This window comes from Mesoplodon densirostris, chromosome 18 (genome assembly GCF_025265405.1).
Source record: "Mesoplodon densirostris isolate mMesDen1 chromosome 18, mMesDen1 primary haplotype, whole genome shotgun sequence".
Classification (NCBI taxonomy): domain Eukaryota; kingdom Metazoa; phylum Chordata; class Mammalia; order Artiodactyla; family Ziphiidae; genus Mesoplodon; species Mesoplodon densirostris.
In genome coordinates, this window is record NC_082678.1 from 56767682 (window position 1) to 56911860 (window position 144179).

A 144179-nucleotide genomic window follows, 5' to 3' on the forward strand; every position below is an offset into this window, starting at 1 on the left:
TCTTTATGGGTGAAAAGAGGAAACAAGAAGTCAGAGATTTGTATTTAGCAACAAATAGGCAGATGCCTCCAAGCTCCAACGCCTCCGGGGTGCAGCTGACAGGTTTTGGGGGGCTCCCTGCTCCTCACAGCCGCGATCAGTCGCTAAACGCAACTCACCCCGAAAGCCACATCTACCCTAGGATTATTCCTTCCATGAAGTATTTTATATTGTGAAAGAAGGCCATTTGGCTGGGAAAACAATGAAACCCCGCCCAAAGAACCTGTCACCCTGCGGGAACGCTACCTCACTCACTCTGTGCTGCTTAAGGAATCGAGTGTGGCAGCGGCGGCGACTGTAAAAACCCTCTTTATTTGTGGTGGTTCAAGGCCGTGGGGGGGAGCGAGCACTTTGCACACGGACGCACCGGTGACACAGATGCTGGATTCCAGGTTTCCAGGCACTCGTCAGGCCCGTGTTCTGAACAGCACACGTTCCCGGGATTTCCCGAGTTCCTCTCTGTGGGGCTGGGTGTGCGGAGGTCCTGCCCCAGGCCCCGGGCCACAGGGAGATGGGCGCCATCAGTCCCCGTGGCCTTCGTCAGGGGGGTTGAGTTGGCCAAAAAGAGATCGATACAGCTCTGTCCTGGAAGACAAACGAAACAAACTGGTTAACGCGTTGGTTAACTTTTCAAGGTTAAAAAAGAACCAAGAAGCTAGGAAATACCCCAGTCTGATTCTTCAATTGGAAACCCAGCCACATAATTAAAAATGCATCCCACAGCTCTTATTCACAAATATGAAGGAGGGCAGGAACCTAGAAGCGGCCAAACAGCAGAATATGTAAATAGTCCAGAGTGGCTGGATACCCTGTCTCCAGGGAACGAGTTTTCTATAAGTTTGCCCTTTACACACAGGCTCTTCAAGTAAGAAAACAAGATTGAATATTTTAATAGGATGTATGAGACTGCCACATGAGGAGGAGGATTCAATCAGACATGGGATGCAGGGGATATAATTCAGTTTTCATACATTTTCTTGGACTTGGCAGTACTTGAAAAACAATGAAAATGACCCAGCAACAAGATTCCAATTACCAGCACACGTGCAGCTGCTCGGGCACCAAGGCTCTTCCCCATACCCCGGCCCTTCCGCTATTCTCCATCTAATAAATAATTCGATTGGCTAATTTATTTCTAAAGCTGGGTCTGACGTTAAAAAAAAAATCCTAACATGCCAGGGTCTTGCGTCCCTGAAAATGAAGTAAATGACCACTTGCCACCTCTGTTTCCACCACCACCTGGCCAAAGGCACGTGTCGGGGTGGGCGAGGTCCTCCCAGCACCAGCACCGAGCCCGTGGCTCCAGAACACTTCCCTGGATGGAGGGCAGAGTCTCCCCGTGGAGATGCCAGGAGCCAGGAGGGTCCAAGCAGGTCAAGCCCACAGGGAGGCAGGGACCACGCCCGTGCCCTCGGGGAAGGAGGGCAGGCACCTGGGCGAAGGCCATGGACCAGCAAGGAGAAAGCTGTGCCTGCTCTGCTTATGTTTTCAAGATCTACAGCCTGCCCTCCTCGTTAGGAAAACAGGCTTTTCCTAACAGAACTGCTCTCATCATCTGAGAGTCATCATCAGCAAATCTGATTTTCAAAACAAAACAGAAGACAAAAAAAGCCCCACCCTTCAAACAGCTATTTTCGGTCCAGCCAGACTTCAACACAAAAACTTACAAGTGTTTTTGAAGTCACCTTACTATAGTGGTGTGTACCAAAAGAGACATTATAATTAGAAAACCCAGCAATAGGAATAGCATATTGAAACTTTTTGAAAGGGAAAAGTCTTAAAGAAGGAACCGCAGAAGCCATGGATATAAACAAATCTTATCATGCTGGGGACCACGTGGCAGGCAGGGAAAGTGCAGCCAGAAAACAGTGGGTCTCCTGTATTATTATAGGAATTTTATTGCAAGAATTTGCTGGTGCCCTCAGCCAACCATGGTGCCCCTGGACCTATAAACAAAGGATGCAGGTTCACCCGGAGCTCCAGGGTCTCTTTTGTTCCTGAGCTGTACACATCTGCCTGGCTCGGCCTTGGCCAGGCCCCGGACATGTGCGTACTAAGGCGGAAGGCAGCTTCAGACCACATGCAAATGAGAGGCAGGCAGCCTCCCTTCCAGAGGCAGTGGCTGCCAAATCACCAGCTCCATCACATAAAGGACAGCGATGCCCTGCCCAGGCGTCACTTTATCACGCGATGGCCTGCCTACTTGCCAAAAAGTACAAGTCTCTCTAGCCATTTCCACAAAGAAATTAAATGGTGTTAAGGGGAGAGTCGCCATGACAAAGAGGACAGTGTGGCTTTAAGGCTGCGACATCTGATGAGAGGGAGCTGCAGAGGCGCCACGCCATTTAGCCCTTCACAATCATCCCTTCGCAGCCTCGCCGTGCTCGCCTGCAGCAGACCCCATCGTTACCACTGAGCAAATGCTTCCTCTCCGCGCGGTGACATCAGCAAACCGCCTGGGCGAAGGCGGCAGTTACTGCCCGCAGCAGGGTTCACGTGTCAGGAGCAGAGAGGGAAATGCTGAAACCCATGTTTTGATAGAACATCATTTCACACTCAGGTGGGCAAAGCTGACAAACATGCAGCTAGCTGTTCATGGCAAAGAACTTGGAAAGCTGAGTGGTCTGGGTTCTTAAAATATTTTTACAGAAAAGAGAGAAAATATGAGTAAGGGATTATTCCAATCTAAGAATCCCCAAGCAATTTCAACTTTAAGTCTTCCTCACCCATGACCACCAATCAGTTCCAAGTCTCTCAAACTTCCCTGCTCCTCCAGGCTCCATGATTTCAGATCTTACCGTCTCTTACCCAGAATGCGGTGCCAGCCTCCTAAGCGACTGTTCTGTTCCCGTCTCCTCTTCCCCCGCCTCCATCCCCCTCAGCCCCAACTCTAAGGACTCTAGAGATGGACAAAGCAGACCCTCCTGGGGTCCAGGAGCACCACCAGGATGAAGACCCCCAGACTCCGGCTGCTCAGCTAGGCCCCAGCCCCTCTTTTTCCCTGCGGAGGACCCGCCGGGGACAGAGCTGGGAAAACCACGGCCACGAAGGGTGGGGTCCAGGGTCTGGTCCTCGAGCCTCTCTGCGTACCCCCTAGCAGAACTCTACAAAATCCCGCAGCCCCTGCACACATTTTTAAGTTGACATATAAAATTTTTCTTGACGAAGTTAATAGTCACGAAGGATATCATTACCACAAATCTGTGACCACCAACCCTTAAAATAACTCTCACATCCCTTTTGTAATATGCCCAGTGGAATCTATATGCCATACTGATCTGATATCACCACTCACTTAAACAACCCATAAACAAACTCTTTAATTTGGAAAATGTATAGCATCTTTCTCTTTTTAAACTTGTATTTCCATTTGATTTTTCCCTACAGATTTTTGTCCTAATTGTTTTATGCTTGAAAGTCTTTTATGGATCACACTATCATACTTCTTGGCCACAAAAATAAGTATGCAAATTGAAACACTTTTTGAAATTTGAAAAGTTGAAGTATTTTAATTTCTTGGGACCATAAGGCTCTAAGTAACTTTTAAAAATTACTTCTGGATTGTGTTATCATTACAATTATTATTAGGATACAACGGATATATACAATAACAATATAATAAAATGTAGTATAATTTTGGTAACATTTTAATATACATAAATATGTAAAATGTTACTGGAAATGATCTCTCAGTGATATGGATGAGGCTTTCCCCTCCATTCCCATTCCATGGATGAATATAATTTATTGCTAGAATGAAAGAGGGCTCAGCACCAATTCTACTCCTATTTTTTAGTTTCTGCAGACAGAAGTGATGAGAAACCTTGCCACACCAACAAGCAGACGTGGGAATGGGAGAGTTTTGTTATAGCAAGGATACTCAATTCTTTTAAGTCCTTCTGAATTAACCACCCCCCCCCCACCAATCACAGAGATCTACCACCAAAACTTCGTTTTAATGATCTACCAGCTGACAACTCAATCAGGTTCTCCTGCAATTTTGCTGAGAATAAGGACCTGGAAGCCACCTGACCGGCAGGGCAGAAATTTCCTGGGTCACGGCCCGTCGCAATGCCTATACCGTATTTTCACCAGTCCTTTTGTGAGGTTCCCCACTCCAGAGTAACGTCCCATGTCAGGGTAAGGAGGGGCTTCGTGTCTGGAGAGGACAACCGCCAACGGCGAGGGAGAAGGAGGACTGGCAGCTCCAGCTCGGGCAGGCTCTCAGGCAGGGCTGCTGAGAGCCTCTCGGGAAAGAGCTGGAAATTGGATTCCTGCCACCTCTCTGTGTCTCCTTTCCGGTGGGAAGATCTCTGCACGGCCCAGGAGGAAGACTGAGGCGGAGGGTGTCCTGAGCGTTGCCCCAAACCCAGGCAGATGCTAGACCTGGGGCCAGTGCGCAGGGGAGAGGAAGGCACCTGGAAAGAAACAGGATGCGTCCATATCCCTATCCCATCCCAAGGCAGGAACACAAAACGAAAAACAGAACTAGGTAATGAAAAGCCGCCCTGGGACAGAGGGTCGGACTGCCTTCTGCTGCACAAAGCATTTTCCCCTGCAGCACCCTTCCTGACCGGGACTGAGCCACCCAGAGAAGCTAAACTATCAGTCCTTCAGGTTAACCTCATCTCCATCCGATTCTCCAGGGTAAGTGTACAGTTTAATACTTGAGGTCCCCTTAAGGCTATGCATAATGAAGTTGGGTTTTTAAATATATAATTCCTGCTCCCTATCACATTAAGAATCAAGATTGGAATCACTGAGCGGAAATGCCTTCCCCCCTCGGTCACCCTCCCCCCACACTCCTGGCCTCAATGGCCAGTGGGAATGTCCACTGTAGAAAATGTATTAATGTGGGTATCATGCAGGAGAATAACCTACAGAGTAATTAACAGGACTTGGACCTAAGGTAGAAGGTCGATAGCAGGGGCTCTTCCTTGAATTAAAATTTAACTCACCCTTTATTGCAACCTACAAAAGCAAGTAATGAGCACTAACATTTTTATTTCTTTTAAACTGTCATTTAGGCTATAGAGGGGATAATTACCTATCTCTAATGTAGTAAGGTTTTATAACCCTTAGTGAGGCATTTTCTAATTTAATATTTTTACTATATTATCATAAAACCTGTTTCTGGAAAAAAATGATCATGGATTAGCAGCCATCTTCCATAAAGACAGAGAGTGTGCGTGCGTGTGTGTGTGTACTGGGATTCGGCTTATTTATCATGTGACTCTTGTGAAGAGACTTAAGTGCGCCCAGTAGAGCTGGCTGTGAGATGCCATCACTTGAGTGGCGGGCGAGGTTTTAAGCAGCACACTAAACAAACCACGGGTGGACGTGCGTCACGGTGCCGTCCAGCCACGCGCACTCCTCACTGACCGCGACACAGACCAGGGGCTTTCACGCCATCATCAGGGCAAACAGTACAAAGGAGCACCTGAACCCTGCAGAGGATATGTGCGGGGTGGGGGGGGGGCGCGTGGGACTGAAGGAGCTGCGCAGGCCTCGCCCCAGACACCCCGCTCCTCCTCCCCCTCCTCAGGCCCGGACTCCCCCAAGCTGCACCCTGTGGCCAAAGGCGAGCAGACAGCAGGGAGAAAGCAGCCAGGCCACCACTCCCTAAAGAAACCTGCACAGCCTCCAAAAGTACATCCCATTCTCCAAGCAAGTACGATATGCAGGGATTTCAGCGTGTGCCCGTAGAAACAATATCGCTACTTTCCTGATTAAAACTATACACAGAATTTGTCCTTGATTAATTTGAGATTGTTCATTAGTTACTTCACTGGGGGGGGTGGGGGGGTTGTCCTCCCTAAATATACAAGACGCATCCCAGAGTGTGCGGGGGGGGCCCTCCCTCCCCCATAATCCCCTCCCCTTCCCTGCACACCCGAGGGCCCTGTGCCACGTGCTTCTGCGGAACTTGATGTCTTAGACATACATTTGAGAATCCAAGGGTGACGAAATACACAAAGGGAAAGTGAGACGAAGGGCTCCAATTCCAGCAGCACTCGTGTCCAGCAGAACCTCGACGAAACCCGAATCCCTGTGAGTCAGTACAGACACAGCAAGAACAGAAACTCACACTGACCACTGTGGTTGCTGACTGCAGATGTACTTTTAAAAATCATTGGCAATGTTACTGATGCATGTTTTTTCCCGTTTGTGTTTGGAAAACATTTTACTTATTAGTGCGGCAGAAGCTTATAAATGTGTATTAGGTGAGGATGGTCCCTGGCCTCAAAGTATAACACAAAGGTATAATAAATTCATAAAATACACAGGAATGCCTATTTGCTCTGCTAGGTTTCCGTAGGATTACAGAGACAAGAAGGACGCTGCAGAACCTGCGTGGGGAAGGTGAACGTATCAGGTAACTCTGTCTGGACAGTCCCCTCCGCTCGGAGAGGTGGCAGTGTCCTCCCTCTCGCCGGGCACCCCTCTGCTGCTGTGGGACCCCTCCCACAGCCCAGTCCTCCAGAGCCAGGACGGACAGCTCCTTGATCCTCCCCGTGGCAGCATTTCAACCACGGCTGCCTTCCCCGACTAAATCTGGTCCCTTCTGGGTGAAAAGAACCAGTTCACTCCATTCCCGCTATGACAGAGCTGGAGTTCTCCTGCTGGCCTGGCGGAACCCCTCGGAGCCCTCCAGGTTGCCGAAGAGCTGACGGGGAGGCCCTCGCTCTCCGAGCCCACACCCACGTGTCTGGACAGTCCAGGCGGCCCAGGTGTGCGGGGCCAGCCCTACCGCCTCCTCCGTCCTCCGCCCGTCCTTTCCTGCCCTCACAGAGCTTCCAGTCTCTCTGTTCTGCCTGATAACGTGCCCAGGGCATCCCAAGTGCCAACTGAAAAAGATATCTTGCCAGTCATCCCTTGGCACCAAACCAAGGGGTCCTCCCAACCTAACCTTCTGGCTGCTTTGAGGTCTGCCCCCCAAATACTAGAGATGAGAAAGCACCTCCCTTAATCTTTCACTCCTTCTACTCCTCTGACCCCAATCCATTCTACTCTGTATCAGAGACTTTACAGGTGAGAGGAAGATGCCTGAGAACTGTTTCTGTGACCTAAGAGGGGAACTATATTGGTCCGGATGGCAGGAGGCTGCCCTGCGCTCCTGGGGGCCGCGCGCACATCACAGCAGCGGGATCAGAGGCAGGGCCCACCCTCCGGGCCTTCATCTCTCAGGGAGCCTGCGTTGTGAGGAAGACGACGCAGGCAAAGGGACAGAAAGAAGTACGTCCTGTAAAGGAGGGAGCATCACGTAGGACGACGTGAAAAGAAACGACGAGCAGAAAACTCACAAGTCTGGAGTGCAGCCGACAGGCCAGCCCTGAACCAAAGGTGGGTCTCGGGCTTCTGTCCCGAAACGCCAGCACGACTGCGTACCAAAAAATCACACACACACACAACCAAGAAACGTGAAAGGAGAGGAAAGCGACCTTCTCTTACTGAGGTCTTATTTCTTAACAGGATCAAGTTAGCAACGTAGTAGTGACTCAGAGAATGCCCTCACCTATCACTAATTACCTAAATCTGGACCCAAGGCCAATCTCCCATCACAACCAGGCTCTTCACAAGCTCCAAGGCAGCCCACCGCAGCTGCCCAAATCTGCCACAAGGTGGCAGCACATGACGCGTTTCTCAGTGGACCAGGCAACTAGCAAGGCTCCCAGCAAACTGTGACCATAAATTACCTGGAGTGCCTGCTCTCCTCGCCATCCTCCCCAGCGCTTGAAGGAGACTCGGGAAGGTCTGTTCCATTTCGCTCCTTTGGTCAGGTCAGAACCAGGTCCTTCACACCTCTGCAAATGCTTTTAGCCCTACAGCTTTAAATTACAGATGATGACACGGCCTCTGGCCCGTCTCCTAAAGATCAGACCGACTCAAGATTTATAAATGTTCAAAGATGCAGGTTCAGGCCCCAAACAAAGGAACTGAACGGCTGGGAGGAGGAAGGAGAGGTGAGAGGGAGCGAGGGGTGAATCTGTAAAGGCTTTCTCCCCACTTGCGCTCCCTCCTTGCTCCCAAGCCAGTTAACAAATTCACTCCACTTACACAAGGAAGAAAAACACTGGAAACTTCCATCACCCCTACCACTAGTTTCAAGTCTTTCAAATTCTTTTAAAGAAAAATAATTTACCTTGGTGGGTCTTGCAAAAAAGTAGAGGGGGGGTGGGAGGGACTGTTGACAAAAGGGATGTTGCCTCCTCTCCTGTGCATTAATATTCCATATTCCTGGGATGATTTCCACTTTCACAGTTTGACTGTTTTATAACAGATTTGACGCGAGAGAAGACAAATGGCCTCACAAAGGAAAGACGACAAATCATCTCACCGCTTTTAGCGGGGTCTTCTCTTTACTTTTATTTATTTTTATTCTGTGGCTGGGCTGCGGAGCTCTCTGCCTTGCTGGCGATGTTTAATATTAACACCAAGCCCCCGCGATGCTGGCAATAGAGTTGGCCGGTGTTGTGTTTACAGCTTTGTGACTGCTGGCTTCAGGAAGATGAAGCTCCTTGTCCAAACAGCAGCCCCTCTAACAGCTCCTGTTAAAAGCCAGGGGATGCTTCGCTGCTTAGATGTGAATCACTTCCTTCAACCCCACGGAAAGGGAGGCTGACACTGAGTTACATTTGTATCCCTATCAGGAACGCTGCCCAACGACCCAGGACCGGACGGGGGCCGGCGTATGACGATTCTCTCAGCTCCAGTTTAAGGCTACTCTGAGGGGGTCAAAACACACAGAAATTAACAAGGGTATCTGTCCTCAACCCACAGAGTTTCAGCGAGGCATTCCATTACTTCTGGTGATATATTGGAGGATTTACTTTACCAAAAATACCCAGTCTTAATCCGAACATAAAAGCAGCAACTACTGAGCACACAAACACCGGCAGCAACTCTGGGCGGCCGTGCCCCGGGCTCGGCTCAGCCTGCAGGACACAAAGGCCACCATCCACATGCTCCCCCCAGGGTGCGACTGCCCCTGTCCCGTTTCTGCTCTGCCCTCTTGGTCTTTTTTATCTTCCTCCCATAGCCCTTCTCCTGGGTTCTGTTCTAGGCCCTCCTCCCTTCTCTCCCGACCCCTCCCCTGGCCAACGCATCCACACTCTCAGCCCTGCCGGTCTCCTGGGTGCAAAAGCCGCCTACAGCCGGAGTGCCCACATCCCCACCTTGGCACTGCGTCCAACTCCAATAAACTGGCCACTGACGGCACCAGGCCCTCAGGGCGATTCTGCCACCCAAACTACCTTTGTTAATCATGGCAGCAGATTCTCTGTTATTCATGTCCAACACATAACTGTTTAATGGCAGGAAGCAACAAAGTTATAGGTGCAAACACCACATTTTCTGATTAAAAACTAAAATCCTCCCTGAGATAGGGATCTTGTCTGGACAGTTCACTTACATTAAGTGATAGAATGCAAACTGAGGCCCTCCACCTGTCACTCTGTCTTGGTTTTTAATGGTTTCCTTCAAAGAACTTCCTCCTCTCCTCCGTAAATCAGAGGAGAGAAATTTGGAAAAAAGGTTTCTCCCAGACACCTGCCAGGGCACCTATCCCCAGGAGGAGTGCCCAGGAGCCCTCAGCTTCCGGGTGTCTGCAACAGGGCCACCCCCCACCCACGCGCCTCGGTTCACCAGCTAGTCGCTGAAGTCAGCAATCTGATGACCTCAGCCAGTTATGGGACTGGTTTTTAAAAGCCTGGCTGCTCCGTGCAAAATGAGTGGTTTGCGTTTCTGCCCCCGGAAGCTGGTGACTCTGTTTTGCTGCCCGGCTGTGCCTCCCCTGCAGGACAGAGAGCTGGGTGAGGACGAGGAGGCCGAGCGCCGCCAGCGCCGGTAGGAGAAAGTGTGTATTGATTTCTCCCTCCTTTGAGAGGAGCACAGAGCGTTGAAGAACAGCTGCTCCTCTCCGCAGCCTTTCACATTCCACGCGCGACAGAGGGCCCAACCCCCGCCCGCCTCCGGGAAGCAGAAAGGGGCGGCTCCTGGGTGCCAGCGGCCACCAGGCTGCCTGGTCCACTGTGTGGACTCCAAACACCCCAGGCCACAAACGCCTCCCCTTCCTCGGATCCAGTAATTTCCCTCTCTGGGCTGACGTTTCCTCATCTATATTGGAGAAGAAAGAGCCTTCAGTCGTATTTACCTTTTAAGTGGAGGTGCCCAGAGGGAAAAAGAGTTAATGTTTATAAAGTGTTGTGCTCCCCAGAGGAAGACAATGGATGAAACACGAGGTGTGGTTGGCTCATTCAAGACCTCGTTTCCAGGGTGGTTAGTAACAGCTTCCCAGTACAAATGCCCTGCTTCCGAGCACCTGGAACTCAAAGAACACTCAGGCAATGCCCTTTATCTAAATATCCTTTTTTGCTGCAACACTTAATACCAACACTAAAAATAACAAAAGGAAACCAAGGACTATTATGCCTTGTTAATGCACATACAGCAGCCATTCCAGAAGTGTCTTCTTCTTAAACCAAACAAATCCTGAGAGCATTCCAAAAAAGCTGACCTACAATGAGAACTGGTCACCACAGAGCCCTGTCTGAACACTCCATGTTTCCACAGTAACTAATAATTTGTAGAAGGGCCACCAGAAACCAAACCCGGCATGGTTATCACAGCCAAGATGGGCAGGAGAAAACGGACAGTATGGTACAAGTTTGTGGTGTACACTCTTGGGAGCAACTGAAATACAAGAGTCTTCTTGAAAGACCTTTTCCCAGAATTCATCCTAAGTTAAAAGACCTCCAAAACTCTCTAAGTAAAGGATTGGGCGTGACAAGTCCCGGAGCTGGACTCTCCTTATTTCGAGGGCTTTTCCAATGTGGCCAGGAGCGAAGAACAAACTACGGAGCCGGCTCTCAGGCGGTGCGACATCCTCGCGTGGACACAGAGCCCGCGGAGGATTAGGGTCGGCACTGCCGGTGAACTGCCGTGTACAGAGGGCCGTGGGACCAGAGCAAAGTGCGGACGGTCCCCGACTTACAACGGCTCGACTCAGGAGGTTTCCACTTTACGACGGTGCGAAAGCAATGTGCACTTAGTAGAAACTGTACTTCCAGTTCTGAACCGTGACCTCTCTCTTCCCGGGCCGGGGATGTGCGGCAGATCCCCTCTTGTGATGCTGGGCAGCGCAGCCCCCGGTCAGCCACACGATCACGGGGGTGGACAACCGACACACTGACAACCACCCTGTGCCCAGACAGCCCTCCCGTTGTTCACTCTCAGTACAGTATTCGATCAATGACATGAGACACTCAACACTTTATTATGAAATAGGCTTTGTGTTGGATGATTCTGCCCAACTGTAGGCTAATGTGAGTGTTCTGAGCACGGTTAAGGTGGGCGAGGTTCTGGCGTGAGGTCAGTAGCTGAGATGTATTAAATGCATTTTTGACTTATGCTATTTTCAATCTGCAATGGGTTTATCGAGATGTAACCCCACTGTAAATCAATGAAGATCTGTATATTAGAGTTAGATGACTTGGAGAGATTTTAGTAAAAGAGGCAAGAAGCCTTTGTCCATTCATCTTATAGGGATTGTCTGCAAAAATAATCTTACCAGCAAATTGCTTACAAGCAACAGACTCATAAGCTGAAGGCCTTTAAAGGCACTTCAGACAGGAGACCTACAGCCAACTCTTCTCAGGTTTGCACAGAAATGGGTATGTCTGTGTTGCAGGCAAAGGGACAATGACATAATATGTACACATGGGAAAATGTAAATTTTGTTTATTTACCTATTTGTACAGATATCATTAAAACAGTCCTTCTCAGAAACAAAAAAATTACAAAGAACATTTCATTCTCAAGAATCCAATGAGCATGAAGGACTATTTTCACTTTATAAAGAAGGAAACTAAGGCCCAGAGACAAGATTTCTTCAAGGTCACACTGTCTGTGAGCTGAGGCAGAACAGGTACTCAAGGACCCCGAGTCAGTCCTCTAGCCCAGAGAAGGCTGACATCAACTGGGAAGAGACTTAAATTGTTTTGCAAATACAACTTCTGCTACAAAAATGCTATATAGTAAGTAAGGCAGGATTCAACTGGAATCAAAATATATTATTGCAAATGTATGAGTATAATACCATACATTTTTACTAAAATCTCTCCAAGTCATCTAACTCGATAATACCAAACACAGGATTATAGTAAACATACGCATACTATTGTACTTTGACTTATAAATGAAGCATTCTTAGCAAGAAAAAAACCCGAATAAGTGTTTTTGGGTTAACAGTACCCGTAATAAGTACTGTTAGAGAGGAACAAATAAAACAGGGGTTCAAGCACAGAAGAGCCACACCTCAGTCGGGGGCGGGGAACCATTAAAGGCTCTCTGGAAAGGCTGATGTGTACCAAGGACTACAAACCCTGCAACAGGAGAGGATGCAGGCAGGGGAGGGGTGAGGAGATGCTCCAGTTCCTGTGAGCAGAATTAAGAGACACGAGCGGGAGGAGGAGGGAGTGTGTCCTGGGACCTCAGGGGCCGGCAGGACAGCACAAGGAAAGTGCACACCAGACCAGGTGATGAGGAGAGAAAGGTAGCAGGGTGACAAATCACTGCAGGCCTTGAGTGGCAGGTTCGAGTACGGCTTTTACGCTGTAGGCGACAAGGAAAAGAATTTTCTAAGTGGTATTTTAGGAAGGTGCAATCTGGCAATGATGCACAGAACTAATTAAATCAGACGGGGGGTCAAGAGGCTGTTGGTGTTAACAGTCTATGTGGGAAGAAAAAAAATCTGGGCTCACAAAGAAGCCGTAGGGGGCTTCCCTGGTGGCACAGTGGTTGAGAGTCCGCCTGCCGATGCAGGGGATACGGGTTCGTGCCCCGGTCCGGGAAGATCCCACATGCCGCGGAGCAGCTGGGCCCGTGAGCCATGGCCGCTGAGCCTGCGCTCCGCAACGGGAGAGGCCGCAACAGTGAGAGGCCCGCGTACCGCAAAAAAAAAAAAAAAAAAGAAGCCATAGGACTGGAGAGTAGAGACCACTGAACGATATATGAAAATAAAGTTCCAAGCAGACCAAAAGTAAGAAATCAGAAAAAAGCAAGAGAAAATATCAGCGAACAGCTCATCCTGGGATCCAGGAGGGAATGCCTAAGCATAAAAGCAATGAAAAACACTCCTAAGAAAAAGGTGTTATATATTAGATCACATAAAAAGTAAAACTTACACATGACCAATAAAGATCGTTAATACCAACAGGTGAGCAAACGGGGAGAGCTACAAAAAATAGGAAATATGGTATATAATCATAATATGTAGAATTCACACAAACTGCAAAGAAAAATTAAACCCAAAGAAAAAATGGGACAAAGGATAAAAACAGAAATACAAATGATTAATAAATATACAGACTCTTCAAGGCTATGATTAAATGCAAAAATAAACATTAGATACTTAGGCCAGTGCCTAGCACACTGTAGGGCCTCAGTAAAGTGTCACTGTTATTGAACTCTCCATATCAGCAAAGGTAAATGACATGAGCCTCAGGTGGGGGGGGCGGTGTAAATCAGTACAACCTATCACGAACCACTGAAAGGACATCACTTTGCTGTACACCAGAAACTAACACAACATTGTAAAACAACTATACTGCAATAAAAAAACATTTTTTTAAAGGTTTTGCCTTTGACCCAGGAATTATCCTTCTACTCCTTAGAACCTATTCTAAAGAACAAGCAAAGCCTAAAACATGGATTTCTATATAAATATGTTCACTGCAGCATTCCTTAAAGAGAAATAAAAACAATCAGAAATAACCTAAACGTCCAAGAATAAATATTCCATAATTGAAAATTATAAAGTCATTAAGATGTCTTTAAAATATTTAATGGTATTAAAATGCTTATAATATAAAGCTAACTGGAAAAAGGGATTCAAACATATATGAATATATCTTTATAAAATATACACACAAAAAGTTCTGCAAGAAAATATATTAGTAGTAGTCATAATATTCAATTCCCAGTAGCAGATAACATGAATTTCCTTTGTGCTTTCTGTATTTTCCAAATTTTCTTCCATAAGAATGTTCTGTTTTTGTTTTTAAGATTTTTTTTTTAATTAATTAATTTACTTATTTATTTTTGGCTGCATTGGGTCTTTGTTGCTGCGTGCGGGCTTTCTCTAGTCGCGGAGAGCAGGGGCTACTCTTCGTTGCAATGTGTAGGCTTCTCATTGCGGTGGCTTCTGTTGTTGCTGAGCATGGGCTCTAGGAGCGTGGGCTCAGTAGTTGTGGCTTGCGGGGTCTAGAGAGCAGGCTCAGTAGCTGTGGCGCACGGGCTTAGTTGCTCCGCGGCATGTGGGATCTTCCCAGACCAGGGCTCGAACCTGTGTCCCCTGCACTGGCAGGTGGATTCTTAACCGCTGTGCCACCAGGGAAGCCCAAGATTTTTTTTTTTTTTTTTTGGATATGGACCATTTTAAAGTCTTTATCGAATTTGTTACAATATTGCTTCTGATTTATGTTTTGGTTTTTTGGCCGTGAGGTAATGTGGGATCTTAGCTTCCTGACCAAGGATCGAACCCACATCCCCTGCAATGGAAGGCGAAGTCTTAACCCCTGGACTGCCAGGGAAGTCCCTTTTGTTTTTATTATAGGGGAAAAATGTAGTCTCTAAGGAAAGAAGGTGACAGGCACCTGAATCCGGAAGAAGGAGAACTGTCAAGAGCAAATGGACTGAATACACTGGACCAGGTTTCAAAGCTAATTATGAGGTTTAGGGTCTTTGGAATCAAAGAATGGTGTAACCATAAGAGCAGGCCTGGAAATTCAGTGATTCACACTAAACTGTGAATGGCTTAATAGGTAAAACCTTCTTATATAGAAAGCATCTTTATTATAACAGAAAGAAAGAACCATTTTAATGCAAGCAAGTTTTTAATGGAGAGAAAGGCTCTGTGTATGTGTGCCAGGGGTGGGGAGGCAGCTTCCCTTTGGCACAGGATTCCCACGTATTTCTAAAAGCTTGCTGTCTGCCCTCTTAGCACAGCAGGCAGCGCACCTGCCTCATAAAAGCTTGCTGACTTCTTGGGCTTCCCTGGTGGCACAGTGGTTAAGAATCCGCCTGCCAATGCAGGGGACATGGGTTTGAGCCCTGGTCCGGGAAGATCCCACATGCTACGGAGCAGCTAAGCCCCGTGCTCCACAGCTACTGAGCCTGCACTCTACAGCCCACGAGCCACAACTACTGAAGCCCGCGCGCGTAGAGCCCGTGCTCTGCAACAAGAGAAGCCACCACAATGAGAAGCCGGCGCACCACAACGAAGAGTAGCTCCCGCTCAGCACAACTAGAGAAAGCCCAGGTGCAGCAACGAAGACTCAACACAGCCAAAAATAAATAAATAAAATAAATAAATAAGCTTGCTGATTTCTTGAAAACAGGGGCAGGGGTCAGGAGCCACACTCCCAGATGCATAAGCCAGCTCCCCTACAAACTTGCTGTTTGTCTTGGGCAAATTACTCAATCGCTCTGTGCCTCAGGATTCTTATCATAGAACATAGACAATGTCAACCACTTCAGTGGTTTCTTATAAGGACCGAATGAAAATACATATCAAGAGTTTAGAACAGTGTCTGACGTACAGTAAATGTTCAATAAGTGGAATCTGAGGGAGTTCCCTGGTGGCCTAGTGGTTAGGATTCCAGGCTTTCACTGCCGTGGCCCGAGTTCAATCCCTGGTCAAGGAACTGAGATCCAAAAAAATAATAATAAGTGGAATATGAAGTTATCATTCCATGCCATTTCACTGCCAATCAGAAATAGGGTGGCAGACTTAGGGTGGATAAATCAGAGCAAAGGATGAACACAAAAACTGAGATCATCTGCACATCTTAGCAACCCAGGCTGCTCAGGTGGCTCAGTGATCACTGTGGGCAATGTATTCATAATATGAACGGATGACTAATCTAAATTCAGGTGAAAAACATTAGGTGTTGCCTACCTCCTTCCAAGTTACTTCACTGTGACTAATACAGTATCTATAAGATACTACATTTTATTTTATTTTTTTTTGCGGTACGCGGGCCTCTCACTGTTGTGGCCTCTCCCGTTGCGGAGCGCAGGCCCAGCGGCCATGGCTCACGGACCCAGCTGCTCTGCGGCATGTGGGATCTTCCCGGACCGGGGCACGAACCCGTGTCCCCTGCATTGGCAGGCGGACTCTCAACCACCGCGCCACCAGGGAAGCCCAAGATACTACACTTTAAAAGACAATAATAATAGAATACAAAAACTTAAAAATAATAATTCCTTAAGAGAAACATTTACACTCACTTTAATGAATGTGAAATATCCCTTTGGGAGAAGAATAAGATTCACAATCTTTTGAAGAAATGATGGGAACTTGACTGCAGAAATGAGCACTATAGTTAAGAAACCCTATTCTGAGGAAAGATGTATCTGTTCAGCATCTACAATCTCTTTCTAGGAAATGTGCTTTTCTCTCTCTACAACCTGCTTGGAACCAAGGCTTGAATTTGAGAATGCAAATTCTTCAGAACTGTGTGAGGACTGCAAACCAGCGAACCAGGAAATATGGAAGAAACGAGAGCAGTGCTTTCTTTGCAATCCAGTTTTAGAACTCTGGCCCAAGTGTCAGGTTTGAACTTGAGAATGTTCTCTTTGTCCTTTCTGACGTTTCTGGAGGAGGAAGGCCCCAGGCCCCCTCGCTCCGTGCTGGACGCCATCTTTAATGATGATATATGGGGGTCCTTTCCCTTCAGCACTGCTGGGGGGTCAAACGTGTGATGCCGCCCTCCCGGGCATCAACAAGCAAATTATAAACTGTGTCAATCCGAGTTAATGCAAAGCTGTAATCCTCTTTAACAAGAGATCAAATCACTGCCCTGAGTTATGTTCATTCTGTAATCTGATAAGGAAGAGAGGGAACCTCTAATAAAAGAGTAATGGATGCCTTTAATGACGCTGGGGAAAGACAGCACCATCGCAAGTTTCGAGCTCGTTCCTGCTGATTACATCAATGTTGCATATTTGCTCGGGCTTGTTTCACCTGTCAGAACAACCTGTGTCTTTTTAGGAGATAAGAAGCCTCAGAGAAAACATCTATATCTTAACCATTCTTGCTCTCAAGTTTTTAACCAACGAAAAATGCTCTATGGAGGGTATTTCTGGGGTTATTAGCTGATGGGCTCTCAAATGCTGAGCAAACTTCATCAGAATATTTCACCTCGATTCAGTGCATTATGGCTAACAAAAAAGGGTGTGGGGGGGTAAAGTAGGTAACGGGGAATCAAAAATGGTCTAAGTAACCTCTGGATTACCAATTAGGGAGAAAAGAACACCATCAGGAGAGTGGTAGAATGTGCCCATACTTAGGGTACAGACCCACACACAAAAATGGCACGCGGAAGATAAACTGCCTGTACAAATTCTATTATACCGAGGCACTTCAAGAACAACGTGGCAGTGATGTTGACAAAGCACTTTACAAGGCTAGATTACATTTGTACATTTCTAAAACTCCAGATGTAAAACAATAATGTACTTGGTGCTTAGCAGTTATCATTAAAGGATTCTCTCCTTGTTCTTGCTAAAGCCAGTAGCTTTATAAAAGGAGAGGGGAAAGTGGTTTTTTATCTGGGGGCAGAGAGTGGGGGTTAAAATGAAAATTCTTGCTGTTCCTACTGAGAATTGAAGTTCTTTGCAAAGGAACGGAGTACCTACAAAATGTTGATATTGCTATCATTTTTGTAATAAGAAAAAAAGCTTCTTAGGAAAATACAATCACCTACCCTTTCAATGAACAGTACCAGAACTGGGTTTATCTACTAAACGCTCTCTGAAGCAGCAGAAAATGCAAGGCAAACACCAAGTTTCTTAGGCACCAGGCTGATTGTGCCGCTTAGACCCGTTCTGTGCTGACAACAAAACCCACGCTGACAGAGTAAGCAGTTCCCATGCATTCCCCGTCCCAAATCTGGGGCGGTGGCCAGTTCTGAGGAACACATCTCGACCTGACTCAGAGTCTTACTCAGAATTTACTTCTCCTACTTGTCACACTAGCATTTTACTATCTGACCTACATCTACTCAGCAAACGAAAAAGAACGAACTTCTTTAAAAGTCTGCCTCAGAGGATCTTTCAAAAACACAGGCAAAACCCCAGATGATTATTTCCACAACCGACAATTTCTTCCTTTTGTTAGAACCATAATAAAAGATCACCTGCATTTTCACTTCACCCTCCCTCTGGTCTAACAGCACTCCAGGGCTTTCGCACCATGTAAAGTGAGCTCTGCTTCTAAAATGTCCTTGATAAGCTTAGAATAACTTCAATGGTCAGAGAAGTGAACAGCAATCCTGTAAATCATGCAAGTAACACACTGACCTGTTCTCAGTGGTGACAATACGCTTAGAGGGATTCTCTGCCAAGGAGACATCAAGCCCTTTGTCCTCCTCAGCCCACTGATAACTCTGCCTCTACGGCATCGCATGACACTTCTGCCCTCTTCGCACAGATGACTCTGAAGGGCAAACAGGAGCTGCTCTGGGAGATGTGCTGCCCCGTGCCAACAGTACCTGAGGGTCCAGCAAAGCCAGCGATCTTTCTTAGATGCGTGGTAACCCCTCTCTCGCACGCAACACATGATACAGGGGCAAAGTTGAATTTCTTTTCTTTCCTCCCAGTACTGAAAGGCAGCTATGCTAACCACCATACCACCAACGCCCCTCCCCCCAGTACTGGGAGTGTCCATCAGGCCTGCAATAGAAACCACCTGCCTACCTCCTAATACGGACCAGCAGAAGTGTCAGGGGTCACATGAGACTTTCACTAGCAAAGGAAACCTGAGGGCCTGTAAAGGCATTTAAATCAGTATGCAAAGCTCACCTACAGACGCCCCAAAGGGAAATCTGGTAATACAGGAGCAAACTGGGCTACTCTGCATTTAAAAAGACTTTTTAAAAAATAGATTGCTCATACAGAAAAAAAAAAAAATAGATTGCTCGAAGAGAAAATTTCCTAGCATGAGAAAAGAATATGTATCAGCAGAAATAGGAAGACGCCACTACCTTTCTAAAGATCCTTTTACAGATAGTACCTCTTCCTCCACTAAGGGTATTTTAATACCCTGTGTGAAACATCTCTGCTTTCTCTCCCTTCATGAGAGCTATGTTCTAGTCTCAAGTCAATTTGACCAAGTCCAAATTTGAGCTCAAACTGGACAACGGACATGGGGGATTCAAGGATGAGTAACCATACTGGGATTCCCCCCCCTTCTCCTCTCTTTATTAATACTGGGTATTCATCCAACTTAGGCACATGTGTGGAACAACAAATTGGACCCAAGACACAGCTAAAGAGAAGGGCTTCTCTCTCCAGACCTGGGTATGGTAGGAACCACAGGTAGAGTGGCCTCTGAGAATAAGAAATCAAAAGGGCTGGAGGGGGGCTTCCCTGGTGGCGCAGTGGTTGAGAGTCTGCCTGCCGATGCAGGGGACACGGGTTCGTGACCCGGTCCGGGAGGATCCCACATGCCGCGGAGCGGCTGGGCCTGTGAGCCATGGCCACTGAGCCTGCGCGTCCGGAGCCTGTGCTCTGCAACGGGAGAGGCCACAACAGTGAGAGGCCCGCGTACCGCAAAAAAAAAATAAAAAAATAAAAAAAGAATGATATATCTGTAACTTATCAAAACCAGAACTATTCACTTGGAGAAAAGTATCAATAGTATGCACTGATGCTGAAATGAAAGTTTCCCATTCCTCAATATTTTGTGGCATACAAAGTGAGAAACCAAATAGAACAGTGCTAGATTATTTCCAGTTATGGAATTACCTAAACAAAAAACAAAATAGGCCAAGCTATGAAGGCCTCCTTCTTAAGATACAGTTTTTTAAAAAAAGATACTACCTAACACTACCTACAGGCCCTGGAATATTTGATACCAGAAGCAGAAAGAGCTAATACTCACTTACTCTGCCTATAGTTAGTCTGGCCTATTCAGACTCTGGAGCACGAGCAGTAACGTGGATGTCTGCCTCTGTGTCCTCAAGAAACACAAGGCAAAGGGAGTGTACTTGGTAAAAACAAATGCTCAGTTCTCCAGCTGTAACACTTCTATTAAATTCCTTGTTACAAAGTGGCTAAACCAGCTGGAGAACAATGCCGATAATTAGCAACGTCCACAAGGGAGAGCTTTTTCCCCCACAAACACCAAATGCCACACTGTTACCCAGCAAACACATTCCCAACCCCTCCTCCCTTGCCTGCTCTACTTGAAGTGGCAACATAACAGAGTTACAGCCAATGAGATATGAGAAGTTATTTTTGGAGGGCATTCTGATAAAAGAAAATCAGTATGGCTGACACCACTCCTTTCCTCTTCTTCCTGCCTGGAATGCATACGTGATGGCTAAAGCTGCAGCAACCACCTTGCAACCACAGGGGGAAGACCAAGGTATGTTGGCCTTAATACTACTGAGAAGGGAAAAACCAATGGCAGTAATTACCTGCCACCCCTAGGATTATTCTGTCAGAAAAATAAACTCCCATTTGCTTATAACTCTGTAGTCATATTTTATGTTTCTTGCAAACCAAGCCCAACATAATCCTTAAATAATAAAGTCGTTTTCAAATAAACTTTATGTCTAGCATATAGTAGACCCTAAAAAACTATGAGTGAATAAACAAGATTCTGGAAAACTAAGTGTCCGGAGGTATCAGGTGATTCAAGAAAAATCCCAGCTAGGAATGACGATCGATTTCTAAATGGTCTAGTAGTACTATATTCAAAAGATGCCACCAATACTTAAACTAGATTTCACTTTATGCCTGGGATAATAATGTTACCTTAATGGATTTTAGTTTTTAAGTGCCTAGTTTTCCTTTTCTATTGAAGTCATTTTTTTATGTCATCCTGACAGAGAACCTAAGAAGCATTCATTTTACTCTACTATTTTTTTAATTCGTTTTTTCTCTTGCTTTTATTTATTTACTTATTTATTTACTTATTTACTGGCTGCGCTGGGTCTTCGTTGCTGCACACGGGCTTTCTCTAGTTGCGGCAAGCGGGGGCTACTCTTCATTGCGGTGCACGGGCTTCTCATTGTGGTGGCTTCTCGGTGGCTTCTCTTGTTGCGGAGCATGGGCTCTAGGCGCACAGGCCTCAGTAGTTGCAGTACGTGGGCTCAGTAGTTGCGGCACGTGGGCCCTAGAGGGCATGGGCTTCAGTAGTTGTGGTGCATGGGCTCAGTAGTTGCAGCGCGTGGGCTCAGTAGTTGCAGCGCATGGGCTCTAGGACTCACAGGCTTCAGTAGTTGTGGAGCGGGGGCTCAGCAGTTGTGGCTCTTGGGCTCTAGAGCACAGGCTCAGTAGCTGTGGTGCACGGGCTTAGTTGCTCTGTGGCACGTAGGATCTTCCTGGACCAGGGCTCGAACCTGTGTCCCCTGCACGGGCAGGAGGATTCTTAACCACTGCACCACCAGGGAAGTCCCTCACTCTATTATTTTTAAAAACAAATCAGACCCAGAAATAAATGGAAAAACAAACAAACAAAACCCAGCCAGACAAAGGCATTCATTTGCAAAGCACAGGAGAGCATAGGAAGTCACAAAGATGTGCGTATAAATGGACTCAGCGCCACCCGTAAGCTATTTTGTACTCAAAGCACTGAACAAATGCAAACAAAAAATTGATAATCATTGTGTTCAACTAAACTTGCACATCTACTACTTTTCAAGCAAGGGGGGAAATCTGATGGGGTTTATTAGCAAACTAAATACTCTCAAATAAAAAGGTTGAATGTAGCTTGAGGGATAAAGCTGGCAAAACCCACACGTGCCTACATTATGACCAATAATTTCACTTGGTGAAGACTTATGTTTTAAAATGTCTACCACAGCATTACAACAATGATAATTAAAAACAATTAAAATTTTCAACAATTAGTGAATGGCTAAATAGGTAATATTATAAAAATATTACACAGTCATTTAAGTCTTTGAATAATTTTAATGACATGAAATGGTCACAGTATACAAAATATTTAAAGAAAAAATCACAATACAGAATATAATGCTATATTGTTGAATATAATTTTAATTATATAAAAATAAAAATAAGAACATACTAAAAGGGGACTCCAAGACTGAAAGGAAATATTCTGAGATACTAAACGTAGTTGTCTCCTATGTACGGGTACGTGTACATACACACATTTCCTATCTCTATACGCTGAGAGAGCCTATGAACAATGACACCCAGAACAATGAGCACCCCAGCACCCAGACCTTAGGTTCTAAAAACCACAATTCACTAAAAAGAGTGAGGACTCCTTGGAGAAAGACTGATTCCAGGGCTGGAGCAGAGAAAATACAAGATGAGCCTAGAACACCTTGCTGTGGTGGAAAGTAAGGAAGCACTCAAGGAATAATTGGGGACATCTCAAAAAGATGCAAGCCAGCTTGAAGGGGCTTCTATTAACCTGAGACAATTTTAAATCAAAATAAATAATGACAGTAACGGATCATAATTAACTGAATAAAATAAAATAGGAGAGCATGAATCCATACTGATATAAATGAATAAATAAATGCTAAATAAATCAAGGAGAAGGAATATGGATAGATAAATAATATTATAAAAATATTATGATGTAGTAGAATGCCAACTAATAAATACAGAAGGAATGATTCTTTAAAAAGTGGTTATCTCCGAACTGAGTACACGTATACATTTTCTTCTGTACACATTTCTATCTTGTTTCAGCTTTGTAAAATGAGCACGTACTTCTTTTGTAAAAATACTCAAAATAAAAAAAACCTCAACAGCAGCCTGAACAAACACAACATAATGCACATCTCTAGAGCAATCTTTAGACCCATTTTTAAAAGCAGAACATATGCATAAAACCCCCAAACACATGAAGCAAGTGTGTGTGCTGTCCTAACCCATCTGTCTAGAGAAGAGCTCCGATGTCTTAGGCAGGTGGCTAAAGTTAAAAACAAAACAAAACAGCAAAAACAAACAAAAAACCCACCAGAGGCAGCACTGAGATTGACAGAAATTTTGTTTTGGTCTTACAGTAATGATGGGAGTGAAGAGCTGTGACGAGGACCCTTGCTATGATGCCAATGACAAATGGTTCACTGATAAGAAGAAATGGAGAGAGGGCGACAGGCTATAGAACAGGTCAATATCGGGCTGTCATGAAGCCATTTGAGACATATAATTAACCTCTTACTCACCTGGCATCATCATTCATTGTGGTATGGTCAATAGGTGCCATGAAGCTCAGAAGCTTGCTAAGGACGTGAAACCTAATAAAGTAGGAAACAAACAGGCAGTAACATTAGTAACTATTAACCTAGAAAAGAAAATACACCCTACCAGGTAACAAACTCCAGAACTGATCACAGGTATATCTGGCTCCAGAGTGCAACAGGGAACAATTCATAGGCACAAACCACTCACGACCATAAAGACACTTTTTCCTTAAAACTACAGGAGAAAAGTGTGATAAAAGCACATTGTGAATGACAGTAGTTCAACAGGGCTCCAAAGCCCCAGAAAAGAGCAGATACACCCGTGCCCTTGAGCAATCTACTAGCCCTGAAACATCACTCCAGACAAAGACAACGAGGAGAGGACTACCTCATCGTCCCTCCTCTACACACACCTTAATCATTTTTCAGTGTCATTAAAGCTACCTACGGGCCGTAGCACAGGTAGTGGCATAGCATTCAAATGGAACACCTCACCACCACCATCACTCACTAGCTCCCTGAGTCAGAAAAGACTTCCAGAATCACCTTCACTCACTAGCTCCACCGGGTCTTTCGTTTCGCCCTTTTTTTTTTTGGCTGCACTGGATCTTCGCTGCTGCGCGGGCTTTCTCTAGTTGCGGCGAGCGGGGGCTACTCTTTGTTGCGATGCACGGGCTTCTCACTGCGGTGGCTTCTCTTGTTGCAGAGCACGGGCTCTAGGCTCGCGGGCTTCAGTAGCTGCGGCACACGGGCTCAGTAGTTGTGGCTCACGGGTTCTAGAGCGCAGGCTCAGTAGTCGTGGCACTCGGGCTTAGTTGCTCCACGGCATGTGGGATCTTCCCGGAGCAGGGCTCGAACACGTGTCCCCTGCATCGGCAGGCGGATTCTTAACCACTGCGCCACCAGGGAAGCCCCTTGCCCATCTTTAAATGACGCGCGCAACTGAGTACATAACAAGTCTGATCCCTAGATCTTCAGTCAAGGTGTTACAGAAATTTAAGTTATGTCACCTCCATCTCCCACCAATAGAAAAAAGGGGTATTTTTGTACAAAGTGCTTTGAGATCCTCTGGTGAAGGGCTGAACAAATATTTGACTTTATACAGAAGAAATTACACCAAAGAGAATTCAAAGAAGGCATCCCTTTCTGTTCATTATAAAAGGAGAAGCTGAAGGACAATATGCATAGGATATTGGTTGGCCAAAAAGTTCATTTGGGTTTTTCCATGTTACGGAAAATCCAAATGAACTTTTAGCCCATCCCAATAAAATTCTAACCAGAAAAACTTGTTCTTGGGCAAAACACTATCCACAAAAAAAAAATGATATAAATATTTTCACATGTGTAATGTTTTACAGTTTTAAAAACATTTTTACACACATCAAAGAATTTGATTCTCTACTACACCACCAATAGCCAAGCCTCCCAAATTTCATTCTTTTTTTTTTTCTTTTTTTTTTTGTACGCGGGCCTCTCACTGCTGTGGTCTCTCCCGCTGCGGAGCACAGGATCCAGACGCGCAGGTCCAGCGGCCATGGCTCACGGGCCCAGACACTCTGCGGCATGTGGGATCCTCCCAGACCGGGGCACGAACCCGTGTCCCCTGCATCGGCAGGAGGACTCTCAACCACTGCACCACCAGGGAAGCCCTCATTCATTTTTTTAACAAATGAATTTAAGAGAATAATAGTGATGAGATTTTTCCCATTATAAGAGTAAAACAAAAAGCATAATTCATTACAGAAAATTTGGAAAACAAACCAACTGAGCACACACAAAAATACATACATAGTTCTTCCACCTAGAGAAGAACTGTTATTAATATTTATTAATATTATTATTTTGTTAATATTTTGGTTAATTATGTTCATTTTATATAGTAATCCATACACACACATAATTTCATATCTTTTTTTTCACTTAGCATTGTATCTCAAAGCTATATACAAAATTCCAGGAATGGAAGTACCATAACTATATTTTCATATACTTGAACATTCATGTTGCTTCCAATTCTTCACTTTTTATAAGATGCAACAACAAAATATCTGTTCACTATACTTTTTTTAATGTCTGCTATCTCCTAATTATAAAAAATAATATATAATTTCAAATTTGGAAATGTATAGAGAGCTGACAAGTTCCCTGTAGTCCTATCCCCCAGGAATAATCACTGTTAATTAAATCACTGTTAATCATTGTTAAGTTTGTCTGTGGCATTCTCCATATATAAGACAAATATAAACTTTATATATTTTCACATAAAAATGAGACTGTAAGATACTTAATATTCTGCATTATGCTTTTTTCCACTTTGTCATATTCTATTCTTTTTCATAGTTACAGGATATTGTCATGTCAATATACTATAATTTATTAAACCTCCTATTGATAGGCATTGCACAGCCTATCCCCTTTAAAAACCATATTAAACAGTGTGAAAGTGAAGACTTTTTAAAACTTTTTTAGAAATTCATTTTATTGACACATAGTTGATTTACAAAATTGTGTTAATTTCTGCTGCATAGCAAAGTGATTCAGTTACACACACACACACACACACACACACACACATTCCTTTTCATATTCTTTTCCAGTATGGTTTATCGCAGGATATTGAATATAATTCCCTGTGCTATACAGTAGGACCTTGTTGTTTATCCATTCTATATATACTAGTCTGCATCTGCTAATCCCAAACCCCCAGCCCATCCCTCCCCCACTGCCCCCCACTTGGCAACCACAAGTCTGTTCTCTATGTCTGTGCATATGTTTCTGGTTTTTTTTTTTTTTTTGCGATATGCGGGCCTCTCACTGTTGTGGCCTCCCCCGTTGCGGAGCACAGGCTCCGGACGCGCAGGCTCCGGACGCGCAGGCTCAGCGGCCATGGCTCACGGGCCCAGCCGCTCCGCGGCATATGGGATCCTCCCAGACCGGGGCACGAACCCGTATCCCCTGCATCGGCAGGCGGACTCTCAACCACTTGCGCCACCAGGGAGGCCCATGTTTCTGTTTTGTAGATAAGTTCATTTGTGTCATATTTTACATTCCACATATAAGAGATATCACATGGTATTTGTCTTTCTCTTTCTGACTTAGCTGAAGTGAAGATTCTTATATATAAATTATTGTATGTTTGTTCACACATTTCTATGGGATAAATTTTGAGATGTGGAATTGCTTTGCTGGTGAATCGAAAAGTATGCATATTTAAAATTGAAAAAGTAAGCTAAATGCCCTCCCAAAGGTTACGTTAATGTACAAGACTATAATTATTTACATAACCTTTTTATTTAAGTATGAAGTGTAAGTACAATTAATAAATATATTTTAATGTCTTTAGGCTTAGCCAAATTTCACTGTTCATCTGAAAAAATGAAAACTCTTCTTGGCTGTGTCCAAATACAGGTTTAATTTACTGTCTAGACAAAGACTATGAACTATACCTTATAGTTGTGTTGTCCAATCCGGGAGTCACTGGCCACATGTGGCTACTGAGCACCTGAAATGTGCCAAACTGAGATGTGCTCCAGATTTTGAAAACTTGAGATGAAAAAAATGTAAAATATATCACTAATAATTTTTAGAACAATAAATTGTTGAAATAATATTTTTTATATATTGGGTTATGTGAAATATATTATCAAGTTCACTTGTTTCATTTTTCCCCTTTTTTAATTGTGGCTACTAGAACATTTAAAATTACACATGTAAAGGTATTTTTAGTGGATGGCACTGCTCCGTGGAATACCTTTACACTTTAATAAAATATATTCAATAACTATTAGCTGCATGATGAAAGACAGGCTTTAAGAAGTAATCAGATTTAGTAATGTGTACTTAATACAATGCATTTTACCTAATCTCAGTGCTACTGAGGATGGATGCATGTTTTAGTATTAAAACCTTTTACCAACCATACTAAGAAGAGATAAATATAATTTTGTTGCTGAAGAATAGACAAACACAAAACACAGTATGACACCTCATTATTAAAGGCCCGAGAGCTTAATTCATTTACATTATGAATTCTGCTTAAATCATGATCAAATCCAGTTACAGATAATGCTGAGTAAAAGACTGATAATCAATAATGATAATTACTTCCCAAAACCAAAACATTTCTTTTTTTTATAAGTTATTTTCTAGCATCCAACTAGCAAATTGCCACACCCAGTCTGACCAGGATGATGCCACTGACCTGTTACCATTTAAAGTAAGGTTTCCACGAGATGATGTTCATGTTTGCTAGGACATTTCTTCGCTCTCCAACCCTATCACACAGAGCAAAGCTTGCTCACTGGTGGAATCTAGTACCAGTGATGACAGTTGGGACATCCTACCAGCTCTTCTGGGGGTCTAATTTAAGGAAGTTATTTATGATACTCTCATCTAGCCTGGGCCCCTTGTTAAATCCATCATGGCAGAATTCTAATGTAGCCAATGTATCATTTTGGTGGCTGCAAAGGTCCTGGCCAGAGAAATAACTCAATAGCCACAGGTTAGAAGCATGGGCTCTGGAATCAGACCAATTAGCTCAAATCCAAGTTTGTGCTTGCTAGTTCTGTAACGCTGGGTGAGTTACTTACCTTCCGAACTACTTTACATGAATTAGCTAATTCAATCTGCATAACAATCCTATGAGATGTGCCTTTTATCATCATGCTAGGTTGACAGATGAGAAAACTGAAGCACAAAGATGTAAAGTATCTTGCCCAAGGTCTAAAGGCCAGTAAGTGGAAGTGTCAGATTTCACACCCGGACAGTTTAGCATCAGAGCCTATGCCTTTTCTACCTCGGCATGTAAATTGCTTTGCAGTGCCCAACAGAGTTTTATAAATGTTAGTTGCCGCTATTGCTAACAAGATCACTCTGATTCTGACCAATCCTGCACATTCATGTTCACAAAGAGAGCCAGGTGAATACGGATGATAAAACCGCAAAACAATTCAAAGCACATGACTTTATTTATTACTTTTCTTTTTACTTCTTATTTGGCAGTAATTTTAGGCTTATAGAAAAGTTGCAAAAATAGTGCAGAGAACTCATGTATATCCTCACCTAGCTCTTCCTCTAATGTTAACAGCTTACACAAGTATAGTGTAATTATCAAAATTAGGAAATTAACATTGGTACAATACTATTAACTAAACCATAGACCTTATTCAAACTTCACCCAATTTTCCCTAGTGTCCTTTTTCTTTTCCAGGATCCAATCTAGGACCCCACATTGCACCTAACTGTGGTGTCTCTTTAAGTCTCCTCCAATCTGTGACAGGTGCTCAGGCTTCCTTATTTTTCAATGACTTGCTACAGTCTATGAAGTCCGAATTCTGAGCTTGCTCACAATCTAGTACTCACTTATTCATACAGCCTCATCTCCTGCCATTCCCCCATACTCAGTTTAAGTCTCTGCCAAAACAAATGAACTGCAGTTCCCAAAATGGACGTGTACACTCTCAAGTCTGTGTTTTGGCAAACATTATTCTTTGTGGCCTTTCCCTAGGCTAACTCTTCCTAGTCTACTCACTTCACACTGTGAAGTGTGGATGCTGCATCTTACAGAAAGTCTTACGTGACGAGCGTGTTAATTTTACTGTTATAATCATCCAAAAACATGTCTACGAGGCACTACGGTAGACAGTTAAGGTTGGAACTGTCTTGAAAAAACAGTATAATACTTGTCCTCAAGGGACACACAATTATAGCTACTTGCCCTAATAGTTTTAAAACTCATAAAAATATGATAATGTAGAAAAGGCACTTTTTGCCACTCTCAGTTCTTTTGAAGAGCATATATTTGCAACAGCAACGTCAACAGATAAACATAAGAAACCAAAGAAGCTAACATTTTCGAATGCTTCCTACGTACCAGACATATTCACCTTGTTTTAATCCTCAAACCAAATCTATAAAGTAGGGATTAGTATCTCCACTTATTAAATGAGAAAAGTGAGGCTCAGAGAATAAAAAGCAACCAAAATCATACAGCCAGACAGAGCCAGTCTCCTGATTTGAAATCCTGGGCTCCTCCCTCTAGAGAAAATTTAAAGCCTCATAAAGCTATTAAATTAATTAATTAGAAGTACAGTTGATCTATAATATTATTAGTTTCAGGTGTACAACATAGTGATTCAATATTTTTATAGATTATACTCCATCTAAAGTTATTATAAAATAATGGCTATATTCCCTGTGCTGTATAATATACGCTTGCTCCTTATTTATTTTATACACAGTAGTTTGTGTCTCTTAATCCCATACCCTTATCTCGCCCCTCCCTCCTTCCCTCACCCCACTGGTAAGCACTGGTTTGTTCTCTGTATCTGTGAGCCTGTTTCTGTTTTGTTAGGTACATTTGTTTGTTTCATTTTTTAGATTCCACATGCAAGTGGTAACACAGAGTATTTGTCTTTCTCAAAGCTATAATTTTAAAAGCACAGTACTGGAGAAAAGTCTAATCTCAAAATTAAAGAATAGGTACTTAATCAGCCTGGTCAATTACAAAGTACTAGTAATAACATTCTTCTTTAAATCCTTCCGGGGTGGGGGAAGGGTACAGAAGAGACAGGTACAAAAGAGGCATGTATGTGAGTGAGTAAGTAAATGAACATTCCAGGAGGAGACTGATCCAGTCTTGGAATAATAACAGCAATAATAATGACAGGACTGATGGCAACAGACACGTATATAGTGCTCGCTGTGTCCCTGGCACTGTTCTAAAAGCTGTATATATACTTATTCATTTAAACCTCACAGCAACCCTACAAGTCTCGTACTATTATCATCCCCATCCTACAGATGAAGAAACTAGCACAGAGAGTTTAAGGGTCTTGTTCGGAGTAACTACTAGAGTGTCATATCCCAGACTGTCAAAGCTGGGATTCAAACTCAGGCAGTCAGGCTCTTGAGACCATGCTCTTAACCAGTACACTGAAAACAAACTTGGAGAAGTATGAAGACTTGGAAACTTCAACATATGAAAAAACATAAACAAATTCTAACAATTTAACCTGAGATTTAAGAAAGTGACTTTCAATCACAAGATGATGAAAAGCTACTTTGCACTTCTGCAAAGTTAAAGAAAAATAAGCATTTCCTGATGAGTTTTGTTAAATACTAAAACAGGTTAATTGAAGTAGTGAAATCTGCTTCTCTGAAGCTATTTTAAAATGAGACAGATCCACATTTGTCTAAAGGGAATGTAATGACAGGCAGGCTCTAATAAGGATGTGGGATTAGCTATCCACCTAAAACTGTCCTAACACAATGAGTTTAACTTTTTTCTTTCAGTGTGCACCTGAATTACAAGTAGTTTCTTTGACACTGAGGCCCTGTGAGAGTGATATTATGTAATATACAAAAATAGTTACAAGGAATCTAAGTCTGAAAGCATAGCAATGTCACTTCTACTCTTGCCCCATCTTTTGTCTCCATACTTTTAAGACTCCTTCAAGGGTTCACAGGGTTGAGGGCTTTCCTACACTCAGAAATGTCCCTCTGTTCTCATACAAATTATATTCCTCATCTCATTTAAGCACAGTGTTAACATTCTCTGGAATCCTTCATTTTTACCTTTTTAGCATATTGTGTACACGTATGGCATCATGAAAATGGACCAATATAATTCTATGTCTAAATAAGACTCCAAAATACAATTTTCATATTGTTCTAAAGAAATCATTTTTTAAAACTAAGGCAATTTCAACGATCTTGTCTTATTTCCTTACTATTTCTCTTTCAGGGAAATGCAAATATCATTTAACCCATCCATTCACAACAGTAGAACAAGAAGTAACTGAAACTATCTTTCCATTACAGAGTAAAAAAAAAAAAAAAACGGAGTCTCAAAACAAGCCTCAAATATTGCTTTAGTTATTTTTCTGCTCCTTAAAAACAGAATCATCAAAAGAAATAGAAAAATGATGTAAGAGCCAACATGCAAGAGAAGAGATAAGGATAACAACACACAAGATGAACATTTTTTCTAAAAAGTAACTCACCGAAGTTTCCTTCCTTTGCTGGCTTTCCTATCTACTTTCTTGTGGATTTTGCTTCGTAACTTCTGGATTGCAAGCCACTGCCTAGGAAATTCACAAGCGATGTTATGCATCATCACTAATGGAAATAGTTACATGTATCGACAAATGGGAAGTTTTCTCACTAACAACACTGCAGAAAGAAATCATCAACCTACATCAACTTCCTCAAGACAGTCTGGGGCCAAAGCGACTAATCAACGGAAGAGGATTTGTGCAATGGCTTAAAGAAACAAAAACAAAAACAAAAACAAATGGCAGCTGGGAAATTCTACAGCAAATTTGGTTAACAATGCTCCTTAGTATTTGGAGTTACTGTGACAAGCACTAAATCTACCAGTCTGCAGGAAAACCCATCAAACTGAGTATAGCTGCTTGGGTTTGCTTTTAATGTTTTAGCTGCTCGGCCTGTTCTATGACTAATACTGCAGCTGCTGTTTGGGTTGAGCACGTGAATTCTTTACATCTAACTTGCCCGCTGTTAACGCCCAACTGCTTTTTCTTGTGCTTTCCACTTTTTGCTAAGTGTTAAGAATTATCCACTATTGATACTAGTTTTACAGTCATTTTATTTATTTAATTTTCATTTCAGCCATAATATTTCAGAATGTGTTGTTCAAAGGTAAGGGCTTTTTTTCCCGCAATATAATCTCAATACCAAGAGCCCCAATATAATCTCAATACCACTGTCACACCTAAAAAAAGTTGACAATAATTCTTTACTATGAAATATTCACTCTAAATTTCCCAGGTCGTCTCAATTTTACAGTTAGTTTGCTTGAATCAGGATCCAAACAAGATTCATATATTCTGCAGTCATTTTATTTTACTTTTATTTTTTTAACATCTTTATTGGAGTATAATTGCTTTACAATGGTGTGTTAGTTTCTATTGTATAACAAAGTGAATCAGCTATACGTATACATATATCCCCATATCCCCTCCCTCTTGAGTCTCCTTCCTACCCTCCCTATCCCACCCCTCTGGGTGATCACAAAGCACCGTCTCCCTGTGCTATGCAGCCGCTTCCCACCAGCTATCTATTTTACATTTAGTAGTCTGCAGTCGTTTTAGATTAAAAGAAATTAATTTTTCAAATAAAAGATACTGGGCTAAGAAAATCTTCATATATTGCTCATATGAACAAATGTGGGGGAAAAAAAGGAAAAACAGCAGCAGCTACTCATCTTACCTGATTTACACAATGAAAATTTAACATCAAAAAAAAAAAATCCAGGGAAATCCAATTACTGTAATCTTAATATAATCTTAATTACCATAATCTATTTTATTGTAAAGTCAGATAAATGTACAATATAATCATCACTTAAATGCAATTTGCTCTATCACATTAAATTTATGGTGAACAGCTCTCTATAGCATTCCAGAGATATACAAAATATCAACATCCTACCCTAAAATTCGTACGTTTTACTCACACAAAATGATTTCATCCACACAAAGTTTTCACTGTGATCTCAAGATGCGGCTCTGCCCCAGAATCCCGTTCTGATACTTGCAGCTTTTGTTTCCTTTCATGCTTTTGCAAATTATGGCTCATGGCCATTTAAATGTACACTATTCATTAGGTAGCACTCTAAATGTCCTTTTTATTTTCCAGCCACAGGACGAAGCATACACACAAGGGCCTTCCTTCACTCCTTCCCATGCTACCCTGACATCTGGGTAACGCCGCCACCTTCCATTTCTAATTGTGCCACAGCTTTCACTGGAGGGGCGGAGGTCTAAATTAGGGCAGACTCTCCCAGAGCAAGGAACCTGTTGTGCACAGTGCCACGTCCTGACAGCTGAGAGCATGCATCTGGGTGGATGCTTTTTACCCACTGGTCAGAGATTGATACAGATATAATCACAGCCCAAACCAGAGAGCAAAGAGATTAAGAAGGACTTTGTGAAACAAACCCTAAAATAAACACCTATAGGCATTTTATAATCTCTTATTCAAACTGCACTTAAGGCAATGTAGGGTAAACAATTTCCATCACTTTGTCTGTCTAGCTCTTGTTATCTTGCTTAACTTTTTTTTTTTTTTGGCTGTGCCGCATGACTTGTGGGATCTCAGTTCCCTGACTAGGGATTGAACCCGGGCCACGGCAGTGAACGCCCGGAATCCTAACCACCAGGCCACCAGGGAACTCTCAACTTTTATAATTATAGGGTGAATCGTTGCCTTGGAGGCTGAATTAAGGAGACTCAGAGGGAGAAACTATTATATAGGCTACTTGCATGAATAGAAAGCCATATCTAAATTACCTTCCCATGGCCACCTGATCACTGGGATCCAAGGAGCTGGTCTTCCGTTCTATGAGTTCTCGAAGGAGCTAGGGGAAAAAGGAAAGCAAGTGATTTATTTATCATCATCCAGCACCAACTGACTTTAAAAGGGCACAGGAGGAATTCTGAATGGCATAGTGACAGCTCTAAACTACAATCAATAAGGGACAACTCAGTGGCAGGAGCATGACTGAATTCCCATTAACCCTTTCATATTTATGTATCTTTAAAAAGAGCTATAAGCAATAGCTGAGAACAAAGTCCATTTGAAAGACTTATTGTACTGCAGTTCATTTCAAATGGATCAATGAGTATGCAACATTCCCTTCATTGTTTTTGTGATTAGTTTTGTCCACCTCATCGATAACAGTGGAGAATCTATAAAAGGTCAGGTGGGAAGCGCTGGGTGGCAAAGACGAAAACGCATCAGCTTCTCACCAAGAGGATAATGGTACATGGTTAACTTCTGACCTATAACCTCCAGCAGTCAGGAAGGTCTTCCTTAGGCAAAAAGCCTTTATTAGATATAACTAAAAGTGTGGAATTCACTCTCTTGCTTTCCACAGCTGGTACCCTAGCATGCTTACTAATAAATAATTTAACCGTATATGACGCCAACACATTCACAGCTACAACAACTTTAAGAAGGAACCTAAAGAAAGTCGTATGTGCATACTGGGAACACAACACAGACAGCCAGTCTCTCATCCCCACAACTAACTCCATGGGAACTCTAAATCACTCTCCTACTCTCCTCTTAATACTGGGTGTCCCACCGCATGCAATCAAAGCCTAAATATGTATCTTACACGCAGATTGAAGAACTTGCATTGGATCTTAAAGTCCCACGTGAGAAGAAGCAATGGATTTAAAAGTTAAACACTAAAGAAGGAGAATTTTAAATTACAATAATAAAACTAGATACCATCTCTCCTACACAAGTGCTATATGCAGGGAAACAGCAACAGAGATTAAAATTCCAAAAATCTTCTGAGAGGGACTTCCCTGGTGGCACAGTGGTTAAGAATCCATCTGCCAATGCAGGGGACACGGGTTCAAGCCCTGGTTCGGGAAGATCCCACATGCCGCAGAGCAGCTAAGCCTGTGCGCCACAACTACTGAGCCTGTGCTCTAGATCCTGTGAGCCACAGCTACTGAGCCCTCGTGCCACAACTACTGAAGCCCACGCGCCTAGAGCCCACACTCCGCAAGAGAAGCCACCGCAATGAGAAGCCCGCGCACCGCAATGAAGGGTAGCCTGTGCTCGCTGCAACTAGAGAAAGCACGTGCACAGCAACGAAGACCCAACGCAGCCATAAACAAACAAACAAACAAACAAACAAACAAACAAACAAACAAACTTCTGAGAGAAATCCAAGGGAAGACACTAAAATAAACTCCTTCCTGCTTATCACCTGTCAATAACACAGGTTTGACTTTAAAACTTGTTTCTTCACAAAAATAAGTAATTATTTTGTAGGTAAGGCATGGGAGCAATATAGACAGTTCATCAAGTTAAACAGCCAAAGGCTGTGGGAGGATAAGGAAGAAGGGATAAATTCCTACGAAAGTAGTTCACTCTCTAATTGTCATTTGTTTATGTAAGTAGGCACTGGAAGAAGCAAAACAAATTTGTAAAAATATTCATTTCCATATAGGACGAACCTTTATTGCAAAAGGGAAAAGGATATCTCAATCGCAAATAAAAAACCTACTGTGATGTTTTCTCATTTGCTTACATTATTACTACGATGGCAATTATGTTTAAAAATGTGGGGACCAGAGGCCTCTGGTTTATTATCACTAGAAAACAGCAAGCTATTTCTCTGCCCTGTTTATCTGATTGACTCCCAATATCTTTCTGGCAGCCAATCTATCAGTTTATCTCCCCTACTTCATCACAGTCACTTCTGGCAGCTAAGTACAAGATCCAAATCCAGTGTTACACAGACACATGATACAGGAACCCTATGTAACACCGCTACTCTATAAACAGCTGCCCTTAAGGCTAAGCCAAAACGGACTCTGGTTCCTAGTCAACATGATGTCAAAAGCAAGGTTAGGGGAGGCGGCGGGGGGTGGGGGGGGGGAGAGGTTAACAAAAATAATTTTTTTCTTTTAATAAAAAAGAAGAAGAAAAAGAAGAGAAAACAAAATAAAAAAGAAGGAAAATAATGGAATCACTACATCTCATTGCCCTTACCTTGTTCCAGCCACATAAGAGATAACAGCCACGATTCCTGGTTTTCCTAATAGTCTCTGATCCCTTGAGATGGGGGCCATCACGGCCACTGGGAAGGAGCGCTCAGGGAAAGCTGCCCCAGCACAACGTGGGAGTCTGGAAACGGGAGCCCCATGACCGCAGTGGGTCTGTTACACTCGCAGTGGTCTCTGCAGTTCCAACACCAAGCTGGTGCAGCATTTACTCTCAAGCATCCTGTGTACTTTACATATTCTGGGTTGCATTTTCACTACCCAAGTGATTCATGGTTAGGAAGAGAGTTTTATTGGTCTATCTGGCTGAGTCTAGTTTATTCAGTCCAATGTTTCAGAAGGCCCTGTTGTGTGCAAGGCAAGAATAAGAAAGTAGCAAGAAAATAAGTAAACAAATGCCTCCCGTGGCTATTGCTATTTCCCACAGCTCTGACTATCACTGGGCTTAAATTTGATTAGGAAAAATGCTTTCAAAAAAGCTGCCGAATAATGAAGTTTTAGGGATACTGCTGAAGAACTTAGCTTTGCTTCTCAGTTCAATTTTCACAGCTTAACTTTATGACCAAACTTTTCCATTAAAATTCCAGTTTCTGTTAGTTACTGGAGCTTTTTATTTCAACAATAATGATACAATAGTCCTAATTTTCTATGTGATTTGGAAAATGGAGAGATATATGAAATATTTTTGTTCCAGTCTGTTATAATTCCTCCAGAGAGTCAATTCAGAAAGGCTTGATTGTTTCTCTAGTTCTAGGGGAAAATCATAGATGTAGTTGGGTTTCCAGGTCAGCCCACAAAAACCTATTTAACCCATAACAACGTATGTGAGGAATGGCACCGACAGTACTATTCAGAATCGAATCAACCTTTATAATACTTTGCCTGGAAAAATGCATGTCAGAATCCGTTTAAAATGGCAGTTTGAACACATTAGTCTATCTCTTCTCCCTTCTCAACTCCTCTAAAAGACAGTAGAGGGAAAAAAATAAATGTATTAACCCGCAAGGAAGAAGAGAAAAGGGAGAGCTAATGAGAGTAGCTTTTCACAAAATTTTCAAAGACAGGAGATGAAGGAGTAAAAGGAAGTTATCACCCAAATGTCCAGGGGGAATAAAGGTGAGGGTGGAGCTAATGAGGCCCACAGAATCCCTGTGAGATGAGCTCTTGGAGGGCACTTACCCTGAAAGGTGGAAAAGGGGGAGGGGGGCAGAACCACTGGGCCTTCTCCATTATCCCACACAGACAAGTGACTACCCCACAGGGAGAGAAGACGCTTTATTCTCTGGAAAAACGGAGCCACAAAAGCTTCAAACTGAGAGATGTGAGGCACGGAAGGCTGAGATGGGGCATAAGGGAAAGGCTCGATGCTCACCTCTAGGACCTTCTGTCTCCTTCCCCCACCCCTCTACACAGAACGCTAGCACCATGTGTAAAACTTCCTAGGCAGGAGAGCAGAGAAGCCTTTTCTGGAGAAACCGCATGGTCATCCCCTGTCTCCCCAGAAAATAAGATTTCCACGTTCTGACAACCAAGACATTAGTTCACAGCAAAATTATATATAAAGGAGCCAGAAAGCTCTGCCCAGGTTTCAGACATACTTTTGAATGCCTTACTCTGAAACACAAAGGGACAGTTAAGGATCACCAGCATCTGAGGAAAGCCTCAGACACAGACCAAAACAAACAGAAAAAAAAGGGACTTAAGAAAGCAAGGCAGAGAACAAACGAAACAAATGCACACAAAGAAAAGAAAGAGAAAAGAACTCACGATGGATGACCTCAGAGAAGTGAGAGAAGACACATTTCCACAAGAACGGGATGCTATGAGAAAAGAGTAAAACAAGAAATTAAACGCAAAACAGAAATGTTTAAAAATTTCAGTAGAATAACTGGAAGATAAATGTACAAAAACCTCTTAGATATAAAACAAGAAGGCAAAAAGATGATATCCCCTTGATTATTTGTGAGAGAAGAAAAAAACTTAGAGGATAATCCAGAATGTCAAACACCTGCCTAACAAAGGCTGGGAGAAAATTATTAATGAAATAATTTTTAAAAAACTTCCCCAAATCGAAGGACGAGAATGAACCCACCACAACCTAGTGCAACCTAGTGCAAAGAAGGAAAAAGGACCTTTTGTAAGATACATCATCGTGAAATGTGGAACTCCAGAAGCAAAGAGAAGATCCTAAATGGTTAGAGGAAAAATAGGTCACATGTAAAGAGGGTGACCACATGGCCCCAGCTACCCCAGAGAGTCCCGGTTAAGGCCTGCTGTCCTGCTATTCTTTCAGGCTAGCACCTCAAGGGTCCTAGTTTTGACAATGAATTATAGAGTCACCCTAAATATTAAGGACTGTAAATCTAAATGGGATTAGACATCTCAATAGCAATAACAGAGGACAGCAGAGCAAGGCCTTCAAAATTCTGAGGAAAATAACTTTCAACCTCAAGTTCCATACACAGCCAGAATACTAACCAAGTATGAGAGTTACATAAAGCATTTCACATAGGCAAGGACTCAACAGTTTACTTTCCACACGCTCCTTCACAGGAAGATGTGTCTCAGTAAAATGAGAGCACACGGCGAGAAGGACGAAGACAGGGCTTCCCTGGCAGCGCAGTGGTTGAGAGTCCGCCTGCCGATGCAGGGGACACGGGTTCGTGCCCCGGTCCAGGAAGATCCCACATGCTGTGGAGTGGCTGCGCCCGTGAGCCATGGCCGCTGAGCCTGTGCGTCCGGAGCTTGTGCTCCGCAACGGGAGAGGCCACAACAGTGAGAGGCCTGCGTACCGCAAAAAAAAAAAAAAAGAAGGACGAAGACAGGAGATGTTAGAAAACAGGTCTACCTCAGGCAAGAAGGGAGGCAAGACCCAGGACCACAGGTGGCCCAGCCCCAGGGAGCCTGTTCCAGACAGGAAGAGTACAGGGAGCTCCAGGAGGAAGGGGGAACATGATAGGTTAAGTACACCTTTTAAAAGCGGGTATTATTTGCTCTAGGAAAAAACAAATTTGTAAGGAAATGGAATCATAGTACATCACTTGTGAACATTTATTTAATCATATATTGGAAACAATTGTTTTCACAAAACTGCGACAATAAGTACAACAGAAGAATGGAGAACTGAAGTACTGGGAGTGAGGAGGGAGCAGGCCCTCACTACCGCGATGGGAAATCAAGAGAGGATTTGAAAAATGACGGACATCAATAAATCAACAGCCATATAAACACGTTATTTAAAACCATGCAAGTAGGACCTCCCTGGTGGCGCAGTGGTTAAGAGTCCGCCTGCCAATGCAGGGGACACGGGTTCGAGCCCTGGTCCGGGAAGATCCCACATGCCACGGAGCAGCTAAGCCCATGCACCACAACTACTGAGCCTGTGCTCTAGAGCCCGCCAGCCACAACTACTGAGCCCGCGTGCCACAACTACTGAAGCCCGCGTGCCTAGAGCCTGTGCTCCGCAACAAGAGAAGCCACCGCAATGAGAAGCCCGTGCACTGCAATGAAGAGTAGCCCCTGCTCGCCACAGCTAGAGAAAGCCCACATGCAGCAACGAAGACCCAACACAGCCAAAAAATAAACAAATAAATTTATTTAAAAAAAAAAAAGCTCTTATATTTTTCTGTTCCCTAAAACATGAAAACATACTAGAAATAATACCAATAACATTTATTTTGATTTGCTGCAGATAAAGCCAAATAACTGTTTAAAACTTTATTGAGCTATAATTCACTTACGATACAATTCACCCATTCAGAGTGTATATAATTCAGCACTTTCTAGTAAATTCAGAACTGTGCAATCATATTTAATTTTAGAACATTTTTATCCCGCCTAAAAGAAACCCCATACTAGCTGTCATCCCCAGTATCCACCAGCCACATACCCCCAGTAGCCCTAAGCAACCACTAATCCTCCTGTCTTTATAGATATGCCCATTCTGGACATCTCGTATAAAGAGGATCATATAATATACGGCCTTTTAGGACTGGCTTATTTCACTTAACAGATTCTCAAGCTTTATTCACATTGTAGCATATGTTGATCCTTCCTTCCTTTTTATGGCTGAGTAACATTCCTTCGTGGATGCCGTGGCATCGTCCACCGCTGCGTAGAGCCACAGATGCAGAAAACAAGCTTACGGCCACGATAAGCAGGGGGTGGGGGATAAACTGGGAGACTGGGAATGACACATACGCACTACTATATATAAAGCAGATAACTAAGAAGGACCAACTGTAGAGCACAGGGAACTCTACTCAGTACTCTGTAGTGACCTATATGGGAAAAGAATCTTAAAAAAGAGTGGATAGATGTATATGTATAACTGAATCACTTTGCTGTACACCTGAAACTAATACAACATTGTGAATCAACTGTACTCCAATAAAAATTCTTAAAATTTTCATATGTTTGTAATCAAATTCATCATACAGAGTATTTTTGTATGATGTGCATAAAAAATATTCCTTTGTGTATATATACCACATTTTGTTTAGCCATTCACCACTGAGGGACATTTGGGTTACTTCCACTTAACGGCTATTATGAATAATGCTGCTATGGACATTCATGTACTACTCTTTGTGCGGACATATGCTTCCATCTCTCTTGCGTTTATACCTAAGAGGAGAATTGCTAGGTCATGCAGTTAACTCTACGTTTAACATTTTGAGGAACTGCCAGACTGTCTTCCAAAAATGCTGCATCACTTTACCTTCCCACTACCAGCATATGAGGGGTCCAACTTCTCCACATCCTTGCCAGCACTTGCTATTACCTGACTTTTTCATTATAGCCACCCTAGTGGGTGTAAAGTATTATCTCATGTGGTTTTGATTTGCATTTCCCTGATGGCAAATGAAGTTAATCATCGTTCTGTGCTTACTGGCCATTTGCATATCTTCTTTGGAGAAATGTCTATTCAGATGCTTTGCCCATTCTTTAATTAGGTTGTCTTTTTATGATTGAGTTTTAAGAGTTCTTTATATACTCTGGATACCAATCCCTTATTAACAGCCATTCTGTGGATTGTCATCGAAGTTTTTAACTTTGATGTGGTCCAATTTTTTCTTTTGTCATTGGCGTATTTGGTATTGTACCTAAGAAGCCACTGCCTAACCCAAGGTCATGAAGATTTACTCCCATGTTTTCTTCTAAGAGCTTTATAATTTTAGTTCTTATATTTAGATCTAGGATACCGTTTGAGTTAACTTTTATGTGTGGTATAAGGTTGGGGTCCAACTTCATTCCATTGCATGTGGATATCCAAATGCACCGTTTGTTCAAGGACCATTCTTTTTTTTTTAAAACAGATTTATTTTTTTTATAGATTTACTTTTATTTGAATACATTGTTTTTTGTGTTTTTTGGCTGCATTGGGTCTTCGTTGCAGTGCGTGGGCTTTTCTCTAGTTGCGGCGAGCGGGGGCTACTCTTCGTTGTGGTGCGTGGGCTTCTCATTGCAGTGGCTTCTCTTATTGCTGAGGACAGGCTCTAGAGCGCAGGCTCAGGAGCTGTGGCACACGGGCTTAGCTGCTCTGCAGCATGTGGGATCTGCCCAGATCAGGGATGGAACCCATGTCCCCTGCATTGGAGGCGGATTCTTAACCACTGCGCCACCAGGGAAGTCCCTTCAAAGACTATTCTTCTCCCCACTGAATTGTTTTGGCACCCTTATCAAAAATCCAAGTAATTTTTAATGCATTTGGTTTTATAGCCTCATATTCCCTGGCTTTCTGAATTTGTAACCCACAGTTACTGACTCCTACCTCTCAGGTTTCCATGGTTCATAGCCACAGATGCTTGAGATGGAAAAAAGGCTGGGGCAACCCTGTATGTAACTTACTTAGCCTCACTGAGTCAGGATTTTTCAAACTCCCTCCCCAATACATAGAAAGCACATGAAAGAAGTGCAGTCAACCCCTCTTACGTGTGTTTCAGCCCCTCCCTTACTGATAGCTATACAAAGTGGATTCACAAGGCTTGGGTTTACTCTTCCTACAGCTTCCTCTCTAGCTCCCACAAGAATTCTTAGTGAAGAAATATCTATTTCTGCTCTAACTCCTGCTTTACTACCCTTTTTTTTTTTAGTTCTCAGATCTCCAGTCTTTCAAATTATACCCAAAAGGAGTCATCTGCAATTTTCATACTATATTTGAAGCATACAAAAGATAAATCCACTATATTGTCCACACCTATAGTATAAAATCGCCACAAGATGACCCAGTGCCCATAGGTAACTATTTTTTCTCTGTCCCCTTTGCACATTGCCTACTCACTCCTCAACCAACTCTGCACCACCCAACAGTTCTGGCTCCATTATTCTACTGAAACACCTCAGGCCCGGGTCTCAAGATGCCCATGTCTAATGGACATCTGTCACGACTCATCCTTCTAGACTTCTTGAAGCAGCAAGTGACGCTGGATATTCTCACCTTCCTGAAACACCCTTTTCTTGGCATCTTTGAGGCACCTCCTTCGTTTTACGCCATATTCAGCCAGCTCGTCTACCCAAACGTTAAATGCTAACATCCCTCAAGACTCAGTTCCAAGCTTTCTTTTTTTTAAATTAATTAATTAATCAATTTATTTATTTTTGGCTGTGCTGGGTCTTCGTTCCTCTGCGCAGGCTTTCTCTGGTTGCGGTGAGCAGGGCCTACTCTTCGTTGTGGTACGCAGGCTTCTCATTGCAGTGGCCTCTCTTGTTGTGGAGCATGGGCTTCAGTAGCTGTTGCACGCAGGCTCAGTAGTTGTGGTTCACACGCTCAGTTGCTCTGCAGCATGTGGGATCCTCCCGGACAGGGCTTGAACCTGTGTCCCCTGCATTGGCAGGTGGATTCCTAACCACTGTGCCACCAGGGAAGTCCCAAGCTTTCTTTTCTTCTCATTCCATGTGCTCCCCCCCAAGAATTTCATTCTATTTTCAAGGCTTCAATGACCTAAGAGTTATCCCTGGAATTCCTTTTCCCTTACACTCAATATCTAATCTATCTCCGAGACTTATATATGTGCTCCACCAGTTCATGAACCTGTCCATTTTTCTCTATCTCCACTGCCTGTACCCTAGTATAGGCTGTTATCATCCTCATTCACTCCATAAACATTTAGCACACTGGGGAAGCAATGAAGAATGAAACAGACGTGCTCTCACCTGAGTTAGTGTAGCGGGCTCCTGGTATCTGCACCCGCCCCTCCTTCATTTTGTTCTGCTCCGTACAGTCAGAGTGATGTTTTCAAAATGCACGTACGCCAGAGTATACAATTCTTATTGCAGCCTAAAGGCCCCTTTACCTACCTCTCCAGCCTAACCTTCCACCTCGGTGCTCCAGTCCCACCAGCACTCCTTCTGTACCTGAAATGCTCCCAGGCTCGCTCCCACCATGCAGCCCTTTTTTGCACCTGCAACTGCCTGGATCACGCTTCCCTAGCCATTAACTGGCTTACATCCCACCTTCTCTCCTCATTCGCTAAATCTCAGCTCAACCACCGTTTCCTCAGGAAAGCCTCTCTTAACTGCACCCCACTATACACATTCACATGATGTTCTTGCTGTACTTAATTTACATTTTATTAGTGGATTACATGCCTATTGTCCATTTCCTCCACTGGCCAACTGTCTACCTCACAGAGAGCAGAGAATGTATCTGACTGTGCTCACCACTCTATCCTGTCCACTGGCCACAGAAGGAGCTCAATAAATATACATACACACAGAGGGGGAAAAATTGCTTCTAGCAGAAAATATTGATTTTTTGTTTACTTTACCACCCACACCCACACCCACACACCCACACCCACACACACACACACACTCCTTTTGTTTTTAAACAAAAGAAATTGTACTTTGTAATACCCTGCCTCTAATCCAGAGCACCACTACGTACCCAAGCAACTGAGGAACCTCCTTGTTTTTATCACTACCGATTACCAGCACCTCCTCCTCCTCAAACAATATTCTCCTTCTCTCACATCTCACACAGGGCCTAGAGAACTGGGTGGTTTAAGTGGGTAGGAATTACCCTTTTTTTTAACCATCCCAAGAGTACCTGAATTAAAAAAAACAAAAACAAAACTATTTAATCCAAATGAATGGAAAGATCTTAAACACCTCTCATTATTTTACTGTTAAAATGATGTGGATCTAGCCTCCCTCTTGGGTCTCATTTCCCAAAGGAAAAACTTGGTTCTTCTCGGGAAGAGAAGAGAGGAAACAGATCTTTTGTGCTTCCTCTAACCACCCCCCACACCCTGACCCCTTCCTGTAGTATTTTCAAGCTGGTTTTTTACTACAAGAAAGGTGTCTTGACATCTTTATAATAAAGATCTGAATTAATTTCAGTATAGTGTTTTCTATTTAAATATCTTTTATCTATGAAATAGGTTTGTCAAATCTCAGTTGCAGGTTTCCATCTCCCATTTTCTAAGGTCTCATGCTTCCAGATATGAGCTTTCAATTCCGTGAGTGAGTGCACCCCATGGTTCAATGTAACTGTAAACATTTGCCAATGAGTCCGTAAAACGCCAGGGCTTTGGAGTCTGACATATCTGGGTTCTGAATTCCAGCTATGCCCGTTACTAGCTGCGTAGTTTGGGACAAGTTATATGACCTCTCTGAGTGAGACTCAGTTTCCTCATAATAACTGTACCTCAACAAAGTTGATTTGTGATTTTAAAACATGTTAAAAGTAAAGCACTTAGTAAAATGTAAGTATTTCAATAAAGAGAAATACTGTCAACATCAGATAACAATACTCATCAGATAATCACAAAATGCAATTTGGGACAAAAAAATTCAACACCTTCCAGAGCTGAATCACGACAGCTGCTAACAACAACAATGAACAAGTACAGTAATTCAATGTTCCTTTCTACTTGTTGTCAACAGTGGATAACAAATAAGATAGGAAATGAAGGAAAAGCAGAATGGAAGGAAGAAAATGTAAAAAGCACAGAAGATTCACAAAAAATAGTGAGTCAATACTTGCAAAGTAGGCTATTACTTGCAGAGCTTTCCCAAACTAGGCCATACTAAATCGGGGCAAAAGCGATGCTCTCCCTTATCATTTATTCTATTAGGACAACTAACTGCTCTTCCCTTTCCATGACCTGTGACCACACCCCCACCCCTGCTCCCACAGTCCCCTCCTCCTCAGCCTGCCCCTCAACCTCACCCTCCAGATCACCCTCTCTATCCTTTTGCAAGGGCCTGGATCAAACGCCATCTCCTCCCAGCAGCCTTCTCTAATTCTCCCAGACTGTTATTAATCTCTCCCTCTCCTGAATTCCTTATCACCCCCTCGCCAAGCACTCTGGTTGTCTATGTCCATGTCGTCTCCCTTGCTTGGCTGTAAGCGTCTTGAGGGCAGGGTACGCTCTCACTCAAATCCTCTCCTCCCACAGAACTCCGCGCACGGCCTTGCACACAGTGACTATATTCAATGATATTTCTAAAAGGAAAGAGTTGCATTGCGTTCTAGATATTGTGATCAAAGACGAAAAGCACCCCACTTCTGCAGTGGCAATTACAATATTCACCAGAATAATAACACAGGGAAGAGTGGAGGGAAACCAGGGTGTATAAATAAAACCCAAGTGCACCTGACTACTGAAGTTACAGATAACCCACCTCTGCTTACTAAAATCAGAAAATGTACAGCTAGAGGCTACCACTGAAAAGGTCAGCCTAACTCCGCTTCACTGTCCTTGGTCTCTGAGGATTTGATTACTTTTTCCACCTCCTGATTCAGTGTTGCCTCGTGCCTCCACTCCAGGGCTGGAGCTACGGCCTGTGATTTGGAAGGGATGATAAATCCATTCACTGAATAAAGTCACACTGTTTTCTCAGCACAGTTCTAAAATATTTCAAAGGCCATGATATGTCACTCGGCTTGGCCACTTGGGTTAAAATTTATTAGTCGAAACAGAAAACTTTCTCATCAGACCCCATATGTTCCATTAGGTGTGATATATAGTGTCTCCCAATGTCTAATTATTAACTAGAAGTGTAAGTAAATCACTATCAGTATTAGGCTCTGATGTGTGAAGACGGAGTGGGAATTAGGCAATTCGACGGCTAAAGAACTTCTTTTCGCCCATTTGTTTTTCCTTTCTTTTTCCTACACGTAGAAAGAATTATACAAGGACTAAGTGACTGCATTAAGCCACTCTTCCTTAATCTGTACCAAAAGTAACAATGTGCCAGGAGTGCTACTGTTTAGAACTTCCAACAGCCCCCATTTCCAGTATTCTGTCCCTTGGTCACCAGGCAGATGTCCTGGTGTGTGTGTATATATATATTTATTCTATCTATAAAAAAGGTGAGGAGGGGGCTTATATATCCTTTGGAACACCAGCTCAATCACTGACTATTTCTGGGCATTCTTTGGCAATGATTCTTTTAATGACACCATACAGCATACCGTTTGTACCGAAAGAATAAAGAGGGAGTCATTCAGAACTAGAGAAGATCTTACTAGAAAGGATTCACAAGTAAGAAACCGGAAGGGCAGTACTAACTTGTATTCTGTAATTAGGTCCTTTAAGGATTAAAAGCCCAGCTGAAACAAACCTCAACCTCTCCTTCCGGGATTCAGACTCCAATAACTCCTCAGCCCCACCAGGAGCGATAACCCATGGATCCTGCCACCTTTTCAGCACGCCTCCTCCTCTCCTCACACGCTCCCTTCTCTCCTTACTCAGGTGCATGTGATTCCACAGTCCATCAGGATAGTCACTCCTGGTCAACATCCTCAACTCCCCTGCACGCTGTCCCTTTCTCATACAGATTCACAATCCCTTGAGGATTGATGTGTCTTGGAATCCAGAACTTTTTCGATTTGGGGGAAGGTGATACAGTGTCTATACCCCATAAACGTCCCAGTGAAGCCTGGGGCAGCAACCCGAAGTCAAACACATTAATATATTTATGCAGCAAAATACATGAACATTTCCACTAAGTGGAACAAATAAAGCCTTATAGGTTTCTATAGCTTCAGAACCATTCAGTTCAGATGTTGCCACCACAATGTTCTACCAAACTTGCCAAAACAAACAAAACAAAACACTATGAGTTTCCAGAACTCTTTGAATTCCAGAATTGCAGATAAGGGATCATGTACCTGTACTTCCTTGGCAAAACCCCAAACCATGTTAAATCTCAGTACCTGCATCCATGCGGCTGAGCTGACTGGAGAAAAAGACGAGGAGTGAACTGGTCTCACTCACTTTAAGATCATTTCCACCAGCCTTACGTGGGTCTTCAGCACTCCCGATAACTCCACTCGGTTGCCCACCTACTCACTCTCCCGCTCGCTTAGGTGACTCTGCCACACCTCCTCTTTTCTCAAACCTCCAGCCCCTGCACTCTGCTAAGAACCTCCACATGCCCCTACCCCACAGCTACTTGCAAGGGCAGCTACACACCTGCCTTCCCTCCAATACCTATGGACGAACTGTCCATCAGACCAACCCCTCTCGACTGTGTACTCACCAGCAATTCTGACCTCATTCCTGAAACACGCATGCTGTCCTCTACTGGATCATTTCCATCAGGAAACAAACAGCATACAAAGGACGTCTACCTTAGAACCAAACAAAAGACTCGCTCCTGACCCTCTGCGACCCCATTTGTTCCCTTTAGTGCAAGTCGCCTCGAGACTGTCTGTACTCACTGTCTCCAACTCTTCTCCCTCTGTTCTCGCCTGAACCCGCTTCATCACTCTACCAAAACAGTTTTTGTGAAGGTCACCAATGGCTTCCACGGTGCTAAAACGAATGGTCAGGACTTCCCTGACGGTCCAGTGCTTAAGACTTCGCCTTCCAATGCAGGGGGTGCGGGTTCGATCCCTGGTTGGGAAGCTAAGGCCCCACATGCCCCTCGGCCAAAAAACCAAAAACATAAAACAGAAGCAATATTGTAACAAATTCAATAAAGACTTTAAAAATGGTCCACATCAAAAACAAAAACAAGGGCCTCCCTGGTGGCGCAAGTGGTTGAGAGTCCGCCTGCCGATGCAGGGGATACGGGTTCGTGCCCCGGTCTGGGAGGATCCCATATGCCGCGGAGCGGCTGGGCCCGTGAGCCATGGCCGCTGAGCCTGTGCGTCCGGAGCCTGCGCATCCGGAGCCTGTGCTCCGCAACGGGGGAGGCCACAACAGTGAGAGGCCCGCATACCGCAAAAAAAAAAAAAAAAAAAAAAAAAAAAAAAATTAATAAATAAATAAATAAAACGAATGGTCAATTCTCACTCTTTATCTTACTTGATCTATCTGCAACATTTAACATAGTATGTCACTCTCTTCTTTAAAAAAAAAAAAACTTTATTCAGATACAATTCATATACCATACAATTCACCAATTCAAATTGTACGATTCAGGGCTTCCCTGGTGGTGCAGTGGTTAAGAGTCCACCTGCCGATGCAGGGGACCCAGGTTTGTGCCCCGGTCCGGGAAGATCCCACATGCCGTGGAGCAGCTGGGCCCAAGAGGCCCGCGTACTGCAAAAAAAAAAAAAAAAAAAAAAAAAATTGTACGATTCAATAGTTTTGTATATTCACTGAGTTGTGCAACCATCACCACAACCAATTTTAGAATATTTTTATCACTCCCAAAAGAAACCCATTACTCATTAGCTGTTACTCCCCATTTCACCCCCAACACCCCCAGCCCTAAACAACCACTAATCTACTTTCTGTTTCTATAAATGTGCCTATTCGGAGCATTTCATAAATCATATAATATATGGTGGTCTTTTGTGAATCCCTTGCTTCACTTAACTTATCACAGTGCTTTCAAGGTTTATCCAGGTTGTAACAAGGATCAGTACTTTATCCTCTTTATGGCCGAATAATATTCTATTATATGGATATACCACATTTGGTTTATCCATTTATCAGTTGACAGCCATTTGGGTTGTTTCCTTTGTGGCTATTACGAATAATGCTGCAAATATTCAGGTACAAGTTCTGTGTGGACATGTAATTTTATTTCTTTTGGGTATATACCTAAGAGTAGAATTGCTAGGTCATATGGTAACTCTACATTTAATGATCTGAGCAACGACCAAACTATACGCCATAGGGGCTGCACCAAGTTATCTTCCCGCCAGCAACGTATGAGGGTTCCAGGTGCTCCATACCCTCCCAAAGCTTATGATCTGTCTTGTTTTCTGTTTTGGTGTTTGTTGGGTTTTTTTCTTTCTGGCCGCGCTGTGCGGCACTCGGGATCTTAGTTCCTAGACCAGGGATGGAACCCATGCCCCCTGCAGTGGAAGCATGGAGCCCTAACCGCTGGACCATCACGGAATTCCCTCATCTGTCTTTTTTGATCATAGCTATCCTAGTAGTCAGTGAAAAGTAGTATTCACTGTTGTTCTGGTTTGCATTTCCCTAAAGACTAATGACAGTGAGCATCTTTTCCTGACTGGTCACTTAAATATCTTCTTTGGAAAAATGTGTATTCAGGTAATTTGCCATTTTTCAGTAGGCTATTTACTTTTATTATTGAGTGTAAGAGTTCTTTATATATTCTAGATACCAGTCCTTTATCAAATACATGAGTTGCAAATATTTTCTCCCATTCTGTGGGTCTTTTCACACTCCTGACGGTAACTTTTACAGCTCAGAAGTTTTCAATTTCAATGAAGCCCAATGTATCTGTTTTTCATTTTGTCCCTTGTGCTTTTGTTGTCGTATTTAAGCAACTATTTCCTAACCAAAGGTCATGAAGATTTATTCCTGTGTTTTCCTCTAAAAGTTTTATAGTTTTAGCTCTTGTATTTACGTATATGATCTACTTCAAGTTAATCTTTGCGTAGGTATGAGGGAGGGCTCTAACTTCATTCTTCTGCATGTGGATATCCAGTTGTCCTAGCGTTGTTTACTCAAAAGACTTCTCTCCCCATCGAACTGTCTTGGCACCCCTGTCAAAAATCAATTGACCATAAACGTAAAGGTTTACTTCTGGATTCTCAATTGTATTCTATTGATCTATATGCCTAACCTTATACCAGTACCACAACATCTTTATTACTGTAGCTCTGCGGTAAGTTTTGAAATGAATGAGTCCTCCAACTTTGATCTTTTTCAAGACTGTTTCAGCTATTCTGGGTCCTTTGCATTTCCATATGAATTTTAGGATCAGCTCATCAATTTCTACAGAAAGGCAGCTGGGATTTTGATAGAGATTATGTTGAATCTGTAGATCAATTAGGGGAGTACTGTCATCTTAACAATATGAAGTCTTCTAATCCATGAACATGGGATGGCTTTCCATTTATTTAGGTCTTTTAAAATTTCCTTCAGCAATGTTTATAGCTTTCCGCATACAAGTCTTTTACCTTCTTGGTTAAATTTATTCTCAGGTATTTTACTCTTTTGGATGCTATCATAAATGGAACAGCTTTCTTAGTTTCCTTTTCAGATTGCTTACTGCTGGTGTATAGAAACACAACTGATTTTTGTGTGTTCATCTTGTATCCTACAACTCTGCTGAATTTATTTATTAGACCTAGCAGCTTTCTGGTGGCTTCTTTGGGATTCTATATATATAGGATCATGCCATCTGCAAATAAGAGATAGTTTTACTTCTTTTCCAATTTGGATGCCTTTTATTTCTTTATCTTGTCTAACTGCCCTGGCTAGAACCTCCACTACAAAGTTGAATATTAGTGGCAAGAGTGGACATCCTTGCCTTATTCCTAATCTTAGGGGAAAGGTTTCTGTCTTACCACTGAATAGGATGTTAGCTCTGGGTTTTCACAGATATTCTTCACTAGGTAAGGAAGTTCTCTTCTATCCCTAGTTTGTTGAGTGTTTTTTTTTTTAATCATGAAAGGATGTCAAATATTTTTCTGCATCTATTGAGATGATCATGTAGTTCTGGTCCTTATCTATCAATATGGTATATTACATTAATTGATTTTTTATACCTTTATTGGAGTATAATTGCTTTACAATGTTGTTAGTTTCTGCTGCACAACAAAGTGAATCAGCTATATGCATACATACATACATTAACCGATTTTTAAATTTTTATTTATTTATTTATTTTTGGCTGTGTTGGGTCTTCGTTGCTGCACGCAGGCTTTCTCTAGCTGTGGCGAGCGGGGGCCACTCTTCCTTGCGGTAAGCGGGCTTCTCATTGCAGTGGCTTCTCTTGTTGCAGAGCACAGGCTCTAGGTGCACGGGCTCAGTAGCTGTGGCTCGCAGGCTCTAGAGCGCAGGCTCAGTAGTTGTGGTGCATGGGCTTAGTTGCTCTGCGGCATGTGGGATCTTCCCAGACCAAGGATCAAACCCGTGCCCCCTGCATTGGCAGGCAGATTCTTAACCACTGCGCCACCAGGGAAGTCCCACATTGATCTTTGATGCTAAAACAATCTTGCGTTCCTTAGCTAAATCCCACTTAGTCATGGTATATAATCTTTTTTATGTGTTGCTGGACTGAGTTTGCTAGTAGATGGTTGACTTTTACATCTATATTCATTAGTGATATTGGTCTGCAATCTTCTTTCTTTATGATGCTTTTGCCTGGTTTTGGTATCAGGATGATACTGGATTTCCTCCTTCTTGAAACACTTTGATATGGAACCTGGGAAATCACTCTTCCTTTATTCTCTCTCATCTTCTCAAACACCTTTGTTGGGTCCTCTCTCTCCCCAGCCTCTAAATGTTGGAATGCCCCAGGATTCAGGCTTTGAATCTCTTCCCTTTTTCTCTCTACCTTCAGTCCCTAGGTGATCTCATCCAGTCTCACAGTATTAAATACAATCTGATGGCTCTAAGACTCACACCTTCTGTTCAGACCTCTCCACGAACTCCAAAATTATGTCCATAACTACCTCTTCAACAACTCCCTATGAATGCTTCAGAGGTATCTTAAACTTAATGTAACTGATTTAGAATCAAAATAATTAAAGCCAACACAGTCCACGGGGGGAAAAAAAAACTAGTATAACCAAAGCTGAGTTCCAGATTTCTCCTCCAAACTAGCTTCTCTCACTGTTTTTCCCCATCCCAGTAAACAGCAACTTCATCCATCCAATTGCTCAGACCAAAAACCTTAAAGTCCTGGACACCTCTCTTCCCACACTCCACACACAATCTATCAACCAATCCTGTCAGTTGAACTTTCAGCATAAATTCAGAGCCCAACCACTTCTCAAAGTATCCTAGCTCCAGCTACCACCATCCCTTACCCAGACTATCATGAGAGTCTCCTAGTTCCTGTTTGCCACCCTGCCTCCTCAGAGTGTGTTCTCAACACAGTCCTCAGAGTGATTCTTTAAAAATACTAGTCCAATCTTGTCACTCCTCTGTTCAAAACCCTCTAGTGGCTCCCCATCTCAATCACAGTGAAAGCCAAAGCCTTACAGTGGCCTACAAGGTCCTTCAGGACCTGGCCTCCCATTACCTCTCTGACTTCCTCTCCTATCCCACTCTTTCTTACCTACTCACCCCAGTGGCACTGGCCTCCCCGATGTTCCTGGCACATGCCAGCCTCTGCAATGTCTCAGAGACATTGGCACTTGCCATTCCCTTTGTCCCCAACGCTCTTCCCCCCAATACCTACATGGTTCTGTTGCTCACTGCCCTCCCGGCTCTGCTCAAATATCACCGTATCCCCGGGCCACCCTATGTGAAAACAGTAACCATCCCATCCCTACCCTAGACCCCCTTCTTTCATCGTTTTCCACTGCAGGGTCACACTATCATCCTGTCTCTAAGCTAGAATGAATGCTCATGAGGGCAGGACCTGGCTTTGTTCCAGCCCCTAAAAGAGCTCCAAGAGACCTTTCTGTGATGCTGGGAATGCTCAGTGTTTGCACTGCCCACTACAGTCGCCACTAGCACATGTGGCTGCAGCACTTGAAACGGGGCTAGCATGACTGACAAACTGAATTTTCAACTTTATTTTAATGAATTAACTAGAATTTAAATAGCTACACGTGGCTAGCGGCTACTGCATTAGGCAGCACAGCCTAGAACAACAGTTACTCAATAATATACAGTAGATACTCACATATTTGCTGAATCAATTAATGGAAGAAAGAAATCTGAAGGCTTTTCTTCTCCTTAACTTTTTATTACAGAAAACTTCAAAAATACACAAAAGTTGGCTACAGCAAAATGAACCCTCAAATACCCATCACCAACCTGAATATGCTCTTCTTTTTTTCCTTTTTTTTCGGGGGGGAGAAGGAAGGATTTATTATTACTTGCAGCAAGTAAGGAGAAGACCAGGGATCTTTCCCAAAGCAGTGTCTCCCTGAATGCTCTTCTTCTTCTTCTTTTTAAATATTTACTTATTTATTTTGGCTGTGCCAGGCCTCAGTTGCAGTGTGCGGACTGCTTAGTTGCGGCCTGCAGACTCTTAGTTGCGGCATGCAGGATCTAGTTTGCCGACCAGGGATCGAACCCGGGCCCCCTGCATTGGGAGCTCGGAGTCTTACCCACTGGACCACCAGGCAAGTCCCCTGAATGCTCTTCTAATCTGAAATAGGTTTCAGTGGATACCGGCATCTCAATACTGGCTTCTAACAATGACTGTATGCCTGGAAAATAGTGAATTTATACTATTATCCAGAGTTTATATCTAACAGCATCTCTTAGAGTCTTTTACAGGTTATTGAGACATGACTTTAGGAATTAGATTAGGTGTCTGTTGAGGGAAAAACCTGTGTGCTAACGAATGTCTGAGGCACGTTTGTGAGAAGACAACACTAGGCAACTACATGTACGTTTTTTTATCAATGACCTGATTGCTCTCTTGCACCATTTATTTTCTCCACTTAAATTTTACCAAAGTCATACTTTTCAAGAGGAGCTGTGTGACTATACAAAATTGAGGAGAGGGCTTCCCTGGTGGCGCAGTGGTTGAGGGTCCACCTGCCGATGCAGGGGACACGGGTTCGTGCCCTGGTCCGGGAAGATCCCACATGCCGCGGAGCCGCTGGGCCCGTGAGCCATGGCCGCTGAGCCTGCGCGTCCGGAGCCTGTGCTCCGCAACGGGAGAGGCCACAACAGTGAGAGGCCCGCGTACCACAAAACAAACAAACAAACAAACAAACAAAACCCCAAAATTGAGGAGAATCTTGCTCTTGTTAGATGACACAAATTCCTTGGGCAGGGGGTTTCTCTTATTAGTCTTTGTAAACCTAGCATCTGGTATAGCAGTTGTTAAGTGAATGAAGTTCATAATTGCACAAAAGCGGTAACATGTGAATTGTCAGAATGCAAACAGATACACTGGATCTCCAATTTCCTAAACAGATACAAATCTGAAAAGGAAACACTCAAGTGGATTTTTAAGTGTATCAGATCAAAAGGCGGCAGAATACGCTAGAAAGAAAATCAAACTGGGAACAAGAGCACATGGGTTTCAATGTCCTAAATGGGGTGATCGTATCCTAGTCACTTACTTCCTCTAGGCCCTAGTTTGTAAAAAGTCAGTTTGGCATTGATGATTTTCAAAGACGCTATCTAACTTTACAGCAATTAGGTTCTATTCTAGATCTACAATACACACACATATTTTAAGATGCTTATTAACTTCCCCTTTCTATGCTAAGTCATGGTCCCTATAATTTACTTTCAAGGAGCTATACATTGAATATAATTTCACAAGGAGACATCATGCCCACTTTAGTAAACACGTAGCGTTCCCCATTTCTAAAGTGGTAAATTCTTTACTTGGGTCTACTAAAATACTGCTAGAGTGCTGTGTTTAATTTACACTCAGCCAGCTGATATTGGGCTTATTAGTAGTACAGAGAAGGCAATTTTGGCCACACATTTCCCTAGTAAACTGCCAAGGTACCCCTTGTGTTCGAAAAGTTTCTTCGAGAGTTCTAAGCCAATTCTTATCTCTTTCCTAGCTGGCTCCATCAAATGAACTAATTAGGCTTTGTTCCGAGGTTTTTTTACCTTTGTCTAAACGAAGCGGTAGTACTGAAGTTAGGCTCCAGTGTTTTTTGTTTTGTTTTGTTTTGTTTTGTTGCGGTACGCAGGCCTCTCACTGTTGTGGCCTCTCCCGTTGCGGAGCACAGGCTCCGGACGCGCAGGCTCAGCGGCCATGGCTCACGGGCCTAGCCGCTCCGCGGCATGTGGGGTCTTCCTGGACCAGGGCACGAACCCGTGTCCCCTGCATCGGCAGGTGGACTCTCAACCACTGCGCCACCAGGGAAGCCCTCTGGTGTTTTTTAAAGCAAGGAAACTGAAAGAAATCAGGGCCAGTCGTGTGTGCCTTCCCCTGACGCTGCCGTGTGATGAAATTTCTCGACCTTGAATTTAAAGTGTGGCTTTTGGGCTCCTGTTCTGTGCAGCCTGCACAACAGTGAGCCCACGCTGGCAATCCAATGCCATCCAATGCCATCCAATGCCGATGCTGATACTGTACTGGGTCTAAACACTGACAGATGAACAACAGCAGCACAGGAACTAGAATGCATCTCAAATAAAATTCTTACACATGGTCAAAAAATAATCTTGTAATTATTAAAACTGAGGTTTAATTGGACACTGATATTGGTTTGGAGTTTGTTTGTTTAACACCTTTATTATGTCTTAAGAAATCTAACTGATTAACTCTTCTATAACTTTTTTTCTTTTTGGCCGCATTGGGTCTTCGTTGCTGCACGCGGGCTTTCTCTAGTTGCGGCGAGCGGGGGCTACTCTTCATTGCGGTGCACAGGCTTCTCATTGTGATGGCTTCTCTTGTTGTGGAGCACGGGCTCTAGATGTGTGGGCTTCAGTAGTTGTGGCTCGTGGGCTCTAGGCGCGCAGGCTCAGTAGTTGTGGCACACAGGCTTAGTTGCTCTGGGGCATGTGGGATCTTTCCGGACCAGGGATCGAACCTGTGTCCCCTGCATTGGCAGCAGGATTCTTAACCACTGCGCCAACAGGGAAGTCCCTCTCTCCTATAACTTTAACTGTGATTTCAATCTTCAAATTTGTGTACTTCACATTCACGTCCTCTCTAAAGTCACCATAAAGGTCTATATGTAATAAATGTTATCAAAATTTTAAGAAACATCATCCACATCTCAAATAACAGCAACATTTCAAAGTCAACCTAAAAATGAAATACTGCTCTGAACAGAAGGGATCTGTTTTCCAACAACAAATTAAAAGGAGGAGGTTTAAATCAAACTTTAAAGCATACTCTTAGCCATCAACTGAACCACTGGAAAGATACATGCCAACAAGAACACAGTATTGCCTTAACCGTAGGAATGGCTTCACACATCCCTTATTCACACTACGATCTAAATGCATACAATTAAAGCCACGACATCAGCTGTCCGTATTAATCACTCACCAATTTAATTAAACCAGCTTGTCACAAAGCTTGCCTCTTCTCTATTTCTTAACATTATTGACTTTTAATAGTTCACTGAATTAGTAATTACTTGTTTATGGCACTATCAAATGTCTTGGACACAAAAGTCCAGCGTGTGGCATGGTCAGTTACAGACATGTACTGATGGCAAATGAAAGGAGAGATTTAACCCATCAAAGTGGTCATCTAAAGAACAGAACCTATTATGCCTTTCTCCAGACGCTCCTGGTTAAATTCAAAGTGACAGGACAAACCAGATCAAAACTAAACAGAGCTAGAAGCAACATACAAAATCCTAATGAACCCTCAGAAATCCACGTACCAATCTGTCAATATCTAAGCTCAATTAGTCCTTTCAGAACAAAATACCTCATGAAGTGACAAGAAACTAGTTTGAGGTCTTGGCTATGAAAAGAATAAAGCCAGTCACTTTACTACACAGCATATTATTGCTAAGTGCAGTCATATCTCAACATGGAGATCTTGGGAGGATTAAATAAAGACGTGAGTCAAGTACCTGTCTACTCAGTCCAGGAGCTGGCACATAACTAGTGTTCAGTAAACGTTAGTCCTTCCTCGATTCTTTAAGAACTCAGGCCTATCAAGTCAAAAATCAATGGATGGTTTAAAAAAAGCAAATCAAAACAAACAAAAACTTTAAATGGAGATATACAGACAACACATCTTAAAAGCACTTAATGTTAAAAAAGGAGCAAACGGGATCGTGAAAGTGAAAAATAAATACTGAAAACATTTCTGAATGGCTCATCCTTCATGGTCATTTGCAACCTTCATATTTTGTGAAATCATCTTCAGGGATGAGCCCTGGCGAGAGCTAAGCCAGATGCAAACTGATTCCATCAGGGGGTGAGACTCGGCAACGTCTGCAGCCAGTGAACAGTTTCCCTCCTGAAACCGTCACCACCGGGCACACTTCGGGCTTTCAGCAACTCCAGTTTCCAAACAAACCAGTAACACAACTAGAAGGCTAATTTTTTCATTAGAATTGTTAAGAAACCAGGAGCTTAATAAATTATTTGCCTTCAAAGGGAAAAAAATTACTTTCTAACACACATAATATTTCTTCTGGTTCTAAGAAAATGAAGCTTAGCTATTTACGAACTGAGAGCTGTAATACTATAGTGAAGTCTTTTTATGGCTCACGAATGAAATGTTTAAGAAATAAAGGTACGTGAAGAACAGGACTTGACCTAAGCAGTCTTGAGGTCAAGTACCAGTGCTGCTATTTACTATATGACTTGCAGGAAGTTACTTAACGTCTCAGGGACTCAGGTTCTTGTGTGGTTCTTTTCCGCTCAAAAGCGGTATGATTACTTACAACATCTGATACTCCTCAGTGCCCCCCCCCTCTCTTATGTATATGCTTACACACACATACACATATACATGTACCTTTATTAGATAATGCAGACATATTTTTTAAGTTGTAGTAACTTAAGGCCCTTTGTGAAACAAAGAGAGTGTGTATGTGTTGGGTGTTCTGACCCTGAACACCATTCTCAATGGTGAGGGCATTTACAAAGCCTTGTGACACCTGAATTAACCAAGTAAGCCTTTAAACCCTTACAATGAAACATTAAAATTCAATGTGGCTATAATCTCTTCCTTACAAAACATGGACCCAAAGAGTCTGGCTTCAAGTATGGTTTAAAAAAAAAAAAAAAGGCAGATGTATTATATTCACCACCCAGCTCTTCCCTACGACCACATAAAAAAAAACACAAATGAAAACTCACAGGCCCATTGTAATACATTGTACCACTTCTGAATGCAACACTTAGCTCAGGCTTACTACCCTGACAAATAAAGGAAAGCACTTTATGAAGCCAATTTAATTGGGAGGTGACAGAAAACATACAGCCATTTTCTTTAGCCTTATCATTGAACTGGCTTCAGTTCCAATCTCTGGCAAATCCCACTCAACAGAAGAAATTAACCAGGTCAGCAGAACAGGTGCTACGTTGTGTCTGTCAAGGGCCTGGCATCACCACAATTACTTGCACACAATGAAGCAGTAATCTTTACAGATCATCTCTCCCAAGAAGCATATTGGGGAGGGGGAGAAAAACTGAAGGGAGGAAGGCAGGGTCGGGGCAGGGGGGATGGTAGTGGGAAGAAGAGGAATAGGAGGCAAAGAGAAAAGGCAAGAAAAGAAAATGAATGTGCAGCTGCCTTGCGGCTCAGCAGATGTCAGGATGTGATGTACGAGGCTAGGATAAGCTGTCGTAGCCTGCTGCCAAAGAGTGGTAAGTGATTAAAGCCTGCACACTTCTAAGCACCATATTTAGAATCTGCAGGGTTTCGAGACTTGCACCCATTCCTTGCTGTGCTGCCAGATGTTGGCAACTGGTTCAGTTCCTACTGACTGTGCATGGATGACAGCAGTTGGTACGGCAGCAAAGCAATCTGGAGTGCTTCCGGAGATGCTGTACATTAACAAGTGTCACCCATCATTCACCTTTACAGAAGGCTGAAACAACTCCAATTTGCTGCCACTTCCCTCTTGGGAAACAGCCAAGATAAAGTTGCACCTGGCAGCCCCATTTGTTTCACTCAGGTGTTTCAGCTGCCTTGCTGACCTCTATTAGTTTAAGTTTTAATTTAGATTAACCCCAGCACCCCAATTAACCAGCAAGGGGAAAAGCTAAGATGTGACTAGTCATAACTGAAATCAGAATTTATCAAAGTTAAAATTATTAATTGGGATAGAGGGCCAATCAAGTAATGCTATTTCTTTTTCAGCAGACCTCCAGGCCAAAAAAAAAAAAAAAATATATATATATATATATATATGTAAATATATATATCTTTCAGACTAAGGATTGCCAGTAGAAGCAACTTCCCCCCAGTAATTTCAGTTTATTTTATTATAAGCCTATTTATGATGCACTTTCCATTGAACAATGTACACTTCAATTAATGAAGACTGGAATATTTTTGATTGTCTCCCATGATCTCACACAATTATACAGAATTAATATCCCATATCAGGTACTTTCTTAGACACTCTAGCACAAAACAGAATCCCCTACTCTTCTGACAAATGGATATAATGAGAAGAAAAGGAAAAAAAGAATCAGGACCTCTGACTAGGAACAGCTGGGGCCACATCCATCCTCTTTCCTATACCCTCTCATCATTACTTTTGAGACTTAACAGCAATAATTTTATTGAACATCACAGAGTGAATAGCAAGATTAATAAAAAGTCTCTCTTTTTGTTTTTAGGGCAAAACCAGAGGCATCCCCAATATAGAATCACTTGTCCTACTTGCTTCACAGTGTAATTTTCCTAAGTTCCTTCCTTCGTATTTCATATACTACATAGTACTGTCGTCATAGCTAAACCTCCAACAAGCACCTGCAAATTCTTCAGCAAAAGTTAACACTAAAAATTCAGCAGAGGAAAAAAAATTCATCTTGATAAAATAATGGCTCAATCAAAACTGGTTTATCACTGCTGAGCAGCATCCTCAACTCTCCAGAGCTAGAGAGGGTACATCCTAAAGCACATTTCATAAAGAAGTATGACTTATCAAGAGACCCAGGATTACAGGAAATTATTTTAGTTCTTTAGAACAGCCCGGATGTTTAGCCTACCTTAACGGTCACCACCTTCATCAAAAAGAGCAGCAGAACAGCAGATCACAGCGTCAGGGAAAGAACGGGGGAAGTGTTTGTGAAGAGATATTGAGAACCTCTAGCAATTCCTTCTGTCTTCAAAGCACTACACTATTATTATAATCAACAGTAGCAGACAACCTCAATAAATATAAATACTTAACTGATGTGAACATGCACACATACACAAAATTTTTAAGAGAATAGACTTAATAGGTTAATAGAACCAGAAGTGCAATTCAAGAATTCTGGGATCCCGGCCCTTCAGCTCCATTTCCTTATCTAATAGTAACAGGACGAGAAAACAACCAAACAAACAAACAAAATCCTCCATTAACATCATCAAAGGCTGCTGAGAGAGAATAAACCACCTGATGCAAAGAAGTTGAAACTGTTTTACATATAATTCACACTCTGAAACAACTAACAACGTAGCTGTAGCTATATTCATTTCAAAAGGAAAAATATAAAAGTAAAGCACTAAATCCAGAACTACACAGTAAGTCGATTCTGCACACTAGAGTTCTAACTCCCTATCTGACTCGATCCTTCCAAAGTAAGCTACCTATTGGTCAGAGAATTCTATCAGCTGTTGTAAAATGCTAAAGCCTGATTTATAACAAAAGGAAAGAGTGTAAAAATCATACCTGGTGGTAAAAGTCATCATCATCAAAGATTTCTTCATCCAGGTCCTTCAGGTGGGCACTGGCAGGGGCTTGAGGAAGGATCTCCTATATCAATGAGAAGTAGTAAATCCTAATGAGGTTACCAAAGTAATGCAGCTACTATAAATAATGTGTATAACAGTCAAAGCACTGTTTTCCTTAAGATATAAAGAGCTCTTCAAATTAAAGAACAAGGACTTCCCTAGTGGTACAGTGGTTAAGAATCCACCTGCCAATGCAGAGGACATGGGTTCAAGCCCTGGTCTGGGAAGATCCCACATGCCACAGAGCAACTAAGCCAGTGCACCACAACTACTGAGCCTGCGCTCTAGAGCCCGCGAACCACAACTACTGAGCCCTCATGCCACAACTACTGAAGCCCACGTGCCTAGAGCCCGTGCTCCACAACAAGAGAAGCCACTGCAATGAGAAGCCCACACACCGCAACTAAGAGCAGTCCCCACTCGCCACAACTAGAGAAAGCCTGTGCACAGCAATGAAGACCCAATGCAACCAAAAGTAAATAAATTAATTAAAAAAAATTGAAGAACAAAAACAATGCAATTGAAAAATAGGCAAAACATTAATAGGCACTTGACAGAAAAAAAACACAAGCAGTCAACAGTTATACAAAAATATGTTTAATCTAATTCTAATTAAATACATGCAAATTAAAATGAGAAGACACCGTTTTTCACCTCTAAAACTGGCAATCTTCAGTAGGAAAACACAGCTGGTGGGATTGGAAATTAATGCAGCCTTTTTGAGGCAATTTTACAACATCTATCAGGATTTAAAATGCATATTCTCTTTGATTTAACACGTCCACTTCTAGAAGTCTATCCACATGTTCACACAAATACAAAAATAAAAATGCTCAGGAATGTTTCCTATAGCACTGTTTCTAAAACTAGAGACAACATAAATATCCACTGTTCAAATAAATTATAGTACACATCCATACAATGGAATACTCTAGCCATTAGGAAAAATGAGGTAGATCTCCATGTAATGACATGGAAAAGTATCTAGAATAATTTAGAAAGTTGTAAGATTTTACATATAGTTTATAACAAAAGGGAGGGGATATGGGAACATATGTATATGTGTAACTGATTAAATTTGTTATAAAGCAGAAAAAAATAAAATTAAACTTTAAAAATAAATAAATTAATTAATTAAAAAAAACCATTTTATATATTTATACACACAAACGTATATATATCCAACCCATTTAGTTAAAAAAAGACAACCATATTTTTATAAGTGCATACGTGTTATATGCGTGTGTGTGTGTGTATACATATTTATATATACAAATAGAAAATACCTGAAAGTGTGTTACAACTATGAACATTGGTTAAACCTGAGGAGTGGAGTTTTTAGATTGGGGGAATTTTACTTTTCATTTTAAATTCTTCTGAACTTGGGCTTCCCTGGTGGTGCAGTGGTTAAGAATCCGCCTGCCAATGCAGGGGACAAGGGTTCAAGCCCTGATCCGGGAAGATCCCACATGCCGCAGAGCATCTAAGCCCGTGTGCCACAACTACTGAGCCTGCACTCTAGAGCCCCCGAGCCACAACTACTGAGCTTGCATGCTACAACTACTGAAGCCCGTGCGCCTAGAGCCCGTGCTCTGCAGCAAGAGAAGCCACTGCAATGAGAAGACCCTGCAGTGCAACGAGGAGTAGCCCCCGCTCGCCGCGACTGGAGAGGGCCCACGTGCAGCAACGAAGACCCAACCAGCCCAAAATAAATAAATAAAATTAATAAAATTTATAAATTCTTCTGAACTTAAGAAATATATTAAGTATATATTCCTACTATAAATAAAAGAGTTTCCTTTAGACAGAAGAATCTGCCTATTTCAATTCTGGATCCTCTTCTGGAGCGTCTAAACATCCAAAGGAAAGCCTAAAGTACACACTTGCTTCGATACTGGCATTCCTAAAGAAAAAGCTTTAAAACTGAATTTTAAAAATTGGATTACAGGGCTCCCCTGGTGGCACAGTGGTTAAGAATCTGCCTGCCAACGCAGGGGACACGAGTTCGAGCCCTGGTCCGGGAAGATCCCACATGCCGCGGAGCAACTAAGCCCGTGAGCCACAACTAATGAGCCTGCACTCTAGAGCCCATGAACCACAGCTACTGAAGCCCGCATTCCTAGAGCCTGTGCTCCGCAACAAGAGAAGCCACCACAATGAGAAGCCCACGGACTGCAACGAAGAGTAGCCCCCGATCGTCGCAACTAGAGAAAGCCTGTGCACAGCAACAAAGACCCAACACAGCCAAAAATAAATTTTAAAAATAAATAAATTTATTTAAAAAAAATTGGATTACAAATGCTTCCATGACCAGACTCAGGTCAAACTCAAAATTAAGAGAAGGCTACGGGGCTTCCCTGCTGGCGCAGTGGTTGAGAATCTGCCTGCTAATGCAGGGGACACGGGTTCGAGCCCTGGTCCGGGAAGATCCCACATGCCGCGGAGCAACTAGGCCCGTGAGCCACAACTACTGAGCCTGCGTGTCTAGAGCCTGTGCTCCGCAACAAGAGAGGCCGCGATAGTGAGGCCCGTGTACCGCGATGAAGAGTCGCCCCCGCTTGCCACAACTAGAGAAAACCCTCGCACAGAAACGAAGACCCAACACAGCAAAAATAAATAAATTAATTAATCAACTCCTACCCCCAACATCTAAAAAAAAAAAAGAGAAGGCTACACACAATAATAGCTTCATCTTTTAAAAACTTTCCCCTCCCACATATTCTCAGTTTCTCAACAATCTAGGAAAGTAGTGCTTTTTTCCCTTTCTTTCACTGACTTCTTATACCCAGAGGAATACCTACAAGGAGATAAGATTTTCCAGTTAATTAGCCTCCTAGAAACTGCTCCCATAATCATCATGCATCACAGTTCTTACCGGCTGTCCTGGCAAACTCTCTGGGACAGGCTGGGCTGCCGGCTCAGGTTTGCCAAGAACTCGGTAGATAGAGCGCTTGGTCTGTGTCCTTCGAAGTAATCTTTCTTTGTCCATCAGAATATGATCAATCTGAGTCAAGATTGAACGTTCAAAGGCACCAAAACCCTGCAACAACATTAAGCAGTGTCAGATAACATGGAAAGTCTCTGCTGAAGGCAGCTACGTTGGTTTTCCTATTTTTCTGTGTCAGCAGAGAAACAGACAATCCTCCTTCCAGGAGGGACTTTCTGTTAAAGACTGAGTTTGTGAATGGCTCTAACTGTTCTCAGAAAAAAAAAAAAAAATTAGTCCCTAAGCAGGTCTCATTAGTTTCCTATACCCAGAGATTAACTTCTGCTCCTTTAATAATAATTGTTTTAAAGTCCATTTCTTTAAAGTATTTTGTATTTTCAATACTTACAAGACCACAACTTCTAGAATAAAATACTTTTTCTAATAAAGTTGAAATCCCATGCCTGAATGGTATAAACCCCAATGGATTAGGGTTAGGGTTAGCGTTAGGGTTCAGTAAATTTTTCTACAGAAATGACTGATTACTATGACACTGAGGCATCATCCATATAAGGGAGCTGTACTTCCAATTTCTCACAGCTGCTTCAGGTTGCCATGACCTGCCTTACACACGAGTGCACACACTTGCCTTCCCCAGTTTTCCAGAAGCCAGCTTGGTCTTATCATGCCACTTCTGGAGCGTACGGTTCCTGTAGACGGTGAAGTCGGTGAAGCGCTTCGCTATGAAGCTGGGGTAGTCCTCCGTCTCCAGCTTCCTCTTTGCTGGGGCCCTCCTCTGCTGCTGCTGCTGCTTCTCTTCTACGAGCTCTTCATCTTCACTGGAAATCTCCTCCTCACTGGAAAACCAGTAAGAACACTGAGTCCAATGTAAATAAACGTTACCTAAATAAATACTTAGGCATGGGACTTCCCTGGTGGCGCAGTGGTTAAGAATCCTCCTGCCAATGCAGGGGACACGGGTTCAAGCCCTGGACCGGGAAGATCCCACATCCCACAGAGCAACTAAGCCGGTGCGCCACAACTACTGAGCCTGCACTCTGGAGCCCATGAGCCACAACTACTGAGGCCTTGTGCCACAACTACTGAAGCCCGCGCGCCTAGAGCCCACGCTCCACAACAAGAAGAAGCCACCGCAATGAGAAGCCCATGCAACTGCAACTAGAGAAAGCCCACACGCAACGAAGGCCCAATGCAGCCAAAAATAAAATTAATTAATTAAAAAAAACAAAAACAAAAAAAATCCTAGGCTCACATGCAGTCAAGAGTATTTGGGCTTTCCCTATGCTGTCTGCATCTTAAATAGCACGGGAGACGTGAGGACGGCTTTTTGGTTGCTGTTGGAAGAAAACGTTCGTGAGGTCAAACAAAAACTCATGTATCTTTTCAAATAAATATAAAAATAGATGGTTTCAAAATATTTTTTAAAAAGTAAGCCAACTATAAAAATAAATGAGGTTGTTCAAAATATTATCAGAAATGCACATGAACCAGGCCTATACTGCTACAGGAGGGTCTTTAAAAATTAAACATACAACCATACTTTTATGACCTCAATCCCCAAATCAAAAAGGGAAACATGTCTCCCTGTAACTAACGACTCAGGAAAGCTGAGTAATATTGGTTGAACCAAACGAAGAGAAGCAGAATGTGAAGAAAACTCAAAGGGGTAGGCCACAGAATCCGAGCTAGGCTGTAATACCCTCAACTGTGTGAGAGCACTAGAGCTCATAGCTACGGAGCCAGCTACACTGCCTGGACCACCGACCCCAGCGCACAGGAAGTGCTTACTAAATGTGAGCTCCTCTCCTTTGTCATTCCAACTAATTCAGTAGAAAGGTACGGAGCAGAAGGGAAGCCCGACGGAAAGCAGCAGGCGGGTACCCTATGCCGCAGGCTCAAACAAAGGGGGGAGCTAGAGGAGAACCGTCATCAACTGGGATAATTTCAGGAAGGGAAAGCATGTTTTCTTCTGCTATTTCCTGAAATTCTTCCACCCTTCGCAATAACTGCTTCTTCCTTCACTGAAAAGTCGACAGTTGTGACTGGCAATTCCACGTATGGGCAACAAAGTGCCTCACAAACGTTAATTAAGCGTTCGTGTTAAAAATGTGCTTTCAGGGCTTCCCTGGTGGCGCAGTGGTTGAGAGTCCGCCTGCCGATGCAGGGGACGCGGGTTCGTGTCCCGGTCTGGGAAGATCCCATATGCCACGGAGCATCTGGGCCCGTGAGCCATGGCCGCTGAGCCTGCGCGTCCGGAGCCTGTGCTCCGCAACGGGAGAGGCCACAACAGTGAGAGGCCCACGTACCGAAAAAAAAAAAAAATGTGCTTTCACCTATAATCTCACTAGATCTAAAAAGAAGGCAAGATTTTTGCAGAAGCTTACAAAGAAGCTTAGGCACAACTATGCATAAAAATCCAAAACCTAATTCCCAATTTATGTGTCATCCTGGCCACCAATTAAATGTAAGAGGCTCTTTCTATTTTACTAACATTAAGTCCGGTATCTGCCTGGAAAGGACTTGACTTTCTTTTTCATAAATCATGGGAAACCATTCAGATGAAAAGAAAATAAGCAATTCCATAGTTCCATTCCCTCCTTACCTTTCTGCTTTGGGCTTTGTCCCATCTACTAGGTATCTAGTGTCTGGATACTGGAAAAGCAACTCTTCCTGAAGATCTACCAATGATCTCAACAATGCTTTAAGTGCCTTGTGACCTGGGAAATAAAGCAGAGAGAAGGAACAGTTAATTATCGACAGTTCTCCAAAGTAGGTGATGCCTATGACGCTGGACTCCTGAGCAGTACTGGCTGAGGGGGTGGGCACAGGGTACGTCGGGACTGAGAACTCTCTGAAATACAGAATTCCTGAAAGGAAATAATAACAGTGCCTACCTCATAGGGTCGTTGTGAGGAACAAGCAAGGTAACAATGTGTAAGGTGATTAGAAGAGTGTCTGCAGTAAACTGTGAGTTCTTAAAGTTAGTAAGTTTGACACACACCTTCCCTGCCTGTCATCATAACCAATCGTTTTTTTCCTTTGGTGCTTCTTTCTCAGATATTTTTCTACAGGTTACCCATTGACCTCTTGGATTACCCCTTTACTGATCGACTCCTTAAGCAATTCCTTCTCTTCTGAAGAGCACAGCTTAGTCCTGGGGTCCCCACCACCACCACCACCACCCTCCCCCAGGAGATCTCCTTTGCTGGTGTGAGCTACCGCCTCGTTCATTCAATCTCCCAACACATACCCTTAAGGAAGGTTCCAGTTCACGAACAGAAACCCAAGTTAATGACTTACTGTTTGCAGTACCGTCATCCCTCGGTATCCACAGGGGATTGGTTCTAGGAGCTCTCCCCCAGGATAACGAAACCCACGGATGCTCAAGTTCCCTATATGAAAGGGCCTAGTATTTGCATGTAACCTACTCGCATCCTCCCACATACTTTAAATCATCTCTAGATTACGTACAACTAGTACACTGTAAATGCTATAAAAATCGCTGTGAATACTACATAAATAGTTGCAAGAGTTGCTGCAAATTCAAGTTTTGCTTTTTGGAACGTTCTGACATTTTTTCTTTCCAAGTATTTTTGATCCAAAATTGGTTGAATCCATGGATGCGGAACCCAAGGATATGGAGGTTCCATTGTACTGAACTGTGTATTAAAAATTTGCACACCAAGAATATGTTCTTACCTGATTCTCCTCACAACCAAGAGGATGCGTGTGTAATAAAGCTGGTCAAGATTAAGTTTAAAGTCTATGACCAAGAACTTTCAGAATAAAATCTGGCCCTCTGAGAACCAAACTCTTACCTTCTTTATCAGCAAAATCCTACTAAAGGGGCTAAATAGACATTGATAACTACTAGTTAAGTTTTGACAGCACTCAGACATCTCTCTTTATAATCAAACTTTCACATTTCCAGCAACTGCCAAAAAAATCTTCACATGGATGCTCGATCACTTCCTCAAACACACCATGTCAGAAACAAAACTCTTTTTTCCAACCTAATACTTCTCCTTTGTCTGATTCTCTCACCTCTGTTTAATGTTTTCACAGGAGATCACTGACATTTTGGTGCCCTTATTCAATATATTCAGTCAGTTGCTAAATCCTGTGGTTTCCATACTTCCTATCACTAACAGTTGTCCATCTGTCTCTGGCTATGCTTCGATCACTCCTTCCCACTTTCCTTTAAGTAACTGTAATCTTCTCACAAGCATCCTTACTCTCATCTAGCAATCCCTACATTCATTTTTATTTTATATTCTAGACTAACTTCAGCCCACACGAACTTCAGTTTAAGTGATTTTTATGAATTTGATTCTATCTCTTCTGCTTCTACCTTGCCCGGCATGAGTAGCTTCCTCACTATTTTACATCTCAACCTATTTCATATGGGACACCAACACATGACTCAGACAAGTTCTCCAAACAGATCACACTGCAGCATTCCATTTCAACATACGGCTAAAAGCTTACCTGAGAAAGCCTCCTCGGATTGGTCAGAAGGAACTCAATAACCCAACAGCTACTTTGCATTCCTCCAATAATCTCTGTATAAGACTATATAGGGACTTCCCTGGTGGTCCAGTGGTTAAGAATCCGCCTTCCAATGCAGTGGACTTGGGTTCGATCCCTGGTCAGGGAACTAAGATCCCACATGCCTCGGGGCAAGTAAGCCTGCACGCCACAACTACCAAGCCTGCATGCCCTGGAGGCCACACGCCACAACTAGAGAGAAGCCTGAGCGCTGTTAACTAGAGAAGCCCGTGAGCCACAATGAAAGATCCCGCATGCCGCAACCAAGATCCCACATGCCGCAACTAAGACCCGTCGCAGGGACTTCCCTGGTGGCACAGCGGTTAAGAATCCGCCTGCCAATGCAGGGGACACGGGTTCAATCCCTGGTCTGGGAAGACCCCACATGCCATGGAGCAACTAAGCCCATGCACCATAACTACTGAGCCTGTACTCTAGAACCTGCGAGCCACAACTACTGAGCCCGCATGCCACAACTACTGAAGCCTACGCGCCTAGAGCCCGTGCTCTGCAACAAGAGGAGGCACCGTAATGAGAAGCCCACACACAGCAACGAAGACTCAACACAGCCAAAAAAAATTAATAAAAATAATAAAATAAAATACTGTTCTTGTATCCAAACAAAAAAAGACGATATAAATACAACTTGCTTGTTTAAATGTAACAGAAGACCCTTGACCACATCTTTTCTAAATTCCACATTCTAATCCTTTTATAATCAGTACGTATCCACACCACTTGGGGGGACCTGCAATACCTAAATATTACCTGAAAAAAATCCAAAATGCCTTGTGTTCTAAACCCAGGTTCTCAATCTGTTACTCTGAATCTTAACAAAACAAACAAAAAAAACCTTTCCACCAAATATAAAAATAAAAAGTTACTCTCATGAAGAAGAAAAAAGTAACACAGAATTATTCTTCGGACAGTTTTGGGGAAATGGATTAGGTACAAACAAGATGAGTAGTACGCAAGAAGAATAAAAAGAATAAAGATATAATAATTTTAAAGACAAGAATTACTTTAAATGTGCTAAGTGTGTAACTAGGATAATGCAAAATTATGTATATATACATATGTAAATTTTTAAAGTAATGAGGAAAGCAGAGGATACAAATAACTACAAATATTAGGTTACCACAAATGATCATCTATGAAAAGAGCTGAATATTATAAATAGAGATTCCATATAGCTAAGGTTCTGAAAGTTATGTTACAGCCAGAACCTTAAGAAAATAGAAGAGACACTAATACTTGGAAGGAAGCCCATGAAAACGCAGAAATCTCCTCTCATCCAAATTCTGTGCAAATATGAACCACTGTTTTTATCTCCTTTTCTAGAAACAGCTACATCTTAAGAGAGCCCATGTTCTCCAAAACGAAACTACAAATCAATTTTGCATTTGCAAAGTAGTCTTCAAAATTCCCAAGACTAAACCTTGAAAATATTAGGCTATGTGAAATAAGTCAGTTGCAAAAGGACAGATATTGTGTGATTACACTTATATGAGATATCTAAAAAAATGGTCAAACAGAATATAGAAGGGTGGTTACCAAGGGCTGGGGAGAAGTGGGAATGGGGACTTACTGGGTTTTTTTGGTTTTGGGGTTTTTTTTTTTTTTTGCGGTACACGGGCCTCTCACTGTTGTGGCCTCTCCCGTTGCGGAGCACAGGCTCCAGATGCACAGGCTCAGCGGCCATGGCTCACGGGCCTAGCCGCTCCGCGGCATGTGGGATCTTCCCGGACCGGGGCACGAACCCATGTCCCCGGCATCAGCAGGCAGACTCTCAACCACTGCGCCACCAGGGAAGCCCGGACTTATTGTTTAATGGACACAGAGTTTCAATTTGGGATGATGAAAAAGGTTTTGAAATGGACAGTGGTAATGGTTGCATAACAATGCAAATACTGGCTACTGAACTGTACACTTTAAAATGGTAAATTTTATGTCATATCAATTTTACCACAATTTTTAAAAACACCTTAAAAAAATCCTAAGACCAAAGTAGTAATAATTCTACCATCCCAGTCTATCTCTCTACAGAAAAAAATCGTCTACATTCCTTCAACCTGGAGCCTAGTCCAGAATAACAATGGAATATTATTCAGCCTTAAAAAGGAGAGGAATTCTGACACGTTACCACATGGATGAACCTTGAGGACATTATGCGAAGTGAAATAAGCCAGTCACAGAAGGACAAATACTGTATCATCCCACTTACATGAGGCACCTAGAATAGTCCAATTCATAGCAACAGAAACGGTGCTTGCCAGGGGCTGGGGCGAGAGGGAAATGGAGAGTTGTTGTTTAATGGGTATAGCGTTTTAGTTCTGCAAAATCAAAAAGTTCTGGAGACTGGCTGCACAGCAATGTGAATATATTTAGTACTACTGAACTGTACACTTAAAGCAGGATGGTAAGTTTCATGTTATGTGTCTTTTTACCACAATAAAAAATCATAAGAACAGGAAAATCAAGTGCCTGTCCCTTACTTCCTCTAGGTACCATGTGTCCATGATCTAAAATATGAGATCAAGAACCATGCAGGGGAGAAGCTGCAAAGCAGTTCATAATGTTTATAGCTGCTTGCCCCCAACAAGCAAGTCATAACTTGACTCTCACATGTAACATAACCAAGAATTCGGAAAACATCCAACAAAAAGACTACTACTTTTAAGGGCCACTTTCAGGTAGCTACACAAGCCCTTTTTTTATTGTTCAAGTCAGTTTTTAAAAATCCATTGCAGATATATTAGACAGCATATCAATCCAACAAGAAAGCAGAGAGCCAATATCAGTAAATCAAAGTGTGCCTTTCTGTTAATACTCTCTCATATGTTCTCATTTTATACACCCCTTCACCCAGTCAGAAAGTAGCCCTAAAGTATTTAAGCTCCATTCAGGGATAGCACCACCATGCATCAAAGTGTCAAGAGACCTACCAGAGGTGAAATCTGCAATTCTGTGCTTCTAACCACCACCAAAAAAAAAAAAAAAAAAAAAAAAAAATGTTTATCCAAGTCAAGTCACCAGTGGCCAACACATGGACAACCTCCTGCGAAGAGATTTAGAAGCCAGAGCCCAATTCTCGTTTCTTTGTGGTATTAGGGCCACATTTCCTTCTAGTAAAATTTTATGTAAAACCTGAAGAGAAGATGAGCCATCCTCTGCTGGTCGCGGTAGGCCTCCTGGGAGCCACAGCTGACGAGGATGAGGAAAGACTCTCTCCTAGAGGCTCAAATCCAGTAGTGAATTCTTCCCAGCCAAAAACCAAACCAAAACAAGCAACTCTCTTTAGCATTCATAGAGGGCTGAATTCTATTTGTTCAACCCTATGAATGAGAAAGGGAACGGAATCAACAGTTTCTAGTTCACCTCTAGCTTTTCTCCTAATTAGCGTCAGAGTTAAAAGTTAAGAAAAGCTGCAGATACTTTCTTCTTGTTCAAAAGAACAAGCCCAAACAGTAATACTGACAGAATTCGGAATTATGATACAGTGGAGCCTTCACTTTGTAATTCTTTGTTGAAGAAGTTAGGGCACCTGGCCACAAAACAAATGACGACTGTCAAGAACATATATGTTTATTTTGTCTTACATGGTCCATTTCCACAGGCTTTTCCCTTAAGAGGAGATTAAGAAGGACACATGCCTCACCTTATTACCAAGATTCAACCCAAGCACCTGGGCACTGGCTTTAGGAATAATTTCCCAAGTAGAGATTAAAAAGGAAGAGTACTTTACTAAGGGCCAGAGTCCTGTATCCTAACTGACACTATCACTAACTAGTCATTTTCCACCGAGTGGACCAATTTAATCTAAGTCCCAGTGGTCTCATCTATAAAATGTAGATAATCCTTTGCCTGCTTATCTTGCAGAATTAAGGTGAAAAATAACAAATGCTTTTATATATTAAGGTATTCTGCAAATTTTTTAATGCTGTAGAAAGAGAAAGTATATTACTATCACAAAATCAGCATCTTTCACATGGTGAAAATCTCTAGCTCTGCTTGTTCTGATCTACAGCAATAGGACTGAACTAGTATTCATACATTCCTATATTAAGTATTTATTTACATGCTACCCATATGCCAGCATTCTATATATAAAATGTCACCAATCTAAAAACCATTTTCACTTAACAGCTTTATTTTTTCCCCTGATTCATCGAGGCTGTTCGATGTAAACAAAACTGTAGGCAGAGAATAAGTCTGGACATGGGCACACAGTTCATTAATTAGATTATAAACCAGTAAGTAAAACTTCTGGCAACGGGATGGAGGGCAATGGGAAGAGCAAATGTATAAAGTAAAATAAAATAAAATGTATAAAGTAAAATTCCCATTTTACACTACTGTCGCACTAATATAAAGTAAAAAAACCTTATCAGTTTTTAAATATCCACACCATTATTTTTAAAGTAAATCTGCAAACATACAATTGTTTATGTGCAAGTAATATAAACTCCCACATTCCTATTACCCCAGATATATACACTGAGGTAGAATATACAGATTGCAAGAGCATTTTTTTTTTCCTCCTTCCAAAGTAACTCTAGGACTGCAGCTAAACTATAGGTCAAAAGGACACACGATATACTGGCCTGAGAACAATACTTTTCATTCAAATCCATACACGCCTGCCACTTGCAGTAGTCATCCCCGGCAATTAATCCCCCAAGAAAGACGTTTGATTAAATCTTTTCAAGCAAATCCTTTGCTTTGCTTTTGTTAGTTCACTTCTTGTCAACATCCATTAAAATATGCCTTTAATTCTCCCACAATCTTAAAAAACACCGATTCCACTGTCTTCAACTTTAATCAACTGTATGGCCGGCATTTTTCATTTCATAATAATGTGCTGCTTGGAATTCAAGAGGCAGGCTCAGCATCAATCATCTGGTAAGAATTTTTCCACTGCAATAAATATGCAAATGAGGAGAGCCAGTCAGTCGTATTTCAGGCCCGACTTGCTAGTGTTTTAAAAAAGACACAAATTTATTAATTGCCGGTGGCCAGAGGAATCCTATTACTTTGGGCATTGATTACAAAGCTGTGTGAGTGATTATTGTGCAACTCGCGGGCTACCCAGGCATGAGGAAAAATTATTAAAGCTAGGCAGAGATTATCAACTCGGAATAACAATAAGCCTTAACATTTAGGCCCTAACTTCTTCAACAAAGAATTACGTGAAGGCTGCACTGTATCATAATTCCGAATTCTGTCAGTATTACTGTTTGGGCTTGTTCTATATTCCCCAAGCAGAATGCCGTTACCAGTAAGAAAGAGCACTGCAGGTTACAAATTCCTTAACACCCACTGTGTGGATGAGTCGCTATCATTTCCAGTGTGGGTGCAACTAGAATTTTTATATATCCGCATAGGTATACACATACACAGGTGTGGGCACATATATATCCCCCCGATTTATTAGAGAAACAGATGTACTCTTAGGAGGACCATGTTTCAACTGAAACAGTAGAAGATTTTCTGTCCCACTGTGTAGGTTGGTTGTGTGAACCAAAAGTAGGATTTTTTTTTTTTAATGGTACAAAATCACCACCAGGATAACTTTTCCAAAGCAGAGCGTGGGGACTTATATTCTAAAATCATGACAACTAAGCCAAAAGCAGACTTGGGTTTTCCGACCTCAGGGAGCCCCATGGCGGAAGGCATGCAGTCTGTGCAGGGGTCTATGGAGGAAACGATTTGATGGGCTAATTCTGAATGCAAAGTATTTTTGTGAGAAACATTCAGCCTAAGACATATTAAATCAAGTAAGAAAGAGGACTCAGTGGACAAAACTTATTTTTTCTCTTAAGAGAATGATGTAGGGAATTGGGGAGTAAGTGGAAGTTGAAATAAGGGAGAGATAAGAGACATAGGATAAAACATGTTGGGTGAGCCCCCTCACAGAAAGAAACCAAAAGGAAAAATCCTTCCCGTTTTACATTACTGTCGCACTAAGTAACATGATAGATAGTGTGCATTTGAGTTCTGTGGAGGGACATCCCACTCAAGCTGTGATTTCTGACCAGGTATGAATGTGTAAGGAAGGGAAAAGAAGTGCAGAATTTCTTAGGTTTCCCTGAACACTCTCTCAAATACCTTGATGAAGTGTGTCCATAAATCCTTAAAAAGCCCTACAGGACACAGCAATCTAACTGATCAATGTACTTCCCGAAATCCACTAGCTACCTTCCGTTTCACAGTTCCTAGACAACCTCCATTGTTCCAGAGTACTTACCTGAAAAGGGAAATTTATTTTTCCCCTTTAAACAGAAAGGGTAAATGCTCAGAGCACGAGGTACTTAAAATCCAAGTTTATTTACCACAGTAATTGCTTAAACTGTCTAATATAGGAGTTACCTTGGGAGAGTGGGGATACTTTCATTTTTATTTGATACACTTTTGAACTGTTTGAATATTTTATAAGCACATATTACTTACAATTTAAACTGCTATTAAAGTTTAAACTCTGAAGTAAGGGAACTTGTTAAAAATAAAATTAAAACCACAATCCAAGTAACCTTCTGATTCATATAAAATAGTCTGATCCTTTCATATTAAAAATCCTTTAAATAAACAGGTAGTGAACTGTCCCAAACCAAGTGCCCAAATTCTCTCTACAGTATGGGTCTGGAAATGGGGGTTCCCCTGCAGTTAATCCTTCCTCTCTCAGTATCCTTCACAGCATTGCTACAACACATATTGTACTGTGCACGTTGTAAGCAGCTTGAGACACAGACCTTGTCCTGCCACTCTAGCAGCCAACACATCACTTGGGCCATAAAAAGTACTCTACAAATATTTCAGTTCCAGAGAACTGATGCCCAAGTCACATGACAGAACATCTAACTACACTATCATTTCCAAATCTAAATGCTGACAAGCAAACAAAATGTGGACTCCCTATCTGCTACCTTCAATAACTGTGTATCCTCAACAAACTGACCTTTTGTTAACGGAAGCAAGGGAATCAAACTTAACTTTTTCCTTATTTGAACACGCCAACTATAAGATGTATAGGCTACTCCTAAGAGTCTCGAAACCACTATATCAGATCTAAGAACTTACAAACATGAAAATAATTAACAATTTTTGTTAGGCATGTTACAATGCATTCTCATGAAAACAATCATTATCGCCACTTGGATAAACTGAGGCTCAGAAAATAAAAGATTATTGGGATATTTGCGTTCCTTTTAATATTAGTGAAGGTAAGCACGCTTCTTCATCAACCCAAAAATGAAACACGTTGAGACGTTGTTTTCATGTAAAAACATTTAAATGATGCTTTAAAAGTGGTTTACCTATCTCCACATCTTGCTGTGAGCATCCTGAGGCAGGGACTGAACCGCTCACCTTGGTATACTGGGTGTTGGCAAACGGCAGACTCTACATTGTTGAATGAATAACTGAATAAAAATGACACCCTAATATTCTTCCTGGCATGTGCTTTTTGTGTGTGCATTTCAAATCTCCAAAGAACTAACTATAAGTATAGTACCAGTATTTATTTATATAACCCTTTTAAGAAGAGGGAAACAAACACTGTGGCCACAGAGCTATAGCCTAAGAAAAAAACTATTACCACTATTAAGATTAATAGCTAACACTTATCAAGGACCTACTAAGTACCAGACACTAGCCTGAGCACTTTTCATGTAGTAATTCATTTAAATCCTCACAACAATCCTTTCAGGTACATACTATTATTATATCACCATTATACAGATGAAGAAAATGAAACACTACTACAAGCTTTAAAAAAAAAACTGTACGTTTTTCATTTTCTAGATCAATGTACCCTTATGGGATATGTATCAGAACTACCTGGAAAACGAAATGAAATTTTCAATTCCAAAAAAATGACAAAACTGCCCTCCTCAATACCATGACACAATAAAAAAAACACTAGTGAGGGGAATTCCCTGGTGGTCCAGTGGTTAAGACTCCATGCTCCCAATGCAGGGGGCCCGGGTTCGATCCCTGGTCAGGGAACTAGATCCTGCATGCTGCAACTAAGACCCAGCTCAGCCAAATAAATAAATAATTTAAAAAACAAACAAACAAAAAACAGTAGTGAGTTTCTGTTAAAATGCTATATCTAAATTTGGTCCTCACACTTGAAAAAACAAAGGGGAGAAACTAAAGAAAGCCCAAATCATATTGATGGAAGGCAGGTCCTGTAAGACAAGATAAAAGAATATTTGCTTAACCCGAAAAAGAAAATGTTAAGAAATGGATTAATAGTCTCCAAAATTCAAATGGCCAAATACATCGAAAAAAAGATGCTTAGCCTTACTTAAAAAAAAAAAAAAAATTAAAACAATGTGATACTTTTCTGATAGTGCTTGATGCTGGCAAGAATGTGAAGGGGCACTCTCCATACACAACTGATAAGAGTTAATTAGCACAACAGATCCAGAAAGCAATCTGGCAAAATGTATCAAAGTTTTACACACGCATACCTCCTGACCCTACTATTCCACTTCTAGAAATTAATTCTAGAGAAATAATCAGATAAGAAAGCAAAGAGGTGGGTACAAAGACATTTTTAGCTTTTTTTTTTTTTTTGCGGTACGCGGGCCTCTCACTGTTGTGGCCTCTCCCGTTGCGGAGCGCAGGCTCTGGACGCGCAGGCTCAGCGGCCATGGCTCACAGGCTCAGCCGCTCCGCGGCACATGGGATCTTTCCGGACCGGGGCACGAACCCGTGTCCCCTGCATTGGCAGGCGGACTGTCAACCGCTGCGCCACCAGGGAAGCCCTAGCATTATTTATAATAGGTAAAAACAGCAAACATCTTAAGCGCCCATGTATAAGGTATTTAGCCAGATAACTTTCTGGGCAGCTGTTGAAAAGGGTAAGTATAAACAGAATTTGGTTTGAATACACTAAACCATAAATACTTTGGGGGATAACTGAAGTAATCTGAGTATGGAGTGGACATATTACTTAGGACTCTTAGGAAGTATTGATTTGGTTAGAGGAGATGACAGTGTTACATAGGAAACAGTCTTACTTTTTAGAGCTATTTATGGAACTATTTAGAGGCAAAATGACATGATGATGAGTACTTTAAAATACTTCAGGAAAAAAAATGAAAACAAAGATAGCATAGTATTTTTTTTAAAGAAAGAACAGGTGGGCTTCCCTGGTGGCGCAGTGGTTGAGAATCTGCCTGCCAATGCGGGGGACGCGGGTTCGGGCCCTGGTCTGGGAAGATCCCACATGCCACGGAGCAACTGGGCCCGTGAGCCACAACTGCTGAGCCTGCGCATCTGGAGCCTATGTCCCGCAACAAGAGAGGCCGCGATAGTGAGAGGCTCGCGCACCGCGATAAAGAGTGGTCCCCACACCGCAATGAAGAGTGGCCCCCGCTCGCCGCAACTAGAGAAAGCCCTCGCACGAAACGAAGACCCAACACAGCCAAAAATAAATAAATTAATTTTAAAAAATCCTTCCCTAAAAAAAAAAAGAACAGGTAAGAAAGACATATTTATTAACATGGGAAGATGGTTCTAGTTCAACGTATCCTTGTGATCTCATTTACGGTTTAAAAAAAGGTTAAATTGACATAAATACCTAGAAGAATATACACCAAACTGCGAGAGAGAGTTCTCTCTGAAGAGCAGCACTATTAATAGAAAGGAAAAAGAGGACTTTCACAATCCATGTTACGTATTTCAGGATTAGGTCAGGGGGAGGGGGATAATTAGTACTGTTTGAAAAAGAATATTTTTTTTACTACAAACTTCACTTTAATAATTTTTTAAAAGCTGATAAAGATTAAATAAATATATTCAAGAATACAGAGAGGTCTTCTGAGGTAGATATAATTCTTCCTGTCAACAGAATAATCAAACAAAAAGACAGATTAAAATAAAATAAAAAAAAAATTAGAAGTGGCCATACATTTGATTGACAAGGAGATAACCCATCCCTAGAACTAATTTAAAATTTTCCCTGTATGACTCACAAAAGAAATGCGAAAGACCAATAAATGTAAGGAAAAAATGTTTACCCTCGTTAAACACTGGGAAATGTAAATTTTTTAAAAACGCAAATTAAAAGAAGCAGAAACCATTTTCCACCTATCAAAGTGACAAAGATGAAACAAAATTATAATATCCAGGGTTGACAAGGATAAGGGAAACTGACATTCATATAAAGAAGATGAGAATGTAAACTGATCTAGCTTTTCAGGAGGGCGACTTGGTCATACAGATCAAATGCCTTAAAATTGTGTATATCCTTAGAACACATACTAATTCCACATCTAGAAATTTATTTTATGAAACAAAGTAATCACAGATGTGAGTAAAGATTGACTAATAATAATGTTTATTGCATTATTTATAAAAATGAAAACCTGGAAACAATCCAAATGTCCAACAATAAAGAACTAGTTAAACTACCCATATGATGGAAAGTCTCTGCTGCCATTAAAAATAATGCTGTAGAACAATATTTAATGACATGGAAAAATATTCATGATCTCTGTTAAGTAGAAAAAAGCAGACTGCAAAACAGAATATAGAATATGGTTCCATTTTTGTTCTAACTACACACCCACAGGGGGAAAGAAAACCAGAAAATATTTATACCATATACCAAAATATTAAAAGTACATAACTCCAGCTGCTGAGATTGAGGAAGATTATTTCCTTACTTTTCCTTGGCCATTTTCTAGATTTTATATAATGAATATGTAGCACATTTATAATAAGAAAAACACATTTTTATCTTTTTCTTTATCACTTAAAAAAAGTCTTGCCTGCCTATAGGGGAGGGGCTAGATCATCTGATCCCCCAAGGGCCCTTCTAGCCCTCTTACTGAAAAAGCAGTACGCAGGAATGATCTTTAGAAAAATTGAAGGATACATTTACGACTCACACTCTAAGCATTCTGTTCTACAACAAATTCATCTCCATATCTCTCCTGCCTTCATTCCTTTAAGCTTTGGCATTTATTCCATTTCTTTATTCCCTCATACTTTCTTTAAAGGGAAGATTAAAAAAACACAGATTAGAGTAGTTCAGACTATGTGCATAGTGATGGCCTAGAGCAGTGGTTCTGAAGCAAAGCAGACGTCATACTGGCCTTGCCTCTAACTGTGTGGCCTTAACCAGGTTACTTAACCTAAGACTTGATTTCCTCTTCTGTACAACATAGTTATCAGCCAGCCCTTTTTTCACAGGCTGCCAGGAGAACTAAATGAGACATTCGTAAAAACTTAATACAGTGCATGGGGAGTAGTGACAACTAACAAATGGGAGCTATTTTTATTATTTTTAGAGGATAGTGGCATCCTGCATTGTACTTGCTCAATAAAATACCAAGATAGAAAGAAGTAAATTAACCATCCCGATTCTCAAAAGGTCACTTCTGATTTCTTTTCCCTCGTGTCCTTCTACCGCATGAGCCTTACTGAGGACACGGGAAATGCTTTCTAATCACTCGAGTTAGCACGTTTGTCTCTGCCCTCTTCCAAACCCCCACCACTGCTGACATTCACATAGCACAGATTATGTGCCATCTTAAGGACGAAAGAATCTTTAATATTATCTGAACAGCCCCTCCACCTATAAAAATTTTCCTTGCATGAAACAGTGTGAATAGCTAGTAAAAACTCTTCTCAAAATAGTAGCATTATGGACTTATCCAGAAGCAAATTTATTCAACTGCCTCAAGAAAAACAGAATCTGGGAGATTTGAGACTTAAACACCAAGCGAAACAATCAATATTACATGAGAGCAAATGAAAAACTACCAAAGAACTCAAACGAAAGTCAAGTGTACTCCAAGCATAACAAACTTTCAAAGCAAGTAATATGGACAAACTTATTTGGGGACAGGTAATAAATATAATAATTATAATAATCAAGAGAGAATTATGTCTAAAGGTATCATGACATACTGACTTTCTCTAAGATAATTTATAACTAACATAATAATAGCCTTTGCTTTTTTCCCCACACCTCCCAATCTCCTCTCCTTGTTAAACTTCCATTAAAGCTTAATGGGAAAATATATATAGTAGAAGAAAGTATATATTAAATATATTAAAATATCTGGAAGAATACACCTCCATTGTTTTCTCTGAGAAGGAGGTATGGGGATTTGGGAAAGTGGAAGAACTTTCACTTTTTCTTTTGCATACATCTCTACTGTTTATGTATTTTTTTTACAGTGAAGATTTTATATATACCTTTATATATAAAGATATATGTAAAGATTTTACGTATATATCGTAATGGAAGACTATAAGGACAAATTAAATTAAGTCCCATAAAAGCCCTAGCAAGTTTCATAAATATCAGGTGAAAAAACGTCTCCACTCTTTGGAAAAATGCTTTGCAGCTTCTCATGGTATTTTTAAAGATGGACTAGCTACTGTTGGGAAAATACATTATGAGTAGGTAAGCATTAGCCATGGTTGAAACTGGAAAGCAGGAACCTGCTAAACCGGTGATCTGATTTCACATTTCCAACTGCTTTTATACCATCTAACGTATCAAGATGGAGACCACCTCCGGCTTTGGCCAAGGCGTCCAAAAGAAATGGTAACAGAACCCAAACACTTTGGAAAGTGATTTCATGAAAAAGAAACTCAAAAAAGGAATATTATGAAACAGCATACTTGACATAAGCACAGGGGTATGTTCTTCTAGATGTCTGGGGTTATTTGGATTATGAAAGGCAACCTCATTTATCAGTACAACTACTATTACCAAGAGGAAAAAAAAATCTGCAAATTCAGAGTAAACAGAATTATGCCTACTAGATTTAGCCAAGTGAAACAACCAACAAAAACCAAACACATAAATTCTCTATGTCTTTCAGAGGTTTTTTCCCCTTTAAACAAAGGATTTACTTTCTGCTCTTCCTGTGGCCCCCTACATTTGGATCCCTCCCTCCTACTTTGGTACAATGTATCCCTAAGCAGTTTCAATGAGTTGTGAATTAATTGTCATTCACAAGCCAAAAAAAAAAAGAAGAAAGAAAGAAAAAGCAAGATTAACTGCAATTGCCACTACAACTGAGAAACTTGCATCTTGCACTCTTACCATGTAAATAAGGCACAGATCCTGCAGGAACATGCCAAACACCAAGATTCTTAATTAATGGAGCTCTTTAATGTGCAAATCAGGAACAAATTGCAAGTTCTGACTTGCATTGATTATGAAAACATTAATTGAATGAGCAAGACCCTAAAAAAAAGACACAATCCTAAGTCTTCAAAGAGACCAAACGAATACAAAGCTCTGGAAAACAGACAAGTCTGACCAATGTGTAAAATGCAAACCTAAAACTGAGGCCTGCTCACTAGTACACAATGAATTTAAAAACAAGAAACAAAAACCTCAACAGTTCAATCAGAAAGCAATCACCATAAAAGCATCTATTCCACCAACATCTAGCATTAAGCAGAAAAATGACTGTTCACTCCAGAAGCTCAGACACTGCTTTAAGGAAAAAAACCCACTTTATATATATACACACTTATAAGTATATAGGTATAACAAAACAATGCTGTCTCTTTAAAAAGAAATTCATCCTATATAAATTATAGCCATAAACTTTTCCTGCAGTGCAGTCTAATTAATTCTTGTTCTATACACAAAGGGAAATGCTGGGTGACAAATGGGTGTGAAGTCAGAAAGCTGCCAGGTCTGCAAAACATTTTCTACTTCAATTTATAAGCAATTTTGCAGTAAATCATCAACCAGAACCTGGAATCTCAGGAATCTCTGAGTGTCCAAACCACATTATATCACTTATCAAAGAGAGAAGGAAAAGGAGTTTAAAGACATCTCATTTTTCAGTTCTAACCCACATCAAAATCTAGAAGCTCTGCATAATCTATTATTCTCTTCTATGTAAGGTTTTAGTACCAGATATATATTTTTCAAGCAAAAATGACACTATAGGTTGATGTAGCCCATTCCTCCATCCCTAGAAGTACTGTATCATGTACCCATTACCATAAGAAATATTCCCAGAGTTATGTGGGAATAACCACACAACTATTTACACCCCTCCCTCAATCTAAGCAAAATGTTCACAATCAAGCCAAGCGGAAGGGTTCAGAGGCAAGCCGGCGGACAAAATTTAGGCACCAAACACTCCAAGGAAATGAGTCTACGGAAGAGGAAAACAGAAACTTACAGGAAACAAAGAAGAAAGCAGGGCTGCCCCTTTGTAGTCAAACCCTTCCCCCACCCCTAACCTCGGCCAGCCACTGATCTATTCTCCATCCCTTTAGTTTTACTTTTTCCAAAATGCCATATAAATGGAATGTTAAAGTATACGTATAATATTTTGAGACTGGCATCTTTCACTAGCATAATACCTTTGAGATTCATCAGTGATGCTGCGTTTATCAATATTTTGCTCCTTTCGATTGCTGAGTAATGTACCACAATTTATCCGTTTGTCTACTGAAGGACGTTTGAGCCGTTTCCAGTTTTTGGTGATTACGATTAATGCTGCTAGAAACACACACATACAAGTCTTTGTGTGGACATATGTTTTCATTTCTCTAGGGAAAATATCTAAAAGTAGGACTGCTGGACCATCTCGTAAATGTACGTTTGACTTTATAAAAAACCAGCTTTCTTCCACAGTGGCTATACCGTCCTGCATCCCCACCAGCAACGCACGGGAGTTCCAGTTGCTCTGTACCCTTGCTGACACTTGATGTTGTCAGGTGTTTGTTTTTAGTCACTGTAATAGGTATATAGGGGCATCTCCTTGTGGTTTTAATTTGCATTTCCATCAACACTAATGATTATGTTAAATCAACATCTTTTCATGTGCTTATTGGTCATCATATATCTTCCTTGGTAAAGTTTCTGTTCAAGTATTTTGCCCTTTTTTTTTAAAGGGTATGTCTTATTGTTGGGTTTTGAGAGTTCTTCATATGTCCTGGACACAAATCCTTTGTCAGATGAGTGATTTGCAAATATTTTCTTTCAGTCTGTAGCTTTTCTTTTCATTCTGTTAATGCGTCTTTCACAGAGCAAAAGATTTACTTCTCATTTAGTCCAATCATCAGTTTTTTTCTTTTAAGGATTATGCTTTTGATGATCTAAGAACGCTCTCTAACAAAAGGTCATGAACATTTTTCTCCCATGTGTTCTTCAAAACACTTTATAGTTTTATGCTTAACATTCAAGTTGATCAACTATTTTGTGTTAATTTTTGTATGAAGTATGAGCTGTAAGTTGAAGTTCACTTTTTTTGCAAGTGAATGTACTATTGTACTAGCACCATTTGTTGAAAAGACTATCTTTTCTCCACTACCTCTGCACCTTTGTGAAAAGCCAATTGCCTATATTTGTGAGAATCTATTTCTGAACTCTCTATTTTATTCCACTAGCTAAAATAAATTTAAAAGGAACAAACCCACAAAGGAAGGACAAAGTACAAGCACACCTTGTTTCATTGCACTTCACAGATACCCTGTGTTTTACAAATTGAAGGTTTCTGGCAACCCTGTATCGAGTGAGTCTATAGGCACCATTTCCCAACGCATTTGTTCACTTCGTGTCTCTGTGTCACAGTTTGGTTAGTCTCACAATATTTCAAACGTTTCCATTATTATCATATCTGTTTCGGTGATCTGTGATCAGTGATGTTTGATGTTACAGTTGTGACTGTCTCGGGGTGCCACAAACCATGCCCATAGAAGACGGTGAACTCAACTGACTCTTGAAATGACAGCAAAGGATTTAGAACATTACCTGAACTTAGCTGATAAAGCAGTGGGAGGGTTTGAGAGGACTGACTCCAATTGTGAAAAAGGTTCTACTCTGAGTAAAACGCTATCAAACAGCATCGCCTGCGACAGAGAAATCATTCGTGAAAGGAAGAGTCAATCGCTGCAGCAAACTTTGCCCCCCCCCACCCTCCCGCCTCCCCGCAATCAGTCAGCAGCCATCAACAAGGCAAGACCCTCCACCGGCCAAAAGATTACAACTCACTGAAGGCTCAGATGACAGTTAGCATTTTGTAGCATTAAAGCATTTTTTAATTAAGGTATGCAGATTCTTTTTAGACATAATGCTATTGTTATTATACACTTAATAGTATAGTGTGGCCATAACTTTTATATGCACTGGGAAACCAAAACAGTCATGTGACTCACTTTACTGAGATATTCACTTTATTGCAGTGGTTTGGAAATGAACCTGCAATATCTCTGAAGTATACCTGGATAAGAGAGATGACAGCAACTAAGTTTTGTAAGCTAAAAAGCCAATGACTACACGGTTATTGTAATGTGTGAAATTAAAAAGACTGACCATGCCAAGTGTTAATAAGGATGTGAAGCAAGTGGAACTTTTATACACAGCTGGGAGGACTGTAAAATGGTATAACCACTTTAGAAAACAGCTTGGCAGTTTCTATGAAAATTAAACATATTTACCATGTGACCCAGCCATTCCATTCTTAGTTCGCCAGGAGGCATGGAAGTATATGTCCATACAAAAACATGCACACAAATGTTCATGGCAGCTTTATCCATAACAGCTAAAAACCAGAAACAAAACAAAGCAAACGTGCTATATCCATATAATACTACTACTCAGCAATGACTACTGATATAGGCAAAAACATGGCTGAATCTCAAAATAATTACACTGAGTGAAAGATAGACAAAAAGAGTACAAACTGCATGATTCCATTTATATAAAACTCTAGAAAATGCAAACTAATCTACAGTGACAGAGAGTAGATAAGCGGTTGCCGAGGAATGGGGAGGGACAGAAAGAGAGATTACAAAGAGGCTGAGGAACTTCTGGGGATGAGGAATGTGTGCACCGTCTTGACTGTGGGGATGGTTTCTCGGGTGTACACAGAGGTCAAACTGTACAGATGCTGCTGACAGGTGAAGTAGGACAAGGACTGAGAACTGACCATTTAACTCAGCAACATGGTGATCACCTGTGACCCTGAGGAGCAGCAGTTTTGGTGGAGCAAGAGGGATACAGGCTTGACTGGATCGCGTTCATGACAGAACAAGAGAAAGGGGCTCAAGACAGTGAGTACAGACAACTCTTTCCAGGGATGCTGTTTACAGGGTTAGGGTTACAGAAATGGGACCTATATGCAGTTTACTGTATGTCAATTATAGCTCAATAAACCAGGTTTTTTTGGGGGTTTTTTTGCAGTACGCGGGCCTCTCACTGTTGTGGCCTCTCCCATTGCGGAGCACGGGCTCCAGATGTGCAGGCCCAGCGGCCATGGCTCACGGGCCCAGCCGCTCCGCGGCATGTGGGATCCTCCCGTATCGGGGCACGAACCCGTGTCCCCTGCATCGGCAGGCGGACTCTCAACCACTGTGCCACCAGGGAAGCCCCAGTTTTTTTTTTTAAGCAGATGGACAAATAACTGTGACTTAGCAAACCTGAGCTAGTTGACCTTGGTGCTGGCAGTGAAGAAGAAGAAGCAATCCCCTCACGGTCCACAAATACAACCCCAGAAGCTTCAAGAACTAGCAGTGCCAGGCACCTCTAGGAGAGTAGAGCAAGGCAGGGCTACAAACAGTCAATACACCTCTTTACTCAGGCAGACGTTTAGAGGTTTATCCCTTGAAGAGAGTTAAACACAGGGTCTCTGGACAGGGGGACACCAGACACAGTTGAGGCAAGGGCATAATTCTCGAAACGGGGAATAAGCAGAAGTTCACAGATTGAATGCTGAGACCCCCAGCCTACCCACCTCCTACAATTCTGGCAGCCAGACAGGAGATTAGAAGTTCTCTAGCAACTAAGATCCCATAAAGAGCAAAGATCTAAAAATACTGACATGCGGGTTTCCCCACATGGCCCAGATAGATCACTTTACAATGGAAACCACAGACAAAGAGCCTCATCCAAACATACAAAGCTGCTAATCAGCTTTTGAGTACCCACTCTTGAAAGTCACCAGTGGACAAAAGATCACCAAATATTTGAAGAAAACATCTAACATATTACACCCAGGTTAAAACAAAAGAAAAGAAAGCAGCTTGGAGGAAATACACACACACCAGGTATATCTCCAGAGAAATAAAATGTATGACAAGAAATAAAAATACTTAACAGATGAGAAAATAAAGCTGAGGAAATGTCTTAGGAAGTGGGCGGGGGGGTGGAGAGAAAAGAAAAAAAAAAGACAGAGAGAAAGAACTGGAAAACTGAAGAGAAAAAAAAAGAAAATCAGAGGAAAAGTCTAACACTAAATGATAGGCCTTGCAGAAAAAGAAGAGAAAACAGAGGGAAGAAAAATCACTAACAAAATTTCCAAGGGCTGAAAGATACGAGTCTCCAGCCTGAAAAAGCCTGCAGGCACTCTGCACAATGATGAAACACATCCACAACAAGGTGCAGCATCATGAAATTCCAGAATTCTTTGGACAAAGAATTCAAAACAGGGAGGAAAAAACTGTAAGATCAGGGATCAGAATGGCTTCTGACTCACCAACAGCAACTTTGGAAGGTGGAAGGCAAAGGAATATTCTATAGACTTCTATACACAGTCAGTGAGTCAATCAGTTGTGATGATAGAGTAAAGGTACTTTCAGACAATCAAGGTCTAAAAAAGTTTCCCTCTCATGCATCCTTCCTCAGCAAGCTATTAGAGGGTGTGCTTCACCAAAATAAGGGAATAAGCCAAGAAAGATCCTGACAAGGAGATCCACACAAGTGGGAAGTGAAAGTAATCCCTAGGATGGTGGTGTAGGGAGATCCCAGCATGATAGCAGGGCACCGGAGAAGGGTAACAGTCCAGATTAGAGCAGGTCAAAAGGTTCTGGGAGACGGGGCTTCCCTGGTGGCACAGTGGTTAAGAATCCGCCTGCCAAGGCAGGGGACATAGGTTCGAGCCCTGGTCTGGGAAGATCTCACATGCCGCGGAGCAACTAAGCCCGTGTGCCACAACTACTGAAGCCCACGCACCTAGAGCCCATGCTCCTCAACAAGAGAAGCCACCGCAATGCGAAGCCCGTGCGCCGCAACAAAGAGTAGCCCCCGCTCACCGCAACTAGAGAAAGCCCACGCACAGCAACGAAGACCCAACTCAGTCATAAATAAATAAATTTTTTTTAAAAAAAGGTTCTGGGAGAGACTTCTTTAGGAAGGTAAGCTGGCAGAAGAGCTGATGCAACTGATTATCTTGAGGGGAGATTTAGACAACACGAGAAAAGTTCAGGCTTGAATTACAGCATAGAAAACAAAATAAACAAAAAAGTAACAGTTATTAACTCTAGAAAACAAAATGATGTGTGGGAAAGGAAAAATAATCACGGCATATATATTACACTGCTCAGCTGTGAACAGTGTTTACACAGACATAATAATGTAAACACTGACTACTGATCTAACCAAATTACAATACAACCAGAAAGGGACAGAAAGTGTGCGTGAGTGTAGTAGGAACAAGGGTTAAATCCGCATTTTCATAATGAGGAGTCAATAAATAACGCCTAAAACTGAAAAATCTAGTAGAAATGAAACATGTCAATTAGAGATATGGAGATAAATTCATGAATTCAAAAAATAATAATAATAATTTAAAATATAATTGTTGCTTTAGGAGAGTGGGTTATGTATGGCAAGGTAGTGGAGTGTACAGTCAGCAGACATTAGTTTTCATAACAAGCTCTGTAGAATTATTTGACTCTTTAAATTGTATACATGTTTAAACTTGGATAAAAATGTAAAAGAGAGGAAAAAAGTCCAGAGTAAACAGAAAAGCTGGTGGAGATAGGAATACTTCTAAGAACTAAAGTGAATATAAAACAAAAGCAAAAGAACTTTAAATGTACATAATATACTCTAAGTATATTAATTACATAGAAAAGGAACACTCAGAAAACAAAAGATCTTTTAGAGATTAAAAATATGATTGCGGGCTTCCCTGGTGGCGCAGTGGTTGAGAGTCCGCCTGCCGATGCAGGGGACGTGGGTTCATGCCCCGGTCTGGGAAGATCCCGCATGCCGCGGAGCGGCTGGGCCCATGAGCTACGGCCGCTGAGCCTGCGCGTCCGGAGCCTGTGCTCCGCAACGGGAGAGGCCACAACAGTGAGAGCCCCACGTACGGCAAAAAAAAAAAAAAAAAAGATTGCAAAAAAAAAAAAAAAAAAAGAACTAGGAAATCAAACTCAAAATTTTTCTGAACACAGACACAGAAAACCACAGAAAGATGGAACATGTCAGAGAAAAAACAACACTAATCCAGTTTAATACCTAAAAGAGAGCAAAGATGATGGAGGGAAGCAAATTAGCAAAGAAATATGAGAAGATTTTCCCCAAACTGAAAGACCACACAATCTTCAGATTAAAAGGGCCCAGTAAGTACTCGATAAAATGAATAATAAAGGACCCATGCCTAGACATAGCTTCGGGCAATTTCAGAAAACCAAGAATAAACAGAAGATCCCAAACATTTCCAGAGAACAAAAACAAGTCACCTACAAAGGAATGAGACTCAAACCAGCAACCACCTTCTCTTGGACAACATCTGGATGAGAGAAGACAACAGGGCATGTGGAAGGCTGAACAATGGTCCCCAAAGACGTCCACATGCCATTCTAATCCCCAGAACCTGTGAATACGTTACTTTACAAGGCAAAAGGACTTCCTCGCAGGTGTGATTAAGTTAAGGATCTGCAATGGGGAGAAGATCCTGAGTTAGCCAGGTGGGCCCAATGTAAACAGGAAGTCCTTACAAGAGAGAGGCGATAGGGTCAGTCAGAAAAGGAACACTTGGTGTGATGGGATTGCTGGTTTTGAAGAGGGAAAAGAGCCATGAGCCAAGGAATGCAGGCAGCCTCAAGAAGCTGGAAAAAGCAAGGAAACAGATGCTCCCCCAGAGTCTCTGGAAGGAGCACAGCCCTGCTGACCACCTGGGTTTTAGGATTTCTAGCCTCCAGAACTGTGAGACAATAAAGTTCTGCTGTTTTAAGCCACTAAGTCGGTGGTAATTTGTTGTAGTAACAACAGGAAACTGGGACTTCCCTGGAGGTCCAGTGGGTAGGACTCCAAAGCTCCCAATGCAGGGGACCCGGGTTCAATCCCTGGTTGGGGAACTAGATCCCGCATGCATGCCGCAACTAACAGTTCGCATGCCACAGCTAAAGATCCCGCATGCTGCAACTAAGACCCAAAAGTGCAGCCAAAATAAATAAATAAATAATTAAATATTAAAACCAAAAAACAATAGGAAACTTATACAGGGCAGTACTTTCAAGTTCTGAGCGAAAGTAATTTTCAACCCAGAAATTTATACTCAATCCATGAAGAATATATTGATATCAATGACAAATGAGGCAGAACATTTTTAAATCTGCAAAAAATCAGATCATTTACTCTCCATCCATGTTTGGCACCAAACTGACAAACCGAGATACAGGAAGAGCCAGAACACAGCTCCACCCTAGAAGAGCAAGGAAAGGAAGTCCCAGGAGGACCCAGTGCGCTAGACCCAGAGAACAACCCACTCAAACTGGGAGAATGTAAGAGGAGAGACCGCATGATTTAAAGTTTGGGGGAAGAAGGGTTGAGATGATAAAACTGAGCTATCAGGGGAAAAAAAGAAAATCTAAGAGACCTAGGAAAAAAATGATATGATAGCTAAACAGTCTAAATGTGAAGCAAAAAACAAAAAAAGAAAAAGAAAAAGAAAAAAAAACACAAAACAATAAAAAGAAGAAAAAAACAAATGTGAAGCAAACTAAAATACAGTACGGTTTTAAGCAACTGATGGAGGGTTATAAAAAATCTACTTGAACCAGGAACTAGGCACTTGTACTGAACTAGGAACATACTCCTACAGACAGGCCTCTGAACACACGGGGAAGAAAAAGTCATTTTCCAGTCCCTCCCTGCCCTGGTATTATACCCTTATTTACATGATAAGAACACACTGTAAATGCAGTTGACTGGTTTTCAATTCCCAGGGTCAACATATGGATAGAGCACGGGAATCTTGGTTGCAGTTGCAGGGCAGAATGTAAAAATGTAGTGGAAGAAGAATGGAATGATTACCTCGTACCTTTTCCTCCAAATTTCTACCACCTCCTTCCTTACTCCTCATTCGCAATGTATGACCTTGGTTTCTTTCTATTTCAAAGAAAATAGAACGAGCAAAAGAGAATTTTCAGAGACTCCTACCTATCTGTGTCTACTCATATACTGTCTTCCCACCTGTCACTACAATTAAACTGTCCCCACTATCAAAGGCCACCATTCTCTAAGGATGTCCTAGTCCCATCTCACATACCTCCTCAAGGACATTGCTACAGATATCCCCCCCCATCATCATCAATTTCCCTTCTGCTGCATCATTCTTATCAACATACAAACATGCTGTTATTGCTCCCATCTCAAAAACAAAACACTTCTCTCGACTCCACATCCTTCGCCATCTAACCTCCCATTTCTCTGCTCTCCTCTAAAGTAACATTCCTAGAAAGAGTTGTCTATACTCACTACCTCAGATCCCTTTTTCCCGTCCTCTCACAAACCCATCCCAGTCAAGCCTGCATCCCTCCCACCCCACCAAAACTGCTCATCAAGGTAGAGGATGGCCACCATGTTGCTAAATGAAATGGTCACTACTCAGTCTTCGTCTTAACCTGTCAGTAGCATTCTCATCTTTCATACCAGAGGGTAAAGAAATCAAGAAATAGAGATCTAAACAAATTATTTAAAATTATAAAAGGAAAACGAAATAAAATGAGACTGAAAGTAAGGCAAAGGACTGTTGTCTTCCTGAATGCTTCTGTGCTATTTATCATATTCATGTATAATTTTAATAAAGTGATTTAAGGATAAGTGTTAAGACACAAATAACAATAATAGAGTAGCATCTTTTTGCAGTGGTCAGGTTCTAAAGTCTGAGCATAAAGCAAAAATCAAGTTCTCACAAAACTGCTTTAAAAATCCCGAAAATTGCCCAGAAAGTACAGCACCACAGTCTCTGTGCAAGTTCAACATGGTCAGTTTCTCCCCTCAAACACTACAGCCGCTTCGTCGATTAAACACAAGATGATTACGTTTGGGGACCGTGCTGGACAGAGACTGCAGGCTGTAACTGTAACCACTAGATTCGCAGTCTGTCTGACGAGATGCTCACTGGAGAGGTACCCGGAACAAAGAATAACTATGGCAGCCCCAGATTCCACCTGCCACCCATGCTTACTCCAGGGCGTGAGCACGCTGAAAAAGACGGCAGGCAGAATCACCGGCACTACTTACGCCGTTTCTCTCTCCCTCTTTTCCTTTTGGCCAGGCATATATGGTTAAAGGTGAGGTCATAAAATGTCCATATAAAGAGACTCCAACATACACTGATGTGTACGGCTTCACTGTGAATCCAGTGGATAGGGCAATTCTACTACATATGTTACTACTACTATGACGACGATGATGATGACGATTACTTACTACTAGTACTACCTATTACTACTACTGCCTACTACTTGTACTACTACAAGTCCGGGTTGCTTCCTTATTTAACTCATCACAATTAAAGATTGTTTCAGGCCTGAAGACAACCTTAATTCCTAAGAAACCCAAAACAATAAAACAAATGTTCTGATGAGATTAGCTGCAGTAGTTTTCGAGCTTCCACAGCTCTGTGAGCCATCTAGGGCTCATCTTTTCAGAGTGGGTGAAAGAATCTGACACTCTCCTCCTGGGTCCCCCACTCGGTTGCTTTGGAAAAGCACTTGCTCTGTTGACCCCACTTTACTTTCTACATAGTATAAATGCCTAATTAACCACGTTGGACAAATTAGGTAGTAGCTCAATAGGGACCAAAAGTCTTCCTACGTAGAACTCATTCTCTAAGAAACAGACCAAACATAGCATAGATTTCAAAGCTAAGTCAAGAGGTATTATGTAAATATCAAACAGAAAGTTATCAAGAAATGATTGTCTTCATTTCTCACCTACAGTTTAGGAAAAATAAGAGGATCAATAATACTCTGTGGTGGCACGAGTCCAGGAAAACAACTGTTACAGATGAGAATTAAATGGTTATAATTCTTCTAAGGGCCAACTTGGCAGTATCTTCCAAAGGCTTAAAAAAGAAACAAAAGTACAATCTCTTTGTCCCAGCAATCGAATTTCCAGGAATGTAGATCTGTGCTGTCCAAGTCAGTATCCACTAGTCACATGTGGCTACTGAGGACCTGAAATGTGGTTAGCCCAAATCGAGATGAACTAAATGTAGAATACACTCTGGATTTCAAAGACTTGACATGAAAAAATATACGTAAGATATCTCATTAGTATTTAAATATTGACTATATGTTAAACTTATAATATTTGTTATATACTGCATTAAGTAAAATATGTTACCAAAATTAATTTTACCTGTTTCTTACAATTTTCTAAAAATTTGATTACTAGGAAATTTAAAATTCGTATGTGGCTTGAACCATATTTATATTGGACAGTGCTACTTTTAGGCAAAATGCTCGAATATGTATGTACAAGAGTGTTTATCAAAGCATGCTTTATAAAAGTGAAAGGCTGAAATAAACCTGAGTATCCATCAATACAGATTGGCTAAATAAACTGCAGTAAATCAATAAAATGGAATATTCTGTAGCCACTGAAAATGCTGATGTACATCTAAATATACTGACATGAAATATGTTAAGTAGAAAAAAATAAGCTTACAAAATAGTACATATGTGTAAGATTCCATGTTTGTTTAAAAAAGTGTGTGTATGTATGTGTGTGTAAACACAGAAAAAGGTCTGAAAGGATATTCATCAAAATGACAACTGTCGGTTACCTCTGGGTAGTAAGATTACAGGTAATTCTTATTTTCTTCTTTATGCTCTTATGTATTTTCTGAATTTCTGAAGTAGGCATGACATGATTTTCTTATTAGAACAGTAAAGCTATTTAAAAAAATAGTAGCCATCAGCTGAAACAAAAAGATCAATCTTCCTCACACCATCTTGGCTAGATGAAGTCTACAGTAATAAGAGTCCTTAATCCTACACAATGCTACACTTGGAGAAGCTTGCAAGTGCCTTCGTCCCAAGCAATACTTAAACCTATCCCAAGTAATTACGAATATTCCAGGGTTCTACAGATCATTTGTGAGAACTCGGTCATGAACCCACAAAGCGTTAATCGAGCTAACACTGAAATAGATGTTCATGGATTTGTCACCTAAGGCAACTAAGTAATTAACAAAGGGGGAAATTTCGCTGACAATATTGGTTGCCTATGGGATAGGGGACTGGGTGGCAGGGGTACGGGGTGGGAAGGAGGATTTCCTCTACAGAGTCATTAGCATCTTTTGAATTTTGAGCCATGTGAATACACTGCCTACTTAAAAATAAATAAAATTTAAAAAACAAAACAGAAACATTATCTATCAAGATTCCGATTGCCATGACTTACTCAAAATTATAAAAGTTGTTCTTTAAGGTGTCTATTAGTGCTGTGGTCAAATTGGCATTAAAATTTTTAGTCTCTTCAAGTCAAAATAGTTGAGGGGCTGGGGGAAGGGCCACAGAGGGATGAGAGGGTGAACTGCAACTAGAAGTGGGAAGATGGGGGGCGGGCACCAACAAAACGTAACTTCTTAATAGTGGAATTTGTGTTTATACTCTTAAGCAAGTAAAAAAGCTCGACACTTCCTCTATATTTATATTACATTATACTGTGTTCTTGGGGGGGGTTGCTTATAGGAAATATCAAAATGTCAACCATTGTTTCTATTAAAGGTCTTTAATGATATTGCATTTTAGACCTATAATGAAACATGGTGCTCACTGCAATCTGTACTGCATCTCATTAAATACATTAATAACATGCATTTCACTAAAAGGTCAACTTATGATGGCTGAAGTTTGGCTTTCCTTTAATCATTTCATTTAAAGCTATAGAGCAAACTCTGAAAAGACAATAGAGAGCACCTGTTACAGGAATGCTCCCTCAATTCCCCCTCCATTCAAACCAGTTATGCTTATTAAGAAATCACTGTTAGTGTTTTTGTGTGGGATGATATTGTGATTTTTTTTTAAATGCTTTTCTCTTAGAGATCCATGCTGATTTACTGATAAAATGATAGGATGTCTGGTGTTTGCTTCAAAATAAAGCAGAAGTGGGGGTGAGTTAGTATAAGTAGATGAAATAAGATACGCCGTGACTTGATAAGTGTCTAGCTGGTAAAGATATATGGGTTCACTATACAATTCTCTCTACTTTTATATAGGTTTGATATATTCCATAATGAAAAGTTTTAAACAACTCATGCTGAGGTTTCCTTAAATAACATGCCTTTTTCCTTATACATTGCTGCTACCAACATAAAAGAACTGCCTCCTAATGCTATAAAAGTTTTTAAAAGAAAATCAGAGAGGAAAAAGCTGACCTCTTTAGAGGAATGGTTTTGTGCATGGAAAATCCCTTAATTTTGCTAAGGTTACTTCATGACTTACCACTTATGCAACTACTAAAATATCAAAAAATGCCTCTGAAATTATTTCACATCGAGAGGCATAATCACCAACATGTCGTATCAGGGTGATTTGGGGACTAAGTGCGTTGGGGAAGAAACGAGGTATCTGTTAAGTTTCTGAAAAGTAGAGTTTAAGGTGCTTAGGGTACAAAGGCATGCTGCTCGGGACTTGACTGTGGCTGAAATACAGCTGTAAGTCTGCTCTGTTCTAGAGGCTACTGTTAGGACTATGAGAGTAAACGACAGAGCCAAGGAGAGAATATGCCAAGAAAACACAGCCTGAGAACAGGATCTTAAATGCAGTGAAACCGACACTGAGAGGATAAAAGAGGAGTCAGAAAAGCAGGAGAACCCACACATCACATGCAGTAGCACCAAAACCTAAGGGAAACATTCCAAGGAAAGGTTGAAAGCTTCACGGTGGCAGCAGCTGGGTCTGGCAATAAGGAAATGTCTGGTCGCCTTCTCACGGTCATAGAGGCCGAAGCTGAACCGTATTACAGTAGAATCGAACACTACTGGGCTTCCCTGGCGGCGCAGTGGTTGAGAATCCGCCTGCCAATGCGGAGGACACGGGTGCAAGCCCTGGTCCGGGAAGATCCCACAAGCCGCGGAGCAACTAAGCCCGTGTGCCACAACTACTGAGCCTGCGCTCTAGAGCCCGCGAGCCACAACCACTGAGCCTGCACGCCACAACTACTGAAGCTCACATGCCTAGAGCCCGTGCTCCGCAACGAGAAGCCTGCGCACCACAACGAAGAGTGGCCCCCGCTCAACACAACTAGAGAAAGCCCGCGCACAGCAATGAAGACCCAATGCAGCCAAAAGTCAACAAATAAATTTATTTAAAAAAATAATCATAATAAAAGAATATAACACTACCCATTTTCCAGAACAAATGGTTAATTTAAATTACATAGGGAATCTGAACACTAACAAAAAGTCAAAAAACACTGGAGACAGTGGGGACAATGGTTAGTTACAGCGACGACCGTGATTCACGGGGCTGACCACTCACTGCCAGATGCCTCTTTCCGCAGAAGAGAACACATGTTCGTAACATTTGCGGTGTGCAGTGTGCCAGACACTGTGCTAATGCTTTATATCGATTACCTCCTTTAATCTTCACAATCATATTATCCCCATCTTACTGTGAAGTTAAGTAACTTGCTCCAGGCCACTCAGCTAATCCACTGCTGAGATGGAATCTAAACCCAGGCAGTCTGACCTTACTGTAAGACCAACCAAACTGAAAAGAGATTTAATTAAAGAAATGAAGTTCCAGTGTTTGTTCTGGGGTCAGTACACATTCAGCCTATGTTCCACACCAGCTGTATAACAGAGCATAAATTGTTCACCCACAGTAACGTAACCAAGAAGTTTTTCTTAAACTCTGCTCACCAAGATAGGGAAATACACAACATATTATATCATATTGTCATCAAGGTAGAAACAAGAATTAGCTACCCTTCAGATGCATAGAAATTCTGGTAATCAGAAAACGCTCCTAGATAACTAATAAGGACCTACTGTATAGCACAGGGAACTCTACTCAATACTCAATTCCACAATGGCCTATGTGGGAAAAGAATCTAAAAAAGAGTGGATATATGTATAACCGATTCACTTTGCTGTACACCTGAAACTAACACAACATTGTAAATGAACTATACTCCAATAAAAATTTCAAAAAAAAGAAAACTCTCCACCCTCCCACCTGAGAATATGTGAGACCAAATAAACAGTCCTTTCTTCTCCCTCCTCCGCTGCAACCCATCTCGTCAGATTAGGAGACATCTGTCAGATTAACTGGAATTCATCAACCAGGCAAAGAGGCAATTGGTTAAGTACAAAAAGAGGTCGGGGAATTCCCTGGCGGTCCAGTGGTCAAGGCACGGCGCTCCCAATGCAGGAGACGTGGGTTCGATCCCTGGTGGGGGAACTAAGATCCCACATGCCACATGGCACGGTCAAAAAAATAAAATAAAATAGTTTTTTTTTTTAAGTGTTTAAAATGCTCAGAACTGTTGCAAAATAAAAGTTAAATAACATTAAAACAGCTAAAGAAACCGAACTGTATCCAAGAGTAAGAATGTGTCCCTTATACTGAGCACTGATAAACCGTTAAAATATCTACATTTTGAGATGAATCCCCAAAAAAGCGGGGACAGGGTTGGCTCAAACAAGAAGAGTAATGAGTAACAACATGGAAAAGGCCTTACTGTGAAACATTTAAGACATTTAATCTAGGTCTCATTCCAAAGGCATACCGGAAATCAGGGCACTAGGGCGTTAAAAATAACAGAGGTGTGCTCCAAAAATCTCAAAAACGCTGAAAACCACCAAGCTATCATTTATTTGAGGGAGGAAGCAGCAGGGAAGAGCTGGAGGAGGGGCTACAAAAGACCCACGCTCACAGTACCTGCAGGGTTCCTGACTTCAAGTGTGTCAAGACACACAATCTAAAGACTGGCCCTCGGGAAGTAATTCCTAATTAAACCAAGTAGTCCCCACCAAGAAAGGTTCACACAATTCCTTTACTCTAGAAATCCTACTCATTTATCTTCAATGGTTTAAGGTGATTCTACCAAGAGGCAGACGCCAAATCAGACTGATGTCCTCCTCAGGCCCCTTCTCATGCTAACTCCATGGTATTATAAAAACAAGTTTGAAAGAGCAAATGACAACAGTAAGTCTCAGCGTGCAAGCAAGGGATGGAGATTCCAGCCTCTGTGCGCTCACCCCGCATCGCTCTCCTCGGCCCCAGTCCTCTGGTGCCACTGGGCACCCAGGAGGCAGCGTGGTGCAGAAGGCAGCCCCTAGATTATAAGGCAGAAAAGCTGGAGGAGGCTGTCTCTGCCATGCATGATGGAGCTTTGTAACTTTGGGCAACTCATTCTCTGTGGGCTTTGGTTCTCTGCTCTGTAAAATGAGGGAGCTGGGAGCCAAATAATTGCTAAATTCCTTTGCTCTTTTAAAATTCTTGGACTTTACAGCCCAGCAATTCTCTTTCACAACTTTTTCCTCCCTCTGCGGTCACCATCCTTCATCACCCTCTGTAACCCAAAGGGAGACAGGAGTAAGGTCATCTCAGCATTTTGTTCCAGAAACCACCCGACAAAGAAAGGCATCCTTTAAGCACATGATATACAAGTTAAAGGAACTGAGGTTAGTCATTCACTGTCTCCCTTTCGTTCTATGCCAGTGGTTTTTCCCTGAGCACTAAAGCAGTAGCTCAGAAAGCCAAGAGGAAGGGGAGGGGAAAGTGAGAGCAGGGCTGGAAAAAAGAGGAACAGACATGACTCAAGCACCCAACCTGTTTCGATCAAAGTTGCCTTCATTTGATAAGAGGGTTATACTGCTATTTTTTTAAGTTAAAAATCACCACTTTATACCATATTATGACTAAAGCCAAGTCTTCCCAACTCTGTCGTGCTGTGAATACAATCCCAGTATATCCCAGTGAACCCCAGTGGTTTTAAGCATCACAATATGGGATAAGTATTCTTACTGTTTTTCAAGGCGCTGGCAAATTCTGGGCCACCTTTGTCCTTGAAAATGGGGAAAACATCTGGTTGAGGAAGCTGATTGGTGGTCAGCAGAGCTTTTTGTAGCTTTATCCTTCCTTCCAAGAGCTGGTCCCACAGTGCTGAGAAAGAAAAAAGAATTCCATTCCTCAGCTAATAAAACCTTCCTAGGGCAGGGAGAGGGGGAGGGACTGGAAATCAAAGCAGTCCCTAAGCAGCACGGCTTTATCAGCTTCATGCCATGGAAACACTCTATTTATTACAGGAAATAAATCCGGTGTCTGGACGCAAACTGACTTGCTACATGAGAGAGAGAATGCTACAGCCCAACGAGAGGAGACAACGCCCTTCTCTTCAACCTTCCACAGCTGTCAGAAGTACTAGAGCAGAACCAGCAAAGCAGCTGAGTGAAAGCAATAGCAGGCCAAGCACAGGGGAACGGCGCTTTGGGCCTCTAGGTAAGTGGGGCGCGTCACCAACTAACTGGAAGGACACAGGTGAGAGCAAACAGCCACAAACAAACAAAAAGGAGATCAAATGTGGACACTCAAAACAAGCAAACGGCAAGCCGTGTACAAACCTATCTGGTTCTTCACAGCTTGGCCTTTCTCCACTTCCTCGGAAACTCTGACCTCGGAGAAGGTCATCACCAGCCCGTCGTCCTCACTGGTCCTGTCTGCAGCCTTGTCTTCCTCACTCTCACCTTCACAGTCTTCCTCACCATCTCCCTCCTCCAGACCACTCTCCTGCTCTTCGTCTTCCTCCTCCGCACTGCTACCGAGGTCATCCATTCCCTCAGTAAACTTTTCAAAGTCACTGATGCTCTGGACACTGAAGCCCGACGCCTTCCTGGAGTGGCTTCTGCTCCTCTTTTTCCAGGCCAGGCTACTGTCACCATCACCACACTTCTGTTCCTCAGCACTCATGGCATCCTCACTGGATTCCTCCAGGCCCAGACCCTCCGAATCTCCATCTCCAGACCCTTCCTCATCAGATATTTCTTTATCTAAACAAGGGAGGGAAGAAGGAAAAAAAGAGAGAAAAGTTACCTTAAAACAAATACTAGGCCATGTCTTTCATTTTAACTAAAGGATCATGACATCTATCCAAAAAAAAAAAAGTATTACTGTTTTCAGTGCAACTCAACCAATATTTATTACACATCTACTATCTCTAAAATGCTAAGAGAGAAACAAAAATGAATAAAACATGGGTCCTATGGGATTTCCCTGGCGGTCCAGTGGTTAAGACTCCGCGCTTCCAATGGAGGGGGCTCGGGTTCGATCCCTGGTTGGGGAACTAAGACCCTGCGTGCCACACGGCGTGGCCAAAAACAAACAAACAAACAAACAAACAAAAAACCAAAAAACATGGGTCCTATCCTACTGAACGGCTCTAGTGGGAAAGACAGACCCATAAAAACTATAATACAGAGAAGAACTAAAAGCACTTTGACAAAGTTTTGGTAATCAAGAGGAGGAAGAGATTTTAACCGTGGAGCAAGTGAATTTAAGCAAGGTTATAAGGAAAAGGCAGCCTTTGATCTGGACCTTGAAAAATGGTCAGATTTCATCTGGTGTAAGGGAATTACTGGTTTTCCCAAACCTGCATCTGACAAAATAGAGTTTATCACTAACTGTCCCAAATGCACAATCTCTGACACCCTAGTGATACCTATTAAACACTTATTAAGCACCTATTATGAACCAGCCATGGATGAAAACTAGAGACTGACAAACAGAATGTAATATCTGTGGGGACGGGTTCACAGTCTGCTAGGAGTGGTAGATATGCATAACCAATAACTACATTACAATATCATTAGTACAGTGTATAGAGAAGGGTGAGAGATGGCTTCATGTAAAGGACACATTATAGTTTTACTTATTAAGCATAAGTAACAGGTCATCAGACAGAGAAGAGGGAAGGAAAGGAAAAGCAGCAGATGCAAAGGTCCAGCACACAAAAGTGCACTGGGGTACAGAATGTTGGGATATGAGCCCAGAGAGTTGCTCAGGGACCAAATCAGGAGGGGTCTTGTCTTCCACGGGAAGGAGTCTGAACTTGATCCTTCAGTAAATGGAATATTAGTTATGGCTCCTGATTTTACTTATGCTTGGGGTATCCTGACACTTACAAGTCTTTAATGATTATCCAACCTCTTCCATGGTAGAACACAGGAAGCATAATCATACAGGGACCTGTTACCAACAACTTTCTTCATAAAATAAAGATTTTTATGAAAACATGATGTCGTAAGTACTTCTTTAAGTAAAAATATATAAACTCAAGACAGAGAAGGCTGTCAAAAACAAATATACAGAAACTAAGTGCCAAATAGTAAAGAGAAATAATCCTTTAAGTTCTTTAAATGTATGCCATTTCTCAGATAAAGAAATATTCACAGAGTAGTAGTTTGAAGTACAGATCTTAGAGTCAGACTGCCTTATTTGCGTTCCAGCCTGCACTTACTAGATATATGACCTTGAGCAAGTTACTTAACCAATGTGCCCCTCAATTTCCTTATCTGTAAAATGGGGATAAACAGTCCCAACCTCACAGGGCTGTTGGGAGGATTAAATGAGATAATACATGTAATGATATGGTGGTAACATTTTCTGAGGACTTACTATGTACCAGGCTCTTAGAATTGAAAGGACTTACCACAGTGCCTGACACATGGTGAGAGCTCAATAAATATTATACTGGTCCCAGGACTGGTCTGTTTATCATTCTCTAAGCAAAGAATATGAAATGAGCTTATCATCTGGGAGCCCCAAGGACTGTATCAGGGACTAAACCATGGATATCACAACATGAGTGACTGTTTCTTTTATATTATCTGTAGATTCTCAACACGGTCCCTCTGACCTCTCTAAAGGAAAACAAATAGCATCCACTCAATAATCACCATATCCCATCCCCTGCTTCCGCTCTGAGAAACTCACAATCTTTAAAACTATAAGCTCACATCCTCCTAACTGTTGGAGGGAACAGGGAAGGATTACGAAATTTTTACACTGGCAAAAGATGAGTGTCACAAATTAATATTATCCAGTGACTCGATGCAAGACTTGACAAACCAAAGGAAAAGGGTCAAAATCCATGAGTAGCATGCTCATCAGACACAATGCTTTTTCAACACATAGCCCTCTCCAAAATCCAAATATGCAAGGCCTTTTCTCTCACTCCATTTTAGGGTGAGCCATCAGTGCAAACATTAGGAGTATAGCAACTTAATAGCTCCAGACTTCAGATTCCTTACCAAGTGAAATTCAGTACTTCAAAGGGCCCTTTCTAATGCCAAATCAGTGGTCTCTCCTAAGACAGTAAGTGGGGCATCTGGCCTAGTTCTGCAGAGAGCATCAAAAAAAAAAAAAAAAAATTTAACCCCAAAATATCAGGAAAGAAAGAGTACCATGGAAATACGTCTACTCACCAGATGAACCTGGCAGAGTCCGCTCCCAATGGTCTGCCTTCCAAGCTCTTCTAGAGGTGGTCTCGCCAGAGTACCTCTTGTCTGTGTCCAAGAGGGAGGCTGACGCCAGCTTTCTAATGCTACCCACCGCCAGGAAATCATCTTCCCCATCATCAAACCTGTCAATCACTCTGGCAGCAGTGGCTGTCGGGGGAGGGGAAAAGTAATCAGAATCTCCTGGTTAGAACAAACTTTAATGGTAACCCTGTTGAGCCCTTTAAATTCACGCTTGAACGTCCTCTACAAAATCCCCACCAACTTCCAAGAACAGGGACCTCATCACCTCCCAAGGCAGACCACTTGCTACCTTGCTGCTGCTGTTCCTGTACAGAAAGCTGACTCTCTGCATCTACTAGAAGGATATATTTCCATGCCTTGGATCATAGAAAACTAGTCTAATCCCTCTTCCATGTGTGACAGTCAGCTCAAATACTTTAAGTCAGCCATCATCATGTTCTATCCCACTCCAGCCCATCCCTCAGGGAGTTTTTTGTTTTTTGGGGTTTTTTTGCGTATCCTGGCTAAACAGCCCCAGTTCCCTCAACTAATTATTCCTAAGAAACGGTCCAGCACTCACATTTATCCCTCCGTATTCTCCCTTCCTCACACTTCTCTGACTCAAGCCTAAAGGAGGATTACTCCCAACTAGACCTTGAACATCAGCTTACAGATCAGAAATATCATTCGTCAGCCGCTAAGCAAGTGTGCTGAAGCCTGTAAGGGCTGAAACGGCACCATGGAAGCCTACTTCTTCCTTCATCCTCCAAGTAGGTTCTCAGGGACAGGCAGAGGTTTTTTTTTTTAAAAAGGATGAGACTTTTTCTTCTCATTTCTAACGCAATGCCAGTAAGGGCATCCTGAAAGATAACTTCCAACCTGCTACCAGACTCTGGCTGCCTGCAACAGCACTGGATCAACAGTTAACCCAAGCCTGAGTCCTCCGGACGCTCCGCCCACCCGAGCACCAAATCTAGAACGCGCGTCCGAAGGATTCCGAAGCCCTCCTCCCCAGCCCCGGGGGCCACCCTCCCGGGAAGCAGTTTTCCTCTGCGCAAGGGGAAGGAGAGTAGGCTAGGCGGCGAGGCCCAGCTAGGCGGCGAGGCCCAGCTGCCGGCCCCTCACAAACCGCCCGGGTCCGCACTGGGCCCGGCCCACGGCTCCGCACGTGGCCTTGCCCCCATCAGGCCTCACCCTCCTCCAGGTCGGCCTCAGGATCCGCCTCGCGCGGTCGCGGGTTCAACAACTGTTCCAGCTGTAGTGCTAGAGGCTGCGGCCCCGCCATGGTCACCAGGTCTCGCCCTGCGCCGCGCTACTGAATGTCGCTCTCTCCCTTCCGAGTCCTCTCGCCCAGAGACTGAGCCCCAGCACATCCAGGGACGCCCGGAGCCGTGCACCCTGCTCCCGGCCGGCAACTTCCGGAAGGCTCCCGGGAGGGGGCGGGGCTTGCGTCACTACGGGCGTTGCTAGGATGAAGGCGGAAGCGCCCGGAAGGCTGACGCGTGTGCGCGTGCGCGTGCGCCGAGGGGGTGTGTTGGGCAGCGCGGGAGCGTGCAAGGGCACGGCACCGCTGCTGGCCCCGAGCCGAGACAGCCTTGCGTGCAGCCTGTGTCCTCTTGTATAAAGTATGTCTCAAGATTCGATCGAGATTTGCTCAGAAATAAAGTGTAGTGTAACCGTGACCCGTGGTGGCTGATTTGGGAAGGAGGAGGAGTCAAGGGTAAGCGTCTCGACGCTTACGTGTGCTTTAGGGCACGCACAGACTGGGACCAAAAGAAGGTTTGGCATTTCACAATTTGGAGGAGTCTGGGGCCGGGCACACGCCTCTGGCCCCGCGATGGCCACGATTTGGAAATCGTGCCTCAGGGATGGGCATGTGTAAGTGTGCGGTGCACTGCTGGCATTTTTATTAATAGGAATTAGCAAGCGCTATAGCTGTGCGTAAATAAAGATCGATTCTGTAGCTGCTGCAAGTAGCCTTGTCTGTGCAGGGAAAAGGGGTGGAGAGGGGATTACTCTACTGCACACCCATCGGTATTGATATCCTTGCTGTTCAACGATGAGGGCATACTCAGACACTTGAAAGTAGTGCACAAATGCGGGAAAACTCAGGGCTACAGTTAGAGGGGCACAGGTAGACTCAAAATATAAAGACCCAATAGGATCAATTTAACTGCACCCAGGCGCATAGAAAAATACAATCCCTTTATGTGCTCTTTCCTTCATCAAGCATTCCCTGACTGCCCGCTATGTGGCAGGCACTGCTAAATGAGATACAAAGAGGAGTAAGTTAGATTCTCTTCTGGCAGTGATCAGCCTAGGGGGGCAGACAAACATGTAAACAGAAACTGCAAAAAGGGATGATCAGGGGAGTAGAAGGTGGTCTATCCTTCCAGTATCTGTTTGAGGTCACCTGTAAAGACCTAGAAGCGTCTAAATGGACACTGCCTCAAATGGATCCAGAAAACAGGGTCAGGGGTGCCCTGTGCCCTTCCTGGGAACAGCCGAGGCCAGTTGGATCCCACAGTTGAACAGCCTGGGGAACCCTCAGTTCTCCAGTGTCTCCTGTGGAACCCAAGGGACATGAGGGTCCCCGACTTCCCTAGTCTCCATACACGCCCCCAGCGTCAAGAGCAACAAGAGACCACTTGTCCCATGTCCCTTCCTAGGTGGCGGCAGGAAGCCCTCGGGGTAGATGCCCACAGACACGGGAAGGGAAAGCACTCCAGGCTAGGATGGTGGCACCCTAGGCAAGGCACTGAGGCAAAGAAAACTGCTTTTTACCACCTGCAATAGAATTCAGTCGAAAACAGCTTTAAAACAAAAACAAAACAAAACAAACCATATCCCCTGTAATTGCAGTCTGGTGCCTGCGTCTGGGGCCTCCAGAGTAAAAGCATGCTCCACGGACTAGGACAGCCATGGCCCCGGGCTTTGAAGGACAAAAATGTTTCCCTCACCCCACACTTAGGAAACTACCTCCCCCGTCCTCTTCCCTTCCTATATGGGACACTAATAAGGCTTAGGAACCTGGCCTTGGGGTAAAGAAAGGGGAGAAAAGGAGCCAGCAGGTGAGGCAAGGCAGAGAGTACCTCTAGCTGTCGTGCAAACAGGACACTGCTGGCTAATTCTGGGCAGAAAATGCCTGCTTCCCTACTCTTCTGCCTCGTCTCTGTCTAGGCACCTACTGACTTGGGAAGCCTTTTGAGGAAGCAATCAAGACCACTCTACTGCTGCACACAATCCAGGGCCCCCAAAATGCTTCCCTGGCTTTCTCACCCCATCCTGAGAGTAGGGAGGGCACTCCAGGAGTGGAGGAAAGAAGAAAGAGTTCTAGGACTTAAGATGCAGCTCAGAGATGTGGAGGCACGAGGCAACAACCTCCTAAATCCCCTCTCTGGGGCGTCCTGCCTACTTGATTCTAGTTTCTTGAGAAGGGAGGAGAGGTTTCCTGATGGGAGTGGGAGTGGAGATGGAAGGTGGACTATGGGAGGGGCTATTTCAAAAACTCTACCTCTTAGAAGAAATGTAAACCCTGACTGCCCTTGAGATGTGAGCAGATGAGATGAGGAGGGGGAAGGGAATAAATGCGAGCACGCTCCGAAAAGAACAGTCCTCTCCAGAGAAGGTCAGAGGGTCTCACAGTTCATGGTCCCTCTGCCTGCTGCCTAAGGGCTTCAAAGTGGCACACAGATGTAGGAAGAGCAGAGGATAGGCAGGGGTGACATGGGATACCACCCCCCCCCATTGTCCCAATCTCCTGTCTGTTCAAGAGTTTAGGGAAACCATGTTCTTACCTTTCTCTCTTCTCAGATACTATCAAGCATCCCAGGCCCCTGCCAATGCCTGTCCTGGCTCTCCACGCATCACCCTCCCCGACCTTGTCTAGCCCTAAAGCAGTTCCCACTTTCCCCCATCCTGGAAAAGAGAGGTGGGTGAGCTATGCCTCCCTCGTCCAGGGCAGATGGCAGCTCCCAGTCGCCGGAACCCTGAGAGCAGGTGGCTAGAGGCACAGAGGTGGCAGCTTTGAGATGGCTGCAGGGAGAAACCAGGCTGCCAAGCCCAGGCAGGAGAGGAGACTGCGTTGGGGGTCGGAGGGGACCGCCTGGGCGCTCCCCTCCCACCCGCACGCCTCTCCAGGGAGTGCCCAGGCACAGTGGGATGGTGCAGCACTCCTCTGTACCTCAGGGCCAGAGGTGGGCAGCACAGCTCTGATGGCAACAAGAACAGTCCCTGACATCCCTAGACCTCCCCACCTCGGGCGGCTCCAAATTTGACTGCTGAAGTTTGCCACCTGTCCAGGGATTCGTTAGGGTTCTGGACACAGCTTCCAAGGGGAAAGACCGAGCTGCTGCCAGAGAGAAGTCAGAGAGAAGAACTGTGTCCACACCGAGCACCCAACTCTAAAATGCTTATCAAGTACCGGATTCCACAATAAAGCTGCTAAATAATTCAGCAGACTTGATAGGAAAATGTGGCTTCCCCATGAGCATACGTTCAGTTAAATGAATGTCTTTAAAGGAGGCTGGCTATAATGAATAAGTTGGCTATGATTTAATGTATATAAATGCTAAAAGGGCAAAAACAAGGCGATCTGCATACAAAGCAGGTAAACAAATGGGCTGCATGCAGAGGCTAGGAGTTTCAAAAGTCTCCCCAGTATTTCATAAATTTGGATTTCTGAAAGAACACTGTCAGATTCCACCCCGATAGTCCTCCCCATTGAATAAGCTGTCATGTGGATGCAGTGAAATATTTATTTTAAAGCCTTCTTAGCAAGAAAGATACACTTGGTTGTGTCTTAACAAAATATAAAAACAACACTGGAAATTGCATACCATTTCATGTAAAACCCTTGATTAAAAAAAAAAAGGAAATAAAGAATCCAGACTGAAATGTAGGTGACATGGAAAAGAAATTCTGGAACTGTGGTAGTGTCTGATAGTCAAACACACACACATATATTTCACAGCAGATAAAATATTTAAATTCCTTCCATGTTTAATGAAGACTTGGAAGGGATTGAACTACTTTTCAGAACCTTATGGCTACTCTCAGTTGAAATCTGATTTCTATATTGGTTATTTTTACTCCTCTTTCAGAGAAAGTAATACGTATCTTGTGCCAAGCAAAATAGTTTTCCTTCTGGGAAACTTCAGATGAAACAAATACTATAAAACAACTATTTCACATCAGTTCTGTGAAAGGGATTAAAGTATTTCATTTATAGCTGTGCTGTACATTCATTTTATGTTATCTTTCAATCCACCAAGTTAGAAAGCAGGATTATCTATGGGAAATGAATTGAAATAGAAAAGGACCACCTCTAACTACCTATTTATAGGTAACTGACATTCAGAAATCTGGTTTTGCCTGTTTAGAGGGGAGAGGGAGAGAGTGCATGGGGTCTCATGCTTAATGACAGACTGGGACCACTCATTTTTAGCCATGGATTTGATTTCTATTTCCAGTTTTATATTAACTTATCAGCAAACATCTCTTCTATTGTATCCGTTAAAATTCACGGAATGCAAATCTGTAGTTAATAACAGCAGGAAGGCACAGAGAAAAGCTCGGCTGGCATTAGCAAAGGGGTTCAACTACAGCCAAGGTAAAAACAGATCCACCAGTCCTGTCTCTCTTCCTCCGGGCTTCTGAGAGGTCATTCGGCTCCGTCACAGCTCAATTCTAGTTGTTAAAACATCAAATAACACACCAGTTATCTAAACATCAGATTTTCTATTTTTATTAAAAACTCACAAATTTATTCAACATGTTTTCTTTCATACAGTGAATGGTCTAATATGCACTGGAGGTCACACAAGCTTAGGTTTATCAGAACAATAAAAGACATATGAGAAATTTAATATATAAAGAAAAAAGTAGCAGCTGTTGACTGCATATTTGACCATAAAATTTAAATATTTTGGACTTTTATTTTAAAGACACAAAAATAAAACCTGTGTGGGTCTATATAAGTCATATTAACAATTCCATGAATGTTCAACAGGACTAAAAATTAGCAAAGATGTTTTTTTTTTAAACCTTGTAACACTTTTTTTTTTAAACACTTTTTCAGGTTGTGGTGCCAGGCACCTTTACAGTATTTGTGCTATAATTACTCTATTTGGCAAGTGTCTGAATATCACGTTTTCTCTTTGCCTTGTGTAAACAACACCTTTTTACATACTAGCACAGTGAGCTGTGAGCCCTGTAAATCTGTCAGAACATCTACAGGAAAAGAAAATGAACAATTTTGGTTGATTGCTCAAAACATTTTGTTTTGAACAAGAGGTTTCAAAACAGGATATATTAGTAAAACACTGAACTCCTGAATTTAACGTTATACGTAAACAGTTGACTGTTTTTAGTTCAATAGTTTTTTTTTTTAATTTTGTGTGTGTGAAAGGTAGAATACTTTTCTTGTACAGCTGATGTTCAAGTCATTTTACTAAGAGGTCTGGCTGGAGACCATCCTATTGAGTGTGTGTGTGTGTGTGTGTAGAGCTTTGTGAAGGTAGAAGAGTTGATACTGAGGGCTTTACATTTAGAATTTTGCAATTTTGGCAAAAACAAAAAAACCAAAAAACCCAGAGAGACAAAAAATATATATATATATAGTCCCACCTGATGCACAGCAGGTCGGCGTTTCTGAAGCTATAAGTTTGTTGTCGCTGTTGCTGAACTCTGAGACAACGCTAATAAATTTCCCAGAGCCAGAACCCTCCAGGCTGGCCCGGGAGCGCCCCGGCCGCTTCACCGCCCTCAACCGGCTGCGGGCGCAGCCTCCCTCCCCGCGGCTCCTGGCGTCACCACCGACTGGCCGCCCCCTGCGGCTGCCGTGGGTGTTTTTATGCAGCCCGTCGGGCTCTCGCTCACGCCGGCGGTGTCTGTCAAAGGATCCGGGTCCAGGTGGGAGGTGGGGAGAGGTCTGCGTTTCCCTGCGGGAGCCCCAGTTCTGCACCTTGCCAGCCAGCGCACGGATCCCAGTTTTACCTCCAGGCGGATTTGGATTCTATTTCGTGTCCCCCTTTCCCATCCGGTCTCTCCAGACGGAAAATGGTCCCCCAAGCTGGAGGAAGTGGGGGGGATGACTTGCTTTTATGGGTTTTTTTTTGTTTTTTTCCTGTTTTTCTTAAATAAAGGTTCGTTTCTGTACAACCACGAACTCCGCGGATCGTGCGCGACTCCGCTACCACACGGCCGCCTCGTTCATTTCGGGGGGGTGAGACAGGTGGTTTCCGTAGCTCGCCCCGCCGTTGACCGACAGCGACGAGAAAGGTGGGCTGGGCCCGAAGACCTCGGCCGACATTGAGTGGAGAGGCCCGGGCAGGCTGGGCTCGGGGCTGGGCGAGTCCCCGGGAGGATGCGCCAGGATGTCGGTGAACCGCTGAGCCTCGCTCGACGGGTGGTGGCCGGGCAGCGGGTGCTCCAGGCCACCCAGGGGTGTCCCGGAAGGCCCGGACGACGGCACGAAAGGCAGGTCTACTGGCGTCTGAGCCTGCGAGGACGGGGGGCCTTGCGGGAAGAAGTCGTAGTTGCCTCCGGGAGCGTAGTACTCGCTCTGGTAATCTGCGGAGCAGCGAGGAGGCTGTCAGGGCGGGGCCCTGGGTGGGGCGGGGTGACAGGGCGGGAAGGCGTGCCCGCGAGCCGGCTGGGGAGGGCAACTCGGGGAAGTCGCCACTCGCCGGGCTCCCCTGCCGGGCCGGGAGCACGGAGAAGGCTGGGTGCGAACGCTGGAGCTGCTCCCTACCTGCCCATTCGCCTCCTTCAGGGTCGGGAATTCGGTCCGGTCTCACTACCTCCCCTCGATTTACTTCCCGGCCTCCACCCATCTCTTCCCTACTCTCCACTTCTCTATAGAAAGCCAGAAGCGCCTCCGCGCTGCCACCCGCTTCGGACGAAGCCAACCCCGCCCGCCCTGCCCGCGCCCTGCCCCTAGGCAGCGCACCCACCTCCATAGAAGGAGAAGGGCCCGTTGGGGATGAGCTCGCCCGGCTCCAGGCGGTCCACGAGCGGCCGCATCCGGCGCGGACTGCGGAAGAAGGCGTGGCGCCGGGCGCCCAGCGCGCTTAGCTGCTTCATCCTCCGTTCCTTGGACCGTCGGTTCTGGAACCAGACCTGAAGCACACACGCGGTGGCGGGGGGGTGGTGAGTGAGGCCCCGGAGACCCCACCTCCGACTTCGGGTGCGCCGCCGGACCTGGCCCCTCACCGTCTAACTCGCGGATTCCGGGCCGTGTGGTGTGTCTGTGTGTTGTATATGGGGGCGGGGCGCGGACTCTGAGTAGGACCGCGCAGGGTGGCCCTTGCGCCCATGGTGAACAGGATTCCCGACAGAGGAAGCTGGGCAAGCCGCCCTGCTCAACATGAGGCAGTTGGAGTTGTTTCTAATAATTCCACCGACACAGTTACAGCTTCCCGGGGGCCGTACACACCGAGGCTCAACCTCCCCAAATAGTATCAGACACACAGCTTCCCTTTCAGGGACCCTGGCAGCCCCCTCCCCCGCATGACAGTGACAGAGATCCAAACAGCCTCCTGTTGACACTCAGTCTCCCAAAGATAGTGACACCAAAAGCCACAGTCTCCTTTTCCACCCACGTACAATCTCCCAGTGCCAAACGTACTTATCCACAGCCTCTCACTGGTAGTGACACAGACAAGCAGCCTCCCCTTCCCCTGCGCACAAGATCGCACAGCCTTTCAGAGGCAGAGGGCCCCCGTGGAGGGCAGCCTGAATAGTGCGCCCAGGCACACAGCCTCCCAGGCACATCCACCCATACCGTCGCAGAGCCTCCAGGCACCGGACACCTAACCTTGGGCCCAGGACTCGGGCCCCGGTTCCCACGCAGTCTCAAGACCTCACAGTGGGCACCTGCGCAGCCGCCTGGATGGCCACCTCCCATCCCATGCTACTCTGTACAGGCCTAGGTAGAGCTGACTCCCGCCCCGACCACCTTCCCTTCAAACCTGGACAGCCCACCTCTCTTCGGAGGGGAAGTCTCTGCTCTGGGGCTTGTTTAACTGGGGCAAGAGACCCACAAAGTTGGGGGTGGGGACCCGCAGAGGGAGATCACGTAGTGCAGAAGCCAGCGGAACCGATTAATTCCGGGAGGCACAGCGACCTCTTAGCTCCTCCCGAACAGGGGTGGTAGTGCAGACAGATGGGTCCCAACTCTCGTCGCAGTGTCCGACAGTGTCCCCTCCTCCAGCCTCACGCCCCCCGTCCCTCCCCCACCGTCACCACTCTCACCTGCGCTGGACCAGGAAGACGAGGAGGTATAGGGAATTCCAGATGCTCTGCGCATCTGGCGACGCTTCGAAGTTCGAACCGGGTAGGGTTGTGTCTGCGCCTCTCCCCTCCCCCTCCGCCAGCCTCCAGGGACTCGCACTGCTCCTCAAAACAGCCCCCCCGCGCCCCAGCTCGGCCTGCACGGAGTAGCTGTGCGGGCCTCTAGGGAACTGAGTGGCACACTCCGGCCCTGACCTGAATGACACGCATGTTGAGGCCAGTCTCCTGAGCCAGCTGCTCGCGGATGTGGCGCGTGGGCTTGGGTGTAGCGGCAAAGGCGGCCTTCAGCGTCTCCAGCTGCTTGGCCTTGATGGTGGTGCGCGGCCCTCTCCGCTTGGCCCCCAGGTTCTGGTCGTCATTCTCATTGCTGCCGCCTTCCTTGTCCGACACGTTGGCGCTCTCCGAGTCCTTGGCGTCGTCCTGCGACGGGTCTTGGGAGTCCGGAGACAAACTGGGGTCACTGCCCGTGGTGGCTGGGGAGAGGGAAGGGACAGGTGAGCAGCAACCTTGGCGGCCCTTCCTCCCCCCAGGACCCACCCGCCCCTAAGGAGCCGGGAATTAGGGCCTCACCCGAGTGGAGGCTGTTCTCTTTGGCGACGCTGCTGTTGCTTAGGTAATCCTCTTTGCAGACGAACTTGTTCTCATCGATGATGTAGAGCTCCTCGCCGGTGGAGAGCTGCTTGTTACACATCATGCAGGTGAAGCAGTTCAGGTGAAACACTTTGCTCCGGGCTCTCCGCACCAGGTCGCTAGGGGAGATGCCCTGCGCGCAGCCTGCGCATTTGGTACCGAAACACCTGCAGGGGGGCAGGTTGGCGAGGGCCAAGGGAAGACAGAAACAGGGAGAAAGAAAGTGGAGGAAGAAGAATAGGAAAGAGGAAAAGGAGAAAGAGAGAGAGAGCCAAAAAGAGAGGCAGAATGCCGATTAAGCAGGCAAGAAGGCAGGAGAAAGCGCGGGGCACCAGTGAAAAGTCAGGGAGGAGATACACATGGTTAGAATGATGGAGTAAGGAGCTCAAGCTGCCCCCACCCCTAGCCTCACGCCCAGCGTTGTTCCAGAGGGAAAAAGCGCTGCCGAAGAAGGCGGCAAGGTGGCGACGGTAAGGGAGAGGGAGGCACCTATTTTCCGATTAGATTCAGAGAACAAAATTAGAGCGCCATACAAATGCGTCTCGATCGCCGCTTTTCTCTATATTGCCTCTCCTTCGTCGCAAAAGAACGCGCGCACGGGCTGGGGGTTGGCAAGGTCCAGTCCAGCCGCGGGTAAACAAACAGCCGCGGAGAGCCCGGATGGCCACAGCCAGGCCGTCGCCACGTTCAAGCCCAAAGCCCAGCAGGTTGGCGCAAGCTAGACTGCATGGGGGCTCTAGGTGCCGGGCCGCGCTTCGCGGGAGCCAGGCTTCTGGGGCCCACTGGCAGTCGGCACCGTTCGCCGCTCCCTGGCTCGGCTCCCGCCAGTAGCGGGAGGCCCGGCAGCACCGGCCGAGGCCCAGAGGCTCAGCCTGCGCTTGCTCTTGGCAATACCAGCGGACAGAGCTTTGCTCCATGGTCCGCTGCAACCAGAGCCGCGCGTCCCGGGCATGCACTGGGGACAGCGCGTCCCAGGCCTCTGAGCAAAGCGACCCGGGTGGCTTCGAACCCCCACCCTGTCCCCCAGTTTGATCTGTTACCACAAACTCAGAGAAAAGCAGAGACCAAGTCAGCCAAGTAAACTGGGAGATTTCAAACGGGCACAAGGGAATTTCAATTCGAGTTTGCTACAGTTCTCGTGTGTTGTGTGGATTTGGTGGCAAGATAGTAACTTTAGGAGGATTCAATTAAAATGTAAACGGAGGAGGGTTGTCGGGAGAAGTCCCCCGGCTCCGACGACCCGGGTCTCGGCTTTTCCTCAGGTTTCGGCAAGGAGGTGGCGGGCTGTGTCGGGCAGAGCCTGGGAGAGCTCCGAGCGGAGCCTGCGCCTCATCAGCGTTGGGCGGAGGCCGAACATCCCGCCAACCCGGGCAGATAAGGTCTAGGCTACCGTGCAGTAGTGTGCCCAGGTCGGCGCTGGGAGCCCCAACCGGGTTTCAGGAAGACCCTGGGGCGTGCAGGATAGGCACCATGGCCGAGCGCTTCCCTGCCGCTGCCACCGCAGGCGACTCGGGCACTCCATGCAAAAGGCTCGGCGGTTCCCGCCAAGACTTCTCGGAGACGGAAAAGACAGTGGCATGGAGCTAGCCTGGGCTTCCAAGCTCAGCCTGGAGGACGAGCAAAGCCGGGAGGCCCGGAGAATGCAGTCGCTGGAGAGCTCTGCAAGGGGAAAGGCAGGAGCCGGGGCTACATCTCCTGAGGCTGAGCTACCTCCTTCCAAGCTTGGAGAGGCTTCTGGCTCACAGGCGAGCTCAGACTCTTTCTTCCTAGGCACGTGCAGCCAAGCCCGGACCCACAATTTCCAGGACGAAAGCAGGCCGCGTCCCGGGGAGCCCAGCGCGCCAGCTGGCGAAGAGGCGGGAGCCCCCGGGACTTGGCTGCCCTCTCCAAAAGCAGCTCCTAACGCGGCCGCCGCGGCCACGCTGACCTCTGATCCGAAGCTGGCTGGGAAGGGCCCGCGGGGAAGGCGCAGAAGAGGCGTGCGAAGGAAGTACTCACCGGAAGAAGTCGTTTTTGCAGTAGAGCTTGCCTTCCCGGGAGAAGCACTTCTCGGTCAGGTTGCATTTACATTCACAGCACTGGACGCACTTGACGTGCCAGGCCCTGTCCAGCACGTTCAAGAGGAAGCGGTCCAGGATGGGCCTTTTGCAGCCGGCACAGTGCACCATGGTCTTTGGTTTGGTTGGGTGAGGCCCGGAGAGAGAAGCGCAGGTAGAGCCGCGGGGATGATTCACCAAGACGACCGGCAGGAACTCCCCAGCCCCTCCAAAATGGGGAGACACACTTGGCAGTGCAAACCGAAACCCGCGCCGGAAAATCAGAGAGAGAGAGGAGGCTGATGGGGGGCGGGGGGCGCCTCGGTGGAGTGTGCAGCCCGACAGTCCCGGGGCCCCGGGGCACAGCAGCGACGCCGCCGCTCCTGGGGCGAGGAAAGAGTCTCAGGCGGGCGAGAAAGCGACTCTTCTGCCCAGAGCCCGCGAAGGAGTGAAGGTCACCGAGAACGGCGACGGGAACGGAAATAAATAAATAAAACGGAGTCGGAGAAGGAAGAGGACGACGCGGCGAGCTCGGCTTGCAGGGAAAGCGCCGCTGAGTTCTCTCGGGCTTGAGGTAGAGCTGTCAGAAGTCAAAGTGCATCTGCTTTTGTCGGGGTATGAGGGCGGGTGTGTGTGTGTGTGTGCAGGGCTGCCCGTCACCGGAATTTCCCCTCCTCTTTTTATAAAAGAGAAGAACCAAAAGACTAGGGAAGCTTTGGATCCTAAACTGTCGGCCCCGCGCAACGGGTCGGTACGCCCTGGGAGCCTGCGGTGGGCCTGGGGGAGGGGGCGGGGGCAGGCCGCGGGGGAAGGGAGGGAGGGAGGAAAGGAGGAAGATCTCGTTGTTGATTGTTGTCGTTGCTTAGGTTTCCCCCCTTCTGGAGAAGTGTTTGTGTCAATCGACAGTGAGAGGGACAACTCCGGGCGGACGCAGCCAGGTGCGCGCGCCCGCTCCCCGCCGCCCCAGCCCCGTCACCTCGGCCCGTGGCCTGCCTGGCGGCCTCCGTCTCCTCGGGACGGCCCTCCCTGCGCCTGGACTCCTTCGGGGAGGGGTGCCGTCTGGCTCCTCACCGCGCCTGGCCGTGCATCGTGGCTCCAGTAGCAACTCGCGGCCGCCTGGGCGCGCAGCCCCACATCGCTCGGCCCACGCTCCAGCTGCCTGCGTGCAACCCCAGTCTCTCGACTTCCTTTTCTTTTCCTTTTCCCCTCTTTTTTCGTTGTGATGGCAAATCTGGGTTTCCTTTCTAGCCTCTTTCCTTCCTTCCTTTTTTTTTTTTCTTTTCTTTTGCAGCGGGAGGAGTCGGGGGGAGGGGGAGTAGCTTGAAGAGCTTTTTAAAAAACGTCCTGGTGCAGCGGCTACAGTTCTGTGCGGCTGGAACAGCTCGGCACGGGCCGCCGCTCTCGCCTTCCGGGCCGCAGTTCGTTGCAGGCTGTCCCCGGACAAGCGTCCCTCTGTCCCTGGTCTCCTGGCCCAGTCCGCCGCCCCGGCGCGTCTCTCCCCAGTTCCGGCGGCTCGGTCACTGCTCCTGGCTGTTGGCTGGGCTCTGGAAGCCCCCTCGCCTTAATGCAGCGCCCGCCGACGTCACGGCGGCCTGCGACCAATCAGCGGCTCGTGGTCCCTCTGTAAACCATTCTGCATCCCCCGGCTGGGGAGAGTGCCGGGAGACCGCGTTTAGAGGATCAGTGGCGGCGGCAACCGCGGCCCGGCGCGGTGCGGGCGGCGGGCAGCGAGGTGCCCGGGTCCCCTGCTGCTCCGGTAAGGCGTCGGTTTCGGTGAGAGAGACTGAGAGCGCGCGGGAGCAGGCGCAGGCGGAGGGCAGAGTTCTGCCGGAGAGGGGCAGTAACCCAAGATCGAGGCTTGTTGGAGGTTGGGGTGCAGCTGGGTCCGGGAGCCTCGGCGGCCCAGGTGCACTCTTTGGCTTTGCAGTTCAGCGGGTGCTGGCTTTTTTTTTTTTTTTTTTTTTTTCCTCTTGCTTTCTTGGCCTAGAAGTTTGCCCCGGGCGCAGCGCTTGTCTTTTGGGGAGCTGGGCGGGGGAGGGCGTTTGGCAGCACAATCTCCTTCCTCCGGTCCCTCCTTCTGTGCCCCCTCCCCCAATCCATCCAAAGTCCACAGGGTCCGGGTCTCTGGGAGATCTGGGTGTCTGTTTCCCGCAGCGCAGTCTTGGAAAGTTGATTCCGGCGGTTTCCTGGTGGGGCGGGGGAGACCGGAGGCGCGGCGCCGGGGCGGGGGAAAAGAGTGGGTGGGGAAGCGCCTCGGTTGAGGAGTTGCAACCCCGGCGAGAAGTTGTGAGAAAACTGTGATCCGGAGACACCTTTTCCATACAAAAACAAAAGACTAGGCGGGAAACCGTGGGGCAGTAGCGGCGGCTGGGGGGTGGCGGTAGTGACGGTGGGAACGGGGACGTCCTGGGGGCTCCACGGCGAGGCTGCAGAGGATTGGGGTGTGCAGAGTACGGGCCCGGCCGCCCTGTCCCCTTTTCCAGGCTCCGGGCTGGCACCAGCTTCCCCGGACAAGCGCAGAACAATCTCCGGTAGTTCACGTCTTAGGCACCCTATACTTCCCTAATTTTCCTCAGGGTATAAACTAGGGACCACTGCCCACGGGGGCAGATTTTCCCAGAAGTGGGGGTCGGGTCCGGGTCCTGAGACTCTTAGCCTCGAAAAGTCACTCTAGTTCCGCGGCCCAAATACCAAATTCCGTTTCGACAGCACCATTTCTATGCCTAACCGGCACTTCTCCCCAAGTGAAATCTGAAGGTGGCAGGGCTGGGCGGTCCCGCATTTGCTCCTCGTTTTTGTTTTTGGGGGGCAGGGGTGTTAGAAAGGCGCATTCGGCCCTAGTGTAGAAGGAAATAAGGGTGGGCAGCCAGCCAGCAAGGTCTAGCCGGTATTTTGAGAATGGCCTTTTGACCCCCCACGCGGTGCTGGGTTCAGACATCTCACACAGGGCCGGAGCTATGTTGGGAGAAATGCGCCCTGCAATGCAATTGTTATGAACGTGGCAGGCAAGGAATCCAGTTCTTTGCAAAATGGAATACCCTCTTCGAACGAACCGGTTAGCCGCTACAGCGAATTTGGTTTGCGCTCTGTGGACTGGGATTTTAGGACTCTGCCAACACTCTTTTCCTTCCTCTAAGCCTCTGCCCGCCCAGCGCTGCACCCCCGAGGCCCGCCGGCAGCCCCCGCCTTGCCGCCCGCGTCACCTTTTCATTGGAAGCCGCAGCCAAGGCCGGCAGTGAGGCTCTTTGGCGCTCCGCCCATCTTGACCTCTGGGCGCGAGGGCCCTTTCGCCTTCTCCGCACCCCCTCCACACACACCTGGCCTCTGGCTCCCCACTGCGGGGAGGGCGGCGTTGTGGCTGGTTGTCTCTCGCAACAGCCCCCTACGCGGCTCTCTCCCTGGCCGGGACTCAGGGCAGAGCTGGGGATGCGGAGGGCGGTTCTCCAACCCAGCAGGCCGGCTTCGAAGGATGCGACTTGGCTTTGTGCTCCTCCCGCGGACCCGGCATTTCCAGGAGCCAGCCGACCCGTAGCCCGTACTCCAGAACCCGGGGAGGCGCTAAGAGCTGCGTGGCGCGGGGTCCTCGCTTCCTCCACCCTGTCCCGGAGGCACCCCCCCAGTCCGCTGCGCCGGGTGAGGCCCGCGGGCGGGGGTTGGTCCTGTGAGCGGTCTCCACGCTCTCCCCACCACGCCCCCACACCCCCAGCTGTCTTGGTTCTCGCCGCCAGCGCCCTCAACTCAACCGCCCCTTTCTGGAATCTATAGCGGACCCTGTCCCGAGTGGCTCCACCCCGCCCCCGCCCCAGCTGGGCTCCTTCTCATGCAAAGCAGAGGGACCGCGGGGGTGGGGGGCAGTCGGCGGGGACTTACGGGGCGACAGCTGGACCCGGCTGCCGGCCCTTCCTGAACCCGAGGCCTGCCGCCTCCTTTCGAGTGGGCTGGAGGAGGTTTGCTGCAGCCGTTTGGGGGCGCGGGGACCCCGACGTGGGGGAAAGAGGGTCCCCCCCTGCGGGCGGACTAGCGCGGTAAGGGAGTTGAGGGCGAGGGCAGGACGCGGACTCTAGGCCATCGGGCTCCGGGGTCCAGATGGCTCAGTGAACGGGTCCGCGGGAACTAACCGGTGTCTCGCAGGGCGTCGGAGAGAGCAACTCGAAGCGCGCCTCCTGGCTCCTGATTCTAGAAATTTAAGTCCAATTTTAACGCCTCCAAGGCGACCGCACAGCAGATTAATGGGTTCCCCCCCCATTTCCATTGAGCTTTTATTTTAAAATGTAATTGGTCGCAGAGACATGGAGAGAAAACTGACCGTCTCCGAAGCTTTCAGCTCAGCTCTGCTTTTAAACCCATGTCTGCTCAGCCAAGAGCACCAACCTTGCCTCCTCGCCCTCTCCGCCACGCTTACTGCCTGCGTCCTGAAGTCCGCAGGCGCTTTCTCCCCAGAGCTCTTCACGTCTCCCATACCCACAACCACGCACAGCGCCCGGCTGCCAGGTGGTGTAAATCCTGCACCGGGTGCCTGGAGGGGCAATCTGCCGCCCAGTCATCGCTCAGTGGCCGCAGAATCCTCTGAACCTCATCCCAGGCGCTCTTGGAAAAGACCCCAGAGGGCCCTGGAAGCGGCTTTCACATCACAGGTTTCTGCTATGAGAATCGCCTTGAGGATCAGCCCAAGAGGAGGGACCTGGCCCGGAAACGGGGCATGGGAAGGTTCTGCCAGCTCTTCCCAGCCGCCCTGCAGTTGGGGGGCTGAAGGCTCCCCCTCCTGCACCCCCTTTCTTCCCGCCGCCTCCTTGATTCCGAGCCCTACATGGCCTCCCTCCTCGACGAGTGGCTTGGAAGGCCCAAGGACCCGAGCTTGCCGACAAGGTCGGCTGCTGTTGGTCCCGATAACGCCCACCGCCCCGGCCGCTTCCCTCCTCGCCCAGGGCGCTCCTGTACAGCCCGCGGCCTCCAGAAACCGGCGGTGAGGCCGCGAAAGGGGGCGCCTGGGGGCGGAGCGGGCTCTGAATGGGTACCTGCGCCGGGCCCGCAGCAATAGGGCGCGACCAGCCGCCACCTTCCAGGAAGAGGGAGGAGGGAGCGAGCCGGGCGCGTCCGGGACCCTTCCAGTACCGGAGGCCACGCAAACTCCGCACAGACTCGGTGAGGACGCCACGTGCGACGCAGGAAGCTGGCCCGAGTCCCCGGGATCTGATCCGACCGCTCCCCTTGCTCTCTCCTTGCCCTCTCTCGTTTGCTCGTGCCTCGGGTTGCCTTAATCTCACTCCAACACTCTCTCCTGGAAATGATCTACTTGCGTGCAGCACTTTACAGCTTTTATCGCAACCTGCCCAGAACCACATAGTAAGGGGGGGATCGGTATTATCTCCTTCCCGGGGAAGAAACGCAAGTTAGGGGGTTTGCCCGAGATTCCTGGGTCAGTGTGCTACTGAAAGCGAGAAGTTAGGGGGTCTTGTTACCCTGCCCCTTTGTGTACTTGGCCCGGCCACGTTTCTAAGGCCCGGGTTGGGGGAGGCGGGGGACCTCGAGGCCGGGAAAGGGCAGCATCCGGCCGGGCCTTCACGGTGTGCGCTCGGGCTGGGTAAACAACGCCAGGCTTCCCACGAGGGCTTGGAGGCACCCTGGGCACGAAGCGGGGAGCCAGGTCGAGCGTGGTGATCTCAGATGCAAGTCAGCACCGCCGCGCGGAGCAAAGACAGGACACGGAGAGCCTGGGACGGAGAGTCTGGGCGGGACAGAGAGAGAAAGACAGAAGTGAGGGCAGGGGGATGGGAACAGCGAACAAGGGCAGAAACCCAGAGGAAAACGGAGAAGGACTGTGGAAAAGTAAGCGGGGAATAAAAGGAGGAAAGACATACTGGGGGAAATGCGTGGAGGAGTGCAGGAAAAGAAACCCAGCGACAAAAAAGGCGGCGGGGAGAGGCTCAGAGCCCAGGACCCAGCAGGTGCTGCGGGCGGGTCCTGGCAGTGACTGGAGGGTGTCTGGTGTGTGACAGTCGGGATCGCAGGCAGGAGAAAAGGAGGCGGCCTTTTTGGTGGGAGACTCAGAGCCCGTGGAAAAGCGTGTGAGCAGCTCCGGGCAGGAATCCAACAAATAAATAAAACGTCTAAGACAGCGTGACAACAATGTGTATTTGGGTGCGTGCCCGTGTTCCTCTGTCTGCACACACTCACACCCGGTAAGGAAGACAAACGGGGCTCGTGCCTCCGAGTAATTAATCCTCTCACTAATTGACTCTCTCCCCTTACCTAATGGTGGTGGTCACTGCTGATATCTGGAGAGACATCAGGTGGGGAGAGGGAGAGAGAGAGAGAGAGAGAGAGAGAGAGAGAGAGAGAGAGAGAGAGAGACACCCCAAAGCTAACCACCTTTGGGACTGGGATTGAGTTCTCTCTGGACTTGGCAGCTCTAAGCCCCCCCTTTTTGGGGGACAGAGTTCCATAGATGTTTCTGCCTCACCAGCGCCTCCATGTTTGCATTAATAAAGCTCTCCTCAGATTAGGGGTGCCCAGGAGCCCTACACACACACACACACACGCACGCGCGCCCTTCTTCAATCTCAGAGGCTGAAACCACCCACTGCCCCTCTGCTGGACATTGCCTACCTCCAGGCAACACCAAAGCTCTCCCCTCCCTGTTGTTCCCCCAGGAGCCCAGACCCTGCACCCCCTTCTTTCAGTCACGACTTACTCTTCCCCGACCTGGGATGTGTCCTGCAGCCCCTAGCAGAGCAGGCGAGGTTTCCAGTGAGTCAGGAAGCAGCAGGAGGGATGAGTTCAGGGCAAGGATGGTAAGAAGCTTCTGGGGACAAACCCACTCAGACGTGGGTGGAGGGACACGAGAGGGGAGCAACACACACCTGGCAGGAGTGAGGCCTCTGGGGACAGAGGAGAGAAAAGGTGGCCGCTATGTACCGTGGGAGAGAGTGTCAGGTGTGTGGGAGGGCAGGAAGGTGACCATGTCTGTGACTGCGAGGGCGACGGTTCTGTGTCTCTGTGTGAGCACAGGGAGGGGCCCCTCTTATTTTCCCCACAGCACCCTCAGTTCTCAGGACTGGGGAAAGAGGCAGGGGAGAGAGGGTTGCACTGGGACGAAACTCTGGTAGCTGAGTTGGCCCAAAGGGGCCCGAGGCCCACAGTCTGTCTGATGATGCAGCTTTGAGGCTTGGGTGTGGGAGGTGAATGTCAACTCTCACCCCTTCGAGGTGGCAGTTTTGCTCCGTTGGCTCCTTAGAGGCTAAATAATTGCTGAGATCCATAAACCACCCGGTCTAGGGAGAGGAAAGGGGGGAGGGCAGTTCCTCAGGAAAAAAAAAATCCACTCCCCCCACTAAATACATTTTTAATTGTCCCTTGGGAACATTTGTACATTTGACCAAAGCAAATCCCCAAGCAGTAACAGCAAAATTCGTCCTAGGGGCTGGCAGTCCGGAGAGAGTTGGGGGTCTGGAGAAGAGGGAGGTGGGGAGAGATGGCGGGCATGTATTTGAGAAAGTGAGAAACTTGGCTCTTCTCTCCCTCTTGCCGTCATGCTTTAGAAAGAAAGTGAGCAAGAGGAATAAAGTTCCAGAGGAAAGAAAGAGAAGGGCATATAAAAGGCACATCCAAAGCAGAAAGGAAAGAAAGTGAAGAAGAAAGAAAAAGACAGGGAGGTGGGGGGGCAGAGACGATAATAAAACAGGGTGAAGGCGGCCCCAGGAGGTTGGGCCTCAGTCCCAAACCATCCGTCTTCATTGTCTCCGTGTGTGCAAAGGCAACTCCGGCATAAGGAAAAGCCACTATTGGAGCTGTGGCTTTATTTTATATCCTATACATCAGGAGGGAGGCAAAGCTTTATTTTCGCCAAGAGACAGATATTTTATTTCTCTCTTACGGTTTTATGTGTGAGAGATGTCAGGTTGCCACAATGGATGGCTAATGCATAGGGAACAGGAAAGCGTGTTGGCATGCTGTGTGTCATGGGGTCTTGGGGGGGTGAGCGGGCCTGGGATTTAGGGCTGATGGGCCACTCTGGGGGATTTCTGCTAAAACATCTCTCTTCATAAATCCAGAAGCATGGTCAGCTCAACAGGGAGAAGAAGGAGTTTTAGAGGGAAAAGAGTTGGGCTTAGTAATAAACGGAACACACAAAGGAACCGCTTACCTTCCAACAGGGGCAAGGCAGCCCCATGGAAATGCCAAGACCCACGTCGAAATACACACGTGCCATTCACAGGGAAGTATTTTCCTATAGAATCCAATGTCAGTTTGCTTCCTTGTCCCATTTGATATTTTCCCACTCTAGTTTCTCCCTTCACCAGAAATCTTTTTTTCACCTCCTCAGAGCCTGGAGTGGGGGGAGAGCTATTAATTTGCAAATGATCTGATCTGTGAAAGGATCAAGATGCCCGTTTTTCACCACTAAATCCAATGTCTTGAGTGGACACACGTGTGCACACATGAGCCCATCATGCTATGAATCCTGGGAGTGTAGGTGCCAGATTTGAATCCAAGGAAAGCACCTCCCACCCGGGCCCCCTCCCCTGGGACCTGTGGCCGAATTAAGCCTTAGATCCCAAACTGTGTAATGTTCATATTTTTAAACCTGGAGAGAAGGGGAAGTGAAGAGACAAAGACGGCGGGGAAGCATGTTCACTAGTCTCCTCCACTCCCAGCCTCCACAAACCATTTCTTATGAGAGTAGCTTTTACTCATTCTCATGTCCTACTCTTGTAATTTTTTGCTTTCTTGGTTTACATCCACAGTGGAGCAAAAAGGTGATCATGCCGTTTCCCTCTTTTCAGAGGATGGGAGACAGCACAGAGTCTCTGGACAGTGAACATGAGGGTCTGGCCACACTGTCCTTAGCCGTGACCTTTGGGGAATACATTTAACCTTTTGGGGTGTCAGTTTCCCCATCTGTCATCTGAGGGAATTTGGCTACATAATTGCTCAGGTCCCTTCCAGCTCCAACCTCCTCTGACCCAATGAGATAATGTGTGGAAACACTTTGTAAACGCTAAAACCGGAGGAATGCCAGGGATTATTATTACGATTCTAATCAATCCTCTTTTCTCCACGTGGATCTTGGCTGGTTAGAGCCAGCAAGCAGGCTGAAGAGGACCGACAGCGAGAAAGCGTAGCAGAGGTGGAAAAGCTCTGTGCCATGGACAGAAAAAAAACCCTCTGTCTCTCCAGAAACATTGTCTCTAGGCACTCCTACCCCCCAGGCCTGGTGGGAAGGGGTGGGGAGGATGAGGAGGCCTCACTTGGTAGGACCCATTTCAGTTTAAATGCAGGCAGAGAGTGTATTTCTTCCAAAGCGTCGTTTGTCTCCAAGTAACTGACATAGGAACCTGATGTGAAGGCGATTTGCAATTGTTTTTTCCAGGAAGAAAGGAAAGAGCAAGGTGTAGCTGATTAGCAAGTTAATTATTTCAGTACCCCAAGGGTTCCAGCGTGGTGGTAAGTTGTCCAGCCCTGTTGTAATTTCACAGTCCGTGCATTTCCTGGGGAGCACCTGGGGTGCCCAGGTCTGTCTCTCTCTCTCTCCATCCACCTGCCTTCTTTCTTTCTGACACACCTGGGGAGCTGAGTAGGGGCTGGGTGGTAGATGGTGTGGCATATATATCTGGCCTAGGCTGCAGGTGGGGCGCTGGACAGAGAACGGGGTGGAAGCCTCGACCTCTGCCGAGTGTTTAGTTATCTGGCCCTTCCTTCTTCTTAAAAAAAAAAAAAATCTATTGTTGAATAAATATTAATGAGGCAGGTTATCAGAAAGTGGAATTGCTGTGAGGTTATTTCCCCAGACTTAGCACGGAAAGAAACTGGGTTGGAGGGACCCTTTTGCCTCTTACCTCCTCCCAGCCCTGGATCACTCTCTGATGCTCATCTTTGCTTTCCCAACTCTGGCCACCACTTGGTCTGCAGTGGGTTCCTCCAATCTCCCTTTAAGATCTGATTTCCCCTTGGGGGAGGGGAGGGAGGATTGTGTGGTCAAACAGGACACCTCCCTCAGAGAGAGAAGTTGGGGATGTGAACATTAGCTTCAAAATGAGCAGCTTCTGTTGATCTCTGCTCTCTGGGCTTGTAGGGCTGGCCCCCTGCTGCTCCTCAAGAGATGGGGAGGCCTCTGCAGTACTTAAGAGTGGTCCCATCTGCTCAGACTTGCCTTTCATAAGGGGAGGGATTTATGCAGTGTCCTTGTGCACAGACCTGGGATTTGCCTGAAAACCATGGGCCTCTGAGAATATTACTGAACGCTTAAAGTGTTCAGCCACGGAGATGATTCATGATTTGTCTGCATGGACGTGTGTGTGTGTGTGTGTGTGTGTGCCTGCTGGGGAGGGGCACACACATTGATGGATGCTTTTCCCCATTCTTACTTCTAATCCAAACATTAGGAAACTTTCTTTTTTCTATATTCACTCAGGAGCCAGCCCACAGCATCAGGCTCTGGAGACTTCAGCGTGTGAAGATGATACAGTACTCTTTGGTGCTGGCACTGAAGCAGGTTGGCTGATATCACTGCTGGTGGAGAGGGGCCGGGGGCTGCCTGGAAAGATAGTTCTGATGACTGCTTTGCTGCAGGTGACAGAGGATTTGGGGGGTGCGGGGCGGGGGCGGTGCTAATCGCTGTTCCAATTAGGCTGCTTGTCTTTACCTTACAGGCCTCTGGAGTCTCAGTCGGAGGGAAGTTACAGAAACTTAGAACACAGGAAGGCAGGTGTAGGGAGTTCCTTGTCTCAATCTTGGTAGCGCCAAGCCAAAATGAAGCCCACAGATGGTAAGAAGAGATCCCAGAGAACAGGGCTTGGAGGTTCCACGTGGGATCTTGACCTCTTTTCATGGCCCAGTGGCTGGGCAGGGAGCATTTCCCGCTTGGATGCCCCTCAGTGGTGGTTCTCCCATTTTCTTGCTCATGTTCTAGTTTGGACCCCAGCCTTCCCAGCTCTTGAGATTTTCTTTTCTCTCAGGCCATTCATAATTTAGCTGACGTTTTAGGCCATCGGTCAGCCCACGTTTTGAAAGGGGAGCTGGTGGGCCTGTAACTACGTGCAAGGTTGTTCTCCTTTGGGCTAAAGAGAAGATATTGTTTCTCCTTATGAAAGAGAAGCAGGGAACCACTTCTATGAATCTCTTAATGAAGGATTTACTACCAGTTTGATAAGTTCAATGCTCTTTTTACTCATTCTGAATGAATAACTTCGTCAGTCAACCCGAGGGGCTGCAAAACCTACAAAGATGCTTTCTTCGGCCTCCCTGTTTTAACACATGCTGGGGCTTGAGCCTGCCTCTGACAGACTGGGGAGGAGTAGAAACATTCCAGAGACCAGGTCTTAGAGTGTTATCTCTTCCCCCACCCTAAATCCTCACCCTTCATTTTATCTCTCTTCACCACAAATGCAGAGACCTCCTAGGGAAGTGTGAAGGGATGGGTTTTAATCAGGTTTGGGGAAGGAAGGAGACTAAGTTGAGCCCAAAGATGGGGACAGTTGGCATTTTTAGATGATGCCCCTCTGTTACACTTCTCATGTGTTGTATATCATATCCGACAAATTATGCATTTGTGGCGGTAATCTACAGTGTGTACGTGGCGTTTGCCAAACCTGCTTGGCCGAAACAGTGTTAAATAAAATTGTAAGAAATGCTACCGGGCCTTGCATGGCTTATTTAATTCTATCAATGACAGATATATGATGTTAATGTGTAGCATCTCAGTTGGCACACTATCATGTTTTGTTTATGTATGCCAGATACATCTAAGCATGAAAGATACAGTTTTTCCACACATACATGTCCCAGTGATTCCTTAGGAGAAATGTGATGAAAACAGCAGAAACCTTTTCTCTCTCCACATAAACTTGCACCGCAAACACACAGACTGCCAGTCACACTTACTCATATGGCCAGCTGGCCACGTACCTATTGTTATATACAGGCCTCCACCAGTAAATGCAAATGTCGATTCTGTAAACGTAGAGGCAGCTTTATACACTAGTACACAATTACAGGCACATACCAGCATTTTAGACTCTCTGGTACATTTATGCATCTCTCCTCCCATAACCACCCTGCTGCGTAGACAGATGCTGATGTGAACATGTGTACCATCCCGCATGTGGATATTTACATGTCCAATGCAAGTTTTCTCAGAGTGCACACATGCCTGGAAGGACGCATGCCCACATGCAGAAGAGTCCTCTCCACAAAAGTGTGAATCTATGTATATGCACATTTGCACACACACACACTCCCACACCCCTGCTCCCGGGTACACACTGACACTCCATATGGCCAAGGTGCCACAGCTGACCTGTTCCTCTCCAGACCTGATGGACATTGTCTGAATTGCATGTTTGCCTTGGATGAGCCCTGAGGCCTTCAGGATGGGAGGCCAGGAGGAGTAAGGTTAAGATGCCAGCCCACCCAGCCTCTGATGAAAATAATACGAAAACGTGGGGCTGGCATGTAGGGGTTGGGTAGCTGGTCTCTGCAGAAGGAGATGCCTCCAAAAGAGGATCAATCTGTTGTTTGCTCATTTAACAAATGAGGCAGATATCTGATTGGCTTCTGTGGTCCTGGTTCTGCTGCCAGTGATCTGTGTGAGCCTAGGTAATCTGCTCGCTGGGCCTCAGTTTCTACATCCGTTAATTGAAGTATTGGCCTAGACCAGTAGTTCTCAACCCTGCCTACATAGTAGAAACACCTGGGGAGCTTTTAAAAAATAAAACACCTGGGCTCCACCCCAGGCCAATTAGATCAGAATCTCTGGAGGCGAGTACCTGGCATTTCATTTTTTTAAAAGTGCCCCAAGGAATTCCCTGGTGGTCCAGTGGTTAGGACTCGGTGCTTTCACTTCTGGGGCCCGGGTTCAATCCCTGGTCAGGGAACTAAGATCCCACAAGCCGAGCAGTGCGGCCAGAAAGAAAAAAAAAAAAAAGTGCCCCAGGTGATTCTATGTTCAACCAATGTTGGAATCCACTGGCCTAGATGCTCTCCAAGGCCCTTCTAGCCCTAAAATTCTATGTCATGGAGGACCTTTTAATTTATAAAGCACTGTGCTGGGCACCAGGGTACTCTGCCGAAAGTTCTAATTCACTTGTATAAGATCATAAAAAGTCATTAAAATTATTCTTCTTTCAGTTTAGGAAGAGGATAATTTTTATTTTTATTTTTTTTGCGGTACGCGAGCCTCTCACTGCTGTGGCCCCTCCCGTTGCGGAGCACAGGCTCCGGACGCGCAAGCTCAGCGGCCATGGCTCACGGGCCCAGCCGCTCCGCGGCATGTGGGATCTTCCCGGGCCGGGGCACAAACCCGTGTCCCCTGCATCGGCAGGCGGACTCTCAATCACTGCGCCACCAGGGAAGCCCCGAAGAGGATAATTTTTGAACAAATTCTATTTATGCTGGAAGAACTCAGGACTGCGTTTCCAGCTCCCTCTTTGTTCCCTTCCATCTTTGTCCCAATCTTCCATATATTAATTATCTGCCATAGATGCAAATAGTATGAGCGGGTCCCTGATAAGTGTGATCGATACCTTGTTAACTGCACATACTTCCTGTCTAGCTCCTCACCCAACCTGTCAGGTAGCACGGTATTTTTAGTAGGGTACATGATGAGGCACAGGTCTCCTGGGGAAAGTCCCCCTGCCCCAGCCCTGAGTCAGAGAACACCAGCCCCTAGGCCCATGCCCCAGTTCTGGAGGCTGGTGTGCTAGCTGAAGAAAAAGCCTTGAGCTGCGTGTCCTAGAAAGCTGCTCTCAGACTTGGGCCTTTGGGAATCTTACCTTAATATTCTGCAACCACAGTTCCCCAGGCAGAGCCGGTCCCTCTCGAAAACAAATCTGCTCACAGCCGCATCTGCTGGAAGAGGCGGAGTCCAGCTGAGGCATCTCAGCCACATGGCAAGCAGGAGGCAGGGATGAGGCGACGCGGGCTGCCGCCTGTGGGCCCCTTTCTCAGTTGGAGGATGCTTAACAGAGCGTAGGGGAGGGGCTCTGCCTTTCACCCGGGTGGGATGGAGGAGGAGGTGTTCGTTCTGGACGCAGAGTTTCTACTCCTCCATCAGTGTTACCATCACTCAAGTCCAGGTTAGGGTCTCCCGGAGAGACTCGGGACGGAGTCTGGGTCTTGCTCTTTCCCACAATCTCCCTCTCTCTGTAGCTCTGCTGGCCGGCCCAGGAGGCAAGCCAGGCTGGGGTGATCTTTCTCCTGAAGGCGTTTGGACTAGTTTTCTTCCTTCAGAAGGTTGTCCCAATGCACCTACCTTTGCTCTACTGTCCAGGTGAGCACTGGAGGCCATGATGGGCCCAGAGAGCCCTGTGGTTTGGGCTCTCACCCTCTCATCCGCCCAGGCTTGTTTTTTCTCCAACTGCCTCGATTTTTCCATCTCCTTCATTTTGTCTCCTTTCATTGTCTCCCCTGACCACAAACCAAATCTGGTCTCGGCCCCCAAGGGGGGCCTGCACACAGGGCAAGAAATGTTGCCGATCGCAGTGGACATCTCAGGTCCTGCCCAGTCCTTTCCCCCTTCTCCTCACCGTCCCTCGCAGGGAGGCCAGACTTGGTGCCGAGGAGGGAGCCCCAGACGCAGCTCAGGATCCTCGGATTCTAAATCTAGATCCAGAGCCCAGCTTCCCACGCCTGTGCCCCTTCCCTGGGGAGCATCACACCCCAGGATGTGATGGATTCCCCAGGCACCTTCAAAGGGCTCCACATTTGTTTGCAGTGCAGACCTTGAATCCTTCTCTGGTCATAAATGTTGTTTATTTTGACTAGGACCTACTGAAAGGGGACTGGGGGTTAGGGAGGGCAAAGAGAGGATTCCATAGGGAAGATCATAAAACCATTAGCAGGGCAGGGCTTTCAGGGGTCACAGGATCATAGAATTTTCTGGCTGGAAGGAACATAGGCCATCGGGAAGGTCAGATAAGGCCCCTTTTTTAGCAAAAGGCCTCTAGGGGCCATACAGGGCTAGGGTGGCGGGCTTTGGGCCTCTTTCTAGAAAGTGGACACAGGGTGTGGAGGCATGACCCCCCAATAACCTTACACCAGGTGGGGGAGGCCAATAGTTGCTGAACATGATGGATTTGCCCTCTCAGTGGGAAGAACCAGTTGCTTGAATGCGCATTGGAGCCCCTTGTTCCGGGGAATGGGCACAGCTCCGGGTAAAGGAAATAAAATCACCTCCCATTCTGCTCCTACCATCATTTTGAGCAGCTAGTATGTACCAGGTGCTATGCTTGATGCTCTTCCAGTACCTTCAAAATAATTCTGAAAGAGATGTTATCTCCGTTTTGCAGATAAGGCAGTTGAAGCTCAGAGAGGGGCGCTGGGTTGCCCAAGGTCACAGAGCAAGTTGGTGGTAAGACTGGGATTAGACCTGAAGAATTCAGATTCTTTAAGCCTAATCGCCTTTCCATTTCCCCTCCCCTCCCCTTCACCATCTGCTATGACCTGGTCCCCTGCAGCCCCAGAGATGGAATGGGAGCAGGGCTCCTCCGTTCCCTTTAAAGGTGATGTTGAGGATGAGGAAGCTCACCTCTAGTAATGGAAGAAGAGCAGCTTGGGCTCCTTCCAGTCCCTGGCACAGACCTGGCTCACTCTACAGAGAACACGCGCCCATAAATCCAGCCACAGTCAGGAAACCATCTTGATTGCCCTTTACTTGCTGTGAGGCTTAGAGCAAGTCACTTCACCTCTCTGAGCCATTCTTCTGGATCCATCTCCAGACCTGAGGTCTTCATGGGAGGTGAGGGTCGGCAGAGGTGGTAGTAATCTGTTCCCCTTGGAGCCCCTCTTTGGTGTAAGAGCTCTGGGGGTGGGTGGGGGGAGATGAGACTTGGTTTTGCCCTCAAGGCCAACTCAAATCACAAAAAAGGCACCTCCAAAGCAGGCAAGGCAAGGCTCACTGAGATCCCTGCTGAGAAGGCAGGAGGCTGAGAGCCAGGGCAGAGGCTGGGCTGTGAAGAGGCAGCTTAAGCAATGAGTTCTCCCCTGAGCCCCTGCCTGTGTAATCCAGTCGCTCAGAGAATGGAAAATCCCCGTCCTCTTCCCCTGCCTCCTTCTCCGCAAAGGCCTCCTAATAGGGCTGCCAGGTTTGGGGTGCTAATCTGCTCAGACACCACTCTGGGAACAGGTTGCCTGGGCTCCCAATCCCAGCTGCCCCTCAGTGGGAGACGGGGAAGGCTGGTGGAGGGTCAGGGGTCCTAGCATTTGGGGGAGGGTCTCCTGCTGTCTGGCCTGTCCAAAGGATCAGGGACACTCATGGGCCTCTGTGATGAGGGGACTTCAGGCATGGGGAAGGGAGGTGGGCAGGAGGGCTGGGTCCTGGGGCAGAGGTGCCTTGGGTGGGACTTGTTATTAAACAGCCCCATTATTTCACCCACCACACTCCTTTCATTTTTATTTGAAGACAGCTCCCTCCCCAGCACCTTCACCTCCCCACCCCCCTACACTTTCACTCATCCATCCCCTGAGCCGCTGACAGCTGCCCTGCGGGTGAACTCCAATCCTCCTTCGGCTGGAGAGATCCTGGTGGGGGGCTCAGGCCAGAGCGTGGCCCTTCCAGCCCCCCCTCCCCCTACACACATACTCACTCCCTCAGGGTAGTGCCACCTTGGCTCCATGAATCAGACCCAGAGAGGAGAAAATGAAGGAGGCAAAGAGTAGGCAGGAGAGCCGGGAGAGGACGGAGGGAGAAGAAACGGTGCAACGGGGGAAGGAGAGGAAGGAACCAGAGAACAGAGAAGCAGGAGTGAAAGAGGAAAAGGGAGGGAGGGCGTGGAGGAGGAGGAGAGAGAGGGAAAGAAATGAAGAAGGCGGGAAAGGAGGAGGAGAAGTGAAGGAAGGATGAAAGGAGGGAGGGCAGGGGCCGGAAGACTGGGAGGAACCGGGGCCTCACCCTGCGTGGTGGGGGCGGTGGGAAGACGGGCAGGGACGCTGGACGGGGCAGAGGGGGCTACCCAGGCAGCAGGAAAGCCAGGGGTCTCTCCACAGGCGAGGGAGGACGCTGGATGGAGCCTCGCCCACCAGCTCCCACCTCTGGGTGAAGCTGAGTCACTGCAATGCCTCTGACCACGTCAGTAGCTAGCCAGACCGTAATCACGGGGGTCTCTGGCTTGGGGTGGTCAGAACTGTGAGGACCATCCTGTCCCCTCCCAGGATGGTGGGTGACAGCTTCTGCCCGGTCAGCACGGCCATGCCCACCTCATGCCTGCAGCCTCCATCCTGCCTGCTCCTCTTTGGTTACAGTGCCCATGGGGAGTTGGTCCTAATTGTTGGGTTTTATGATGTTATTGAGGGACTGAGCCTTAAAGACCAAGTACTTTCCATCCCCCCTCACTTTATAGGTGGGGCACTGCAGCCCGGAGAGGGGAGGAAACCTGCCCACAGTTACACTGTGAGCCCCGCCTTTCTAACCTCATGCGAAACAGCCAAAGAGGAAAGGGGCAGCGTGGCATCTCGGTAGAGGGCCCGGCTCCCTGTCTTCAGTCCTCTCTGCTGGGGACACGACTACAGTGTTTTATGTCCTAGATGAGGGGAAACGTTTGTGATTATGAATAGTTACCTTATTCTGAGCACTGCTATACGCCAGGCACTTTGGCATACATTTTTCTGTCAGGTGGGTATTCTATGTCCTGCCTTTACAGAGAAGGAAACCAAGGCCCAGAGAGGTTAAGTGACTTTCTCAAAGTCACACCACTAGGAATTGGAGCTGGGATTTGCTCCAAGCCCACGCTGAATCTCCAATGCTTTGCTCTCTCTTGGGTGATGACGGCTACTGCCCTCTACCCCAATTCTCCACCTCCTCATACTCTAAGGATTAGAGCTGACCCCACCCCCCTTGCCGTATGGGACTGATGTTGTCATGGAGAATGCAGCTGGGTGAATCCCTCTGACCATGTACTACTGACTCCCACCAAAGACCCCACAAGGACAAGGGTAAGGTCCCCTGAGACTCTGTGTGATTTATCTGGTGGTACTGCTATTTTATGGGATGGGCCAAAGAGGTGTCAGGAAGCAAGTTTGCTGTAAATCTCCTTTTTCTGCTTCCTTTCCCTCTGTATGTTCCCTCCTGGGATTTATGGTGGAATATGTTCAGAGCTAGGGACTTGGGGCTTGGGTTCAGGCTTGGGGTGGAAAGGCAAGGGACAATACATCTTCCTCCTATGGCATCTGCTAAATGTGTGTGTGTGTGCATGAGCTACCTATGCTCCATCACAAGCCTGCACTGTGTAGTCCACAAAACCTTTATTAAGATCTCCACAGTGCTCCAACAGTTCTGCAGACAGCACGCTGCCCGCACTAGGGGTGTGTTGTTGGGACCAACCCATAGGCTGGTGCCCCCTGCGTGCCTCCCTCACTGGTGGGCGTGAGTTTCTGAATCAAGCCAGGAACCTGGGAGCGGAGCCCACAGGGGAACAGATGTGTGACCCACGTGCAATGCCTCTGAGGATGGGAAGAAGGGAGTGCTCCCCACGAGGTGGTAGGTCATGGGGTAGCTGGAAAGGAACCTGCTCGTGGGTGCCTTTTGAGATTGGTGGGGCGGGCAGGGCGGGGGCAGGTAGGAGGGCTCCCTAGTTGGGCTATTGGGGAAGCCGTCTTGGCCTCCACTGTGGACACTGCACTCCAGCCGAGAGAAATGGAGCAAGATGCTGCAAATCTGACTTCTCACGTGGGCAGGGCCTGGAGCATCTACATCTCCTGGCTGCGGGTGTCTGTACCAGGGGGCTAACCCAAGGTCACATACCAAGAGTGCTGACAGAGACTGGTGCACCATCTCCCGCTTCACACCTCTCCCCGCATCAAGGGCTTTCAGGGCTCTGAATACTGGGCTGTTTGTTCTGAGCTAAGCTTGGCCAGCTCAGGGGCCAGCAGATGCTGGCTGCAGCCAGAAGCCTAGAGACAGCTCAGCCCAGGGAGGGAGGAGGAGGGGGAAGGAGAGGGAAGGAAAGAGTTGAGTAGGGGAGGGGGAGAAGGGGACAGGCTAGGGAAGGCCTTTCCTGACTTGTTTCCCCAACACACAGGTCCTTCCCTCTGCTGAACCCCTTCCCCGATCACAGGGCTCCTTACGTAGGTTCTGGTGGCCTTCATTACTGTCCCCCTCCTTTGCAGGGGAATTTCTTCAAAGAGTCTATGGCACCTGGAGGCTATGTCTTGGGCATCTCATAACTCTCCATGGTCCCAGGTCCAGTGTGCAGGACCTTAGGGAGGGCTCAGTGCGTCCTGGCTAAATGAATCCAGAAGAAAAGAGGAGATGTCACCCTTTGAGTGAATATCAGGTCACTCTCCCACCCCATCCTTTCCCTGCTCCTCTCCTGGCTGCCCAAACCAGGGCTGCACTGTGTCTCCCGTTAAATATATGGAATTATCTATTACAATACTTCAATATTTATTACATTGATTTCACTTTAAATGCTTTGTAAATCATAACAAAAAGTAATGGCCTTCCAGCAGAGAGTCATATACCGTAATCAACTGGAAGAAAGTCGGCATTGTAATTTAAAATAAAAAAATCCTTATGTGAGTCTCTCGTTTAAATTAAGAGACAGGACGTGATTCAAATAATAAGACCCAAGTGAGGCTGGTTTTTCTCGGCAAATTAGTAGAGGTTTTAACTGGAACTGAAAAGGTGTTAAGGTGGAACACTGACCTTATTAGACCTTAATTATTTTCTGTTGTTACTTTCCTGGAGCACAGGTGGTTTTTTTTTTCCCCAAAGTGGCCATGTTAAGCTTCATCTCAGGAACTTTGTCTTTAGAGAGATATCACTTATCAAGAGGCATTAGTGGGATAAAGAGCAGACACTTCGCCTGTGTCCCTTTTCTCCATCCTAGAGTTTCCTGGGCACCTACAACTCCTGGTTTGCAGGCAACATTCTTGTCCTTGAAAACGGAGGATTCACCCCGCTCTGTCCCCGGCTTCTTCAGCGTCTTCACCCAGCCTTCTTAGTGGCAGCCTCCTCCCGCTAGAGGTATCCTCCGCCAACTGGTAGAGCCAGCGTCCATCTGGCCGGGAGAGAGGAAGGGACGTGTGCGTGCACGCACGGTGCGTGCGGGCGCATGTGTGCGTGCGCGCATGCGCCTGCTGGCGGGGGGCGGGGGGGCGACGCAGCAGGTGGTGCTTTCCTCATCTCTCAGTGCAACCTTCCTGCTCTACCTTCCATGGCTAAATGCGGCTGATCATCGGTCCCAAAGCTAGCCAGGCCCAGCCCAAGATGCCCACGGCACCTGGAGATGAAAATGGAGCAAATGCCATCCCCTCTAAATGGAAATAATGCAAGTTAATGGCCCAGCACTGTGACTGGCACAGTGGTGGGCATCCGGTAGTGGTGGTTCTATTTTTGCTGGAAGGAGACACAGTCAGAAAAGGGTCTTTTCCGCTTGTTTCCAGACCCCTCTCAATATCTCCTACTGGCCCTGGGGTGGGGTGCAGAGGTGGGGAAGAAATATTGAGCCCCAAGAAGGCCCCATGCAGACATCCATTACACAGCCGCACACCCCTCCTGGAAGATAACCCAGATGAGCTCTTTTTATTAAACACAGCCTCTCCGTTCCTCCCACTGGCCTCCTAATCAACTGATTTGATCAGAACAAGGAAGAGCTTTTCCCCTGGCCTGGTGTCTTGGGGACCATGCCTCGTGGTTCATCACTATCCAGGAGAAGGTTGGGGTAGGGGGGAGGATGCTGTAGAGAGATAGGAAAGGACCCAGTGGGACCCATTTAGGCCATCACAGGTGGAGGGATCCCCAAAGGAAGAGGGAAATCAAGGCTTCTTTTGTTGCCTGTCAGCTGTGAATGTCGAGACAGAACCTATATGCTTCAGAGGAGATCCAAAGTCCTAGAACATAAGGTCTGAAAAGGGTCATCTAGGCAGACTCTCTTGCTTTATAAAGGGGACAGTAAAGCACTTTGAAATGATTGAACACCCTGCCTGCGGGTCCATGGGGGGCCGAGCTGAGATGGTGACGGAGAGGACAAAAGCTACAGGGATGTGGTCTCTGGCCTGGGGGAGGCCTGCATGAGCTGAAGGGGTCCTGGAGCCTGGTGTGCAAAGCTTCACCTTGGGCCAGGCTCGTCCTGGCACACGTGGGCCCATCCCTGCTTCCGGCCAGCTGGAGTGACCCTTTCTGGACCCTACTCATGTCTCTCATCACAGGCCATGGACGAAGGAGGATGCACCAAGAGGAGCAGAGGTCAGGGCGCAGCAGCTGCGTGACCCAGGAAGCACTTCCCTTTCTGATCCTATTTCCTCCCTGCCCTACTTACTTAATAAGGCATGGGGGAGATAAGGAGATGACTTGCTGTAGACTTAATCAGACTCTCCCTTGTGGGCTCATACTGAGTTTTGCCTTCTTCTGTCCTACCTTCCCTGTGGCTTAACTCCAAATTCTGCCCTGCCAAGGAATGGGACAGGGGAGGAAGCTTAATCCTCCCAATAACATGACTGTAAGATAGGTAGATCGGTATATTATTGTACCCATGGCACAGATAAATAAACTGAGGCCCAGAAAGATTAAGTACCCTGCCCTCCCCTCTCCCCAGCTGCCAAGAGCCAGAACTGGGATCTGAACCCAAGTCTCTCTGACTCTAGATACATCAGATCAATAATCTAGATACATCAGGGCAATAATACATGAGGGAATGTGAGCACCACGAGTGCAGGGATTTGTAGATGTTTTGTTCACTGCCGTCTCCACAGCCCCTGGAACAGAACCCGACACACAATGAACAACAGATATTTTAAAAGAATGAATGTCAACTTTAATGGAAGGTAGCAAAGTGTAGCAAAGTGAGTTAGGAGTGACCACTTTATTGGGAGCTAGATCTTATATCACAGTTTCATGAAAGTTTCTGTGGGGTGGAGAACTTGGGGTAGCATTTCACTGTCCATGGTAGCTCCTTCTGGCTGTTTTTTTGTTTTTTGTTTTCTTTCTTCTGGCTGTTTTTATATCCAGTTACCACCATGACAGTGGTTTAGGCCCCGGGTAGTGGTTAAATAGAAAGGAAATAAAATTAGGAAATAGCAACATTAGCAATAAAGTAAAATCTCCATAGATATATGCAGATTATATTAAAATGATGTCATAGGGCCTCCCTGGTGGCGCAGTGGTTGAGAGTCCGCCTGCCGATGCAGGGGATACGGGTTCGTGCCCCGGTCTGGGAGGATCCCATATGCCGCGGAGCGGCTGGGCCCGTGAGCCATGGCCGCTGAGCCTGCACGTCCGGAGCCTGCGCATCCGGAGCCTGTGCTCCGCAACGGGGGAGGCCACAACAGTGAGAGGCCCGCATACCACAAAAAAAAAAAAAAAAAAAAAAAATGATGTCATAGAGGTAAACAGTGTCTTGCTCCTCGATAGAGCTCTTGGGAAGATGTTATGTTGAAGAGAACCCTGCATGTTTTCCTGGTCCACGCATCCTTTAGTTTTATACCTAAAGATATTGGCCCTTGATGCTAAGGAACCAACTTTTTATTCTGCCAATTTTTACTGAGCACCTACTATATTCCATGCACTGGGTGAGGCCCTGGCAGGTACAGAGATGCCCAAGGGATGGCCCATGGCCCTCGGGAGCAAAGTCAAGGCCTGGGGAGACTGCCCTCAGGGCAGCCAGACTTGTCCAATAGCTTGCTTGGCCCAACTTGGCTCTTCCTTCTCTCCTCCCTGGTGCGTGGAGAGTCAACCTCTTGCTCCAGGAGGTCAGCCCAAGGGTCTCTCTCTTTCTCTCTCCCCCCGCTTCACTTCTCACCCTCCACACCTACCCCAATCCCTGGCTGAGCGAAAAGGTGCAAGAGGGAATCTGAGAGATTCTGTGCTGTTTGTTTTGGGTTCAATGAAATCTCATTTACACGTGTTAATTGTAACTAATTGGCACTAATTGGATGAACAGGAAACCCTCTGGGAGCACTCATACCTTTAATTTGTAGTAAATATCATTAATTAACATATGCTAATTAGAGCCAATTAACATTGATTAAGCGTTTCCAGCTACTTGGAAAGTACAACTCTGTGTCCTCCTCTCTTGGTTGCCTGAAGTCAGCACAACATATGATACATGGAGTCTGGATGCGGACAGGACGACCCTTCTGGCCGCATCTCCAGATGGGGGCCGTCACAGCCTTAGCAGCCCTCACCTGAACTGGGTGCTTGGAGGATGGCAGCCTGCCCTCTCTCTCCCCAAGGCAGAGGGGGCTGCAGGGGCGGGGCTGCAAGGTTAGCGCTGCTTCTCAGGGAGTCGGAGGAACAGGCGGTGGAGGTCCTGGGTATTGGGTGTTCTTTCCTTGGCCTGGCTGGAAGGGCAGGTTGAAAGAGAGCTAGAGGTCAGCCTGGCAGGGAGGGTGGGGGGCTGCTCAGGCCAAGCAGGGTTTGGACTCCTCTTCCACAGATGACGGGAGGGTGGGACCCCCCCCCATTGACCTGAGATCTGTTTGGCACATGTGTGTGTACCTCTGTGTGGCATGGATGTGTGAATAGGACACCTCCTTGGTCTGACAGGTGCACAGATGGTGGGACTGCTTTTACCTGGGAACTGGAAGGCTTTTAGGTCTACTTTTAGTTCTATTACTAACTAGTTATGGGACTCTTGGGATTAATTTAAATATTACATATATATATATATATATATACACACACACACACACACACATGCATATATAAATTGTCTTATTTTAGTCCAGTTACAAAAGAAATAAATGTTTCTTGCAGACCCCTACCCCACCCCCAGGAGTGCCCTTTCTGTAATAGGCTGCAAGGACTGCCTTTCCTTTTCTGGAATATTCACCTCATTGTTTCATGTCCAATGTCCACCTTTTTAAAAAAAATATAAATTTATTTATTTATTTTTGGCTGCTTTTGGTTCCTCGTTGCTGTGTGTGGCTTTCTCTAGTTGCGGTGAGTAGGGTCTACTCTTCGTTGCAGTGTGTGGGCTTCTCATTGCGGTGGCATCTGTTGTTGCGGAGCACGGGCTCTAGGCGCGCGGGCTTCAGTAGTTGTGGCACGTGGGCTCAGTAGGTGTGGCTCACAGGCTCTAGAGCGCAGGCTCAATAGTTGTGGCACACAGGTTTAGTTGCCCAGCAGCATGTGATCTTCCCAGGTCAGGGCTTGAACCCGTGTCCCCTGCATTGGCAGGAGGATTCTTATCCACTGTGCCACCAGGGAAGCCCTCCAATGTCCATCTTTACCAACAATTTGTAAGTTCCCTGAAACAAAGTTCGAGTCTGGCTTGCTGATTGTGGCACTTCATGGGCACTAAAAAAGCTGCTGTTGGGCTTCCCTGGTGGCGCAGTGGTTGAGAGTCTGCCTGCCGATGCAGGGGACACAGGTTCGTGCCCCGGTCAGGGAAGATCCCACATGCTGCGGAGCGGCTAGGCCCGTGAGCCATGGCCACTGAGCCTGTGCGTCCGGAGCCTGTGCTCCGCAACGGGAGAGGCCACAACAGTGAGAGGCCCGCGTACTGCAAAAAAAAAAAAAAAAAAGCTGCTGTTAAGTTAAATGATATGAAAAAAAAATTGTTGAGTGAATAAGTGAATGCATAAAGCCATCTGTAATTTCAACCGCTACAGAGAAAAATTTGATGTGTGTATATTTATATATATATACATATTACATAAATAAAACATATGTTTTATATATATAAAACACACCTATATAATATGAATATCTATCCCAAAAGGTTTAGTGCAATTTTTGCTTTAATAACTTCAAAAGTGTAAGTGCTACAAACTTTAAAAACCAAAGAACTCATTCAAAACCTGATTTAGATTTATTATACACTTACTTAGTTTTATGAATTTGAATAATAAATTTAAAAATTTAATTTTCTGTTTTAGTCCCTCTGAATGAAGGTAGCAAAGAGTGACTCAAAAATGGAAACTAAAATTTTATTATTCAAAATTCACAAGACTAAATATGTGTATTCGTGCCAGCACTCAGAGCTGTTCTTTCCTTTCAACCACTGGCTAAGTCACTAAGCCAGTTTCCTCATCTGTGGAACGAGGCCAGTGGTCCCTGCATTACCTTGACTCTCAGGCTTCTCATGTGGGAGGATGTGGTGATTTTGCAACCCAAGAAAAGGAGTATTTCCCAGGCCACCTAGGAATAAAAAAACTTTATAGCTCCCAGATCTGGGCTTCTGGCTCTAATGGAAAGAGATGGGGCCAGGGTGAGACAGAACCTGGCGGAAACCTCACCTCCAAGGGGACCTCTGTGGTAGATCCTTACTTACCTAACTCAGAGGAACAGGGCTGCCCTGGAGGGGCTTGTGGGTCAGGACAATGCGAATTGCAAGGTTGGAAAGATCACCCTGTGAAGGGCACATGATCCACTTTTCCATACAGGGAAAAGTGGATTAAAAGCCCTTGCTGTGGGGACTTCCCTGGCAGCGCAGTGGTTAAGAATCCACCTGCCAATGCAGGGAACACTGGTTCGAGCCCTGGTCCGGGAAGATCCCACATGCCGTGGAGCAACTAAGCCCGTGCGCCACAACTACTGAACCTGTGCTCTAGAGCCCACGAGCCACAACTACTGAGCCTGCATACCACAACTACTGAAGCCCGCGCGCCTAGAGCCCGTGCTCCGCAACAAGAGAAGCCACCGCAATGAGAAGCCCGTGCGCAACGAAGAGTAGCCCCCGCTCGCCACAACTAGAGAAAAGCCCGCTCGCACCAACAAAGACCCAACGCAGCCAAAAATAAATAAATAAAATAAACTTTAAAAAACAGCCCTTGCTGCGGGACAGGCCCTCTTCTAAACATTTTATATGCATCATTCACTTAATCCTCCCACAGCCCAACGATGTAGGCACCATTATTGCCCTCATTTCACAGATGAGGAAACTGAGGCTCAGAGAGGCCAGCTAACGTGCCCCAGCTCACACGGCCAAGTGGCAGGGCCTCAACTTGAATTTAAGTTGAGCTGCTAGGTGCTGCCCCCTCCCTCCCACACACATTTTTGGTGCCACAGAACAGCTCCAGGAAGCTGTGGTTCCTGGAGCGGATCCCCCAGAGTGGGGAGCTCCTGGCTCTGCCAAGGCCTCCGCAGCATTGCTGAGCGGACCCCATTCCCAGCCCCCTCCGCGTGGATATCTGAGGTCTGAGGGAGAGCTGCTGGCGAGGTTCACAACAGCTTAATTACCAAAGTGATTTTAATTTGTTTTTGTTAATTGAAATCTCATTAAGCAAGTAATTTACTCCAGCACAGCTCAGGAGTGCACAATTCTACGGGTGAGGAAGCTAAAGGGGTTTTTAGAACTCACCTTAATCTGGGGACTGTGCTTCTGGCTTTATCCTGTGGCCTGTGCACGTGTGACTGCGTGTGTACACCTGCCTCCCGGGGACAGGCCCTCCCAGCTGGCCGGGGGCCCCCTTTCTCCTTCTCGGCCTACACTTGCCTGTCCTACCACCCCTGGCCCCCCACCTGCCTTGCCCTGTATTCTGGAACGATGAGAAAAAAGTGAACCCAGGGCATCCCTCTGTAGAGCAGGTGTGCCCCCAGGTGTGTGGCACGTCGTACAGACACACGGATACCAGTTGGTATTCGTCCATCTCTGTGCCAAGCACTGCACTAGGCATGAACTGGAGATGCTGGGGAGACACATGGTGCTTTTTAAGGGTTTTTTCTGAACCCTGGACTTTGTTAGTCCACCGGCTAAATGTCCTGAGTCCTCTTTCTTACTCACATCTCATGCATTGTAATCCCTTGCCATCATGGTCCTCCCCCGACTGTAAACTCCGAGAGGGCTGGGGCCCCTTGTCTTCTTCATGGCTGTGGCCTGGCTTAGCTGAGGGTTCTCAGCTGGGTTTGGGGTGGGAAATTCTTTATTTTTTTTTTGGCCGTGCCGCAGGGCATACGGGATCTTAGTTCCCCAACCAGGCATTGAACCGGGGCCCACGCAGTGAAAGCACCGAGTCTTAACCACTGGACTGCCGGGGAATTCCCAGGGGTGGGCAATTCTTTATCGAATGGGACTGTGCTAGGAATTGCCAGCCACTTAGCATTCCTGGACCTGGCTTATGCAGTACCAGTAGCATCCCTCCAGACAAGTGTGCCAAACCCAAACTTGCCCTCCGAGTGTTCCCAACCTCTCTGAGTGGGTTGGGGATTTGAAACCGGTGCAGGTGTCCACATACTGCCTGGTATGTACTAGGTGCTCTGTGAGCATTTGCTGGGTGGGTGACCGAGAGCATTCATGAGCTGTGCCTCTGACCTGGTCCGTGTTTCTCTGCGATGTGTGTGTGTGTGTGCGTGCGTGTGCACGTGTGACCATGAAATGCGTGTGCTGCTCCTCTGACTTGTGCCCCTTGGTGCGCTGGGCCAGCAGAGGGTTCTGGGCCCTACTGCAGGCTGGAGCCCCAGTTCTCATCTGCACCGGGCATTTCCCCTCTCCCCTGGTGGCCTCATGGTCCCCTGGCTGCCTCTCCAAGGCCCCTGTCGCCCAGCTGCCTCCTCCTTTTGCCCCTGACTATGGCCACTTGGTAGTTTTCCAGGCCTGACATTTCGAACATGCAATGCCATATGTATCGCCACTCTCAGGTAATTATCACGTAAAATTAAGCTAGTCTTGTGCATGAAACCAGCAATTAGCCAGGGATTGAAGGTCAGGGAGAGCTCGTTTATAGAGTCGCTAACAAAATGTTAAGTGGAAGTGTGTGTCAGATGGGCCAGGAGGCTGGATTAGCTGGGGTCGCAGCGGTGGGACTGGAGAGCCGTGGAGACTCCCGGCTCCGCAGCACCAGGCACAGGAGGAGGAGCTGGGGATTTACGGCTCACACTTTTCTCTTCCAGCTCTCAGTCTGGGGCACGGCCTTGAAGGAAGGTTGCTAAGCCTGCTAAGTCCTAATGCACACCAACGTCGTCTCCCTATTCATCCGGAAACCTGGTGGGTCCTGCCTCAAAGCCTGTATGTCATTCTGCCTCCTACCTGGCTGCCCACCACCCCAGCATTTTACACTCTGCTGTGGACCTCTGAAGACGACTCAGAAGCTTTGCACAGGCCATTCCCTTCGCTGGGAACGCCTTTCCATCTCTCTCAATTCCCTAATCGCCAGCCTGGAAATTTTCTACTTCTCTCCCCAGAATCTCAGACCTCACTTCTCCAGGAGCCTTCCCAGGCCCCCGCCCTGTCCTCACTTTACTCCAGAAGGAGTTACCTTCGCTTTTGCACCATGAGTGTGTCTCCACTGTTGAATTTACACTCTGGCAACTTATTGGCACTGTGTCTGTCCACATGAAGGCACTGTGAACTATTCCTCTCTTCCTGGCGACCTGGAGCTGCTCAATAAATGTCTGTGGAATGAATACAGAAATGATTCTCTTTTGTTCTTTATTCTTTTACATATCCTTCAAGGCTCTGCTCAGATGTCACCTCCTCTGGGCAGCTTTCCTGGATTGCCTTCCCGGGTAGAACTAATCATGCCTTCTATGTTCCTGTAGCACTTGGTATACACATTTTTGTTAGAGTACTTACCAAACTACCTCTTATTTCATTATAGCTCCACCCAGGGCTACCACATTGCACAACTCCATAAGGCAACATTCACATGGAGCCAGGCAATGCAGAGATGGTGACTGTACTTGCTAAATAGGCAGTGATCTTCTACAGGGCAAAGACCCTGTGACTCTGCTAATAGCTTGCATATAATATGCTCTCATTGGCCACATTAATGTTCATTCAGAGTATGTATGCAATAAACATGTATTTAATTTTAAGCAAGAACAAATGGTTCAGTGGAGAGAGCTCTAGATTTGGAGTCTGGGGACCTGGGTTCCAGTTCTGCCTCTGCAACTAGATTGCTGTGCAGCCTTCAGTGAATCACTCAACCTCTCTGGTCCTTATCCTTTTAAATCAGGTCATATGTGTCAAAGTACCTGGCACAAAGTAGGTGCTCAATGCATATTAGTTTCCCACACTGCACCCCTGCCTTTTTTCATCCGTAAAGTGAGGAATTTTAAGATTCCTTGTCTTGTAGAATTATAGGCTCTCAGGATTAGAAGAAGTCTTGAAAAGGCATCTGATCTAACCCCTGGCATCTCTGGTAGGTGGTCATCCAGTTTTGGCTTGTATATCTCTAATGACGAGAAGCTCACTTCCTCACAAAGTAGGCCATTCTACTTTCAGACAGCTCTGCCTTAAAAAGAGCCCCATTATCTTACACTCTGGCTTCCCAGAGCTTCCATCACAGGTCCTGGTTTTGCATAATGTGGAAAGTCCCATTGCCCAAGATGAAATTCATAGACAACGACCTGCTCCAAGGTCAAAGACACAGTTCCATCACCATCCCTTATGTGACTTGATTTCAAGCCTATTTACCCTCTTGGTTACCCTCCTCTGAACTTGCTCCCCTTTGTCCAAAGATCTCTTGAGATGGGGCATCAGAACAGGATAGGACTATCACCTTCCTTTGTTTAGAACCTGTGCTTCTATTAAGAACCCAGGTTGGAACCCAAGGTCATGTTATTGTGACCTATATCTCTCTCCACCCTAGCAAGCATTTCATCAAAGGAGACAAAGCTGGGAATGAGCTGAATTCTTCATAAATTATATTTTACATTTAAAAAAGTCTACATTTAAAGAAAGCACTATAAATCAAGTCCAACTACAACTGACAAGCTAGGGAAACATTATTTGTAACTAATACCATAGGCAAAGGGCTAATTTCCTTAATAAATTTGTCTTTCTCTTTCTGACTTCACTTAGTATGATAATCTCTAGGTCCATCCATGTTACTGTGAATGGCATTATTTCATTCTTTTTTATGGCCGAGCAGTAGTCCATTATGTATACTTTATCCTTTCATCTGTCTATGGACATGTAGGTTGCTTCCATGTCTTGCCTATTGTAAGTAGGGCTCCTATGAACATTGGGGTACACATATCTTATTGAATTACAGTTTTCTCCAGGTATATGCCCAGGAGTGGGATTGCTGGATCATATGGCAATTTTATTTTCAGTTTTCTGAGGAACCTCCATACGGTTCTCCATAGTGGCTGCACCAATTTACATTCCCACCAACAGTGGAGGAGGGTTCCCTTTTCTCCACACCCTCTGCAGCATTTATTATTTGTAGACTTTTTAATGGTGTCCATTCTGACCGGTGTGTGGAGAGACCTCATTGTGGTTTTGATTTTCATTTCTCTAATAATTAGTGACGTGATCAACAGTCTTTGATGGTTCCTGTTGTCCATAAAGTCCAAACTCCTTGTCCTTGGTCTTGGAATCATCTGTCCTCTGACCCCAACCCACCTTCCACCACTCCCTCCACCCAGTCTTTGCCCCAGAAAAATGGAGCTACTTGTTCTCGCCATGCCCATCTGCCAATCTCCCCCCTGCACCTTTGGATGGTGCTCCTTGGGAAACCAAGAACGCCTTCTCCTCCCTTGTCACACCAAGTCATCCCCACCCTTCAAGGCCCATCACACACCTCTCTCTCCAGGACGGCGGCCTTGGTGTCTCAAGCTGGAGGTGATCTCTCACTTTTTTTCTGCATCTCTCTTAACAGCATTTAGGTTTCTTTAAAACTTATTTTAAAGCTATATCCATCCCTGAAAACTGTTCTCCTAAGCTATTGGAAGGAAGGCAGAGTTCAGTTTTGATGTCTGTTTGCATTGTCCTCAAAATAAAATGCCAGGCACATAGTAGGTATTCAATATTTAAGAGATGCTGAAGGAACGGGTATACTGAAGTCTAGGTGGTGGGTGATGTCAGTATGGGCTGTCATTATCGTCTTTACTGTCACCGGGGAAA

The 144179-nt window shown here is 45.3% G+C and overlaps 2 protein-coding genes across 3 annotated transcripts; both read right to left on the minus strand.

Annotated features, from left to right (window-relative positions):
* Window positions 1-332: 332 nt before the first annotated feature.
* AATF (apoptosis antagonizing transcription factor) lies at window positions 333-102922 on the minus strand. Of its 2 annotated transcripts, XM_060081252.1 has the most exons (12): window positions 102692-102922; window positions 101462-101644; window positions 98603-99028; window positions 98007-98144; window positions 66064-66178; window positions 64090-64297; window positions 63390-63554; window positions 60453-60536; window positions 33590-33657; window positions 31280-31360; window positions 23259-23330; window positions 333-624 (listed from the first exon to the last, which is right to left on the minus strand). In XM_060081252.1, the coding sequence occupies exons 1-12, from the start codon at window positions 102780-102782 to the stop codon at window positions 561-563; spliced, it is 1695 nt and encodes a 564-aa protein (XP_059937235.1). In that variant the 5' UTR covers window positions 102783-102922; the 3' UTR covers window positions 333-560. The 2 variants fall into 2 exon arrangements, with proteins under 2 accessions (XP_059937235.1, XP_059937237.1); XM_060081254.1 differs by lacking the exon at window positions 98007-98144.
* A 5222-nt stretch (window positions 102923-108144) lies between these two features.
* On the minus strand, window positions 108145-113589 carry LHX1 (LIM homeobox 1). The gene is made up of 5 exons (XM_060081924.1): window positions 113420-113589; window positions 111362-111588; window positions 110987-111264; window positions 109453-109618; window positions 108145-109069 (listed from the first exon to the last, which is right to left on the minus strand). Exons 1-5 carry the CDS (start codon window positions 113587-113589, stop codon window positions 108690-108692), a joined length of 1221 nt encoding a protein of 406 aa, XP_059937907.1. The 3' UTR covers window positions 108145-108689.
* Between the last annotated feature and the right edge of the window lie 30590 nt (window positions 113590-144179).

What these genes read in the sequence shown, in the direction of transcription:
- LHX1 (XM_060081924.1), bottom strand. Translation starts at nt 113,589, where the DNA reads ATGGTGCACTGTGCCGGCTGCAAAAGGCCCATCCTGGACCGCTTCCTC. An exon ending in TGCAAAAACGACTTCTTCCG is followed by an intron (nt 111,589 to 113,419) that starts GTGAGTACTTCC and finishes GCCCCCCTGCAG; the next exon opens with GTGTTTCGGTACCAAATGCG. An exon ending in GCCCTTCTCCTTCTATGGAG is followed by an intron (nt 109,070 to 109,452) that starts GTGGGTGCGCTG and finishes GCTGCTCCGCAG; the next exon opens with ATTACCAGAGCGAGTACTAC.
- AATF (XM_060081252.1), bottom strand. Translation starts at nt 102,782, where the DNA reads ATGGCGGGGCCGCAGCCTCTAGCACTACAGCTGGAACAGTTGTTGAAC. An exon ending in AGCTGTGAAGAACCAGATAG is followed by an intron (nt 98,145 to 98,602) that starts GTTTGTACACGG and finishes TTTCTTTCTCAG; the next exon opens with CACTGTGGGACCAGCTCTTG. An exon ending in ACAATGAATGATGATGCCAG is followed by an intron (nt 625 to 23,258) that starts GTGAGTAAGAGG and finishes TTTGTCTTCCAG; the next exon opens with GACAGAGCTGTATCGATCTC.